The 144,179-nt window shown below is 32.2% G+C and overlaps 4 protein-coding genes across 4 annotated transcripts in view; 2 read left to right on the top strand and 2 right to left on the bottom strand.

The window, feature by feature from the left end:
* LOC143054554 (E3 ubiquitin-protein ligase UBR5-like) overlaps window positions 1–11,515 on the top strand; it is a 19,176-nt gene extending 7,661 nt beyond the window's left edge. The window contains exon 3 of the mRNA XM_076227575.1: window positions 11,209–11,515. Coding sequence (XP_076083690.1) covers window positions 11,209–11,325 — 117 coding nt within the window. The 3' untranslated portion in view covers window positions 11,326–11,515. The remainder of the gene's footprint in view (window positions 1–11,208) is intronic.
* Window positions 11,516–26,134: 14,619 nt separating this feature from the next.
* On the bottom strand, window positions 26,135–49,685 carry LOC143055656 (sialin-like). The gene is made up of 12 exons (XM_076228822.1): window positions 49,493–49,685; window positions 47,710–47,873; window positions 47,028–47,116; window positions 46,303–46,396; window positions 44,309–44,454; window positions 43,718–43,805; window positions 41,900–41,989; window positions 35,486–35,769; window positions 34,886–35,018; window positions 33,934–34,079; window positions 31,118–31,210; window positions 26,135–29,516 (listed from the first exon to the last, which is right to left on the bottom strand). Exons 2-12 carry the CDS (start codon window positions 47,867–47,869, stop codon window positions 29,352–29,354), a joined length of 1,488 nt encoding a protein of 495 aa, XP_076084937.1. The 5' UTR covers window positions 47,870–47,873; window positions 49,493–49,685; the 3' UTR covers window positions 26,135–29,351.
* A 200-nt stretch (window positions 49,686–49,885) lies between these two features.
* LOC143053525 (E3 ubiquitin-protein ligase UBR5-like) lies at window positions 49,886–129,347 on the top strand. The gene is made up of 49 exons (XM_076226317.1): window positions 49,886–50,044; window positions 52,831–52,957; window positions 54,187–54,260; window positions 56,475–56,597; window positions 58,940–59,132; window positions 60,630–60,689; window positions 61,228–61,465; window positions 61,723–61,940; window positions 62,329–62,451; window positions 62,743–63,011; window positions 64,238–64,507; window positions 65,739–65,872; window positions 71,210–71,331; window positions 73,206–73,319; window positions 73,515–73,626; window positions 73,951–74,105; window positions 75,585–75,776; window positions 76,640–76,721; window positions 77,226–77,348; window positions 77,892–78,027; window positions 78,428–78,618; window positions 79,375–79,558; window positions 80,419–80,745; window positions 81,203–81,349; window positions 81,859–81,983; window positions 82,527–82,650; window positions 89,810–89,915; window positions 90,382–90,548; window positions 90,825–91,005; window positions 92,136–92,306; window positions 92,938–93,052; window positions 100,490–100,630; window positions 101,064–101,222; window positions 102,568–102,681; window positions 102,988–103,238; window positions 103,762–103,999; window positions 104,444–105,674; window positions 106,443–106,601; window positions 107,156–107,372; window positions 111,669–111,848; window positions 114,589–114,658; window positions 116,067–116,350; window positions 116,706–116,836; window positions 120,293–120,511; window positions 122,650–122,878; window positions 123,559–123,684; window positions 123,874–124,018; window positions 124,462–124,547; window positions 125,214–129,347. Exons 1-49 carry the CDS (start codon window positions 49,983–49,985, stop codon window positions 125,424–125,426), a joined length of 8,958 nt encoding a protein of 2,985 aa, XP_076082432.1. The 5' UTR covers window positions 49,886–49,982; the 3' UTR covers window positions 125,427–129,347.
* LOC143053527 (uncharacterized) lies at window positions 95,957–98,929 on the bottom strand. Its single transcript, XM_076226320.1, has 2 exons — window positions 98,825–98,929; window positions 95,957–97,736 (listed from the first exon to the last, which is right to left on the bottom strand). The coding sequence occupies exon 2, from the start codon at window positions 97,731–97,733 to the stop codon at window positions 96,069–96,071; it is 1,665 nt and encodes a 554-aa protein (XP_076082435.1). The 5' UTR covers window positions 97,734–97,736; window positions 98,825–98,929; the 3' UTR covers window positions 95,957–96,068.
* Window positions 129,348–144,179: the final 14,832 nt, after the last annotated feature.

Here is a 144,179-nt window from a genome sequence, read left to right as displayed (position 1 = left end):
CACTTTCGTTTACCTGTTAAATTACATACCTTTTTACATCACTCAAAGATTTGTTTTCACACGGTAAACACTTAGTTCTTATTATATATTATTTTTGAAATTTGAGTTGAAGCGTCGATCAACACATTTTGGTAGTTTTGAGAACATTATTTATTCATTGCTACTTATGTTTTGATTCAATAGAATCCAATAAATGCAGTGTCGGAAATTTGATACATTTGCATAATGATTTATTGACTTATAGGGGTTATAATTATGAAAGTTTGAGAATCCCTATATACACTAGGTTAAATGTTTCTTTTTGGAGACAACAATTAGTTTGTTGTTTTGACAAAGATGTCTGTGAATTTTTAGAGTTTGGTTGGCCAATAGGTATTAATTTTGCTGATAGAATTAATCCTTCTTGTAAGAAAGTGCGTAATCATGCTGGTGCACGACAATTTTCTAAAGATATTGATAAATATATAAAGAAGGAAGCTTCGTATGGTGCTATTCTTGGTCCTTTCAAAAGTAATCCCTTTAGAGATGGTTTTATTTTATCTCCATTCGGTTCCAAAAGCTGATTCGGAGGAAAGAAGGGTTATAATGGATCTTAGTTTTCCCAAAGGTAATTCTGTTAATGATTGCATTGACAAAAATGAGTATTTGGGAAATAAGGTTGATTTACATTATCCAAATGTGGATAAACTTGTAGAGATTATCAAGAAGAAAGGTCCACAGTGTCACATTTTTAAGCGCGATTTGCGCCGGGCTTACAGACAGTTTCCGCTAGATCCCAAGGATTACAATTTAGTAGGTTTTTCTTGGCGCAATCATATTTTTGTGGACAGAGTATTGCCCATGGGTTTGAAATCGTCGGCTTATATTTGTCAAAGAATCACAAATGCAGTGTCTTATATTGTTAAAAAGTTTGGTGTCGAAGTCATTAATTATTTGGATGATTTTGCTGGCGCTGACTCTCCAGACACAGCTGATAATTCATTTCAGATTTTAAAACAGGTGCTAGACAATTGTGGTTTAGAGGAATCGCTTGAAAAAGCCTGCCCCCCCCCCCCCCCCCCCCCCCAATGTTCCAGGATGTCATTTCTAGGTGTCTGGTTTGATACGGAGAAAATGACGTTAGAAGTTACTCCTGCTAGGCTTACTGAAATTTTGGCTTTGGTTAATGCTTGGTTGTTTAAAAGTAAGGTGTTCAGAAAAGAAGTACAATCGTTGATTGGAAAGTTAAATTTCATAGCCAGTTGTGTCAAACCAGGTAGAATATTCATTTCTAGAATTGTAAATTTTTTGAGAGAATTTGTTTCTGATGATCAGTGTTTAGAATTATCGGAGGAATTCAAAAAGGACATTTTCTGGCGGTCAGAATTCTTACTGATTTTTAATGGTATTTCCATTTTAAGTCTGGAAGAATGGACAGAACCAGATCAGTTTTTCTCATGTGACGCATGTTTGTCCGGATGCGGTGGTATTTCATCTTCACAGTATTTCCACTGTGCTTTTCCAAGTTTTATTATAAAACAAAATTTGCATATTAATTCTTTGGAAGTGTTGACGGTGATCGTTTGTTTTAAAGTGTGGGTTCGAAAGGGAAAGAAAATTTGCATTTATTGTGATAATGCCGTTTCTGTGCAAGTCATAAACCATGGATGTTCGAGAAGTAGGTTTTTACAAGCTTGTTTAAGAGAAATTGCATTTATTTGTGCTATAAATGAGTGTGAAATTAAAGCGATTCACTTGAATGGAAAAGATAACAGAGTTTCCGATTTGTTATCTAGGTGGGATTTGTCTCCCTTTTATCAGTCGGAATTTTTTAATCTTGTCGACAAACAGTTTTTTCAGGAAATTGAAATAAACGATTTTCTTTTTAGGTTTCAACATGAGTGGTGATTGGTGATTTAGTCAGGTTGAAAGGAGAAGCAAGATGTTCAATAAATAGTGCTTATGCAGTTGGTACTAGAAAAAATTTGAAAACACAATGGAAAACATTTTTTCTGTTTTGTAGTTTTTATGAATTAGTGCCTTTACCTTGTTCAATAGAGAATATATGTTTATACTGTCAGTTTTTAAGTCGGTCATTTAATAGCACTGACTCGATTAGAAATTATGTAAATGGTGTTAAATGTCTTCATTTGTATTTGGATTTAGATTTTCCGCATTTAAATTCTTTCTATTTTAAATTATTTTTTAAAGGTTTAAAAAGAGTAAATCCGCATGAAGTTAAATCAGCCTTTCCCATTTCTCCGAATATTTTATTGCAGTTTAAAAGTATTTTAAATTTTGAGGAGAGTAATCATCATACTTTTTGGTGTTTATTTTTGTTTGGGTTTTTTCTTATGTGCCGGAAGTCTAATTTGGTAGGCACCGCAGATGATCCGTTGAAATGTCTAAAAAAAAAAGGATATTTTTGTAAAACACAATATATTGCTTGTAAATTTTAATTGGTCCAAAACTATACAATTTGGTGAAAGGAGTTTGCAAATTCCTCTTATTAGTAATACTTCTTCTCCTCTTTGTCCTTTTACGGCCTATGTTTCCATGTGCGATAAATTTATTGTTCCAGACTCAGCCTCAGCTTTTGTTGTTAAAAAAAATGGTGTTTTAAAACCAGTTACTTACAATATGTTCAATGCCTTTTTGAAAAAATGCATTACAAGTATTGGCTTGGATGCAGGTAAATTTTCAACTCATAGTTTTAGAAGGGGTGGTGCCACGTTGGCTTTCAAATGTGGTGTACCATCTGATTTAATTCAACTTCAAGGTGACTGGAAAAGTTCTGTATATAAACTTTATCTGCGTTATGGTTTGAATGAAAAGCTAATTGTAGCAAATAAAATGATGTCTTATTGTTAATTGTTTTCTAATACTTTATTCTCGTTTTAGGAGGCAAAGCTTGGTGCAGAAGCACTTTGATTTTGAGTGATTCGTTTTTTTAAATACTTTCCTGATTTAAAGAATACAGAGATACAAGCGTTTGGTGGCATAACTAGTGAACGTTTTTTTTTTGTAATATATATTTTTATTATTTTCATATCATTTTCAAATCTCATCTACAAATAAAGATGCACAAACAAATTATTCTGCTATAAATCCTAAACATATAGTTAACCATACTTGTTACAAAATATAAAATACAAAGTCAGTAACAGAATACAGAGTACATCTGCATTGAGCTCTATTTCTTAATAATATTATCAATGCTTGACCATTTTTCTTTTAATCTTATTGCTTTACTGGTAGAGCACAAGTTCATAGAGACCATGTCAACCCTATAATAATAGTTTAGCCATTCAATTGCTTCAGCAACAGATGGGACTGTAAATCTAACTCTACATAAATAAACATATCTCTTCAATATCAGAATACATGTATTAAGAATATCTTTAAATAGATGATGTTTAACACCCAAGATTATACTTGATAAGGTTGGGAGAAAGCTTACATTACATACATCTTCTAACTTTTGAAAAAAATTAAGCCAAAATGTTCGAACATAACTACATTAAAAAAAGAGGTGTATGTATGTTTCTTTAGTTTCGGTACAAAAAGTGCACAGTTCTGTTTCACTATATTTACACTTCATAAGTAAAGTATTTGTTCCTAGAATTCTATGGAGTAATCTGTATTGAAATGCCCTTAATGTGGGATCTTCAGTTATAATTAAAGGAAGACTAAAAAATAATTCCATTCTTCGGCCACAATATCTATTCCCAATTTCATTTTCCATTTCTCTTGTATGAGTGATGGGGTTTCCTTTATTTTATCTAGAAAAAATTTATACAAATGTTTTGATACTTTATCATCTGTTTTAATGGCGGTAACAATTTTGTGACTGACAGTATTTAGTTTGATAAATACTTGAGAATGAATGACATTCTTCCATTCCTTTGGTAGTGCCAAGATTAGTCCATAGAAATCTAAGAAAGTTGTTTTTATATTATAATTTCTAATAAATTCATCATAATTGTAAAATTCTCCATTTTCCTTAATGAGATCATTTATGAAAAATACATTATTCTGTATCCAATTTTTATAAAAAGCTGTTTTTCCATCAATCATAATATTTTCATTTAAAAACAATGGTTGAGAAAAGATATCACTTGGGGCTGTGGTCAGAGGCTCACACAATGAGGCCCATGATGAAATTACATTTTGCCAAAAAGGGTTAAATTCTTTTTTAATTTCATTGAGTGCTGATTTTGATAAATGCCACATATTTTCACCACCATTCATTTCAAGGTGATCTGCCAATAGAACCTTCCATGAGGAATAATTTGTGGGGTCTAAAACTTTTTTAACCCAGGATAACTTAAGTGATTTTATAAATGATTCAATATGTGGCATTTTTACACCACCATCCTCGTAATTTGAGGTAAGTATATATCTTTTAATTTTGTCCCCTTTACCATCCCACACAAATCTGTATAGCATAGATTGTATCTGCTTTAATATATCTGGGGATGGATCTGGTAAAACAGTAAAACATTGAATTAGAATTGGTAGGGCGAGAGTTTTCACAACTACAATTTTCCCATATATAGTAATATTTCTGAATGACCAGTCACTTAAAAGATTTTTTACTTTTTGAATTTTTTCTAAATAATTATCAACACATATATCAGCTTTTGACAAACAATATTGAATGCCTAGGAGTTTGAAATTTCCTGAATGGTTCCATATTATTGTTTTATTTGTGTTTAGCTCCTCACCACAGCCCCTTTTTGCCCCAATCCATATAACTTGGGTTTTTTCAAAATTAGCCTTCAAACCAGAGCATGAGTAAAACAAGTCTATCTTATTTAGAGCACTGTTGAGAGATTCTTCACTATCATCCAGGATCAAAGTCGAATCATCAGCATACTGACTGAGTAAAAATTCAGAATTTTTAATCTTTATACCATTAATGTTGTTGTCATATTTTATTGATGCACTAAGCAGTTCCAAACATAAAATAAAAAGATAGGGAGACAATGGATCCCCTTGTCGTACCCCCCTCTCTATTACAAAAAAATCAGATAGATAGCCATTATTTTGAATGCAGCTTTTTGAATTGTAGTAAAGGGTTGTGAACCATTTCACTATTGTGTCCCAAAAACCTAGAAATTTCAAGGTTTCACATATAAAGTTCCACTCAAGAGAGTCGAAGGCTTTTTCAAAGTCCAACAAGACAAGCAAGCCAGGAATATCTTCGTCATCTACTTTTTTCAAGAGGTCATATATAAGTCTTGTACACTCACCAATATATCTGCCTTTCATAAAGCCAGTTTGAGTTTCACTAATCAGGTGATCAAGGACTTTTTTAATTCTATTTGCAATACATGTTGATACTATTTTATAGTCTACATTAAGTAATGAAATAGGTCGCCAATTTTTTAGAAAATGTTTTGGTTTACCATCTTTGGGTGGACAGGTGATAACACCTTGTGTTTGTGAAATTGATAATTTACCTTCTTGAAATGCTTCTTTGAAAGAACGCAGTAGGAAAGGATTAATGTCGCGCCAAAAAAAAATATAAAACTCAGTTGTAAAACCATCCAGACCAGGAGATTTTCCATTTTTCATATTTTTTATTGCATTATGAATTTCTGAGCTTTTTAGTTCCCCCTCTAAATTAATATTTTGTTCATCAGAGAGAATTTTGATAAATGGGTTTTCAAGAGAAAAGAAATTAGCTCGGTGTGTATTATTTATAAGTGTTTTCTTAGATGAATATAGATTCTCATAATATAACTTTTGTTCCGCACGAATTTTTGCTTGATCAGTGATAAATTCACCATTATCTAAAGTTAATTTTTGTATTACTTTGTCAATATAATTTCTTTTCTCTAGATTACAGAAATATTTTGTACTTCTCTCCCCTTCAATTTGCCATTTAGCTTTTGATCTCATTATTGCCCCTTTTATTCTAGATTCTCTGAGCGACCTTAACTGAAGTTCAATACGTGTAATTTCTTCCCTTTTATCATTGTTTTTCCTCGTATCATCAGTTTTAAAGTTTCCCAAAACAGTTGGTCGGAAATGGAAAATTCTATTTCTTCCCTATTTTCAGAATCAACTATTTTATATTGATCAATACAATCAGCAATACAAGTTTTAGTATTAGTAATAAATTCTTTGTCGTATAATAAAGCATTGTTAAATTTCCACGTCCCTTTGCCTTTTTCATTTGTATTAAATTGAATGGACAGAGATATGGGTGAGTGATCAGACCTATATGCAACACCAATATCACTCGAGGTTATCAGTGGTTGAAAATCAAATGAGACAAGGAAGTAGTCCAGTCTTGCCTGCTTCTTGTTAGGTCCTCTCCAGGAAAACCTCTTTTTTTCTGGGTATAATTCCCTATAAACATCAACCAGATCTATTTCTGACATCATTTCATTAACCTTTTTTTGAGCTTTAGGATTATTTTTATGCAAATAGTTTAGTATCCATATCATAATTTTGTGGTAAATTCCAATCACCCCCCACTATTACTGAAGTATTACCAAAATTTTCAATATCTCTTTGGAGTATTTCATAAAAAACTGGTTTGTCCTCATTGGGTCCATATACAACTAGTGAACGTTTGCTATGGAAAATAAGACATGGCTATTTTAATATTAACGAATTTTGTAATGTTTTAATTCATGTTGGTACTAATGATATTTTTGCAATAACTAGTAATCAATATAGGTTTAATATTGATTTAATTATTCAGGAAATTAGGTGTGTAAACGCCTCCTGTAGAATTATTTTATCTTCAATTTTACCTAGACCAGTAGATTTTAGGATGTCTGACCGCTTAGTTCAGGATTTTAATTCACAACTTTTTGATTTTTCTCAAACAGGATGTGCGAAGGTTAATTATATGCCAGTTTGTAAGTCTTTCTATGACAGATTTCATAGACCTATATTCCCTTTATTTCACAAACTGACCTGTTGCATTTGAATCATGCTGGAATTCAAAAATTTGTTCATTTTATAGCCAATACTTTGGCTCATTTGAATTGAGGGAACACTCTTTACGAGAAAGGCTTCATTTATTTCTGACCTCTTTTGAGGGGGAGAGTTTTTGTAGCAGATTTCTCTCATTTAATTCTTCAGAAGGCTGACTTTAGCTTATCTCTAACTTGGTCCTTTTTTGGGCGCTAGGGAGGCTTATTTGTTAGCAGATTCTGACTATATCAAAATTAAGAGTGTACTCTTGGTTCAATTTTCTTTAAACACTAACTGTTTTTTTTTTTTGGCTGACCTTCGGTATGGCGGGTTAATTCTTATGTATTAACAATTTTTGAATTTCTATATTGGTCATTCTTAAATTTGTTTATTGAATAGTATTGAACTATTGTGTTGTGTGAATTCATTTCATTAGCCTAATAAATGTTTTAATTGTATTTGTTGTTTCATGTTTTTGAAAGTAATTTGGAAATTTTTATTTCGATAAAAATGATTAATTACTGAGAAAGAAATTTATATTTTTGCTAGAGTTATTATTTTTCTGTTCCTAAGGAATTTATTTATTTAAATGCTATATTCTTTTCGCCATACTGAATTTGTTATAACTTTTTTTTATTGGTTTGTTAGTTGAATTATACTCACTTTCGTTTACCTGTTAAATTACATACCTTTTTACATCACTCAAAGATTTGCTTTCACACGGTAAACACTTAGTTCTTATTATATATTATTTTTGAAATTTGAGTTGAAGCGTCGATCAACACATTTTGGTAGTTTTGAGAACATTTTTTAACCCGCCCACCCGTGCCCATTTTTACTTTTGGGTATTTCAAAATTTTCTCTACTGGTTTAGGGTTAATTCTTATGTATTAACAATTTTTGAATTTCTATATTGGTCATTCTTAAATTTGTTTATTGAATAGTATTGAACTATTGTGTTGTGTGAATTCATTTCATTAGCCTAATAAATGTTTTTATTGTATTTGTTGTTTCCTGTTTTTGAAAGTAATTCATTAAGTATATATAAATATAGTGTATTTACTTTCAATTCTAAGTTTACTAATCGATCCATGGTGGTCATTGATATAATATACAGACCCTCTCTATTTAATAAACTCTGTGACCGCCGTGGATAGTAAACTTGAAACGTAGCAGATAGAATTTTGAAAATACACTTTATTCTTTGTATATGTATGTTCAAAGTATACAGAAAAACGCAAACCGGAAGTATAATCTGACTTAAAATTTCGTCCAATGACGGGACAATATCCGGATGCCTTTTTCTCGTTTTTCTCCCAAAATAACTCAATCTGAATAATCATATGAATGGATGACAAATGCGACTATGAACTGTACCTATAGGACACAGAGGTGTGTTGATTATTTTATTGTGGAAAGAAGAGAAGCGACACACAAAATGAGGTCTTCTCGTTTAATAGTATAGATGTCATTGATTTTATACACGAAATGCACCATATTCTTGAAAACAAATGAAATTTACTTTTTATTTCTTATGTTGTATCAAGTTATGTATAGATGACGTTAAGCACGATATTGCGTCTCAAACGGTAACGTCCAATTTTTACGTTTTACGGCGATTAATTATTACTTGGGATAAGTCTTTTAATTTCGCTTGCAATTTTTGTATTGCACAGCAATATGGATACTTCTTAATGTTTAGTTGTACTGAATATGCATGCAGTATTTCCCACTAGAAGTAACGTAAGCAACAAACAACAAAATATATCGTATTTGCGTAATGCATAAGTCTTTATGAAATGAGAAGATATATACATGGTATGATGAGTACCAATGAGACAACTCTCTACTAGAGACCAATTGACATAAAACGAAAAAAAACTGCAATGTTTCCAAATTAGATCCGAAAAGAAAAGAGATATATTTTGCTTTAACTTATACAAAGTTTGTCGGGAATTACAAGTTAAACAGGTCTTGCTTATAAAATTCATTTTACTTTCTTTAATAGCGGTACAATTAGATAAAGAAATGGAAAGATTGTCCGAAAAATAGGTTAATTATAATTCATCTCATATGTTTACAAGCTTTGTATGATATGGAGACTGAGGTATATAGCTACGCTTCAGGACCAATTTTAATTTCCCTTTCAAGTTCTGTACGTATAAAACTTATTGCAGAGAAATAAAAAAAAAATCGCAGTTTTACGCTTCCCAAAATTGAAAAAGATGACTTTTTATCCTCTCGGTATACAAAACCTTTCCACAACTTAAGAACCTCATCTAAACGAACAAACCCAGTCATCGGATTTTTTTTATACTTTGTGGTCTTATTGTTTATTATCTGACTATCAAAAAAATTCTATCTGAGAAAATATAGATACAGATGATCCACCATAAATAGCGTACCCCGAATCGACAACGTTGAAAACGTATGAAAATCGTTCAGTGGACAAACTTGCAAGACATTTCATTTCATTGAAAACGGAGTCGTTTTGACTACGCAAATTATCAAAAAGTATGTAGCTGTTTTGTAAAGTTAAAGCACAATTACAGAAAAGCACAATTTACATGCAACTAATCTAAATTTTCAAAAAATAACGTCACAAATGACAATTTATTTGTAAAAAGCGGCGAAATCCGACATTGGACATCTTGCAAGACAATTGCCAGAAGTCGTTGCATTTTTATATGTAGTGTGAGTGCTGCAAAAATTCGATTTTGATATGGTCTATTTAAGCACTTTTGTTGGTCTAATTTACACAAACGAAATATCATGTAATCTTATATCTTAAAACCTATAAATTTTGATATCTTAACATTTTCCAAAATCTGACCATAATGAACACTTTTTTATTTTTGCCAAAAAATAGCGTTTGTCGTTACAGGAACGCATGTTCAGTAATATTGTAATACTTTATATATAAAGCATATCATTCATTCGAATTTTCGTGGATATAACACAAATTTTGAAGAACACAAACACCCCTGCTAAAGTTCTTATGTGTATAGTCTGTTACGTCTGACACGCATATTTTTGACGTTTTGTCAATATGTTGTCCTTATTTTAGACTATAGTAAAATATGATAAAACAATTTCTACATTTTTCGGAATAGTATTTACCTGTCTAGTCTATGGATACAAGTTTTATATAACTTAACAGTTATGATTTTATAGAAAAGCTGTTTATTAGTATGGCCTGGTGGATTACACGGTATTGACGCAATACCGTGCGTAACGTCATCTGTTTCCTCACTTGTTTTATAAAGTTGTCACATTAGTCACAACTCGGCCGATTTCGTACCTCAGCGGAGTCACCCGAGGATTGCCGATTGCTATTTTAAGTGTATTCCGGAAATGAAACGTTCAAATGATGTTAAGGATCAGAACGCCGTGTGTCACTCCTATATCTTCTCTTTGTAAACTGGTTACTTTATAATTGATAGAATATTCCATTGTTTTATTTCTTTATATAGTTGAATGTTATTGTTTTTGTAGGATTCACCTCTTGTTTCATATTGGAGTGTAACGCAATGTTTTTAAATAAAGCATATTATATATTGCATATATATTTACAAATAAATTTAATAAAGAATAAATAACATCGAGATCACGATACATCTTCATCAACATTTTTTCAATGTGATTAGAGTTTTGACCCCAATTTCTAGGTCCACTGAAAATAGAAAATAATAGTGCGAAAAGGGCACCTGTCTAATATTCTTGTTTTTGTGTGTGATAAGTATTATTGATCAACTTCTAAATTTCAATTTACATCACGACTGCCTCATATAATCTTTTCCAGAATAAATGTTCAAAACTGCCATTTTGATTTGTACAGATTATTTCATCAACTTCTAGGCATGTCACTTTGTTCCAAATTCTCTGTAAGGAAATTGGCATTTGTGAAGGAGAAAGTTTGTTCAACAAGACAACGACCAACATATCTCTGTTGTCTTGAAACATTTTCATTCTCGCCATATCAAGTTCGAACTCGCACCATGAACTTTTTAGGAATTCTTCACTGATAACAAGGACCACTTTTTTGCTTTCGAAAATGGCGTCTATGATATTATCCATAATGAGCCTCCCAGCTGCAAAATCTCTATCGTGTAACCATTTGTCTTTTCCAAATAATTAACGAGAGACCCACAAACCCATTCTTCATCTTCATTACAATAAGCAACGAATGCATTATACTTGTACTCTTTAGAATCTCCTCCCAGTGCTGTGTAATGGCGATACTTTCGGCGGATATGAAGGTACCAAAAATGTAGAGTTATTCTATATTTTTAGGCTAAGGAACTTGCTGTGCAAAGAAGAAGAAAAACCACCACAACAATTATTGAAATTGTAAGCCATATCTTACTGAGGCATTTACTCTCAATGAAGTCAAGATGCGTGTATGCATAAACTGCTGTTTTTTTGCTGTTATCAATATACACACACGAATAATTGCGGTTGTTATCTATATTGTAACTTTTGTTTCCTGGAGCCATCTCACAAAATCGATCGAATCACAATTGCAAACGAAATTATTGTCATTCAAAAGAAGCTCAAAGTTGATATGTTTATCACGTTGGTAGTTCTCCAGTTGATTCATATCAGATTTCTGCAGAAAAGCAATTCGATTTTGAACGAGACTTAATTTCTTTAAAGTTGAAAATTTGCTGATTGGAATTAGAAATTTTGAAAATATGTTTTTTGATAAATCCAGTGAAATGAGGGAACGATATTGTGATACAAACATGTGTTTATTAAACGTAACAAATTCGTTTTCTGAGAAATCAATCAGTTTTAGCCCAAATAATTGTTTTAGAAATTCACCTTTTACATCATTTTGTAATCCGACATTTAAATGTGTTCTTCTGCTAATTAGTGTTTTGAGGTATGGCATAAAACTAATCATCTTTAGATCAAGATCACTACAATTAAAATCCGATATGTCCAGTGTTTGTAAATGTGACAGTCCATGGAAATGTCCAAGACAATCTACGAATTTATTACCAGCTAGATTTAAAAAATCTAATTTACCAGCATTTGTGAAATTTATATTAATAAGACCATCACTCCCGCCAAAATATGATGCATCGATATATTGCAGATTATGTGGGAGTTGGAATACAAACGTTAATCTGTCAGAGAAATAGTTTGTATCTGTCTTATCTAGACGACGCACATCGGTTTTGTTTTTGTTAGTTTTGTTTTTGACGTGTAACGTTGCCTGATTTGATATATCTAACCAACGAAGGTTAACCAGTTTAACCATTTCTATGGCAAGGCTACGGTCACCCCATATACTATTATCTTTGAGAATAAGTTTTTCTAAGCAATTTTTATGTTTCATTAGATTTATTCCCCCTGACTGTATAGATAGTATTTGGTTACGAGTCAAATCGACTTCTTTTACGCAGACTGCACCAATCATTGCAAACTGTGACGCCAATAGTACGTCAGCGGTTGGGATAGTTCTGAAATGGTTGCTAAAGTCTATTGATGTTACATTTCTGTCCATAAGACCGTTAAGTAATTGCAGCAGGTACGATATCCGCACATTATTAAAGTTCCTTGAAATATCGAGTCTTTCTATTGACTGAAATGGGTTGAGAGCGCCTGGTTCCACGTACCTTATCTTACAATTCAAAATTAGTTCCTTCAATTGTATGTTCTTAAAAACATCAAATTGTCTATTCTAGTTATCGAACAAGGATTAAAATTCAGATATGTTAATTTACTTAGAGAACGAAATCCGTTTCCAAAAGTTTGTTCGTTTATTCCATTGATTGATAATCTCTCTAAGTCTGATAAGTTTTCTAAATCTTTCTTAGGGTATTGTTGGAAGTTATTCAGTGATAAATCTAAAATTCTCAAAAAAGGTAATGAATTAAAAACATTTTCCAGTAAAGAATGGATATCAAGAGTGTTATTGCGCAGGTCCAAAGAAGTCAGTTTAACTAATCCAGAAAACGCTTTTGACTCGATAACTGATATCTGAGCCGATTATAACTTCAAACTAGAAACATATTTAAGTCTGGAAAACGCAAAGTTAGATATAACGGATAACTCATTGTCAGACAAGTCTAAACATGTCGTATCGTTTGGAACATTTCTATGCACATACCGGAAACCCCTTCCTTGACAATCAGTAAAAACATCATTTCCGGTTCTAGTTGTTGTACACTTTGAAGATAGACTTTTATTGATGAGGAAAAACAACACTAAGTAGAATATCCTTAGAACGTTCATTGAAGCTGTAATAACGCAGAGAAATGGAGATTATTTTGTAGCCCCTAGTTCTCACCATCTATGTTACCACAAGTAGTCAGTTAATACAGTTAAACTAATTAAATATCCTGCGTTAGTTAACCTCTCACTTATTTTTAACCCGAATAATCCAGTCGTTGTACTCAACTCACTGACATCACTACATTAACTCTGGAGGACACTGACCATAAGAGGGCGCTGAATTATTTGAGTAACATAATAAACTATACATTCGGTACCAGAGTAATATTTTCCTGTGAATGTTTACGGCTTTAAAGTTCCATTTTTTTTTACAGGATTCTAAAAGTTTGCCCTCTAACGCTGATAAATTGTACACTGAAAGTCAAACATGTAACAGGACATTTTAATTATTTCCGCATTTACAGACAAAGAAAAAGTTTTGTTAATTTTAGATACAGACGTACTTTGTCTGATTCAGTGTGTTCTTAAACCTACTTAAAAAACAATAAATGATGCATTTTCTGAAAGTAAGATATACGTTATAATTGTAATTTACGTGAATAAAAACTTGAAAAGAAGTAATTGACATGGTTACTATGTGCATTTGCTATTTTGAGTTATGTTTCCACATAACAGTTAGAAATATAGACATCTTTAGAAGAAAATAGAACTTTTGTTACGTAATTAAAAAAAAAAATAACAGAAAATATTTTGCAATTCAGGTATTGAAATTTTCGAGTGGTTTATTGTAATACTATACTGTCTAAACATGCAGAACAAGTTCAAATTTAAGTTTGTAAAATTTAGACAATACTTGGTCCCGTTTTATGAAGATTTAAAGCCCATGGAAAATGCCTTAGGGGATTGTACTCTTCGTTATTGTTGTTGTTAAGAGTTCCATTTCATAATTTATCTACAATGAAAAGTAATGCATGTAAAGCATTTTATAGTGAATGGAAAGACATGTTCTACGAAAATTAGAAGTGAAAAAACCGACTTTTGGACGAGAGGGGATGAGTATGTTTGACATTTGTTTACTCGCTTTTCACAATTTGTTTGTAAGTGTTTGTTTGAATATTTTAGTAAGTTTTGATATATGATCACACAGTTTGTTGGCTGCAAGATCCCATTTATTGACAATTATTGTCATCGTTTCGATATTTTCAGTTTGGGTTACTCACCAAATTTTGTAAAATACAACGAAACAAATTAACAATGACATAAGTTTTTACTACCTTTTAAACAGGAAAATGTTGTTACCAAGTCAGGACTATGACAGTTGTGTATTAGGCTGGTCCTCTCCCTTGAAACATGTGGGTATTTGTCAGCGCCGACAGATAAAGGACAGAGAACCCGTCTAAGTTGTGTATTCACTCGTCCGTTGGTTGTTGACGAGTTTTCTATGTTTTGTCTTGTGTACAATTATTTGTCTGTTTGTCTTTTTATTTTTAGCCATGACGTTTTCAGTTTATTTTCAGTCTATGAGTTTGACTGTTTCTCTTGTAACTTTCGCCCTCTTTGATTTTGTCTGTTTTTTTATTGCAATATTTTTTTTAAATGTAATCCTGGAATTAAAAATATTGTTATACCTTTTTGCTGATTTTTATATTATCAAATTAATTGATGAGTTTTGATTTAACAGAACATATCAAATATTAAATACGACGGGATTAAACAGGTAATGAAAGGTCTTATTTTGCATAACTTTTTGGAATTTTGGGTCATTAATGCTCTTTAACTTTTTGCTTGTTTGGCTTTCTAACTATTTTGATCTTAGCGTCACTGATGAGTCTTATGTAGACAAAACGCGCGTCTGTAGTATTATATAATAATCCGGGTACTTTTGATAACTAAACTCAACCAATTTGGAATAAACGAACACACAGCAGTGCATTTGTACAAACAGTAAAATACAATGAAAAAGCAGCCGAATATAACCCGATGTTCGAATATGTAAAACAAGAGTGCACACACTGAAATGTCTCGCCTTCTTTACTAATCATTGATATTATGTTGATAGACTTAAATATAAAGTTTTATTACAACTGTCACATAAACTCACCATTAACCAATAAAACAAAACATTGATGAATGAACCATGAAAACGAGGTCAAGGTCAGATGAACCATGCCAGGCAGACATGTACAGCTAACAATTCTTCAACACAGCAAATATAGTTGACTTATTGCTAATAAATTAAGAAAAACAGACCAAAACACAAAAACTTAACACTTATCAATGAACCGTTAAAATGAGGTCAAGGTCATATAAAACCTTCGTAACAGACATATAGATCATAAAATATTTCCATACACCAAATATAGTTGACCTAATGCATAAAGTATTAGAAAAATAGACCAAAACTCAAAAACTTAACTTTGACCACTGAACCATATAAAAGAGGTCAAGGTCAGATGCAACCTGTCAGCTAGACATGTACATCTTAAATTCATTCTATACACCAATATAGTAGACCTATTGCATATAGTATAAGAAAAACAGACCAAAACACAAAAACTTAACTATAACCACCGAACCATGAAAATGAGGTCAAGGTCAGATAACACCTGCCAGTTGGACATGTACACCTTTCAGTCCTTCCATACACCGAATATACTAGCCCTATCGCTTATAGTATCTGAGATATGGACTTGACCACCAAAACTTAACCTTGTTCACTGATCCATGAAATGAGGTCGAGGTCAAGTGAAAACTGTCTGACGGACATGAGGACCTTGCAAGGTACGCACATACTAAATATAGTTATTACTTATAATAAGAGAGAATTTAACATTACAAAAAATATTAACTTTCTTTTCAAGTAGTCACTGAACCATGAAAATGAGGTCAAGGACATTGGTCATGTGACTGAGGGAAAGTTCGTGACATGAGGCATCTATATACAAAGTATGAAGCATCCAAGTCTTCTACCTTCTAAAATATAAAGCTTTTAAAAAGTTAGCTAACGCCGCCGCCGCCGGATCACTATCCCTATGTCGAGCTTTCGGCAACAAAAGTTGCAGGCTCGACAAAAAATCACACTGAACAATATGGCAATGACGAACATAAATTAGCAATGGAATAAATATCATATTCCAAACTTGGAACAGGCATTTTCAAAGTTGGAATTCATGGATTGAATCTGATTTAACAGCGCTAAATCTCAAACATGTATGACAGTCACGTCAAATTCCAAACCTCGTATCGAAGTATAGTGTGACGTCTTTTTTCACTGAACTAGTACATATTTTAGTATAGGGGCCAGCTGAAGCCGCCTACGGGTGTGGTATTTTCTCTGTGTGTTGGAGACCGTTATATAATTAGTGGCCTTGTGTTGTTTTCTGCACTTTGGTAGGGTTGCAGTCTCTCCGATACGTTACCCACTTCCATTCTCAATTTAATACTAATATTGGAAAATTAAATAAGCTGCGCACAGTTTTTAACGTAACAGTCTGCAGAACACAATTATATTAGCCTTTGCTCTAACTCCTAAATGCTTCTGTCTTAGTGAAGATGCAGCACATACCAATTTGGAAGTAGTTGGTTCGAAGACAAGTTTATCAATGACGGTATGCACCAGACCAGGGGTAACTTAATATTTTAAATAAGGAATGACTAATGTATTTTCTGTCTTTTAAAAAAAATCAAGAATGTGGTGCACATTTCCAAATTATTGCGCTACACGGGTTATTCGGTGTACACCAGATAAGCAATTGACACAACAACTTTCTGGTCTTGAGACTAGTAAGCTACCAGGAGACTACTAAGGGGGAGAGGGTACCTTTTTATGTTAACTTGTTTTTGTCCCTTTTTAATGTGATGTTAACTGTGATCTGAGACAAATTTAAGCTGTTTACTGTTTTTAACACACTTTGTTAACTGTTATCAGCATTTTTGTATTTGTTGTTAACTGTTTTTGCCAAAATCGAGGTGTTGTTAACATGTTTACGAACCCTTATTGCTCCCCCTATACTAAGGCAATGTGCTTCTGATTGTAATCTACTGTGAAGTATTACATTATAAAGTTAAAGCTGGTGTACATATAATGCTGGCATATCAGTTGATCTGTTGATATTACTGCACAATAATCTGTGAACGCCAAAATTGCACTTTCAAATCTTGGAGAATTCTCTTTAAATTTGTATGATAGTTTATTGTTATAAATAACTTGGATAAGGTCCACTACAGGTAAAAGTAAAGAATCGTTGTGAGCACGCTCGCATACCAAACGACCTTACTATTACTGCACAAAATAATAAGTTCAAAACTCATGACTACAAAAGTCAACTGATGAAAATTTCTTGTGAGTATGCAGATCTGCATAGTTCGTGCATACTATTTATCTTCAATTTTCCTGAAAATATGCTGTGTTGTTTAAAGGAGTTGCCATGAAAAACGGTTGCAGTGTAGTATATTTAGGCAACATTCCAAGTTCAAGGGTCATAATTCATAGATATATAATTGAAACACAATTACCTTTCGATATGAAAATCTACATTTTGTTGTTTTGGTGGTCTCTTCCTTTATAAAGGTATACAGAGATTTGGAACGTCAAATATATTAAAAAGGGGCAGTTTCACAGAGTAAATATTACAATGGGGAGAAACATATATCCTAATGGGACAATCATGTTTGTATATATATTAAAGGGACATACATTTTTAATTGCTGCTACGATTTCATTAATCAGTGATTGCAAAAACTGAAAGGTACAGATTGCATTTGATTATCAGTGGTCAGTAAAACTAAAAAATTGAAAACAACACGTTTAATAATTCCATGCGATTTTCTGGATTTACCTTCATCAGGAACGCTCTAAGCCGGACATTTGAAACCCGAGGATGTGTAAGTATCGAAACCGTTAAAGAGCTATATGACAAAAATATCTAAAATAAATAGCCAAATTCATCTAAAGTCAACTTTGCCTGAAGGAGTTGAAACCTTTGTTTCTTAAAAATTTCAAAGTTTATAAACGGACAATTTTAGAAAGGTGAACATTGCATTGTAGGATTAAGCATTGGTTGTAACTGATTCTTATAATACATTGACAAATTTCTGGAAATGTTCATCAATATGAACCTCAATGCATTAGATTCTATGCGTATCAAAAGTAGTGATACAACTTAGAAGATATAGATACCAAGTCAGTGCCATAGGGTTTCAATTACATTTTTCTGCTATGGTGCTATCAAAAATTGTGTACTAATCTTTTAATCTTATTATATGAACAATCCCATGTATTTAACACCTAAATAAAAAATCACAGATTGTACGTATAAAGTAAAATCACATAAATACTGAACTCAAAGGAAAATTCAAAACGGCAAGTCACACGAATGGATAACAACTGTCATAATCCTGACTTGGTACAGGCATTTTCTTATGTAGAAAATGATGGATTGAACCTGGTTTAATAGCTAGCTAAACCTCTCACTACGTGGCACGGTACTTGTCTACCCCAAATTCATGTATTTGGTTTTCATGTTATATTTGTTATTCTCGTGTTTTGTCTGATGCTTGGTCCGTTTCTGTGTGTGTTACGTTTCGGTGTTATGTCGTTGTTCTCCTCTTATATTTAATGCGTTTCCCTCGGTTTTAGTTTGTTACCCCGATTTTGTTTTTTGTCCATGGATTTATGAGTTTTGAACAGCGGTATACTACTGTTGCCTTTATTTCGGTATGACAGTCGAATCAAATTCCATTGTATGAGAGACTCCATCAAAGCTATACAATCTGTGACAAGTTTGGTTTATTTGACTTGTTAAACTTTTATTACTAGTAGTTGATATGATCTACTGTTCTCAATATTTTCACTTATATCATGTTCAAGATATACTTTGTTTTACATGCATGCAAGTTTCCAAAAAAATGACTTTAACTATGCTTATAAAATTTATATGTAATCTTTCAGTGTTGTACAGTGGTTGTTATTTGTAAGTGTGGTTCATAAGTGTTTCTCGTTTTTATATAGGCTAGACCGTTGGTTACCCTGTTTGATTTGTTTAACACTATTCATTCAACGGATTTTATAGCTTGCTGTTAGGTGTGAGCCAAGGCTCCATGACTGGGTCCAATTGTTAAAAGGAAAAGGTCCGGTAAGACTCCTTTTTGGCCCCAAAATATAGCAGTTTTAAAAATTGTTAAAATGTAAACTTTTAGTTATCTATTGGAAAGTAGAATGCTTCTACATAAATATGGGCTGTTTTCGACAATAATAAAATTAACGGTACCAATGTTCTTGCACCAAATGCGCATTTCGACAATACATGTCTCTTCAGTTATAATAAATGCACATATATCGGGTACTAGCATCATCAAGTCATGCTAAATTACTGAAATCTTCACAATTTTAGCATTTTAGTTAAATTTTAGATGGTTTCTGTCTAACATGAAAGTGGCCGCATTTGTGTTCATTCTTCATATTGAAAAGTAAGTTGTATTTGATGATAATACATAACATATATAAAGGTTGAGGATGAACACGGATGCGGCCACTTTCGTTTTTGACAAAAACCATCTGAAAAGTGACATGTTTTGGCATATTTGACAGATTTGTTATATTTGAGCTTGAATCGTAGCGTTTTTAATGACTAAATCAGTTCAAATCTTTCACATAAACTAATTGAATCAAATGGAATAGACACTTAAGTGTTTAACCAGATGCTCCGCAGGGCGTAGCTTTATACGACCGCAGAGGTTGAACCCTGAACGGTTAGGGCAAGTATGGACACAACATTCAAGCTGGATTCAGCTCTAAATTTGGATTGTGATTAAATAGTTGACACAGCATAGGTTTCTGACACAGAATGAATGTGTTCTAATGAACTTAAAATTTTTGTTTCTCTTAGAGCAATTCACTATGCTGTTGAATATTAATCCTCTCAAAAAAATGTTTGAAGAAATTTTCTTTTTTATTTATGAAATTTCAAATGAGAAAAATTGAACCCAATTTTTTTAATCACATCCCCCTTTCCCTTATTCCAAAACTAATCTCAATTAAAATTTCTAATGGAGTTTGCAACAATAACTACTCATTTAAATACATCATAAAATATTAAGATGTAAAAAAACTGCTTGTTATCACTGAATGGTAAAGATTATTTTAATTTATCAGTTGGTAGTAAAAAGTGAATATACATTGTATATTGTATATAACAAAGATTTAAGTTGATTCTGGACAAAGAAAGATAACTCCAATTAAAAAAAAATCTTGCTATTGCACAATATTTTGCAATTAGATATTTCTTGCTTACTATTCTGGACAAAGAAAGATAACTCTAATTAAAAAAAAATTTGATATTTCACAATATTGTGCAATTAGATATTTCTTGCCATTGCGCAATACTGTGCAATTGAAAAGACTTGCTATTGCACAATACTTAATATAATAATTTTAGATCCTGATTTGGACCAACTTGAAAACTGGGCCCATAATAAAAAATCTAAGTACATTTTTGGATTCAGCATATCAAAGAACTTCAAGATTTCAATTTTTGTTAAAATCAGACTAAGTTTAATTTTGGACCCTTTGGACTTTAGTGTAGACCAATTTGAAAACAGGACCAAAAATGAAGAATCTACATACACAGTTAGATTTGGTATATCAAAGAACCCCATTTATTCAATTTTTGATGAAATCAAACAAAGTTTAATTTTGGACCCCGATTTGGACCAACTTGAAAACTGGGCCAATAATCAAGAATCTAAGTACATTTTTAGATTCAGCATATCAAAGAACCTAACTGATTCATTTTTTGTCAAAATCAAACTAAGTTTAATTTTGGACCCTTTGGACCTTAATGTAGACCAATTTGAAAACGGGACCAAAAGTTAAGAATCTACATACACAGTCATGACAGTTAGATTCAGCATATCAAAGAACCCCAATTATTCAATTTTGATGAAATCAAACAAAAGTTTAATTTTGGACCCTTTGGGCCCTTATTATGTTGGGACCAAAACTCCCAAAATCAAACCCAACCTTTCTTTTATGGTCATAAACCTTGTGTTTAAATTTCATAGATTTCTATTTACTTATACTAACGTTATGGTGCGAAAACCAAGAAAAATGCTTATTTGGGTCCCTTTTTGGCCCCTAATTCCTAAACTGTTGGGACTTAAACTCCCAAAATCAATCCCAACCGTTCTTTTGTGGTCATAAACCTTGTGTCAAAATTTCATAGATTTCTATTAACTTAAACTAAAGTTATAGTGCGAAAACCAAGAAAATGCTTATTTGGGCCCTTTTTGGCCCCTAATTCCTAAAATGTTGGGACCAAAACTCCCAAAATCAATACCAACCTTCCTTTTGTGGTCATAAACCTTGTGTTAAAATTTCATAGATTTCCATTCACTTTTACTAAAGTTAGAGTGCGAAAACTAAAAGTATTCGGACGACGGACGACGACGACGACGCCGACGCCAACGTGATAGCAATATACGACGAAAATTTTTTCAAAATTTGCGGTCGTATAAAAAGTGTCAGAAAACTTACGTCAGATGAACCTGAAATTTGAGGCCCAAATCGGCTCTTACCGGACCTACTCCTTTTTACACGTTGTGAGTTGGATGGAGAGTTGTCTTATTAGCACTCCTACAACAGCCTCTCATTTTGGGGCCTTTTATGGCAAACTATGCTGTATGGGCTTTGCTCATTGTTGAAGGTGGTACAGTGACCTATAGTTGTTATGGAGAGTTGTCTCATTGGCAATCATACCACATCTTCTTTTTTTTTTTTTTTTATCTTTTTCTATTATCTTACCATGCACTGTATGTTTTAAATAATGTTGTTTTTATGACTTTGGAATATATCTGTGTATATATTTTGTTATTCAGTCAATTTGAAAGATCATTAGAGCTTGAGTTAGCATTGTTTATTAAATATCTACTTTAAACAAAACTGAATTTTATTTAGGTGTTAACCAATGGGATCACTCATTTCGTGACATCAAAAGATTAGAATATATTTATATCTAATATTTTGATCCCCTGTCAGGATTTCTTGCTTTTCACTACTATGGGGGTCTGGAAGGTGATGGGTCCTTCAAATTTGTATACTTTAATTTTTAAGGTGTTTTTTTATTCTATTCTGTGTAAATTTTGCTTTTTTATTATCTATTCTTTATATTTAAGCATCCGGTTATTCTTTCTTTAGGGCATATTTTTCTCTGTTCTTTAAACGGTTTACTCTTTAATCTGCACATTTAATTGAACATTCTGTTTTCTAAAACCCCATCCAGACAGTTTGGGCTGTACAGTTTTATCAATTTGTAATCATAAATGTCAACAAAAACAAATATAACATTTAATAAATTAAAATATACAATACTTATAATATATATTTAACATATCACAACAATAAGTTATAACAAAATAGATTATATAGAACATTGTTGATTGCAAAATAGTGTGAAATTATAATTATCATTTATAACATGCAACAAAAAAATAATGTGGACCTTACAAGTTTGTAAAAACTTGCATATGATATAACTATGATCAGCTAGTAATTTATTTAATATTTGCATAAATAACATAGAATCCATCATTCTCTATAGTGACCATGGAAAGATTTATTTTATCTGGACTAAAAGTCAGCTATGTATAATGCTTGAAATTAAATAAAATCTTGATCTATCATAGAACAAAGAATTCTAACACTGGGCTGAAGAGATGTACTGGTATGTTTGTTTAATGCTTGTAACTAAATTATTTTTTTCTTTATCAGAGAACAAAGAATTCTAACATGTGGCTAAACATATAGCTTCTCATATGTTTGTGTAATGTTTGAAGTTTATCACATCCTAATGTATTGTAGAACAGAACATCCTAAAACTGGACTAGACGTTAGCTATGTATAATGCTGGAAGCTACCTAGTAATCATTTCTATATGAATAATAGAAAAAAATGCTATAAACTAGACTACAAAATTAGTTATATATCTATAATGCTTGAATGTATTATAAAACAAAATGCTCTCAAACTTGACTAGAAGTTAGCTATGTCTTATTCTTGGAAGTTAATCAGATCTAAATGTATTATAAAACAAAATGCTCTCAAACTTGACTAGAAGTTAGCTATGTCTTATTCTTGAAGTTAATCAGATCTATAAGTTATATTAAACAAAATGCTCTAAAATTTGACTAGAACTTAGCTATGTATAATTCTTGAAGTTAATAAGATCTATATGTTATAAAACAAAATACCCTAAAACTTAAATGTTTCAATAACCTACTAGGTATGTAGTTGTCCAAGTAAGCTACAACTATAAATGTGACATTCAAGTAGAATGGTTTAAAAAATGAAAGCTAAATCTTCTTTCTATAAGATATGCAGCAGAAGCAAGGGGTAAAATTTGTTTTCTTAAAAAAGACTTTGTTGGCAAGATGGGACTGAAATGATAAACATGTAATTATAGATTATCGTTAGTCATTGATTTTCTCGCTTGAGCCGTTACAGCAAAAAGTGAGAAAAGCAATCAAGTTGAGATGACCAATGATAATCTGTTTATCGCTATTTTACCTATGACAACATTGTTAATTTTATAACAGACATGTGGGCCCTTAGTTCTAGTAATAATTTTTCATATCACTAGACTGTGTTGTGAAAGGAAATGATCTGTCAGTAAAATCAAAGGAAATTTTCGTAAAATAGTGATTACTGTAAATTCAGAAATTATTGCATGCATTTATTATTGCAATTTTGTCATTTTAGACTAAAATGCTATTTTAATTTTTGCGATAGTGAAACACATTCAGTTTTATTCTTAAAAAAAATCAAACTGTGTTAAAACTATTGCCATTACAATCCAGTCGCATTTTTTTCGCATTAATAACCAGGTGCTCCGCAGGGCGCAGCTTTATACGACCGCAGAGGTTGAACCCTCAACAGTTGGGGCAAGTATGGACAAAACATTCAAGCGTGATACAGCTCAGAATTTGGAGTGTGATCAAATTTTTGACATTACATGGTTTTTTTTACACAAAACAAATGTCAAGATTTTACAAATCAATTAAAGATTTCTTCTTCAAACTTATTTAAATCTAAAATTAAATAAGTTGACACAGCATAGGTTTCTGAAACAGAATGAATGTGGTCTAATGAACTTAAAATTTTTTTTTTTGCCTTTGAGCAATTCACTATGCTGTTGAATATTAATCCTCTCAAAAAAATGTTTGAAGAAATTTTCTTTTTATTTATGAAATCTGAAATGAGAAAAATTTAACCCCCCCCCAATTTTTTTTTCACATCCCCGTTTCCCTTTTTCCAAAACTGATATCAATTCAAATTTCTAATGGAGTTTGCAACAATAACTACTCTTTTAAATACATCATAAAATATTAAAATGTAAAATAAAGTGCTAAATGTTATCACTGAATGGTAAAGATTGGTTGGTAGTAAAAGTGAATATAAATTGTTTATTGTATAAAACAATAAAAAAAACTTCATCAGAAACATTTTATATTGGCAAATTTCCAATGAAGTTATTTACATAAAGTTATTGGCAAATAAAAATAGAAAATGACATCATAGTCATGTCTGGCAAATGTCCAACATACATTATCTAAAAACATTTTAGATAAGATAAGGGAAAAAAGCTTCATCAGCAACATTTTATATTGGCAAATTTCCAATTAAGTTATTTACATAAAGTTATTGGCAAATAAAAATAGAAAATGACATCATAGTCATGTCTGGCAAATTTCCAACATATATTATCAACTACTATTCTATACAAAGAAAGATAACTCCAATTGAAAATTAATTGCTATTGCACAATATTGTGCAATTAGATATTTCTTGCTATTGTGCAATACTGTGCAATTGAAAATTTTTTGCTATTGCACAATACTTGATATGGAATCCTGATTTGGACCAACTTGAAAACTGGGCCCATAATCAAAAATCAAAGTACATGTTTAGATAAAGCATATCAAATAAGCCCAAGAATTTAATTTTTGTTAAAATCAAACTTAGTTTAATTTTGGACCCTTTGGACCTTAATGTAGACCAATTTGAAAACTGGACCAAAAATTAAGAATCTACATACACAGTTAGATTTGGCATATCAAAGAACCCATTTATTCAATTTTTGATGAAATCAAACAAAGTTTAATTTTGGACCCCCATTTGGACCAACTTGAAAACTAGGCCAATAATTAAAAATCTAAGTACATTTTTAAATTCAGCATATCAAAGAACCCCAAGGATTCAATTTTTGTTAAAATCAAACTAAGTTTAATTTTGGACCATTTGGACCTTAATGTAGACCAATTTGAAAACGGGACCAAAAATTAAGAATCTACATACATAGTTAGATTCGGCATATCAAAGAACCCCAATTATTCAATTTTTGATGAAATCACAGAAAGTTCAATTTTGGACCCTTTGGGCCCCTTATTCCTAAACTGTTGGGACCAAAACTCCCAAAATCAAACCCAACCTTCCTTTTATGGTCATAACCTTTTGTTTAAATTTCATTGATTTCTATTTACTTATACTAAAGTTATTGTGCCAAAACCAAGAATAATGCTTATTTGGGTCCTTTTTTGGCCCTTAATTCCTAAACTGTTGGAACCAAACCTCCCCAAATCAATCCCAACTGTCCTTTTGTGGTCATAAACCTTGTGTCAAAATTTCATAGATTTCTATTCACTTAAACTAAAGTTAGAGTGCGAAAACTAAAAGTATTCGGACGACGACGACGACGACGCAGACGACGACGCCAACGTGGTAGCAATATACGACCAAAAAATTAAAATTTTTGCGGTCGTATAAAAACAATGCAATAATATCTGAATTTATACTATTCTTTTTATGTGTTGTTGAAAGCTGAAATACTCTCAAACTGATCTTTCATTTACTGGAAAATTAAAATGATAAACTTGTTGTTAGCTATTTGATTAATAAAAAATGTTACAAAAATTAGATGCTTTTTGATTATATGTGGTATTGGGTTGCTATCACTTAGTTCTATTGAAACTGCTTTCAGACTAAAACATGTTGTAAATCTTTCTTGCTACGGCACTTTATACATTTATATTTGCGTACTATGTCCTATTTATTTAATACATTCATCAGGGATGTTACTTTACTTTCTACACATTTGAAATACAGAGGGGGGGAATAAATAATAGATGTAAACTTGCTACTGACATTTCTAGAAACATTAACCTACTGTAACTGAAAACTGCCTTAATTTTTATTTCCCCTGTCTATAACCTACTGACTAGTTGTTATGCATCAATGTGCATATATTTAAATATCTTACAATTCGCAAGTAAGTACATGTAATTTTCATAAAACTGAATAGATTATCAACATTGTCAGCTTGTGACTATAGAACTGTTACAATGTAAATTTACAATGCAAAAACAACAACATGTATGGCATTTAAGATATGATTTAATGAAAAAATCTGGTGATATTTGTGATTCTTTTAACGATCTTGATTTACAGGACAAATTCAATTTTTTAATGTCAAATGATGCTATTCAACCATTTTTAGCTAAAACTTTGTATCAAATGTTTTATCGAAGAAGTTATTGTGTACAGTAATATTATAGTACATTAGTTTTAATTGTTTTATAATATGTGTTATATTTTTAAAGTGTCTAATAAGTCAGTAATTTGGCTGGGTACCAATATTTTAATTGTAATATTTAATTTTTAATGGCATATTATGTAATTATGTACTCATTGTGTTTATATTGGTATGTGACACTATAATACATTATTCTGATTCTGTTAAAAATCTATTCTGTATTTTCAACTCTATATATGTATATTGGAAGAGGTTTATTTTTTGCAGAGATAGAATTTTGAAAAACCTAATTCTAATATCTTAATAATATTTTGCTGATTTTGCTCTACCTATCAGATCAAATTTTTCTATCGCAAATTTATCTTCATTGCAAATCATTGTAACTTAATCACATTCAAAAATTTCTCCCTATAAAATATCAACAGTTAACATATTTTGTAAATAAATGTGTTAAACCTTTTTTTACCAAAAACACCATTTTATATTTTAAAACACTATGACTATTTCAACCTTAAGCAGTCTAGGGCAGCTGACATGGGTAAATAATAAAATCAACTTATTTGATTGTGAAAGGAGTATGTTCGATAAGGTACTAATATGGCCCCCTTTTTTTAGCGTAAATTTCAAATTCGGATTTATTGACCAATATCACGATAAATTATAGCTAATACATTGACTAGATAGGATATAAGCAATTTTGTTGAAAATTTTACATTTCTGCGTTTCATTATGACGTCACAAGTTGTACTCATATTGATTTTTCACGAAAAAATCAATGAAAATGGGTAAATTTCCAAAGATTATTTGACAGGAAACATAGAGCGCATACGTCGACAACAAAGTCTTTTAAAATAATGTTTGTGAAGACATTTCACATGTCTTATTTGAATATTAAGCTTGTGGACCCCTGCGCTCTATGTTTCCTGGTCCTTTATTTGATTAAAATCCAGATGATTTTGTCAAATTTCACCAAAATCCCTTATCTTGACCTTTTTGGGATGTAAAAATCAACGTGTTAGAATTAAATTTTGACAAAAACAGCTCTTTTTAACTTTCTCACATGTCTTTAAGGCAACTTAAAACAATTATTGTCTTGTAACCATGAACTTTATAATTGGGGCCAAATATGGCACTTACCGAACTTACTCCTTTTGTGGTAAGTTTGATGATAGTAATGGAGTATAGTCTTATCAATGAAATAATTAATATTCCAGCTAATGAGATACAAAATACATATTATGATAAATGAAAAAAAATTGAATGTAATCAATGTTGTTTTTTTTATAATCAATGAAATAGAAACAAAATTATAATAAATAAAAAAAAAAGTAATAATACATGAATTAGAAATAAATATTCTTATCAATTACAAAATAAATCTATCACAACATTATACATCCATCTATAATACTGAACTCATACAAAAAATGAAGAGGGAAGCACTGGTCTAAATCAAGAAAACAGGAATGTAAAATGTTGGTTAGAAATATGGTCATCCAAATTGTGTACAATAAATTCCAAAGCTTTCCATAAATGTGGGATTGAACAAGAAATTCATATTCTTTCATTATAGTTAACATTCACTCTTGAATTTAGAGAACACTTTTTTATTAATTGAAACTTTTATCAAAATAGAAGGATAATTTTAACCTTTATATATTCTATATTTATTTTGTGTATTTAGACCATAGTTTATTTCCTGTATAACAGTCTGACATATAAGTTCTATTTCACTGTTGAAAATTATTAAAAAGAACAAGAGAAAAAAATAATGCTGTCATTATTTGGATTATTACTGCTAAACAGATTTGACCTTGTTGGCATATAATATTGTGGTTCTATAACATTTTAGTTTGTGGTTTACACATATTTTTCCCCAACAGAAAATATATATTTTTGTTTGATACATGAACAAAACTTCATTTTTGTGAGGAACCATAAAATCTGCATAATCTGGTTTCCAAGAAACAATAATACTGTGACATCATTTTTTATCTTTTCCCTCCAACACATTTGTTTTATTCCTTCCTTTACTCATTGGGAAAAAACAAAGAAAAAAACCCATAGAAAAATAAATGCTGATTTTTTTTGGCTGCATTTTAATTACAGAAGCCACCCAGTTTCTCAGAAGGAATATTTCTCCTACTCAGTATCATCTACAGCCAGTATATACTGAGTAGGAGAAATTATTCATTGTGTTTCGTGAAATCAGTAAAGAGATCAACATGCAAGAAATTTTTAATTGTTCGTTCATCATGAAATGCCAGTTTTATTTTTGAGTTCTTCCCTGCAGAGAGCTCCCCTTTATGCCTCTCTTAAAATTTTAGATTATCTTTTTTTCAGTTGTTAAAAATCTAATGCCTTATCCATCGCATTATTTAGATAATAGGGGATTTTATACTGAAAGATTAATATGCCAGATAACCATGATAACTCTACCATTACAATTCTATATTATATTTTTTTCAGTTGTCATAAGATCTAATGCCAACATTTTTGAACACAAATACAACTGACCCACAACATCAAACAAAAATGTCAATATGGACCTAATCTGGCTGTTGTCAGATATCTTTGACATTTCTAAAACATCCTACTACTACTAGTTCCCTGTTGGGATTTCCAAGATCCATATATATATCTACATACTCCTGGTTCCTTCATGAGATATCACAGATCTTTATCAATATCAACATCAATTTGTGACAGGTAGCCTGTAGGAACCTCTGCCCATTTTTGTCTATTTCCTGTGGCAAATATTCCATAAAATACAGCACCAAGTAAATATATTGCAGCAGCAATGTAAAAAACTATCTGCCATTGTCCAACATCTGACTGTAAAATAGATAAATATTATCATAAAATATTTACACTTTACAAGGGTTCAAAAATTAGGTTGGCAAAGGTGCATCATTGTACAATGTGTTGCAAATTTCATTCAAAATGTTTTATGTGCTGAACAACAATCAAATTTTTTAGGGTCCAAAAAAGAGGATGGCATAGATACATTCTTGCATATCATGTTCAAAATTTTGTATGTCCTGAAAGTCTATCAAATTTTTTAGGGTCCAAAAAAGAGGGTGGCAAAGATACATTTGTGCATATTGTATTGAAAAAGTGTTATGTGCTAAAACAAAACTTTATTTGCAGCAGCATGTGAAAATTGGTAGACATTTCATACCAGAATTTATTTTTCATTTTCACAATTATATTCATGTTCTTCAATACACACACAAGTGCAAATTTTTCAAGTCCAGTATATTTTTGAATACACACAATATATCCTTGACTCATGGTTTTTTTCATTATATTTAGATTGCATTAAGCCGTCACAATTTCCATTGAGATAGCATGCATAGAACGAAATTCATATGATGTATGAAAACATAACATCTGACCATAACATTGGTCATACATGTATACATGCATAGCAATATAATATTTCCCATAGAAAGTAACCAAAAGTTAGCGTGCAATAAATTCCAATATTGCACTAGAGCAAAATCTTCAAAATTCATGACGTCATCAACAACAAAATCTTAGTTTAAACCAATTTGTACTTTTAAATATCATATTGCTATACAATAAAAGGGTTATTATATGAATATTGCGGAATAAAGTCCCTCGTAGAACATATATTGCACTCACAAGCTCGTACAATATAAAATTCTACTCGGGACAATATTATACAATTACTGTCTTTTGATGAGGTAAATATGCAGTTTTATTGACTTTTGAAAAATTGATATTCACTGAGGCCGACGGCCGAAGTGAATATCAGTTTTTCAAAAGTCAATTAAACCCCATATTTACCAAAACAAAAGACAGTAATTGTTTTATTCCATATTTTGAGAAAAGAAAATGTATTTAATGATAAAACATATACAAAAACTAATTTTACACGAAACATTTTACCATAACATTGCATGTAAAAACATGTGACGTTTAGCGCGGTGAATAACACTTTCTCAGGTGAATATACTTTTTTATTCAAAATGCAATTCATATAGAGAAACCTACTAAAATAATACCAATATAGAATAATCCCCAATATTCATGCAATAACACTATATTATCTCTATATTTCCAAGCTAGCTACTTATTAAAAGCAATGCACATAAAAATTGTATGACTGAAATATACCAGTCTTTAGCTGTACTTTGACTATATGGAAACAGAAGCAAGTTAATTTATATGTTTTTGAGTTTAGTGTGATGTCCATTTTCACTTAACTAGTAACAAAATTTTATTTAGGGTCCAGCTGAGGACCACCTCCAGATGTGTGGATTTTCTCGCTGTTTTGAATACCCATTGGTGGCCAGCGGCTGTTATCTGCTCTTGGGTCAGGTGGTTTTCTCTTTGACATATTCCCCATTTCAACTTTTACAATATCCATGTAACACAAAAATCTCCCAAATCCTATACAATGTACATACCTTTTGTGTTACTATAGCACCAGTTAGTAAAGGACTAATTATCCCTGGAATTGTCGCAAATGTATTAGATATTCCCATGGTGACACTTGCATACTGAAAAAAAAAATGCATTACTGTCAATACAATATATTTGTCTTTTTCATAAAAATTTAACCCTGCCATTTTCTTCATAACAAGAGTGCACACGCTGAAATGTCTCGCCTTCTATACTAATCATTGATATTATGTTGATAGTCCTAAGTATAAAGCTAAGCTTTATTACAACTGTCACATAAACTTAACATTAACCAAGATAACTAAACAAAGACCAATGAACCTTGAAAAAGAGGTCCAGGTCAGATGAACCATGCCAGGCAGACAGGTACAGCTAACAATGCTTCTATACAACATATATAGTTGACACATTACTTATAGTTTAAGAAAAATAGACCAAAACACAAAAACTTAACACTGTGCAATGAACCGTGAAAATGAGGTCAAGGTTAAATAAAACCTGCTCGACTGACATAAAGATCATAAAATATTTCCATACACCAAATATAGTTGACCTATGGCATATAGCATTAGATAAAAAGACCTAAACTCAAAAACTTAACTTTGACCACTGAACCATGAAAATGAGGTCAAGGTCACATGACATCTGCCCGCTAGACATGTACACTTAACAATCATTCCATACAACAAATATAGTAGACCTATTGCATATGGTATGAGAAAAACAGACCAAAACACAAAAATTTAACTATAACCACTGAACCATGAAAATGAGGTCAAGGTCAGATGACACCTGCCAGTTGGACATGTACACCTTACAGTCCTTCCATACACCGATTATACTAGCCCTATTGCTTATAGTATCTGAGATATGGACTTGACCACCAAAACTTAACCTTATTCACTGATCCATGAAATGAGGTCGAGGTCAAGTGAAAACTGTCTGACAGACACGAGGACCTTGCAAGGTACGCACATATCAAATATAGTTATCCTATTACTTATAATAAGAGAGAATTCAACATTACAAAAAATTTGAACTTTTTTTTCAAGTGATCACTGAACCATGAAAATGAGGTCAAGGACATTGGACATGTGACTGACGGAAACTTCGTAACATGAAGCATCTATATAAAAAGTATGAAGCATCCAGGTCTTCCACCTTCTAAAATATAAAGCTTTTAAGAAGTGAGCTAAAGCCGCCGCCGTAGCCGCCGCCGTAGCCGCCGCCGTAGCTGCCGCCGTAGCTGCCGCCGTAGCTGCCGCCGCCGGATCACTATCCCTATGTCGAGCTTTCTGCAACAAAAGTTGCAGGCTCGACAAAAATCAATGAAAAAAAAAATTGTTAGCAGGTTCAAATTCACTATCATTTTGTATGTTTTCAATACCTGTCTCCAAGAGAATCTTAAAAATATTCCCACACAATTTGAGGTCCTTACATTTTGCTTTCAAGTCAGTTCTATTCCTTAGCCTTAAGAAAACTAGAGGCGCCAAGGGCCTGAAAGGTTCTGTTAGATATATCTTTTTAAATATAAATCAAAACGTAATTTTCAATAGCTATTTGATTTAAACTTTGGCCTCTGCTTGCAGCATTTTGAATTTTTAAAAGAAGTAACCTTTGTTTCGGACCTCCACAGAAACATTCAAAGTTTTCTTTCAATTGGTTAGTGAAAAGAATATCTTTCAAAATATGTTCAAAAGACCCTATTTTCAATCCCTAGGCCATACTGGACTGTTCATCAGGACCTAGGTTATGCACTTGGAAAGTAACTTTTAATTCTAATTGATCACTCCTCCCCTAAATAAAAAAATATTATTTCATTCTTTAATAACACTCTCATTTTTCTAAAAAAAAAAAAAAAAACACATTTCACTTTCTTACTGTAAATTCAGAAATTATTAAGTGCATTTATTATTGTGATTTTATCATTTTAGACTACTATGAGATTTTAATTTTTGCGACATGAAAAAAAAATCCTGTTAAATTCAAATAAATATTTCAAAATGCGAGTTTAAATAATTGCCATATAACCCTGTCGCATTTTTCGCAATAATAAAATCATCGCAATAATTTCTGAATTTACAGTATATTTTTTTTGATGAATTTTCCTTTTGTTATTGTAATCATTGACTGTATTTTGCTACATATTTATTCATTTTTCATTTGCTATTCAGCATGTATTCATAGCTTGTAATTTTATTTTTGAATTTAGGGAGACAGATTTATATAAGAGCACTGCTCTTGTTTCCTAATCCTAATTATTGAATCATTTGTATTTTTCGTATTTGTGTCTTTAAATTTACCCTTGTAACTTATGATTTCTTCAATAAAATATGTTTACAGTTTTTGGTTTTTTTAATTTTCATTTCATTAATCTATTTTTCAAAATAAAAGCATAAGTAATTTCCAGTAGAGTAACTAGAGTTTCAAGATAATTTTGAGCTCAGGTGGTGGCCATTTTGAATTTTCAATCAGTGTGAAAGTAACAACACTTGTGTTGGAACTTTCAATGTTCAGTAGTTGTTGTTTGTTGATGTGGTTCATAAGTGTTTCTTGTTCCTTGTTTTTATATAGATTAGAGCACTGGTTTTCCTGTTTGAATGGTTTTATATTAGTCATTTCTGGGGCCCTTTATAGCTTGCTGTTCGGTCTGAGCCAAGGCTCTGTGTTGAAGACCACATTTTGACCTAGTATAATGGTTTACTATTATAAATTGTGACTTGGATGGAGAGTTGCCTCATCGGAACTCATACCACATCTTCTTATACCTATAAATGACAAGTTTGGCTTAAATTTATGTATTAACCTATAAAATAACTACCTGTGGTGCTATATCCAAGTGATTAACACTGAATCCTCCCCAGGCAAACCCACCCAGTCCTACTGCTAACGTCAGGCAAACACAGGCAGCAACTGGGGTCATAGTGTAGCCTGCTGCAACCATGAATATTAACTGACAAAAAAAGGCTGAAAAATAATGAATAGATAAAACTGTTAATTCTGAACCTTGTATAAATAATAACCCATCTATTCTTAACTCTTGAATTGGTATATTCCTTTTTTTTTTTTAATGAATTGGCAAAACAAATTCTGTTGGTTTTTTTCTCCATTTTTGTGAGTACCACTTTCCATGAATTGATTGACAATTGTTATTTCCTATGAGAAGTACACCACTAATTAATGGCCCCATTGCTTTCTATGTTAAATTCCTCAATTTCGAGTGGTCACAGCTCTTTTATCTTAAGTTCAAATAAAGTGACAATCATTGCATGTCAAAGCAACACCTTCTGGTGTCCTGTGCTGAAAAAATCAACATACCTTACATGGCATATAAGAAAGAACTGGTTTCCGGAACTTCGGATGTACCAAAACAGGTACTTCCGATCTGACAAAAAGGCAAAATGTACCCTCCTTTTTAAATTTCATGCCATTTTTTTATTATTCAAATTTATCAGTCAAAAATTGTTCTGCAATGATCACCAGTCATGCAGCTTTTGTTTGATATCAAAATTAATAAAATATTCTAAATATTTTGAAAGTTATGTCCATGCGTAGTAACTATTTTGCGTTAAATATGTACTACTTTCTGGTATGTGCTTTCTGGCCGGGCCTGAATTAGTGGTGTTACACCTATATACTATCAATTCAGAAATATATGTAGATTGTATTCATTAATCTCATTATTCTGGTAATCAAAGTTCGTAACATAGAAACAAACACTTATCAATACAGTTGGTTAATTTCAACAGAATTGAAAAGAGAACTTCTCTTACCCCCACAAGTAAATAGTTTACGTATAGCTGTTGTCGACACTACAGCTCTTCCTCTCAAATAGTCAGCAAGGAAACCAGATGACATCACTACTAATCCCATCACCAGATATGGAAATGCTGCCACAAACCCTGCCTAAAACATAAATTATAAAGTAGGTAGCTGTGACCTGATTTCACTGGGAAACAACACAAATATAAGCTAGAGCATATAGAATACTGAGAATCCTGTAAATTCAGATTGAAAAGAAACTGTCTATTAGGCAATTTCATTGGCTAGGAAAAGCCAACAAAATTCTATGAATTGAGAAATTATTTTTAAACATGACAATACCACAACCAATTCACATCCTGGTGATTTCCATGGATAGCATTTTACGTGTACCTGTCATTTGATGGATTTTTTTTTACTTTTTTATTATTAATTTGAAATATCTGAATATACAAAATTTCACATACATGTGTAAGTTAACAAATTTCAAGGAAAACATTATTGCCATTATCCATAAAAGGTACAACTGGCTCAACAAATAAATGTAAGTTGTAATCAAGCAGATGAAAAAAGGTATCAGTTTTATGCAGAAAGACGTTTTATATAATTACCTTATCTATTCTGAAGTTCAAACCATGCCTCATAAATGATGGAAGTTCGGTCAACCAAGTGTAGAACCCCCAGTTTTCTGCAAAATGAGCTGCTACAATAGCCCATACAGCTGGTGATTTGAAAATATCTGTCCATGGTGGCAGGATATCCTTGGTCTGTTCCTCTGTGTACCCGATGTTAGCCTGTATATACTCCACTTCTACAGAGGTGATAGTGGGATGACTGGACGGAGACTCAGCTATAAAATATCCCCAGCAGACACACCACAACAATGCAATACCACCTGCAACAAACATTTAAAACAATTAAATTTCTAAATATCAAATGTTTTTAATGTGCTATGTGTCACCTCAGACCTGCCATTTGTTGGTATTGTTCCGATTTTCATGCCTCAACCCGAATCCTGATATCGGGATCATAAAACAAGTTAAAATCCTCATTTTCACAAAAACCTCGAACAGGTATGTGTCCATAGTAAACAAACCCTTGAAAATCTGGTCTAGCACTAAATCCACTAGGGAGATTTACAGAAGTTGGCAGATCTGGTTATCTTAATTTTGCCTAATCTCAGCAAATTCAACCTTTATATTAAGGGAAAGGAAACATTAGCTCAATATACATAATACTGGAATACAAATCCATGCTTTATTATTTTAATAAAAAGTTAACTTTGTTTCTAAAGCGAAAGAAGAACTTCATATCAGAACTGCAAATATCATCCTATTCCTTCTAATTTGAACACAAGAAAAATCCACAGTGTAGCATAAACCTGTAATACATGTAATATAATACTTACCAAGCAGATAAAATATTGTCAGCCATCCAAGTCTCCAGCTTTGCCAATAATATAATACTTACCAAACAGATAAAATATTGTCAGCCATCCAAGACTCCAGCTTTGCCAATAATATAATACTTACCAAACAAATAAAATATTGACAGCCATCCAAGACTCCAGCTTTGCCAATAATATACATGTAATACTTACCAAACAATAAAATATCGACGGCCATCCAAGACTCTAGCTTTGCCAATAATATAACACTTACCAAACAAATAAAATATTGACAGCCATCCAAGACTCCAGCTTTGCCAATAATATACATTTAATACTTACCAAACAAACAAATATTAACAGCCATCCAAGACCCCAGCTTTGCCAATAATATACATGTAATACTTACCAAACAAACAAATATTGACGGCCATCCAAGACTCTAGCTTTGCCAATAATATACATGTAATACTTACCAAACAAAAAAATATTAACAGCCATCCAAGACCCCAGCTTTGCCAATAATATACATGTAATACTTACCAAACAAACAAATATTGACGGCCATCCAAGACTCTAGCTTTGCCAATAATATACATGTAATACTTACCAAACAAACAAATATTAACGGCCATCCAAGACCCCAGCTTTGCCAATAATATACATGTAATACTTACCAAACAAAAAAATATTAACGGCCATCCAAGACCCCAGCTTTGCCAATAATATACCGCTACATGTAATTCTTACCAAACAAACAAATATTAACGGCCATCCAAGACCCCAGCTTTGCAAATAATATACATGTAATACTTACCAAACAAACAAATATTAACGGCCATCTAAGTAAGTAAGTAAGTAAGTAATTTTTATTGGTTTAAAATCCAAAATTACAGGATTGATACCAAGACAATACAAATTTGTTATACACAAACATACAAACATATATATATCATACCAATTTCATAAACATTATATGATGAGGTGGTACCACAAAGTTATTTAGTGCTTAATAAAGCATTTCTAGAAATGTACATGTCGCTTATAAATTTAACAATAATTCTAATTATATCAGTCTCAACACACGTATATAAAAATTTAAATCTTGCTTCATTAGTCATATTTAAAAAAGAGGGAACTATTTCACTAATTTTGGAAAACAGTTGGTCTCTAATTAGGTCTTTCCACTTTTCTGTGGAAAGACCTATTGTTTTTCTTCTGATTATTTTTTTTTTTTTTTTCTTCCGCCTAATTTTGTTCTTGCGATAAACATTTGTTTCGCAATATGTCGCTTAGATATTTGATATATGATATCGAACAGTTTATGCGCTTTTGAAATTTACCCTGCGTATACGAATACTTTTCTTTGTAGGAGTTATCTCCCCAAACACTGTTTTCCTTGTTAGCGCATCTCCTTCGCAACCGTAAAAGATTATGACAAATTTATTTTACAAAATTGCTCGTTATATCCTTCGCATGATTTGTCCTATTTTGACCGAAGCGATATGACCGCTCCATATGAGAGTTATTTCCCCTTATGCATCTGATATAAGTGATATGAATTTCTATCTTATAAATCATAAGTGATAGAGACCTAGGATCTTTTGATTTGAGGTCCTTGGTCCCAAAAAATGAAAATTAGGTCAAGGTCAAAGGTCAAGGTCATATTCTAATATTTGAATTTGTCTTATTTTCACTTATATCCAAAGACTGTATAAGATATCAACAAATTATTTTTACTAAATTGTTAGTTGCGACATGTCGTAAGATGTAAATTTTGATTGCAAGCGTACGTTGAATGTAAAAGGGAGTTTTCTCCCCTCTTGTATTTAAAAATACGCGTTTAATGATATAACTCATTAACTATATATAATAAAGACCTATGGTCTTTTGATTTGAGGTCCTTGGTTTATGACCTTGAAATTGATCTCAAGGTCATAGCTTAATTTGACGTTCTAGATTTTGACCTTTGCTTTTATTCTATATGTATACATGATAAAGATATACAACTTTTAGAAAAAGGTATCAAACCATTTAACCTTGTAAAAAACAACCGGAAGTGACCTTTTGTAAACCGGAAATAGCTATTTTTTTGTACTTTATTAATATAAAAGTATATAGAACCAGATATTTTTGGAATCAGTGTCAAGTAAATATTCAAATATTATCGGAAGTAACATTTTTCAAACCGAAAGTAACAAATTATCTCCCTTATTTAAAAAAAATGTATGGAAACAATATATTTTTGGAATCAGCTTACTTGGAGCTATCATTTGACGATTGAAATGACATTTTAAACTTAGTTTCACAACTTTTCATATCAAAATACATTGTTTTGATGGAAAGACCTTCAATTGTTCTCTGAACAATTGGTTTTTAATTATATTTAGTTTTGTACATTTTAAAGTGAAATGAAATTCATCTTCAGTTCTAAGAGGCACAAAGGACAGATTCTTTCTTTTACAGGGGTTTTAGTGTGATGCCCTTGTTCAATTCTAAGAACACTATTACTAATACGAATTTTAGCAAAATGCCCTATTACTTTTCTGTCTATATTTAACAATAAATAGTTTTCCAATTTATAATTTTCTTTAAGCTGTCTATATGTTCTCAGCTTATTACCATGTACTGATTTATTATCACAAAATATATTTTCTTTCCAATAATTAAGATATCGATCATTAAGTTTGGTATGAATTGCATATAATAAACGCCTTTTTGAAATAGTATCATGATTTTTCCAAACATGTGAAAAATTTAATGTAGCAAGTAACTGTTCAATCTTTTTAGCAAATCCATTGGTTAATTGCAGGTTGGAACAATATACATCTTTTAGTAAACAATTGTTATCAGATTTGATCACATGCAACCAGAAGCCAATTGACAGTTTTAAAGCTTCTATAAAAACTGGATACATACCAAGTTCAGCTAGTACTGCTAAATTGACAGCTGATTTATTTACTCCAATTAAAGTTTTTGCAAATTTAATTTGGACTTTGATGGTAGCCAATGACCAATATTTTGACTCTAGATTTGTAATATCTTTTATCATATACAGAGACCAAACTTCACTACAGTAGAGAAGTATAGGTTTAACACAAGCATCAAAAAGCTTTAAGTGAGGTAATACATTGATATCTTCAGAAAATAACAGTTTTCTAATACAAAATATAGCTTTTGATGTTTTTTTACAAAGAAGTCTCACTGCTTCTGTAAAACCACCAGATGGTTTAAACAGTATACCCAAATATTTATATTCTGTACAGTGTTCCAAAATATTATCACTAAAAACAAACTTGTCTTTTGTAAGTTTTTTACCTGATTTGTTAAAAATCATAACTTTGGTTTTGTCAAGATTTACTGTTAAATCCCAACTAGTGCAATATAAACTAAACTTGTCAAGGTATTTTTGTAAGCCATTAGCCGATTCAGAAATAAGGACTAAATCATCAGCGTATAACAGACATGATATATCATTATCATTTAACTTGGGTGGTTCGCATGTTGAGTCAAAAATAGATGGTAAATCATTAATATATAAAGAAAATAATGTAGGGCTTAAAATACACCCTTGTTTTAACCCAACTGAGGAATTAAAATAATCAGTGATACCTTCCGAGATCTTTACCGAGTACAAAACCTCTTTATACATATCTTTCATTATACTAAAAAAGGGACCATCTATGTTGTAATAAGACCATTTGTAAAAGAGGGCATCTCTGTTAATAGTATCAAATGCCTTCCTGAAATCAATGAAACAGGCATATATCTTTTTTGATGATTTAAATGCTTTATCAATTATAGTTTTTAGAGTTAAAATATGATCACTTGTTCGACTTCCCTTTCTGAATCCAATTTGCTCACGACAAATAAGTTCATTTCCTTCAAGATACTTTTCTAATCTATTATGTAAAACTTTTAGAAAAAATTTTCCTAAACAACTTGAAAGGGCTATACCTCGGTAATTAGATGGATCATTAAAACACCCACCCTTGAAAATGGGCTTAATAAAATTTTTTCTCCATAAAGTTGGGTAGATACCAGACTTAAGTATAAGATTAAACAATTTTACATAAACATCAATATTCATATAACAAGATATTTGTAACATTTCATTTGTAATACAATCTGAACCACTTGCTTTATTATTCTTTAAAGATTTTGCTGCAATAACCACCTCCTCAGTTGTAATAGAACTGTTTAACATCTTAGTACACGTGTTACAATCTTTAAAAGTAGTATACTCTTTCTTATCATTACAAACATTTTTATCATAATTAGTATTCATTAATTTATTAAAATATTTAAACCATTCTTTAGGTTGTATGTTAGAACTAGGATCCTTGAAGTTCTCCTTTTTTAGTTTCTTAATTGTTTTCCAAAAATCATTTGGACAGCTGTTATTTGAATCTATCATCTGTTTTATCATTTTATGTCTAAATTGTCTATATTTTTTCCTTATAAGTTTATTCAGTTCCTTTTTATTATATAATACTTTGTGTCTAAGACTGTCATTCCAGGGCTCAGTACATAATTTTCTAGTCAGACTCTTTAGGGACCTATATTTAGATTCACATTCATTATCATAATATGGCTTTTTTATTTTTCTTCGTTTACTTCTCTTGGTTTTACCAGGGGTCTTATTAGTATTACTTAAAAAAGCAGCATTGTATAATATTGATGATATACTAGAGACTGTATCATTAACACGTTGAGTTACATTGGAATTACAAGTATTATTCGCCTCTATTTTTTGGGTTAAATTATCTACATCAGAATTAATAGTTCCAAAGTTCACTTTCAACATATTGGACTTAAAAATTTCTTCTCGTTTAGTAGTCCATTTAACTCTTCTAAGAGTTGGCTTAACATAATTATCACATGACTTATTTACTAATTGAGAATGTATAGTTATTGAAATTGGACAGTGATCAGATATTGTTGGTTCAAATTGTCGTACACTAAAATTGACAATATTTGGTAAAAATTCAGATGAACATAAACAATAGTCATCTAAGACCCTAGCTTTGCCAATAATATACAAGTAATACTTACCAAACAAACAAATATTAACGGCCATCCAAGACCCCAGCTTTGCCAATAATATACATGAAATACTTACCAAACAAACAAATATTGACGGCCATCCAAGACTCCAGCTTTGACAATAATATACATGTAATACTTACCAAACAAACAAATATTAACGGCCATCCAAGACCCCAGCTTTGCCAATAATATACATGTAATAGTTACCAAACAGATAAAATTATGACGGCCATGCAAGACTCCAGCTTTGCCAATAATATACATGTAATACTTACCAAACAGATAAAATATTGTCAGCCATCCAAGTCTCCAGCTTTGCCAATAATATAATACTTACCAAACAGATAAAATATTGTCAGCCATCCAAGACTCCAGCTTTGCCAATGATATAATACTTACCAAACAGATAAAATATTGACGGCCATCCAAGACTCCAGCTTTAATTGCCAATAATATAATACTTACCAAACAGATAAAATATTGTCAGCCATCAAAGTCTCCAGCTTTGCCAATAATATAATACTTACCAAACAGATAAAATATTGACAGCCATCCAAGACTCCAGCTTTGCCAATCATATAATACTTACCAAACAGATAAAATATTGACGGCCATCCAAGACCTGACTCCAGCATATATCCAGACAATAACATGGAGATCACTGTACCTATGTATGAACCTGGAAAAAAAGAAAAATAATTTGTACAAGGAGATGTATCTTGAATAACCAGTAATATCATTTTTATGAAACAAGAAGCCTGTGAGGTAGGATTGTATTGGCCTTCCATGAAATTTTAAGTTAAAAGAGACAGGAACAATCAAGACTCAGATGTGGATCCAGGATTTTGTTAATTTTTTTCACGCACATATATCGATTAAAACAGAACATGCCTGTTTGTTTTGTTCACACATCGTTGTCAATCTAATGGAATTTCAAGTGACTGTCATACAAATGAGAGGTTTAGCTTGCTTTAAAACCAGGTTTAATCCACCAGGTTTTGCATAAGAAAATGCCTGTACCAAGTCAGAAATATGACAGTTGTAATCCATTAGTTTGATTTTTTGATTTTGCCATTTGCTTAGGGAATTTCTGTATTACAGATTTTTCCTCAGAGTTAAGTATTTTTGTTACAGTGACTTGACTGTTAGTGTTGCTATTCACCAATTGCAACTCATTCAAAATTTTGACCCAATTGCAATTTGTTTTATTAAATCAAATTGTTCAACTGGTCAAAAATTTGAACAAACTGTTCAGCCAAAATGTGAAAGTGCAAAGTGATAAAATAAATCATATTTACAATCCTATAAGTCTGTAACTCCACTGTATTGATGTATTTCCTAAATCAGTCTATCAATCTGTATAGTTATATTATTGCCATTACCATACTAAAGGTGAACTGTTTTATTTTGAATTGCTATAAAAATGTCAAAACTAAGCTTTTATAGAGTTTTTCTTTCGAAAAGTATTCTATATTTATAAGAATCACACACTATGTGAATAAAAACATTTCATATTCAGTAAAATATTTGAAATTGCAATATGTTTGTAGGAAGGGGAGATAATCGCTTTTTGGTTTCAAAAAGTCTTTATTCAAAAGAATAGTATTTTAGGTTATCTCCCCAAGGAAGCATATTGTTATTTCATACATATTTTACTGAATATGAAATGTTTTTATTCACATAATGTGTGATACTTATAAATATAGAATACTTTTCGAAAGAAAAACTCTATAAAAGCTTAGTTTTGACATTTTTATAGCAATTCAAAATAAAACAGTTCACCTTTAGTATGGTAATGGCTGTAATATAACTATACAGATTGATAGACTGATTTAGGAATTACATCAATACAGTGGAGTTACAGACTTATAGGATTGTAAGTATGATTTATTTTATCACTTTGCACTTTCACATTTTGGCTGAACAGTTGTTCAAATTTTTGACCAGTTGAACAATTTGATTTAATAAAACAAATTGCAATTGGGTCAAAATTTTGAATGAGTTGCAATTGGGGAATAGCAACATTTACAGTCAAGTCACTGTAATTCATTTTTTTTGCACAGCTACCATAGGCAAACTTATTGTTTATCTTAACGAAAAAAACCAAAAAAAAATCAATCTCAAATTCTATGAGATTACTACAATTACTTCTAAACAAGAGATGTAAGTCAATAAAGTCAAAATATGTCAGATCTGCATATTTTTGGAAATTAAATATTCAATTCAATTTTGTCTACCTTACAAAATCTAGTAAAGCACTATAATTAAAACGTCTATTGCTATAAAAGAACGCCACAAAGTTGAAAAGGCTGTAAGTTAATGCAGACCTAACTATTAAAATATTTGACAAACATTGCACCATTCTACAAATGAAGAATCATTGTTAATTGACATTAAAGGATCTTACCAGAAAAAGCTATAGTTGCAAGCTTTGTTCTTTCTAATGGTGGAGCCCATTTGGCCCAAACAGCAAGGATAGATGGATATGTAACGCCCTGCAAAGACATTTTTGTTGTAATTCTATGCAAATAATCCATATCTTATTCATTTTATATATTTAAAATAATAAAGGAAATTTGTAGGGGTTTTGGAATCTGAGATTGTAATGGTTCAAATTTTTATAATGTATAAATACATATTCAATTTCATATACATATTTGAGCCATGTAAGAGGGTCATAATGGAGGTACTTTCATGATGAATAACAGTAAAATTTCTTGTCAAATGACTTTATTGTTAATTTTTGGTGCAAGACAATTAAATGTACACTTTCTTTTAAATGATAAAAAAATCGACCTTTCATGTTAAATTTTCCAAAAATAAAAGTAACGATAATTATAAGAGACCTTTGACAAAAAAGTAAGGATGTTTTGACAAATTGATATAAAATTTTAACCAATTTGAGGCTAACAGAAGCCAAAAACTACCTTTTGATGTCTGTCAGTAAAGGGCATTCCTACCCTCATGTAAGATTACAATCCAATTATAAACTACTTACCTCACATAAACCTTCTAATACTCGAATGGCAACAACAAGACCTACTCCTCCTTTAGCAAACAGTGGTGTCAAAACAGTTAAAAGTGCTGTCATAAAGATTCCTCCGCCAAATAAGTATTTTCCACCAATACGATTTGCTAAGTAACCTTTTTAAAATAAAATTTTTAAAAAATCTCATAATTTTTGTCATTTTCTTTCATCTCTTTAATCATGTATTATAAAATTTCTTCAAATCATATCAATGAAAGATAAATACTCCAGGTCCTAAATAAATAGACCAATTTCGAAGTTATGTCATTCACCGGAAGTTCCTAAGTTATGGGCGCCTTGGTGAAATTATTTACCAGATAGAAGGGATCTCCTGTATCCCTGCACTATTAAAGTTAATCAAGCGTCTTCTTAGTCGTCATTATGCAGGATAAAGTAGAAATACATGTACAGGAATGTGTCAACTCTCTGTTCGACTTTACCAGATTTGTCATTATAAAACACCCACCAATTTCTTTGGTTGATGTAATAATTTTTCAGAAGAGAAGGTTACGTATGAAGTGTTGTCAGATCCTTGTAAGTAAAGTTTACCACTAGTACACATATTGTCTCCATTCACATCAGCACTATAAAATATTATGAAGAAATTTGAAATTGTTTCTACTATTGGCGGCAAAAATTAGGAAAATACTCTGTAATTGCAATATTGCTCCCATAATGTGTCATTTCAGAATCTGAGGCGTTCTAATATAATTTCAAAATCATACAATAAACTGTATGGGTTTTTCTCAATGTTGAAGGACATACAATTAGTTAGATCTACTTTTGTTGAACTTATACAGATAGTTGTCTCATTGGAAACCATATCACATATCCTTATTTTTATAAGTCCTTATGAATATAAAAAGACAACTTTGTGATAAAAAATCGTTTCAAATTACATTGCTAATTTCCAATGGAATTTATTAATAACAAAGTTTTTGGCAAATTTCCAATATACATAATTTAAGAGCAGTTTAGGTGAGCTATTAAAATGAGTTTCAATTACCAACCTTACACTGCTTTTAAATTATGTTTTGTACTGAAGTTATTGTCCATTAACCTGGAAACCCTTTTCCCCTCTTTTTTTGCACCTTATTCTTTAATGGTTTGAGCCATTACTCCCAAAGACAATTCTTACCATCCCTTTGTGGTATTCCAATATTCAAAATCTAAATACATGGTTAGATTCATCATATCAAAGAACCCCAAGAATTCAATTTTTGATGAAATCAAATAAAGTTCAATTTTGGACCCTTTAGACATCAATGTGGACCAACTTGATAACCGGTCCTTAATATATTAAAAATCTGAATACATGGTTAGATTCAGCATATTGAAGAACCCCATGTATTGAATTTTTGTTGAAATCAAACAAAGTTTAATTTTGGACCCCGATTTGGACCAACTTGAAAACTGAGCACATAATAAAAAAACTAAGTACATGTTTAGATTCAGCATATCAAAGAACCCCAAGAATTCATTTTTTGTTAAAATCAAACTAAGTCTAATTTTGGACCCTTTGGACCTTAATGTAGACCAATTTGAAAATGGGACCAAAAATTAAATATCTAAGTACACGGTTAGATTCGGTATATCAAAGAACCCCAATAGTTCAATTTTTGATGAAATCAAACAAAGTTTAATTTTGGACCCTTTTGGCTCCTAATTCATTGGGACCAAAACTACCAAAATCAATCCAAACCTTCCTTTTATGGTCAGAAACCTTGTGTTTAAATTTCATAGTTTTCTATTTACTTTTACTAAAGTTAGAGTGCGAAAACCAAATGTCTTCGGACGACGACGACTACAGACGACGACGCCAACGTGATACCAATACACGACCAAAAAATTTTCAATTTTTGCGGTCGTATAAAAATCTGTCAGATTGAAAAAAGGAACAGAACACTTAAGGGAGTTAACTCTTTAAAAATTAACTGAACGCTTTAAATTAAGATGTTACTTACCTCCTGGAAGCTGTGTAAATATATAACCATAGAAGAAAGATGATAAAACCAGGCCTTCCTGTTTAGTACTCCAATCAAATGTTGGAAAATCACCCTGTGTGAAGCAAAGTGTTTAAGTTAGGAATGTACACAATAAAAACAATAAAATGCATGGATGCCCCAATCGCACTATCATTTTCTATGTTCAGTGGACCGTGAAATTGGGACCAAAACACTAATTTGGCATTAAAAGATCATATCATAAGAAACATGTGTACTAAGTTTCAAGTTGATAGGACTTCAACTTCATTATAAACTACCTTGACCAAAAACTTTAACCTGGAGTAGGACAGACAAATGGACGAACGGATGGACAGACGAACAGAGGAACAAATAAACATAATGCCCATAAATGGGTCATAAAAAGAAACACTAGCAATATACATACATGTACTGCATCAAATTTTTTCACTATACTGATAATTCAAATTGTAAGTTGGATACATATTTTCTATGATTCCTTTGGTATAGCTGAACCAAAAACACATTTATATAGCATGTATAGGCTTGTATGTAAAATTTCTAAAAAAAAAAACAATATTTCCTCAATCGATGAAATTGAAACTCATGAAATAAATGAATCCAATTCACAGTATACATTCTAAATCATATGTTATATGGTGATGCATACAGATGTAGTGTTATAACCATTTAGCCAATTATGGAAGACCACATGACGAATTTACCTGATATTCTGCTGTCACATTCTCCCCCTTCTTGGCAACCATGGCAACAATTGCAACACTCAGATTAGCTCTTAGGGAATATATGTTGCCTAGAATGAAACATAAATGTAAAATTATTGTTCTGCATTTTCTTTCCTTATAGTTTTGATTACTTTTATCACCGGTATATATGTATTACATGATCTATGAAAATAAGATGTTCAGATATAAATTAATATACTGATAAAAGCATATTTTTTCAAGACACATTGTTTTTATAGACATGAATGAATATTAAGAAATATCTGTTGCTGAAAGCTAAATGAAGTAGCTATAGTAATTAATAAATAATAAATAAAACAGAAACCATTTGCTTAAACTTTTCAAAATTACATACATGTTTGTACCATCACTATGTATAATATTAAAACAATGTACGGTCACTATTTAAAATTAAAAGGGGCATAACTCTAAAAAGGTTAAAGTTCAAATTTCGAACTTATTCTGTCTGTAATAGTAATAATCATTGTGTATAATTTATATAACATTTGGTTAAGGCAAACAAAAGTTAGAGAACAGAAACCAACTTTGGAACCTACGGACATAAGCTCAAACGGACAAGGGTAAATCTTAATGCCCCCTCCACCATGTCCACTGCAGCAGGGGCATAAAAACATATCTTTAACTACAACATTTAACTCACAAAAGCCCAGGAATGCCATTATTGCCACAATATATCTCTTTGGAAACCTTGACAAAGCCCATTGCCTTGGACAGACATCATGACTTTCTTCTGCAGGAGGTAGAATTGATCTTTTCTCTGATGAACTGTCACTTCTCAGGTTTCCATCATGACTTTCCATACTTCTGTAAAACGACAATACATGTTATTGCTTAATATCTTGATTGGGTATGAGACCTAATGTGTTATTACATATATAGTTATATTTCTATATTTAAATATAAACTTTTTGCTACCTCTCTGTACCTATGTATCTGCAATGTGGGTCTCATTGGGGTCTAAGCGTGACGCGGGATTGCCAATTTTTTGTAAGCGTGACACGTGAAAGTCAAATTGTTGTGTCGTGAAAACGGGAAATGAGGTCTAGCAGGACTCGGGAAATGACAAAAAAATGAGAATTGCTTACGTACATAGTGTAAGCGGGATACGGGAATCTGACAAAACAGTAAGCGGGATCCGGGATCGGAACCCCCAAAGAGACCCCCTGCAATGATTATGAGAATAAAGATATTGGTATAGGCTAGTTTCCCATTGTCATTAAAAATGAATTTACCTCCTAAAGTTAATCTCTAACTACAGGATCAATTATAGTTATTGGCAAATAGACTAGCAAACCATCAGACTATATTAACCTGCGTGTGCCTGTCTCAAGTCAGGAGCCTGAAACTCAATGGTTGAATTTGTTGCTGTGTAGCACATTTGTTTTTCATTCATTATTCCCTACATACATGACATAAATTAGACCTGAGTGAATTATTTTATCATGTTTATTCTGACTGTGTGGTATGGGCTTTGCTAATTTTTGAAGGTTGTACAGAGTCATTTAGTTGTTAATTTCTGTGTCAATTGGACTCATGTTTAGAGTAGAATCATTGGTAATCATACCATATCTTCTTACTTTTTTATATCAATGTTAATTCCAGCCTTCAGACACTTTTTCATTACTTAGAATACAAATTTAAAAAATTTTGTTTTGAGAAAAACACCCATGATTGGACAGGATAACAATGGACTCAAGCTAATAAAGCTGCCAATATATACGACACTTTAATAAAGAATTATCATCAAAAACATTTGAGGTTTGGGTTAATTTTATATATAACTAATTTTGTTATTACGCCCTCTCCTTTAAAAATCCTGAATCTTCCCCAAGCTTCAACACAAACTTAATTTTCTATTTATCATTTACCCATACAAAGGGTATGATGCCTGAAGTATAGTCATTCACAAAAATTGTAATCATTAGTCATCTAAGACTGTATTTAGTCTGTAAGCATGATCATGATGATTAAGCAACTGCTGAACATATCAGAAATTACATTTTAAAGACTGATTGATTAATTGTTTGTTACTTTACATACAGTGGCAAATATTTCATGCATATTCAGGATGATTTAAATGTATACCCCATCATGCCCATGCCAGTCAGAAATGTCAAATATAAGGAAATGCAGCTTTTAAAATACAAGCTCCAATAGAAAATACATGAAGATTATGTACCCAGTATATAATCTCCTCCAGATTGTTACGCTTATTCTATAATATGTGCAGCTCAATACAATTAGACAGATATCCTATTGAAATTTTATTTCTACTATATCATGTACATGTATCTTCTGAAAATCAGATTTCTCTAACTCTCTGCAATGCAGAATTTATTCTTCTGATCTGCATTCGATGGAAATTCAAATTTTTCAGTCAAACAAAAAACGTATGTTAGACTTATCTAGATAGCCAGATTTACCATTTGACAGCTTGACATGTCTATAAATTATGTTAATGACTAACAACAACAGCATATGTCCACTATTTAACAACTTTCTTGTGAAGATTTTTTTCATTTGAAGTTAAGAAGTGGAATTTGAAAATGTTAATCAGGTCCCTGTGTCATGATTTGTTTGTGAATAACAAAAAACATATGTAACATGAGTTATGAAAGAATATGCAGTAAACTGAAACTGAAAGCACCTGTTACTTACTATGTTATCGGAATAACCTCTAACTTGAGGCCTAATATTAAGTACAAATCCGAAAGTTTGAATGCCGAAAAACTATAAAAATACTACCCAATCGGAACCAATGACAGTAAATATGTTTTAACCAATCGTATTTGAGGTAACAATTGACTTATGGAAATTACTTCAAAGATGGCGAAGATCAATTAACTTTTAAAATCGGAATAAATTTCATAAAATTTCCAGTAGAAAGATAATAATTTATATTTTTAATACGTGATGACATCCATTCATTGTATAGTCCATCCTTTACCTGGAACAGATGACCAGTTGAACGATAGGTAATTGATTTATTCGTACTTGGGCTGTGGTACTTCGAGATAAAAGAAACGATCAAATATTTAATAAACGTGCTCTTTATCGCGTTACGGTATTCTGACGTCACTGTAAATTACGCATCGAAATCAATTGTAACTGTTAGATTAATGCCTTATGTGCCCTGAAATTATTTAACACAAGCCAAATGTTTTGTTTCAATAAATGTATTAATCGTTTATGATGTGACAAATGTGACCTACATGTATATGCTCTTTTTGTAGACATGAAGAATTTTAATATATTTTTCAAATAAATGGTTAAAAATTTATACAAAAAGCAACAAAAAAAAAATGGAATCAATATTTGAACCTGACATAAGCTGTTTTTCATCACCATGATCACAAGACTTCTGGAATTCTTTCATCATTGTTCTTTGTCTTTTTTAGTTTTTATGTCAGAGCTCCAATTTTTTTATTTATTTTTTTTTCTTGCAAATTATCCCAATTATCATGATTATTTCATACTTCATACTGCTGAATTGATTTCAAACTAAATATGGTTTAATTTGTGTAAAAAAATTTGGCAATTTACCATTTATGCTTATTCAATCAAGTTCAAGTAACATAAAATCCAAAGTGTTGAAGGTGGTCACTACAAAGTAGAAGAAGTAACAGTGGTCTCGCTAGCCCAAAATAGAAGGGCGCCGCGCCCTGGGTGCCTTCATCCGCGCCCTTCTGCCCTGACGTCTTTTTCCAAAATTCTCTTGTGCCGTTTTGGTAAATTTGCCTTTTGTTTCATCGATTTCTGATCTCCAAGTTCATTACATATATGACACCTGTGTGATTGCCCCCAGGGTAATCATGTCATTACAATCAATTACAATGATAGAGACTTCAAAGGTGTTAATAACTAGGTAATTTAATTAGGACAATGTATCTTTTGTCATACATTTGATGAATAGGTCAGCGAGTGTGTTTTGCTTGGGTCGTGTTTTGCTTGGGTCGGCATTTTCGACCTCCATGTCACAATGGAAGAGTGTATAAATAAAGACTTTCATGACTTTAGAATTGAATTTAAGTCATTAAAATTAAACTATGCCTTCACAGAAATGCTTTCCATCTCAACTTGTTAGCGACAAGCACAGTTTTTTAATTTACGCAAACGTTTTGGAAATTGATTTTGGAGTTACTTCCCCTGTTTTAGCTTATTACAAATTTGTGCTCTTAAAATATTATCTAGTATCAAAAAAAGGAATAAATAACCAATTGAATATAAAATAACATAATAATGTTACCTAAGGATATTATCTGTCTTTGAACATATTAAACAAAAATATATTGCAATTTCTTTTTGATAATTATACTTTTAGCAATCCATGTTCTTAACATTGTTAAATTAGAAATAAACAATGTAAACTGGGTTATGAAATTGGCCATCACCAACCATGCAAGGGCTGTATAGCCAGTCAAGGTCGTTAAAAACTTCCATTTTTTGTAAATTGGCCATAAAATGTATTAAAAGCTGTGATTTAAAAAAAAAATCTTATAAAGATAAAAAAAAGAATTTTTTGACAATGGGTAGAGTGAAGTTAAACTATAAAAACATAATGTTTTCGATGAAGATGTACTATATTATTCATAACTACACAAACAATTAAATAAAGACTTTAGTTGAAATGCATCTTTATTTGAAAAAAAACCATATACAGTAAAAAAAAAAGAGATTCGTTAACTCGTGATACACACAGAAACGTAGACAAAAAATGAGCAGTGCCTTTTCTTATCATAAAAAGTGCCCTGCCCTCCACTGGCACCATGCCCCTTTTGATTTCTAGCTAGAGCACTGGTAATGTTTGTGGGAATTGTTTATTTATGCTTTGCGGTTTGCTTAAATAGTCCCCATATGTTTCCACCAGTAGTATTTACTACATGTACAGCCCTCAATTTAGTCTACTGAAATGGTTGCCTGGGCGGTTTTAAAAGCTGATTGGGGATAAAAAAAATCATAACTGGTTACCATTTAGGCTTAGTATTAGAATATTGAAAATCTGGCGACCTTAAATTTTGCGGAAATTTTGCCCTGATCAGAGCTGGGTTTTAAAAAAATAATCTGAGCACTAGACAGTAACACAAATGAATACTGTATTTCAAGAGCCTTTTAGATTTAAGCTTGATCTTGTCAGCGCTTTATTGCATCAGGTAATTGTAGTTCATTTGGTAGCAATTTGTTGTCGACTGAATATGGCACAGATCTATCTATCTTCATATTTCCGCACTCAGTCTCAACTTTGACTATTGCATGCCGTTTGAAAGAAAACCCTTGGAATTTATAGATTGTGTTAATTGAAGGCATATGGTAGAGGCTTGTTCTCAATTTCGTCAGTAAACGGATGTAAACAATGTTGGCGACAATTTTGTAATTTGTTCTTATAGAGTTAATAAAATACTGGCTACAATTACAAAACGATTTCAGATGTTCACTTGACTGATGGGGCAATCACCAGTGCTTCTGCACAAGTCCAATGAGATTTTTACTAGTCTGGGGCTTCAAATTACTGGTTAATGCCGCAGACTGATTTAAAACATGTACAACGAATATAAAATTAAATAAATCATGTGTTTATTTTACAGTGGATTTATACAAACAATTTTCTACACTCGACAGCAAAAAAACGTAATACTTTTAATTTACCTTATCTTTTCAGTTTTATAATCATGTAATTTTCAAATGTTTCAGAATTACAAATTACAAACCTTGTTAGTAATCATATGAGAATTTGGAAGAAAAGTTTTATTATTTATAATTACAGATTAAGAGAAGTTGCAGAGAAAGTCAGCCATCATGGTTTTGTCAGTTCACCAGCATTTAGAGCCATCAGAAACCTTACTGTCACACAATGTGTTGTTGGACCAACTTATATTGCTTTACTCCTTGAGGTAAAAAGTGTAATAGATATACTGCAGGAACATTAATTTTCATGGGGTTAAAAATTCTAGGTTTTGTCTCCATATAACATGTATAAGATTTCATTGGGATTTAATTTTGTGGTTTCAAGTAAATGGAAGTGATATTATATGTAGGTTAAATTTTCGTAGAGGGTTTAATTTCTTGGATAGATTCTTTTCACGAAATAAACCAAATTAAATCCTCAACGAAAATTTCTGCTTTTACAGTATAGTCCAACTCAGTTGACATAGCGTTGGAAAATTTTAAAGAGGGTATTTCAATGTATTCTGGAGAAGACATGGCATTTCTTTTTTCTATTCAACATTTTCAATCAATCTGAGGTTAAATTTTTATGGGATACAGTAGTAACATTATCTTTTTCATGTTAAGTGGTACTTTTCATATTTTGTAGGAGGTAAATTTCTACATATTCCATGAAAATCTTATATACACATTCCACAATTCATATGATACTGACCGCAGTGTATGTAGAGTTTATAAAAAATATGTCAATATTTGTCAGATTACAGTACTAGACATTTATATTTACAATAAAAATAAAAACATCTAGGTAAAAAGGGCTGAAAGAACTCTTAATAAAATTCCATAGAATATAAATGAAAAATCAGCACAGGTAAAAAAGATGAAATCAAAATAGCTTATATTAGTGTATGTTACCACCTTATAATCTGTCTGTCTGAACTTTGAATCAGGAAACTAAGACCAAGCAGTGTTCTCACTAAGGCGAGTCAATGAGTCCTGGACTCATCAAAATATGTCTGGACTCACCATTTTCAAAACTGGTGAGTCCACAGATGCATCAAGATTGAAATATTTTGTATAAACTGAACACAGTTAAACACAAATATCATCATTTTATAGCAAAAGTTTAAAGTGATCTGAATTTGATTTCATTTCATTGCTCTGTTAGGGAATGGAGACTAAAATATTACTTTATATTGCAATAAAATATTTTCTTCTTGCTGTTGGACTCATCATACCTAAAAATGATGAGTCCCTGGACTTGCCTTCAAAAATCCTTAGCGAAAATCAGTTGGCAGCTAAATAATTTAGAGAAATGAGTTGATTGATTGATTGATGATTATTCATTAACTAGTCTTTAATGGAGCAATGGAAGATAAGCAGAATGTAAGACTGAATTGTTGGGGTAAGGAAAAAACTGCAATCAATGTTATAAATGTTCTTTATTATTTTCCAGGATGGTAGAGTTTGCAGAATTCCATTCAGCATTGTTACAGATAAGCTTGATCTTAACAAATCTGACACCAAAACGTATGTATAATAATAGTTTGTTTTTCTTAAAATGTTGAAGGTGTTTAGTAAATGGATTAGGCAGTGTTAGGTGTCATCATAGAATTTCTATCATAATGTATTCTAGATCTATAGTTCCTTGTCTTAAAAATATAGATGTCACTGACATCTGAAATGCATATGAATTCTGCTATTGTTATTGTATCCATACACATGTATTTGTAGAATAAAACCTGCCAATCTACAGAAAAATACGTTTGCACTTAGAATCAGTAAAGTTCTACAAACAATGTAAAGGCTGAGCTTGTCAGACCAACTAAAGATGCCCAGCACGTTTCAGACTCTATCTTCTCATTCCGTCCTTCATGCAATTTTCTTACACTACATCAGGCTTACTTGTGACTTGTGACTTGTTTCTAGTGTCTATGTCAACCAATGTTAAAGTCAGGGATGGGCACGATTACTGACAAATGTAATCGATTAATAATCGATTACATAAGGATTTTTGTGCAATCGATTAATAATCGATTACTCAAATTTTAGTATGTAATCGATTAATAATCAATTACTCAAATTTTAGTATGTAATTGATTACAATCGATTACTTTATCAAAAGTAATTACATTACTTTTCGATTACTGTCAATTACATACTTCAAAATTTCAACAAAAAATAATAGGAGTAAAACACAATTATATTGCTCAACATTTGTATAGTGGAAATTAAGATCTTTACCAAATGCATCATAATAGTTAATAGCTGTTTTTTTTTAGATCAAATCTCTTGATGAAGATTAGAAATATTTAAAAAAATCTTGAAATTTTGATTTTCAACATAAATGAAAGATGTCATCGCATTGCAATAATCACTTATTCATAACTAATTGTTTTTCAAAAATTTAGCTTTCTTACTGACTTAGGTTAGCTTTTTCGTTTTTACCCTTTAAAATAAAATATTTTAGCATAGTTAATTACATTATAATGTTTAAGGAAATATAAAAAAAGTAGAATAATTAATTAGTTCAGTTAATTTTTAAGATCAAAATTTATTGTTATAATGACATGCATGATTTAAACCTAATTACAGATTATTTAACTGCCACTGGAGTACAATTTATAACCTGGGGCTAAATATTGTAAATTTCCTTATTAATTAGACATAAGATAATTGAAATAAAAACAAAGTATGATTGTTATTGACTAGAAGACTTTGATCATCTCTTTAGTAAAGGCAAGAATGTTGTTAAGATTTGTTAACTTCTTCAATCAAATTATATACAAAATATATTTATAATGTCAAAGGGATACATCTATTTCTAAAAAGAATTGCTATGCATTGCCATTGGTTCATTCTTAAAAGGATTTTGTGTTTTTTTAAATTTAATTTATATATATATATATATCATAACATTTAAGAAATCAACTGTTTATCTATTCTAAGCTTTAATTTCAACTCTGATTAAAAATTATGTTTTCAGGAAATTTAATACAAATAAGCTTATTACTTTTAAAAAATGTAGTACAGAACTTAATGAAAGCCAGACATATTTCTTATTTAAGATCGATTTTATTATTTCAAATCTATTTTCTTGTTTTAATATTAAAGCTCTTGAATTATTGACAAGCACATACATCCATTTGTTTCAAAAGCTAGATATAAAGTAAATTTAGGTAGGGATCTGGTTGCTCATAATGCAGCTTCAGACAATAGATAGAAATAAGGCAGTTGCTTAACTCTCAAGTATTGTTGATGAATAATATTTTATCTGTACTACAAAGTGATAACATACATATTTTCCTCTGAAATAGGTTATTTTTCATCAAACTATTTTACTAAAGTAATTGAAATGTAATCGAAAAGTAATCGATGATTACATCCAAATATTTACTGTAATCGATTTAAATTACGATTACATGTAATCAAAAATGTCTTCGATTACAGATTACTGTTGATTACTTGAAAAAATGTAATCAATTACAATCGATTACGATTACAGATTACGATTACCCCATCCCTGGTTAAAGTTTGTGATGGAAAAACACACATGAGGCATAAATAAAAATAGATTCTATTAAGTTGTGGTGGTTTTAATATCGCCTAATGTGAAAATACAACATATAGTTCTTGTAACGAGTAGCTGTCTGTTATATATATACTAAATCATATGTTATACGATGTGACGTAAGTGTTTTTTTTTCTGTTTTGATCATTGCTTTTTCATGTTTATATACCCAGGACTATTAAGAGAGATAGGAGTGAAAGAACAGCTCCTTCCAGAGGTGGTGGAACCTTAATTGTAGAAAGTCCTATGGTTTTAGTATCAGATATACTTGGATCAGGGGCTGAACAGAGCACTGGGTGAGTTCACTGTGTGTCAGAACAATGTCAATAATTTTTTTTTTTCTCCTGTTGTTAGGGACATAGAAATACTGAGCATGCGTCCATCCATCCATTCACTATTTATTGTATGGAAATTGAATTGTTACAGCTTTCAAACCTTCAATTCTCTAAATTTATATATAAGTTTATAGAGATCAACAACAAAATAATAAAATATGTGCAACATGGAAATCTGTTCTTTTATTTGGTTTTATTACTCATTGGTACTTTCTTTGAAGTTTTTTGCTTAAGTTTCTTCTTTAAGGGCAAATTTGTATGAACACTTAAGCAAACTGTACAATTGTTTATGTTAATGAAAACAAATTGTTTTGTATTTTTTTAGCTCACCTGGCCTAAAAGGCCATGTGAGCTTTTCTCATCACTTGGCGTCCGTCGTCGTCGACGTCGTCGTCGTCGTCGTCGTCGTCGTCGTCTGTCGTCGTTAACAATTTTTCAAACATCTTCTCCTCTGAAACTACTGAATGGATTTGAATGAAACTTAACATGATTGTTCCTTAGTATATCCTGCACAAAATGTGCGCTTCGATTTTTGATCCGTCAAAAAACATGGCCGCCGTTACTTAAAATAGAACATAGGGGTCAAATGCAGTTTTTGGCTTATATCTCAAAAACGAAAGCATTTAGAGCAAATCTGACATGGGGTAAAAATGTTCATTAGGTCAAGATCTATCAGCCCTGAAATTTTCAGATGAATCAAACAAACCATTGTTGGGTTGCTGCCACTTAATTGGTAATTTTAAGGAAATTTTGCAGTTTTTGGTCATTATCTTGAATATTATTATAGATAAAGATAAACTGTAAACAGCAAAAAAGATCAGCAAAGTAAGATCTACAAATAAGTTAATATGACCAAAATTGTCAATTGACCCCTTAAGGGGTTATTGTCCTTTAATGACAATTTTTCACAATTTGTTCATCATATTTGCTAACTTTAAAAAATCTTCTCCTCTGAAACTACTGAATGGATTTGGTTAAAACTTAGCATGATTGTTCCTTAGATTATCCTGCACAAAGTGTGTGCTTTGATTTTTGATCCGTCAAAAAACATGGCCGCCGTTACTTAAAATAGAACATAGGGGTCAAATGCAGTTTTTGGCTTATATCTCACAAACGAAAGCATTTAGAGCAAATCTGACATGGGGGTAAAAATGTTCATTAGGTCAAGATCTATCAGCCCTGAAATTTTCAGATGAATCAAACAACCCATTGTTGGGTTGCTGCCACTTAATTGGTAATTTTAAGGAAATTTTGCAGTTTTTGGTCATTATCTTGAATATTATTATAGATAAAGATAAACTGTAAACAGCAAAAATGATCAGCAAAGTAAGATCTACAAATAAGTTAATTTGACCAAAATTGTCAATTGACCCCTTAAGGGGTTATTGTCCTTTAATGACAATTTTTCACAATTTGTTCATCATATTTGCTAACTTTAAAAAATCTTCTCCTCTGAAACTACTGAATGGATTTGGTTAAAACTTAGCATGGTTGTTCCTTAGATTATCCTGCACAAAGTGTGTGCTTTTATTTTTGATCCGTCAAAAAACATGGCCGCCGTTACTTAAAATAGAACATAGGGGTCAAATGCAGTTTTTGGCTTATATCTCAAAAACAAAAGCATAAAGAGCAAATCTGACATGGAGTAAAAATGTTCATTAGGTCAATATCTATCAGCCCTGAAATTTTCAGATGAATCAAACATCCAATTGTTGGGTTGCTGCCACTTAATTGGTAATTTTAAGGAAATTTTGCAGTTTTTGGTCATTATCTTGAATATTATTATAGATAAAGATAAACTGTAAACAGCAAATATGATCAGCAAAGTAAGATCTACAAATAAGTCAATTTGACCAAAATTGTCAATTGACCTCTTTAGGAGTTATTGCCCTTTAAAGACTTTTTTCACAATTTGTTCACCGTGTTGACTTACTTTAAAAGATCTTCTCTTATGAAACTGCTGTATCAATTTCAGCCAAACTTAGGCTAAATGAGTTTCAGAGTTTCAGAGTATCTAGTATAAATTTTATATTTCATTTCCTTGTATGTCAAGAAACATAGCTCCTATGGCTAAAATAGAACATAGGAGAAAATGATTTTTTTTTGCTTTTGAAGAAAATAGGACGATTCAAAGAACATTTAAATAAATTGAAAAGCCAAAATAATCATTGATGAGAGATTAAACCAAAAAAATTCAGGTGAGTGATTCAGGCTCTTGAGAGCCTCTTGTTTTAACTGGAATTGATATTGTAAATAATTTTCGTTGTTTGTTTGGTCGATATATATTTGTTGTTTGTTTACAGGCGATGGGGAAGTACTGTGACTGGAGCTACTGCTACAACCAGGAGTACCAGTGGAAGTTCAGGAGCTCAACAAGCATTCAGTCGGCAGATGCAGAGATCTGCCCATGTTGGACGGGGTCGAAGATCAGGGGTTATAGTTGGCACAAGGCCAATGGTCCCAGCTTCTGTTGTTCCAGAAGAGTTAATTAGTCAGGTAAAAATTCAATGTCCAAGTATCCTTGTCATTGTGTTGACCGTCCTCGGTAGCAGTTACTTTACTACTTTTATATTTAACAATATTTACTCATACTTAACAGCCAAGCAGATTTTGTTATTCCCTTCTGTCCACGATGGGAATGGGCCAAGAGAGGACAACAGTCCCCTTTGCCTATCCATTAGATTTTACATATCATTTGTATCTTTCATTAAAAGAATTGAAATACAACATGTACAAATGAAATATTAATCAAGATTTTTATTTCAATATTGTTAAATAAATCTATAGGTATTTTGTAATTTTTTTTGGACAAAAAAGAGCAGGTGGATATAGCAAATTTTCATTATAAAAAATGAATTTTCAGTACTAAAGAAATATTAATCAAGATTTTTAAATTGATACAGTTAACTCTCTTTGTCTCGAACTCGGTTGACTCGAAATTTCGGATGAGTCGAAGTTTTCATGTGGTCCCGAACTTTGTTCCATGTAAATGTATGTAATTTGACTCCTGATGAGTCGAAATTGGATGAGTATAAATTTTGGTTGAGTCAAACTAAATTAACGATCCAAAGGTTAACAAAAGCATTCAAAATTCATTATTTATCTCGAACTAATACACATATGTCAAAACATGACCTCCGGCATTTAAATGGATTGAAGAGTTAATCTGACAATACACGTGTAATAATTAAATTTCCAGTCACTGACCACTGTATTGATTTATGACATGCTATTTCCATGAGTGTTTACCCGAGATTATCTTTTATAGAATTTTTATAAATAATTAGTGATACATTGTTAAGTATTTAAAATGTTTACAAAACAATTAATTGTGATTTAAACTAATGAGCTTGGGTGTGTATAAAGTAAGGATTATGACTTCTGTTGATGATCATCTAAAAACTACTCAATCGGCGTCTCTAATCTTGTTGTTTTCTTTTGAAAAGAAAGATTGAGATAAAACAAAATGAAGAGAAATCTAAATTTTCTAAAATCTCTTGTATCCGAGAATAAACCATTTTTTCAACTACAAACAACCTGAATAATGAAACTGGTTGGAAATTAATCTCTCGGATAATAGCCATAGGAAAAAAATGTAACTGAAACAATTGAATAAGTAAAATTAATGTTATTATAATAATGAAAGACCATGACATATTCATACAAATACATCGATCTGGTACCAGAATATCGATCCCCTTCCCATATTCACCTGGATTTATTTTAGCTTTACCAAGCTAAGCCAGAGTTGTGTTCCTTGTTCTGTCAAACTTCCGGTTTTCGTTTGAGTCGAACTATATGTATCTCGAAATATTTCTCTGGTCCGGCTGACTTCGAGATAACGAGAGTCGACTGTATTTTGAATAGGCAGGTGGTAACAGCAAACTCTACATTAGCTGTAGTGTATCAATCAGGAGAATTTCCCATTTGATAAAGCTTCTATTAAAATCAATTATAAACGTGAAAAATGTGTGGTATGTTTTGTATTTTCAGTGTCAAGTTGTGTTACAAGGGAAGTCAAGGAACTTAATCATCAGGGAATTACAGAGGACAGTAAGTTCAATCAAACTCTCAACTTCATCTGGATGGACATTGAATTAAAACCTATGTGTTCCAATTCTATGGTCAGACTTTCTGGACAATGGACATCAAATTAAAACCTATGTGTTCCAGTTCTATGTTCCAACTTTCTGGAGTTGGTAGATGGCATATACAAAACAAAATGAATAGATATAAGAAGATATGGTATGAATGTCAATGAGACAACTCTCCATCCAAGTCATAAATTGTAAAAGTAAACCATTATAGGTCAAAGTACGGCCTTCAACACAGAGCCTTGGCTGAATGTCTGAATTAAAATCTGAGACTTTATTTATTTTCTTGGATACTAAAATGGATTGAGGAAAAATATGTTTTTATGAATATTCATGATTTTATCAATGTCTGCATATTCACAAGCCTGTAGAAAATTTGTACTTCGGATGTTTGAATTTGAGGTTAACTTTTCCCTTGATCCCATGTATGTTTTTATGGTACAACCCTGAACTTCTAATCACACAATACATATGACACATTAATTATCTGCTTTCAGAATCTGGATGTAAATCTTGCTGTAAACAACTTACTGAGCCGTGACGACGAGGGTGAGGATAACGATGACGACAGCCAGGAGTCATACATGCCTGATGATCTCATGTCTTTATTGGATAGTGGTATGCACTCTGACCACCCTGGTGTTATCATTGATGCAGATGCCATGTATAATGAAGATGTGTTCGGTTATTATTCTACTCTAAGGAGCCGTGGGTCTGGAACACGGTCTAGATTAGGTAGGATATCTTACTAACCATACACAGCTTGTATCTAATCTAGTATGAGGTGTTTAACAACCTTTCAGCTTCTTTCGAGGTTCATGCACAGTTTGTATCTAATTTATTTCAGGGAGGTTTAACAACTTTCAGTTACTCATGAGGATCTTGCAAAGTTGGTATTTAATCTAGTGCACTGATTAAGGACCTTGACTTCCTAATTAGGGTCTTGCACAGTTGTTATCTAAAATACTAAAGTCTGATTATTCCTTTTTCAGGTGATAGAGATGTGGATTTAGATAGATCTAGAGAAAGAGAATCCATTTTTAGAATCCGAGAACGACGTAGACTAGATACCACCTTGAGAGAGGAAGCCATGAAAGCATTGGATCGTGGGAAGACTGACAGTTTAGACGCCGATGGTTTGAAGAAACAAAGACCACCAACAGATAGTCCGCTGAACTTTGGTGAAGATCTACAGTTCTTTACTGAAAGGGTAATACACAGAAATAGGATTAAGAGTTAATTTTCAGTTAAACTCTGTTATTGAATTTAGTCCTCATCTGATCTGTAAATAAAGTGGCTTAATGATTTTGAAAAAAAAATGTAATTGGTCACTTTTCAGACCATTTCATGTACTTTTGAGATTGACTGAACTGTCCAAAGAAACTTTTAATTCATGAAATGACTGTTTTAGATATTTCATGAAATCCATCCAATTTCAAAAAAAAAAAATATAAGAAGACTGTTCATCTTTGTCCATTTACATTTCTCCTGAACAAAAAAAATTGACACAGAGAGATAAAGGTTTTGAAATGCCTTCTCTTAGTCCAATATATGAATTATAGAATAGCCCTTTATCGATATTGGTTGTATAATTGTAGGATGGAAGTTCTGGTAGATTTTCTCACATTGCTGCCATGCACTCAGAACTGGTGTGTGTAGGAACTAATGGTAACCTATACAGCTGGAAATGGAATGAACCAGAACCATATAGACATCCGGAGGTAAGTTTGACCTTGACATAACTCTACCAAATATAGTAATCCATGACAAGTTATGAATCCAGAATATTTGAAAAGCAAAGATGTCAATGGTTTCGCCGTTGGCATTCAAATATTGCAAATTCTTTTGGTCATGGGTACAACTGTCTTCGGGAGGGCCAAAAAACCAGTAATAAAACCAATTTTCTACATAAAAGATATATCCTAAAATATCAACACAATGTGAAGCTGTTTTTAAAACTTTGTAAAGCTACATAAACTAGGCTCATTAAAATTTATATACTTATTTTTCAGAATCCAAATATACGCCACCCAAAAGTAGTTCCACTCGGTTTGCAGCATGAGAAAATTATTGGCATGTCAGCCTGCAATGTACGGGCATCAGTGTTCACCGAGACCCACCGTGTGGCAACATGGGTCGATGAAACTCTCAACAAAGTAGCATCCAAGCTAGAACATGCAGTACAGACCTTCCCAGAATTCCTTACAGACAAAATTGTCTCTCTTCATACATGTTCCCTGTATACATGTGCCAGGTTGGAAAGTGGTGGTTTGTATTGGTGGTAAGTGTTATGTAAAATATATTCACTATATTATTGAGTGGTCTAAATACTGTAAATTCAGAAATACTTGTGATGTTTTTATTATTGCAAAAAATGCAACAGGGTCATACAAGTCATAATAGTCATAATTTCTATTTCTATTTTGAAAATTTTTATATGAACTAAACAGGATTTTTTTCAATTTTGCAAAAATTTAATTGCATTTTAATTTTAAAATGACAAAACCGCAATAATAAATGCACACAATAATTTCTGAATTTACAGTAATCATGGTAATTCATCTATTGTAATTACTAGCATTTCAACACTGGGGTTGTGAGTATGAACCCTTCATGACATTTGCATTCAAATTCTATCTTAATTTACTAGTATTGCCAGTTTAATTGGTTCTCTCTGGGTACTCCTGCTTCTACAATTATTAAACAATTGTCTTCAATGAAATAGTTAGTATTAAAGTTATTTTAAGACCAACAATCAATTAGTCATTATATGATTGCCTTGTTAAGGTTAAAAACATGCTTACATCTCACAAACATGTTTAACCCCGCCACATTTTTGCGCCTGTCCCAAGTCAGGAGCCTCTGGCCTTTGTTAGTCTTGTATTATTTTAATTTTTAGTTTCTTGTGTACTATTTGGAAATTAGTATGGCGTTCATTATCACTGGACTAGTATATATTTGTTTAGGGGCCAGCTGAAGGACGCCTCCGGGTGCGGGAATCTCTCGCTACATTGAAGACCTGTTGGTGACCCTCTGCTGTTGTTTTTTATTTGGTCGGGTTGTTGTCTCTTTGACACATTCCCCATTTCCATTCTCAATTTTATTACATATCAGGATCTCTGTCTATTAATAATTCTTTAAAATTATATAAAAAGGACTTTTTTCAGAATTACTTATATATTCATGATATTGGAATAAGATGGAGGTCTAAAAATCAACAACCTGCTTGAACCTAAGCTTTACAAGGACTTCTTATAAAAGGACAACTTGCCAACTTCTTTAAAAAAAAACACTGAGATTTAGATACCAGGCTTATAATTTTGTATTCCAGAGCATGTTTACATTTACAAATACTGTAAAACAAAAAACAAAAGATGTTGTATTGGTTTCAGTAGTTTGTGGTCACATCAACTTAACAACTGGTACTTAGAAATGTAGCATAGGAATTTTTTATACAGTAATTGTCTCTAAACATTTATAAGATAAAGTTAAAATATTAAATTTTAGGGGTGTGATGCCATTTGGTCAGAGAAAGAAAATGGTAGAAAGAACAAGAACAAAGAAGAAAAAGAGCAAGGATACATCTTCCTTCTCAACGTTTAGCTCTAGTGATGTAATAACTGGATCATTAGTTTGTCTGCGCAGTTCTCCAATGTACCATATCGGTGCTCTAGCTTTTACCTCGGTAGATGGAGTACCTAAAGTTGGTCAGCTTCTGGAATCAGCTTGGTCACTCAATGATTCATGTCGATTTAAAATTCTTAAAAACATTGTTAGGTGAGTAATTTAAAATTATCTTTTTATTATAAGTTTTAACATGTTTCATAAGTACAATAAGTAAGAGAAATAAATAAAAAAAAAGATTTTGATTTTATTGTACCTCAGTTCAAATATATAAAGATAGATTTCACAGCTTTCAACAATTTTGTCTTATTCAATGGACTGTTTATCCTTTATCATGTTTTCAGATATAAAGCAAAATAGAATTTATTAAATTTGTTTGTTTTACAAATTGTTTCCACGTTTTCCTGAAATAACAAATCACCAGTCATAATACACCTATATCGCTATTTATCTGCCATTACTGGATATCACACAGGTTCCCGTAAAATTTTGACGTCATAAAACAAAATGTATGACGCAACAATGAAAAAGTGATTGTTGTATGCGTTAAAAGTTCAAGCGGCCAGGTCAGTTGGGATTAGCGATAAGGTGAATTATAAATGCATTAATATTTACAGTAAATGAAAAGATTAAATTGCATGAAAACAGTATTCAAAACATTAAAGCTTAAATTACCTTTAATGCATTTTTTGTAAAGGGAATCTATATTTATACCCCCGCTTTGAAAAAAAGGCGGGTATACTGTTTTACCTCTGTCTGTCCTTCCGTCAGTCCATCAGTCTGTCATTCAGTCCGTCCGTCCCATGAATATTTTTCGTCACATTTTTCTCTGGAACTACACTACCAGGATTTCTGAAATTTGATTTCAGGCTTGATATATGTCAGCTATAATGTGTGATGCGTTTTCAGATTCATCACTCAACAACTTCCTGTTATCCTAACACTTGTATCATTTTTACACCTGATAGCCAAGTTGAAAATTTTTCGTCACATTTTTCTCAGGAACTGCACTACAAGGATTTCTGATATTTGGTTTCAGACTTGATATAAGTCAGCTATACCGTGTGATGCGTTTTCAGATTCATCACTCAACAACTTCCTGTTTACCGAACACTTGTATGATTTTACATACATGTATGATAGCCAAGTTGAAAATTTTCGTCACATTTTTCTCAGGAATTACTATACAAGTATTTCTGAAATTTGGTTTCAGGATTTATACAAGTCAGCTTTACCATGTAATGCGTTTTCAGATTCATCACTCAACAACTTCCTGTTTACCGTACACTTGCATATTTTTACACTATTAAAATTATCCACTTGCGGCGGGGGTACTATCAGTGAGCAGTAGCTCGCAGTTTCACTTGTTTGATTGATATTTCAGTGAATTAAAACCTGAGCCGAAATTTGAGGTCCGACCTCCTGAAAGTAAACCAGACATGCCTCCTCCACCTTCACCAGATTCCTCTACATGTAGTGATCACAGTGGAACATCTCTAGTCAGTCCAGCATCTCTTAGTAAGTATAACAAAAATGGATAGGGTAGGGGAGCATCCCAAATTCCCAGAAAATAATCAATGAATCACGAATTCCCCCTCAAAAAACAAAGCATTTTTTCCCAGATCCCGAAAAAAATTGTCATTTTAATTTATTCATTTGTGCTCACAGTTGAGTTCTACAAAAATATTAAAATGCCCAAACTGGACATCTGAAGAAAAGTACTTCCACACCTCCCACTAAGCCCACCTTTTTATACCCCATCTTTGGGTATAAAAAATAAAGTGGTGGTATATTGTTTTACCTCCTACTTTCCATTCATCCGTCCTTCTGTCCCATGCATATTTTTCGTTGCAATTTTCTCAGAAACTACGTTACAAGGATTTCTGATGATTGGTTTCATGGTTTATAGAAGCCAGCTATATTGTGTGATGCGTTTTCAGATTCATCACTCAACAACTTTTTGTTTACCGTCAAGTATTTGGGCTGGGGTATCATATCACTTTTCTTTTTCATCCTTCATCAGACTCTTTCTTCAACAATAAATTTGTTTTTCCTCTTTACATTCAGTTCACACGCCCAAGTGCCTATTGTCAAATCAGTTATGTGATAAAGTGCCTTTTTCTGGCATCATTTTACATGCTTAAATTCACCACCTTTTGTTACAGATTTAAATGCAAAAGGGGGGAGGGGGATGAGAGTCACTTAAACTAATAAATTTTGGGTGGTTGCATGTTCTTAAGAATATTTAAAAAATTATAAGTTAAATGAAAACTTTATATATGGTCAGTTGAGGTCTGAAAAGGTGCTTCCCCTCCCAATTTTCTTGAAATGAGGAAAATTTTCATTTTTCGTGGATATTTGATTACCTGGTTTTGCCAAAGTCTGCATACATTTATATATAATTTAATTTTGAATGTAACGCGTCTTCTGATTGGCTGACGTTAATTTAGTCATGTGACTGTGACGTCATCAACGTTTTTTCATGATTTTCTACGGTTTGAAATGGAATTTAGAATTAAATTATAAGAAATGACTAATATTTTGTCTGTCTATTCGAAATAACATAAATTTTTTATGTTATTTCTTCATAGACAGAAAAAATATTACAATCATTCCTTAAACATGTTAGGGCTATTCCAGTAAAAATTATCCAGGGGGGGTGGAACGCCACTTATTTTTTGACCCCCCACCTATGGAAAAGATTAAAAAAATACACCCCCACCTAGAACATGTATTTTCTTCCAAGACCCCCTACCTAGAGAAAAAAATTAAAAGTTAGCTAGTTTTTTAAAGTATACAAAAATGTTGCATCCTGTCAAATAAATGTAAAATTTGTTGGTTTATCTATTTCAGTGCATCCAAAAAGGGGGGGCCCCCTAGCCCCCCTAAATCCGCCTCTGGTCTCAATGGCAATCATACCACATCTTCTTTTTTATACTAGCTATGTTGCTATTAAAATATAAAATGAAACATGTAACAATGTTATGGAGCAGCAGACCACAGATGCAACATGACGGCAATAGCTCACAGTGACCGAAAAAGGGGGGTGCGATTTTAATTATGGCCCATTTTATTTTTAAAACTGTCAATAACATTTTCAGGTACCGTACGACATATTCTTCAGGTGGGGAAACTGGTTGGCACCAACCATTTGATGTTTCAGAGTTTTCAATAGGCAAATGTTGAGGAAGATGATATACTCTCCTGTGTAACAAGGCCATATTTTTCCGCAAAAATTAGGCCATTTTTTTCCTTCAATACCACCCACGCAACATGCGCAATAAAAATCTAATTGTCTGTGCCAAATATAAATATTTTTTTATGGACCGCATAGTTTGGATGTCACCCACACATATTTTTTTGTGGGGAGACAGTATACAAGGGAGAGGGTACTTGAAGTTGTTATAAACTGTATGCAATAAAATATTATTTGGGACAAAAATTGCAAAGAATTGGCCAGTCCACCTTATTAAGGACATATTCTTTGCAAGGAAAGAGATTTAAGTACAGCAAATTCTGCCATTTCAATTTCAATGAATATACAATAACTTCTTCCAACCGCAACAATATTTAAGTTAACCTTTATTTACAATATTTAAACTGGTACTGTTGCCTTGTTCATGTTCATGTTGGTTTTTTGTCGAGCCTGCAACTTTTGTTGCAGAAAGCTCGACATAGGGATAGTGATCCGGCGGCGGCGGCAGCGGCGGCAACGGCGGCGGCTACGGCGGCGGCGTTAGCTTACTTCTTAAAAGGTTTATATTTTAGAAGGTGAAAGACCTGGATGCTTCATACTTTGTATATAGATGCCTCATGTTACGAAGTTTCCGTCAGTCACATGTCCAATGTCCTTGACATCATTTTCATGGTTCAGTGACCACTTGTAAAAAAAGTTCAGAATTCTTGTAATGTTGAATTCTCTCTTATTATAAGTAATAGGGTAACTATATTTGGTATGTGCGTACCTTGCAAGGTCCTCATGGCCGTCAGACAGTTTTCACTTGACCTCGACCTCATTTCATGGATCAGTGAACAAGGTTAAGTTTTGGTGGTCAAGTCCATATCTCAGATACTATAAGCAATAAGGCTAGTATATTTGGTGTATGGAAGGACTGGAAGGTGTACATGTCCAACTGGCAGGTGTCATCTGACCTTGACCTCATTTTCATGGTTCAGTGGTTATAGTTAAGTTTTTGTGTTTTGGTCGGTTTTTCTCATACTTTATGCAATAGGTCTACTATATTTGTTGTATGGAATGATTGGAAGGTGTACATGTCTAGCGGGCAGATGTCATCTGAACTTGACCTCATTTTCATGGTTCAGTGGTCAAAGTTAAGTTTTTAAGTTTTGGTGTTTTTATCTAATATTATATGCCAAAGGTCAACTATATTTGGTGTATGGAAATATATTATGATCTATATGTCAGTCCCGCAGGTTTATTTGACCATGACCTCAATTGCACGGTTCATTGCACAGTGTTAAGTTTTTGTCGAGCCTGCAACTTTTGTTGCAGAAAGCTCGACATAGGGATAGTGATCCGGCGGCGGCGGCGGTGTTAGCTAACTTCTTAAAAGCTTTATATTTTAGAAGGTGGAAGACCTGGATGCTTCATACTTTGTATATAGATGCCTCATGTTACGAAGTTTCCGTCAGTCACATGTCCAATGTCCTTGACCTCATTTTCATGGTTCAGTGACCACTTGAAAAAAAAGTTCAAATTTTTTGTAATGTTGAATTCTCTCTTATTATAAGTAATAGGATAACTATATTTGATATGTGCGTACCTTGCAAGGTCCTCATGTCTGTCAGACAGTTTTCACTTGACCTCGACCTCATTTCATGGATCAGTGAACAAGGTTAAGTTTTGGTGGTCAAGTCCATATCTCAGATACTATAAGCAATAAGGCTAGTATATTCGGTGTATGGAAGGACTGTAAGGTGTACATGTCCAACTGGCAGGTGTCATCTGACCTTGACCTCATTTTCATGGTTCAGTGGTTATAGTTAAATTTTTGTGTTTTGGTCTGTTTTTTTCATACTATATGCAATAGGTCTACTATATTTGTTGTATGGATTGATTGTAAGGTGTACATGTCTAGCGGGCAGATGTCATGTGACCTTGACCTCATTTTCATGGTTCAGTGGTCAAAGTTAAGTTTTTGAGTTTTGGTCTTTTTATCTAATACTATATGCTATAGGTCAACTATATTTGGTGTATGGAAATATTTTATGATCTTTATGTCAGTAGCGCAGGTTTCTTTTGACCCTGACCTCATTTTCACGGTTCATTGCACAGTGTTAAGTTTTTGTGTTTTGGTCTATTTTTCTTAAACTATAAGTAATAGGTCAACTATATATGTTGTATAGAATCATTGTTAGCTGTACATGTCTGCCTGGCATGGTTCATCTGACCTTGACCTCATTTTCATGGTTCATTGGTCTTTGTTTAGTTATCTTGGTTAATGTTAAGTTTATGAGACAGTTGTATTAAAGCTTTATACTTAGGACTATCTACATAATATCAATGATAAGTATAGAAGGCGAGACATTTTAGCGTGTGCACTCTTGTTTTACATTAAATTTGGGTCTTCGTCGATACCATACTTATTCCAGACGTTCCGTATCAGAGGACATTTCAGGCAATTCCTCTGCACTTCTTGTATCATTATATCTTCATCACGGTGACAAGAATAACAGTATAGAGTACCATTAATTCATAGAACAAAACAACAAATCGCTAAAGAAGTCATGTTTACAAAATGTCAAAATGAGCCAAAGACCAAAAAATGACAAGGACAGTTAAGCGTCTTTTATGGAGACAAAAACTATATTCCTAAAAAGTCTTTGGGGTTCTTCAATCGAAATAATAGCAAGCTAAACTAAATGAGATTATTATAAGGGCTAAATCTCGTCTGTACTAGCCAAATTTAACAAATTTAAAGTTGTTTATAAAAAAAATATATATCATGAATGGTGGTTAATTACGTTTTTCGGGTTATCAGTTAGACCGCATGGTTTTATTATTACAATAGGAAAACACCCGAGACGTGAAATCGCATGGTTCTATTATCATAGGTAAACATCCGAGACGTCCCAAAAATATATAGGTGCTCCTATTATTGGAGGAACATTACACAGTTGTGTACACACACATGGCGGCATGGAACACGATCGGAAATTCATTTGACGATATCTAAACGTTTCGAAACGAAGTGAAAAGTATCGTGCGCCACGTGGGCGCTTACATTTGTCACTGTATGCGCCATTTGTCACTGTATGCGCCATTTCTTGTCAATATGCGCTATAGGCGCAGGGGGCACGTCCTTCCCGATCACTGGTTTGACAAGAACACAAACAGACGCTTAAAATTAGTGGTCTGCCAAATTTATTTGCAGTTGGATGACCTTTTCAGGAGAATCTTCCTTCATAACAGGGGGAACAATATGTTTAACCTATCATTCAGAAACCCCCCACCAACAGAAATGAATTTAAATCGGGACCACCACCCTCCAGAATACAATTATGTTGATAACCCCCCACCTATGGAAAAAAATATCGTCGGCGTTCCGCCCCTCCTAGGTAAATTTTACTGGAATAGCCCTTAAATAACATTTGCAATTTGTTGGACATTGAAATTCATAGTTTCCAACCATGAAAACCAGATTGGAATCTAAGGAATAATCATGAATGAAGTAGCATTTCAGGGTTAGAGAAACAATTTGAGTATTGTACAACAATGCTATAAATTACATACTTATAAGAAAAATAGAAAAAGCAAGCATTCCTGTAAAGTAAAACAAGATAATTTTAATCATAGATTTCCATTTAAACATGTTGAACTTGTTTTACTTACAGAACGAAAGAAAGCACCAACACCTATTAAGGAGTTTGAAAAGAAAGATGAAGAAGCATGGCCACTAAAGAATGTCATCTTTGTAGAGGATGTCAAAACTGTACCGGTTGGCAAAGTTGTAAAGGTAATATCACTTGCTTTATTTCACTTGACTGGGCGGAGTTAAATCTGTTCACTCATTATAGACCAGTCCATATAAAGACATGTGTTTTGTGATAAACTCATCAATGAAATAAATCCAGATATAGTCATTGATCTGGTTAAAATATGTAAACACACTGTATTCTGAAAACTAATAATGAAACACAGCTGTTGATTTTCTTGTATAGCGAATTTAAAAACATGAAAAAATTGTCACATTTTGGAATTTGTGGATATAAAAGAAAAACTATAGAGACAGCAGTTGCAAAATTAGAATTATAGTTCTATAATGTTCTGGTGACACCGATAGGTTAATAAAAATCAGTAATGATTAAAACGGCTATCATCCTTATCACACACATCTGCGAATAGACTGTTCGTATTCAAATTAAAAAGTAAGCTCGGCCCTATCAGTTAAAAACACATTGGTAATAAACCTTGCGTAGATTTTGTATTGAGCGTTAGGTACTTATATAAAATTAAACTCACAGGAAGGATTCAACATTGGTTTGAAGGCAAAAAAGTGAAAATTACTGTAAATTCAGAAATAATTGTGTGCATTTATTCAGGGTTTAAGCTAGGATTTTGAGGGCTTTAGTCACTTTTGTGCCCTATAAAAATCAACCTTTTTTTTGTGTAACAGCAAGGGACAAAGGATGTATATTAGTAGCTTCATCTTTGACTTTATCTGATTTTAAAAGACTTAGGCATGATTGGCAGTCAGTATTGTATGATTTGACTGTATTGGACTATTGGCCCTTATTATGAAAGATTCTGACATGGGATCCAGAAACTTTGTTTATAATTTCTTTTCAGTTGTTCCAGGGGACATTCCTGATCAACAAAAGTTGGATTCATTTTTTTTTAACAAGGAATCATAGCAGAAATTAACTTACAACGATTATATCACTGCATAATCATTATCCTTATTAAACGTCTAAATCTAATGGAACTGTATAAAATCCTTTAAGGAATGATTATAATGACTGAAAGGAAGTTGTAAACAAATCAAGAATAGATCACGTTTACTACTTTCGGTTTTAAAATGAAACGAAAATGGGAAGTGACACATAAATTCAAAACAAGTCTGGATTCATGAAATTATCATTTTTATACGACCGCAAAAATGGAAAATTTTTTGGTCGTATATTGGTATCACGTTGGCGTTGTCGTCGTCCGAAGACATTTGGTTTTCGCACTCTAACTTTAGTAAAAGTAAATAAAATCTATGAAATTCAAATGCGAACCGTCTGGAGGTAACAATTTTGATCAAAAGACGAAACTATACTCCTGATTGTTGAAATGTCGACTGACTGGGGAAATAATTATGATGGTCAATTATGAGGTTTATTAATAACTAACGGATAAGTGACCCATCGGATGGCGATTAGGGGATTAGTTTTAATCACAACTTGTAACACCTGTTGAAAATGTTAATTATGTGGGGTCATAAACTTGTCAAAAACATATAAGACGGGTAGATTTATAGTATTTTGATATGAAAATATTTTTACACTTTCAAAATTTAAGTGACGAAATAGATTTGAAATACTTTCATCAATGCGAAAACCCTTTACAAAAGTGACGAGCGCTATCAAAATCACTGCATTTATTATAACTATTTTATTAGAATGGGAGTTTTTAAAATTTTATGATTTTAGGAAATGCTACATACAGTTTATATGTATTTGATATCAGAATCTAATAATAGCAAAACTATTTGCATTATTCGCATTGATTAAAACTTTGCAATAATATTTGAATTTACAGTATATGGAACCATAAACATGACTGTTGAAAGCATCTTATTTGTTAATACATGTGTATTTTAATTTTTTCAAATGCTGTGTTATTTAGGTTGATGGAGATTACGCAGCTGTCAAATTTCAGACAAAAGATGAACCACCAAGCAAAGATGATCTAACTACCCTGCTCCAAGACTGCAGATTACTCAGGAAAGATGACTTACAGGTGAGTTATAACCAATCAAAATGGATTTTACCATCTAAAATGAGATATAACAATAAATATACCGTAAAATTTGGAAAAACAACTCGCTTTTCTTTAACTACAACTTCAAACTTTTTTCAATTGTAATATTTATGCTTGATCACATGAAATTAAATAAACAATATTATTGATAGACAAATATTTGATATTTTTCAGGTAGTAAAAAGTGTAAATGCCCCACGCTTGCCAGATTGCTTCCAGAAAACCCCAAAGAAAGTGACATTATCAGAGAATGGTCAGATATTGGCTGTAGCTGTAGATTCTGAAGGTTTGTTACAGCTTAAACCTTTTTATGTGTTCACAAATCGTGATGCGCATCAAAAAAGTCTTTAGAAGTCTCTCATCAATTTATTATACATGAGATCTAATCAATTTATTATACATGAGATCAGTTTGCTTTGAATTTAATCAGTAGCTTTTGTTAAAATTGTTCAATATTGAAATTTGAATCAATAACGTGACTTCTTGAATTAACTCCAAATCCTAAATAAATCTAGGGTTGCCCAAAAATTGCAGAAAGGAGCTGTACCATCTGTTTTGGGCTAGTTAGGACTTCACTCACATGTAACTTGTTAACTTGTTTTATTTTCAGGAATACATGTAATAGCTCGGTCAGGATCAAAACTTAGTTACATGGTCTACAATCTAACGTCTGGAAAGGTAGACCAAGATGCACCATTCCCAACAGATACACAAGCATTCATGGGAAGTCTCCGTAGTGACATCACACTTCACAACACTGGAGATGTAAGTGGACTATAGCTTTTGTAGTTTTGGTTATATTGAACTTTTTAGCATTAATTGCACATCTCCCTTATTAAAGTAAGAGTTATTGCAAAAAAAAAGATGCATTTTCAACAAAGAAAAAGAAATTAAATTCACTCTGAAAAGCGGCATTCCTTCTCTATCAACCTAGCATGATTATACCCCTGCTTTAAAAAAGTAGGGCATACTGTTTAACATCTGTCTGTCTGTCTGTCCATCAGTCTCATGAATATTTTTTGTCACATCTTTCTCATGAACTTCAATTCATCATAAGCATTTCTGAAATTTGTTTTCATGGTTTATATAAGTCAGTCATACCGTGTAATGCGTTTTCAGATTCATCACTCAACAACTTCAATACTTGGGCAGGGGTATCATCAGCAGGGCTTCCAAAAAATATTTGAGCCAGCCGGACATTTCATATCTGATTCCGATTTTAGTTCCTTAAGACTTAGTCACAAAAGGCAATTATGGTAATCAGAATGATTGACATTGCATAAAAAAACCGATTTTAAACTTTACTTTGATATGATATGAATTTGATGTTCGGATGTAACTGTTAAATTGGCAGTGCATCATTCTAAGTGTGCACATCAGCGTGTTCATATCTGCCTTAGACTTTTTATTTGTGCAAAATGACATTATCAAATCTTTAGTTTCGTTTTCACATTGTTCTAACCGGATGTTGACTTGACAATGGTAAAACATGGACCATAAACGGATACGTAAAATCCGTGAATGTTTACAAAGCACGACTGAGTGAAGAAGCTCTTTCCACGTCATTTCTTCAACAAAATACTTGAAATGAACGTTAGATACAGGTATCAATGATAATTTTAGCATTTTTGAAGAAATGTAGGATGCATAATTAAATTTCCCACCTGTGCACATGCGCACACGTGTTCTAGTTCATACGACGTAGTTCTGACGATTTTTCATTTAAAACCTTTTTAAATTTTTCATCAAATCATGTAGATAAACTAATTTCTAATAATTTTAATCTTTTGGACTGAATCAATAAGAAACAAACCGCTGAAAAGTAAGAAAAAAAATGTGAATAGACCGATCAATTTATACGATGTCCGGTACTGAACATAGTTCACCTGTCACCTGAACAGGTAGATTTCAGCTGCCCAACTACTAATTAGCCTTGATTGAAATTAGAAAGTATTGGATTAGGTGTTGTTTTGATAGTAATTAATCATCATGTCACATTTATGACCGGAAATGTGTTGATGTTAATGGCAAAAGGTTGGGTCAAAAGATCGTGTATAAAATGACCGAAAAAGCCTAGAAAACTAAAAAGTATATGACCGTTTCATGCTTTGCTTAGCCGGTCTTTTACCGGACATTATACAAATGACCGGAATATATGACTGTTTTGGAAGCCTTGATCATCAGTAATGAGCTGCTCGCAGTTTCACTCGTTTATTTTGTAATTTTAATTTTTTATGTTTTTAGGAACTTCTAGTCCAGCTGAGAGATGGTAACGGTGCTATATATCCTCTTGCCAAGGATAGTAATGATGGGATACGTGATCCCATGTGGTTAAACCTTCCACCAATCAGATGTCTTGGAATGAGGGTCCAGGGACTTACCAATACTATACTTAATCAGAAAAACAAAGCAGCTGTCATTGTACTGGCTGTTGAGGTAGGTAGCCATTTTGAAAAGTGAATTGTGGGAAAAGATGGAACTTTATCTTGTACAATGCAGACCATTTGAAGTGTTGTCAATTTTGAGTATATTTATCTTGTACAGTTGTAAAGTGTTTATAGAAAAGAAATTTCTTTTTTTTTCTTTCATAAATCTCATCTAAAAACATTTTATGCTTAATTGAAAATCAGATTTAAAACCATTTCCTTGCATAGTTAAGAAAAAAATGAAGAAAAAATTATGTCTTGTTTATTTTTTCAAATGGCAATAATCCAATAGAAAGCGAAAATGTTTCACTTTTTTCACAAAAGGGTTCTATCATATCCATAATTCTCTTTTAAATCATAGGCTCAGAATCTTATTCTTATTTATGTAGAATTAAAGAAAGCTATGTTTCGGACCTTACCATTGTACAAAATTACGTCTTTATCAATATTTAATATTTAAGAATTGCATTTAACTTAAGGTTCTTAATAACTTACAATAGAAAATAATTGACTTAAGGTGGTACCTAACACTACAGGGAGATAACTCTGTAAAGTCAGCTAAACGTTTTAATTACGTTGTGTTGTAAAGGGAATATTAAACTTCTCAATGATCAAATCTGGTGTTTGTCAAACTGCTATATAACCAGTGTAATTTTTCTGACAAAACGGTTGGTTCAAAATTTTTGAAATTTTTATAGTTTGGTTAAAGGGTCAAAGTATATACTTTGTCAAAATTTTATGAAAATTAAACGAGACAAATAAATTTTAGTGAAAGTGTTGGGTACCACCTTAAAACATCTGGTAATTTTTATACTGATTTTGTTAGTAATTTTAAATAGGAACATTATGACACAACTACTGTTTTTATTTCAGCATCAAACATTGATACAACACGTTTTACGCTGTGATTTGGAGAAAGTCAAATCAATCCTGTCAACATTAGAACAAGAACAGAGTAATTATACTTAATAAATTTATTTTCATTATCAGAATGTTTCTTTGTCCACTTATGAAATTTTAACTCAGTTAGATTATTTTCATCCCCTCCCCCTTTTCAACAGAATTTCTTCTTTTAAATTATATTGCTATGTGATTTATTGATTTTTGTAATTTGAAAAAAATAACTTACAAAAGATATAAAAAGAAGATGTGGTATGATTGCCAATGAGACACTATCCACCAGAGACCAAATAACACAGTAATTAACAGCTATAGGTCACCATAAGACCTTCGACAATGCTCAAAGCCCATACTGCATAGTCCGCTATGAATTGCCCTGAAATCACAAATGTAAAACAATTCAAACAATTCAAACGAGAAAACTAACAGCCTAATTAGTGTACAAAAAAAATGAATGAAAAACAAATATGTAACACAGCAACAAACGGCACTCACTGAATTACCCATTAGTATATTTATAAGAAGTACCAATATTTACATTTACATTTTTTGTGTACAGGTACTCCTGGCGGTCAGAATCAATTGAAAGATATATTACATGAGCACTGTGATGGCAACAGAAATATTATACATACATGTGTAGCTATGTGTGTACCAACGTCAAATAAAGATTACGACGCAGGTAAATATAACTATACACTAGTACTATTCTGATAGTGAATGAAAATTTTAGATATAAAAAACAGAAAATACACGAATGTTTATGAAATGTTTTGGAATATTCCTAATAATCAAATGTTGCAAATATGTTTTAAAAATTGGGTCTTCAAATATATAGGTTAATCAAGAAGGTTTAAAGAAAAGTTAAAATTTTAATGCCCACAAGTTATAAAAGCCTGTAAGGTTAAAAAGCTAAATAAGTTGGTTTACTGTCCAATGAAGGTATACTTTTTGATAGCATTAGCATTAAACTAAACTTGGGCTTAGAAAATTGATAAAAACTGCTGATGGACTACTTTCAAAGAAAGAAATAACCACAATTTACCATAGGTTAATATCAATGGTTCATAAATAAAAATATCAAGTGAATCCTGATGTAGAGATTTTTGTAAAAATTGTCGCTTGGATCAAATAAAGAAGAATTCAATCCCAAGTCTGAAAATTAGAGAATAGGATAGCAAAATAACACTTACATGTATTATTACTGTCGTCTGCTTAATTTCAGATCCACCCAGTCTGCCTACAACAACATCGTCTAGTAGTCCTTTCACATCAGCTCTAGAGGCTATTAATGCTGTCAGTAGTGCAGTGGATGCTTTAGCTGCCATTCAGTCTAGAAGTTCTCATTCTGAGCCTCGCAGGTAAGATTCTAAAAGTGTCAGAAGTTGTCTTTTTGTCTTGAAATTTAATGCTATATGAGATTTGTCAAAAATTGAAAAAAGTGTGAGAAATTGTGGTTTTAGTGAAATCTGCATTCAGATATATATCAGATACTAGAATGTGACTCTATATTATTTCAATAATAACCAAGTCGCATTATTTCCATAAAAAAAAACTTGCAATAATGTCTTTATTTAAAATACATTGAGTAATTGGATACACAATAAAATAAGTAAAAAAATTATTTGATTTTTTTTTTAAAGATTGATAGAAAATTATAGGAAAGATTTTTTTGTGTTTGAAAATGCAAATCTATTGGAGTAAAATAGAAAATAAGAATAATACCATGATTATAAAAAATAAATGGAATTAAATTTGCAGTGTTGCTAATAGAAATGAGATGATAAGAGATATGATGAGGATAACTACAGTGGCCAGACCTCGGAGTAGTACAGGGTCCAGAGCAGGATTGGACATCAGTGATTCAGACCGAGAGAGTGATCCAGGGATATGTGTTCCTACATTGTCATGGCCGCCAGACCCACCAACTTATGCTGAGTCATTGTATATGGGTAAATATTCAAACATTAATCATATAACTTGAGGACTACAATAAATAGAGATATTATTTCTTTTCTGTATTTAGCTATACTGTAGGTCCTTTTTGATTTAATCAGCTTTTCAATGTTCCTATTAGGTTTTTGATTTTCAAATATTTTTACCTTGAGCATCACTGGAGAAGACGGAACTAAGTTGAAAAACTTATGTCTAATCCATTTGTTTTTTACAATAAAAAATGTTTAAAGTAAAATAACTGAAGAGACATTGATTGTCAAAATGTGCATGTAGTGCATTTAGATTCTTATTTGGGGGGGGGGGGGCTTCAATACTTTATTGATAGGGGTGCTGCTGGGTTTCTGCATCATTTGGGTTTCTTTTTGTGTGTAATGTAACAGTGGAATACCAAAGTGCCAAAAGAGAGAAAATTGGTTGATAAAACACAGCCATGAACACCAAGAAAGATGACAGACGAAGTTATGGGAACTTTATTGACCTTATCATATATTTCTGATAGTTTTACAGACCTATTCGCATATTTTCAAGCTGGAAAAGGTGACCTACTCCAGTTGCACATCCTATCACCTTGTATATAGGAAGTGGACTCACGAGGCATTTCAAAAGTCAATACAATTGAAAAGCCAAAACTACAATAAAAAAAGGTTTTCAAATGTTTGTAGGGTAAAATAATGACCTCTTAAAATATGTTATTCATTAGCTGCAGACTAAGCTGCAGACTAATTTTAAAACATATGCATTTATATTTGTAGATACAGGATTACCCCACCCTGTTGGTAACATGGGTCCATTGGGTCCTCCAGAGTTCAGCACTGTGTGTGTTCCTCCAGTGAAAATGGATGAGAAAGAACGCAGGAACAAAGCCAATCAAATTCTTAAAATACTGTGCGATTCTCCAGTATTACAGCAGCATTTACCAGGTCTTTTGTCTGCAAAGTAAGACTACTGTATTTGGGCATATATATTATATACTCGATTTATAACACAAGACACATAATTGGTAGGGTGGATCTGTATTGATATACATTACTTTATGCTATATAGATGTTTTTTATTTGTTTTATCTTGTTTCTTTAAAAACCCTTAAAAGGGATGATTTTATGATTATGTAAATATTGTGTGAAAAGCAAAAGAAACCCTGTTATTACTGACAGCTATGTTTTAGCTGCTTTAATTTATTATTTCTACCTTTATATCTAATGTGGTGCAGTTTATTTATGATATATACACAGCTATTCAAGTTACAAAACAATGTGTCTAACCATTATTAAAATTTACACAAGTAACAAGGTACTACATGGTGTTTGCATCTTTCTATTCTACCTACTATTATGGACAACAGTTAGTCTTACAAAAGTGTATAATAAAATATATTCTACGGTAAACAGTTGATTTCAAGGTTCACTTGTACCCACAAAATCCACAAAAACTGATCATCCAACAAATAATAATGAAATCATAGAAGATCCTTTCAGCATGTTCATACAAATTGTTTGGAAGCTAGGAAGATGTGGTATGAGTGCAAATGAAACAACTCTCCATCCAATAAAAATTTATAAAAATAAACCATTATAGATCAAGGAACGGCCTTCAACACAGAGCTTTGGCTCACACCGAACAGCAAGCAATAAAGGGCCCAAAAAATTACTAGTGTAAAACCATTCAAACAGGAAAACCAACGGTCTAATCTATATAAAAACGTAAAACTAGAAACACTTATGAACCGCATAAACAGACGACAACCACTGAACATCAAATGACATGATTATTGACCATATACAAAATTTCTATTTCAGAAATGCAGAGGGATTAACTCCCTTTATGCAGTCAGTTCGAGGCTGTGCCTACCAGGGGGCACTTGTTATCCTTGACACATGTAGAAAGTTGACCAGTAAGGACGACACAGACAAAACAACATTCATGAAGATGATTTACCCTCCTGGCTCCACCCTCGACAGTTCTCCGCTACAGATGTTATGTTGTAATGACACGTGTAGTTTTACGTGGACGGGGAGAGAACATATAAAACAGGATATATTCGAGTGTAAGACATGTGGGTTGACTGGTTCCCTATGTTGCTGTACAGAGTGTGCAAGGGTGTGTCATAAAGGACATGATTGCAAGTAAGTTCTTAAATATCTACTGACATAAGAAAAGGGCTGATGTTACATCAAAAACATATGTATAGGAACCAGGGACGGAAAGTCACGATCTCTACAAAAGGGGATGAATAAACATTTTCTACACCATCTGACAGAAAAATATGTAGAAATGAAAATGACAGGAAAAAATGTTTTTCTATAAATTTAATTGTTTATATGAATAATATTGGAATATTTAGGAAATTGAAACTGAAACTTCACCTACCTAGTATTAAGAAGAGAAAGTCTACCAGGAGAATATGACTATTATTCTTATTACCATTAGTACTTGAATTTTTATCATCTCCCATACCTACACCTTTATTTTTCAGGAAGAGCTCTGATATTGAACCATTCTACAACTCGCCGCTATACATTATCAGAACCAGAATATTTATTTAAATTCTAGCTAAACAAAAATTAACATATTTTATTTTAGAATGAAGAGGACCTCACCAACTGCTTACTGTGACTGCTGGGAAAAATGTAAATGTAAAAGTCTGGTTGCTGGACAACAGGGACCCAGGTTTGACTTGTTGAGCAAAATACTAACAGACACAGATCTGGTTACTCTCCCTAATAGCAGGTTTGTTAAACAGATATGCACAGAAAATTGATATATTTGTAAAATTCATGAACACTTTCAATGTATTTACCCTTATATACCCCTGCTAGAAAAAAGAAAAAAAGAGGCTCTTTTATGACTGTCCAGGTTTCTTTCAGTCATTCATAATCTGCCTGTTGACATAAGTTTTTGTCACAGTTTTCTTAAGAACTATAAATCATATTTTACTGAAATTTTGTATCAAGCTTCATGTGATCATGTAGTACCATGTAAGACATTTACAGAATTTACACATAATCATTATACTTGTATATTTTTACAATGAAACTTTTGTCACATTTTACATAGAATCTACAACTCATGGACTTCCTTTCCCATAAAAAGCTGTTGGTGTTGAAATAAATTGTTTGAAGTTTTAAATAACATTAAAATTATAACAGTGATATTAATGCATCACTCGAAAAATACAAATTGCATCAACTTTCAGAGTTTTGGAGAAATATAGTTATGATCATTATGATTCTTTTCAGGGGGGAGAATATTTTACTGTTCCTTGTACAGACTGTTGGTCGACAACTAGTAGAACAGAGACAGTATAGACCTGCAAGAACTAGAGCTCCAGGGACCAGAAATAAAACATTAGCCCAAGAATTAGGTAAGTTGGGATTGTGTACATAGTCTATTATTCTTTGTTTGGTGAAATTTGAATTTGTGGTTTTAACAGAATTTGAATAAATATCTATAGCAATGTTATATTTGTTGAACACTTAAGTTTTTGGTTAATTTTTATCCACTGAATCTAAGATAAACTTGTTTCCACAATCAGAGGATCATTATGATTATATGATTATCACTGATAGAAAAGAAATTATGTTGTTCATTGTGAGGAGAATGAAATGAAATGTGGGTAATTATTTTGTGAGACAACAACCCAACAACTTTTAAGTATAGTAAAATGAAACATCAGGATGTAACCTCTGATGTTCACATTTATGATTAAAATAAGGTTTCCATTACTCAGGCATAAACCTATATTAGCTGCTGTTTTTGACTCATCCTGAACATGAATGAAATATTTGCAACTGGAAATTAAGCAACCAAGAATCAATCATGTTATGAAATTTGAAAATTCCTCACACATAGTATTAACGTTGTATTTTGATGACAAAATAATTGTTTCCCATTATTCTATTTACAGATATGGAGATGCCAGAACATGACCTTGAACCCCCAAAGTTTAGTCGTAGAGCATTAGAAAGAATTCTGAATGACTGGACAGCCGTTAAGGCCATGATACACAGTGGGAAGAAACAAAACACAAGGTAAGATTACCATAGTATGATAGAGTTTATTGAAAAAGATCCGTTTTTTATGATAGAACGTGTGTAGACATTGAGATCTGTGTGAGTTACTGTTATGTGCTGCTGGTATGATACTTTGTATTACTTTTTCTGAGCATGGAAAAAACATCTTGTATTACTTTTTCTGAGCATGGAAAAAACATCTTATAGGTGGAGAGTTGTAATTCCAAGTTGGTGTTGTTTGTAGAATGCACTTTGACTCAGAATGGTTGACCCTTACGAATTGTGAATTGGATAAGAGAGTTGTCTATTGGCACTCATATCACATCTTCTTATATCTTTTGATTAGGTTTACCTTAAAGGGAAATTCCGCGATTTTTTACTTATCATCTAATTATGTTCATCTTAACATAAAAAACACATTTGCAAAGTTTTAAATTTATATTCCTTCTAATAACGGAGAAAATCAAGTTTTTGTAACTTTTTTGGTTGAATTCTCGAGTGGGTCGTGACGTATTAGCCCGATTTATTGAATTCTGGGAAAAAATAAAATCTGTTTAACTCTTATAGCTTATCGACAATATACGTAATTAAAAGCGCACAGCTGACGAATGGTCGAAGTTATGAACCACAATATAAGAAAGAACGAAAATGAATATGCAAATACCGTTTTGTATTGATTGAATTAAATTCCTATAAAATTATCTCTAGTAAATGTTTTTGAATAAATTTAATTAATTATTGTTGAGATTTTTTTCATAAAATATTTATTGAACATTTTTACTGATATTGAACTGAAAATATTTCAGTTCTATTTACCGTTATTGTTTTGATAATCATTTCAATGCAACTAATGTGTGAGCAGAGTGTGTATATTATTTTGTAAAGGTCACTGTATATTTCTCGGCTTGAGGTCAATTCGTTTACCTTGTAGCTATTTAGCTGCAGGTGTGAGTTCAAGCGTACACAGGTATAAATGTTGTTATTTGGAAAGGATAAACATGCAGAAAGGATTAGAAATAGTATGCTGTCACGATGTTAATACACTAAGATTTAATACACGATGAAAATAAAGATACAATAATTAAATTGTGTAAATTAATTGAAAATAAAATTCAGATTCGTAATTCCGAAAGTGTATAAAAATAAAAGGAAACAATTTTTGATTACTTTCTTAGCGGCAATTGGCGTAAAGATTCAAATATGAAGCAAAAAATAGTAGTTTTAATCTTTTATAAAAACTAAATGCAATATTACCCAATTTGATATACCATTGTACATCTGTTTGATATCATTGACTTTACCAGAATTTCTTAACTTGTATTCAAATCTGGCTGTGTTTAAATGCTAATAAAACTATTGCAATTTTAAAGTTTTTAATTGACAAAAAAATACAACATACAACATGCATGATTTTTTTTAGTTTCTTTTTAACATTTTATTCTTACATAATTAAATTCATTTGACAATCATTTACACAAACTTTTTGTGAAAAGAATATCAATTATCTAAGCTAAGGCATTATTTCTTTTGAGGATTTTTGAGGATTTTTTTTTAAATTCTATGATAATATTTGTGCAATGTTGAACATGATAGCCGTCATTAATCCAAATAAGTAATACAGTAGTTGTAATAAAAGTTATATTTTAGTCATGCATAACTGATATTGACGAATTTATAATAGTTCGTCCATACATCGTTGTTCTTGAAACAATCATTATTAGTATACATGTAAGTTTCCTGACGTATAAGAGCCATTGAGGATGAGCTCCAGAGAAATCAGACTAGTGGCGTTTCGTTCGTTTGTTTGTTGGGAAAGGAGAGGAAATGCAACCGCTTGTACAGATAAACGACAGAATCACCATACAAGCATTTATAGTCAACACAATCAGAAAGAGTTCCCATCGTTATACGGGGAATATGAAGGCTTCCAAGAATGAACAAGTGACATGTCTAACTCTGAACAGTTAGAAAACAGACTATCGACATCGACCGCTTGTTCTTAATATTTGAAACTGTATGCATATATATACGTATACGTTTATGATATATATAGTGATGAGTTCTTGCGTCTGACAAAAACTAAATTCCTTCATGGTTATATCTTGCCATACGTTTATATTGGTTTGTAAGGTGATTACTCACAATCGTTATTTGAAAATCCTGTTTGTGAGATGTAGATTCATTTCAATACAGAAATTTCGTCTATAACGTGTATAACACGGAGAAGCTCTGAAGGTCCATTACTCCCATTTTGTTTGGGTGTGAACCATCGATGTTTACAGCAATATCACAGAATAAGATGATGATGGTAGAAAGAATTATGGGCGTCAGGTGGCAAATATTACATGCATATCGGACAATGAGTTGTCAATCTGTATGAAAAGATTTCCAATACAATCATATTATTGAGAAGGAATGTTTACATGCTATACTCTCGTACTAGTATTACAGGGTTCTTGTGGCGTTCACCTTAGACACACATCTTTTTAACGATGTTTAAAAAAAAGACAGAACCAATTTAATGTCATATTTCCCTATTTTTTAAATATAACTAAAAGTCTTTTATCTGACAAGAATACCCCTATTTAGCGAACAAGTAATTTATTCTTTTTTCTGTTATTGAATACCAAGAAAGAAAATAAATCCCGAAATTAATTTGAAACTTTGATACTCAAAAGTTTCCCAGCAAAATATTCACATTCCCTGGAGATAATTAGTGTTCGTCCAGTGGCATATATAACAATTGTGATGACGAATTACTTCCTTTGTTCGAGAACAATCTTATTGAAATATAAATCTGTGATTTTACTAGGTCCACAGCTTCAATGAACCAAAGCAAAAGTTATACATCGACCTGTATTTAAATCAAATTGGTTCTCTTCTTCTTATGGTATACAATAGTCTATCGACATTCGATGATTACATACTGTTGGCATACGTGGACTAGTCTATTTACAACACTTTTACCCCTATTTATTCAAAATATATGTTTTTTTCTTATTTTCAATGTATACATGTATATATTTTAAATTGCGCTATAGTTCCGTAACTTTCTACCCAGTCGTATAAACGAATCGTCGGCAAGTGCGTACATTTTTTTAAATCAATATTTCTGGTCTGTTCCAATCTGTCCTTCACTATTGACAATGACTATATATAACATTTTCCCAAATTCACCCTTGGAAAAAATATTTAAATAGATTTTAATTTCATCAAATCTTATTTTTTGGGTATTATTTATATGTTTATGAATTATATTCTTTACACCAGAAATGTTATTTATAAACAAGCGTATGAGTTTAGTAATGACAAGTAAGACAGAGTTGTATATTATTCATCTGATAGTTCAAAATGGAAAGTTATAAGTTATAAGTTATCAGCCGTGTACACTGATCAATACCTGCAGAAGTGAAACGATGCATGAACTTGCAAGCCCGACAGGAAATCGCTTGAATACCTGGACGTGTCACCTCACACCCCTCACAATACCTTTGGAAGTAATACCTTTATCCATGCTGGTGATCAGATGAGGGAAGATCAAAATATATTTGTTTATTACTTTAAAGAATTATGAACAAATTAGATTTTCGAAAACAATTTTCACGGAACACTTATTTATGATTTCAACTTTGACTTTTCACCTAATTCCAATATCAACAGTTTAAAAACAACAGACCATGGTAATTTAAAAAAAGTAAGAATATTTTTCGTATCAAGTTAGTTAGTCGTATAAAACAACCGTACGATTGACAAGATATCGACACGCAATTACGACTACATCGGTTACTGTAGTTTTGTTTCTTTGTGGTTTATAGACATATCGTTTTTATTAATCGGGAAAGAAGACAAAATGGCGGATCGCAGAGAATTGATACTCTAAATTTAAAATCGATGGTGATCGCTTATCTAGCGGAATAAAACTTTAATATCTATGAATTTGAGCATTTTTATACAGAATGAACATATCAATTTTTGATTTTTTTGCGAAGTTTCCCTTTAATATTATCCATCTTTTAATGCACATAGCCACCATGATATAGCGTGCAATGGTTGTGATGGCTAACAGGAATGACACTTTTGTAGTATTTGGGACCGCCTGATAGCCACATTCCTCTTCTGTTTGTCCCATTCTCCAAAGTCATGATATTTTAAGTTCAGAAATTATTGCGAAAAATGTGACAATGTTATAATTGCAATAATTTAAACTTGTATTTTTTTTTTTAAATTAAACAGGATTTTTCTCAATATCTCAAAATTTATAATCACATTTTAGTCTAAAATGACAAAATGACAATAATAAATGAATGCCATTATTTCTGAATTTACAGTAGTCTGTTATTTTCTTGTAAGAATTTGGTAAGGAAAAAATTCCAGCAATGATGAACACATTTGAAGCTTAATGTGGCAACTTTACCTGACCATATAGGAAAATAGGTATTTAGTCGGATCTTAACACGTACTTGTGATTTGGTTAAAACCGGTTTTGTTCAAAATATACGAAGAAATGTCGAAATGTTCAGGACTTAATTAAATCCGTATTTCGGTAGGATGGTGCAAGGATACGATTTTTATTGCGTCTTACACTTTGAGAAGCGAATAATCTTTAACTACTTTATTCAAATATTGTGTAAAAACGTTAATTTTGAGCTATGAAAGTCAAGTGGCTCGAGTATTTTTCTGAGGAAGTTTTAAAAAATTGCAAAGAAATATTTTTACATTGGGTTAGCTTTCATTAGTCTTAACTATCTATAGATTAACAACTTTTGGTTATATTTATAATTTAGAATCATCATTGAAGGTGGGGGACGATTTCGCAGATAATTAATTATATTGATGTGCCATTCGTATGCAAGAGTGACATTTCGTTGTATTATGTGCCAATTCGAAAAAGTTATGCGAGTATTCTCTCCCCTTAACAGTTTCATTATTTTATAATTAAGATTAGGTTTCTGATATAATTTTGAATAATTACAGAATGTATCAATTCAATATATTTCAGTTTTTGTTATTGGTGTATCAAAAACATTGATGTACGAATATAATTTCATAAATTTGAAACGTTTAAAATGATTACATACCAATATAAAGAACCGTTCATCATTTTTGAAAAAGACTATGAACGAAAATCGATTTATTTATATTCCCTTGGTGACAGATTGATTGGGAAATGAACTAGCGTAATATAATGGTAATCACAGAGAGGGACCAGCAAGCAATTTTTAATTGTAGCTTATTCAACGTTAAAACAATTTCCCACTATAAACGAATGTTACTTTATACAAATATAAGGACTTTGTTAGCTAAATCTACAAATTTTATTAGATATTATGATTTTTTATTGCAATAGATTAATATGCTACTTAATGACCTTGCGCTAGAACAGAAGTCTTCACATTGACCTCTCTACACATTCCTTACAAAATTGGTATTTGAGTGTGTGTGTTACTCACACAATGATAAAAAATGATAATATTGAGTTGTAGATTCAATGATTCCTTGGGAGTATGTAGAAATTGAGGTCTGTCTGGATTCAATGTTTTGTAGTGCAGGTATGATATGCTTACGGTTGGTTTCTCTGAGCATGGAAAAAAGAAAAATATTAAAGTGGCAATTAAAAAAAATTTAAAATGGTAAAAAGGATAAAAATGTTTAATACACAGAAAACAAAAAATTGTGGATCAGAAATAGTTAATCAAGATTATTGTAAACAAATTTCTTTTTTTTAAGCGATTCTTTTTTACCAACTTTTGCAATCAAAAAAATAACATTGATAAATAGTTGCTATATGCAGAGTTACCCTAATATAAATATGATAATTCATGCTGTGATGAGTATAGAAGGCCGTATGAACAGCATCATATCAGACTTCTATACATTGAACTCTTGTCTGCTTATCTCTTGTTTAGCACAAAATTGGTTTTGAATGTGTGTGTTACACTTGATGTAGAGAAATTAATTGTGAGTGGTTAAAACTATGATAACAATGGGGGTCTGTAGGTATTGAGATCTGTGTAGAATTCTGTAAAGAGAGGCTGGTATGATACTTAGTATTACTTTTCTGAGCATGAATTAATTGTGACAGTTTTGGAATCTCCTCTAGGATTTAAAAATGAAAAAATATGTTCAAATTACTTTTAAATATTTGGTTGTTTTTTTATGGCCCCGCAAAGAAGTTGTCGGTGCCATATAGTTATACCCTTGTCCGAAATTCCGTAATTCCAAAATTCCAAAATTCCGTAATCCCCTCATTCTGTTATTCCGCAACAAACCATTATACAGATTTTTTTCTAAACACCTTCAAATATTGGGCTGATTTTTGGTATGTGAGTTAACCATGATGAGTTACAGGTCAAGTTCAAGTTTCATCCAGCTCAACTAATTTTTGCCGAAATTACGGGCTTTGGACTGAGAAATTGTTGAAAATCACAGTTGTCTGGATTTTTTTTCTAAACGCCTTCAGATATTGGGCTGATTTTTGGTTTGTGAGTTCACCATCATGTTTGTGTCCATATGTCGCTTTGACACATCTAGTTTTAAATTGAATAGCTTAGCATAATAGTCAAGATTTCAAAGATTAATTTTTGGAGAAATTCAAACAGAATTGATGAAAGTTACATGCAACATAATATCTGATTATAAAATTTCCATTCCCATGCTGGATTTATCCCTCATATTGTGATCTGCATTTGAACTGGGACTTTGGGTAATACTAACATTACATGTATTTGTAGTCCACTTTAATGCAGTGATGGGCATCTTTATGTGAGCGATCTGAATAATTGTTGATAGAGTCAGCAATAAATGACTCGGTCCAATTATTTCAATGATTTAAAATCACATCTGAGCATAAAAGATTACATGTTGACTGGAATTGTATTAAACAACAAGACAAAGCTACCTGCTGTGTACTGTAAATGTAAAATAATTACATACATGTATTATTGTGTTTTTTGTAAAATGGACAAAAATGTGAGGTTAAATATTGTGATTGCTGGAAAACTTGCATACATGTCTTTGTATCAGAGATAAAAATTAAGTTTCTATTATTGTGATACTCAACCAGTAGCATTATTTCATGTATTTGTAGTCATAAAAACCTCACGATAATTCTGAAATAACGGTGTTTTTCCACCTCCACCATCAATCATTATAAACTTTAACATTGCTTTTTTTTCAGTTGCCCAGATGTTGTGTATGAAGATCAGTTATATTTAGACAGTCAAAGTGGTACAGCTCATCTAGACAAGTTTACACACAATCTGTTGGTCAAGTGTAGCGTAGAGGTAGGTATAAAACCAAATCACAGTTACCAAAAAACATTAAAATGAGATGGAAATACAATTTGGACATGTTATTGTGATTATTTTGTATCTGCTAACTATTATCGTTATCTTGAAAATAACTAAGAATAGGGGAGACTCCATTTCAGTCTGTCACAAAACAAAATGATTTCATGATTGTTTTTGTCCAGTGAATAGAACTTATAGATATCTGTCAATTATTGATGGCTGTATGTTGATTTGTAGATGTCTTTTGTTTTTGCTGAGTTTGATGTTTGATCTTACATTTTGTCTTATGATAATCCCATGGTGCTTAAAACAAATCCTCTTATTCATACTCAAAAATTCAAACTCACATCATGTTATGTAATAAAAAAAATTCTAGTTCCTGGAAAACATTGATCACTAAAGCATGGTGGAGTTTTGGGATGTTTTTTTTTTAAGTCTAGAAATGCTTGTAATTTTTCAGATGTTAGAAACACTTTTGACAACATTGATCCGAGAGATGCAAAATGATAATACTGAGGGTCGTAAAGCCGAGGCAAAAACTGTGGCTCGTAGATTTGTACGATCAGTAGCAAGAATCTTTGTCGTCATCAGTATTGAGATGTCACCTGATGCTAACAAAAAGAAAAGGTATGACACATAAAAATTCTGGCAATGCTGAAGAATACAGTCTTTTCTATATCTATCAAAATGAGGGGGGGTGGAGAAAAACTTCTTGTTGCATGTTAATGAACTAGCATAAAAAAAAATTACATCTGAAAGAAAAATTAAAGTTTTAGAAACAAATTACATGTATGTCAGTATTTATGGAATTATTTTTTTTTTAGTAAAAAAGTATAGCATTTGTTTGTAAGAGTGGAGCTGTTGTCTTAGTATTTGCTGTACTATGTTACTTTTTTCTTGCAGTTCAACATCTAAGTCATGTGAGGCATTAGTGAGATGTAAAAAGGCTTTCCAAGCTTTGATAAATATAGCTATTGAAGAACTTTGTGAGATTGGTAACTCATTAATTGCTCCTGTAAGAATGGGAGTCACAAGACCTACTGCTCCATTCTCATTGGTCAGTGGAAATATTGAAGCAGTACAGGTTAGTATCAAATTATTTTGGAGGTCACAAGACCTACTGCTCTTTTCTCATTGGTCACTGGAAATATTGAAGCTATACAGGTTTAAAGTATTTTGTAATATACAATGAGAATTGTATAAAGTTATTAAGGAGGCTCGTGGGTATAAGATTTTCAGAAAAAAATAAACTTTAATTTTTTGATACAAATTTTATTTAGTACCTTAAGTAGTTGTTACTTTATCATATGGTACAAAAATCCTTCCAAAAAATCAATTCGTGTTGGCCCCAGGTGACTTTTAAAATGTTGATATCATTGAAAAAGCTCTTAATTATCTCCCTTTGGTGCAAAAATGCCATTTTTTGGCATTAAAATTGAAATATCTTTTTTAACACATCGTTGACCTATAATTTTTATTGTTGTTTTCAAATAAACTGTACATAAACTAAATAATTGTAAAATTTTAGCGATTTCTATAATTTAGTTTTTTTTTATTTCGATATTACCGCTAATTCTCCTATTTGTTCAACAGAAAAAAAGGACATTAACAAAAATGTATGCGTCTTTCGAAGGCAGATTGTGAGCATAAATGAACGGTGACCCCATTTTTTAATTTTATTTTTATGCCCCACCTACGATAGTAGAGGGGCATTATGTTTTCTGGTCTGTGCGTCCGTCCGTCCGTCTGTCTGTCTGTCCGTTCGTCCCTCTGTCCCGCTCCAGGTTAAAGTTTTTGGTCAAGGTAGTTTTTGATGAAGTTGAAGTCCAATCGACTTCAAACTTAGTACACATGTTCCCTATGATTTTAATGCCAAATTAGAGTTTTTACCCCAATTTCATGGTCCACTGAACATGGAAAATGATAGTGCGAGTGGGGCATTCGTGTACTGAGGACACATTCTTGTTCTATTAAGTACAAGATAAAGTTCATTTATAGAAAAATATAGAGAAATCCTATATTAAATAAAAAAATTGACAGAATTTATTGAGAATTTTTTTTCTGTCAGACAAGCAACATTTCAATTGATAAATACTTTTGGAATTGGGTACAAACTTTAACAGAAGAAAGGGCAGGCCAGGGAACTTGACAATGAATTTGAATACTGAAAGAAACAAACAAAATTTCACTTGGATTCTGTATCTATTATTACAGGGAAGTGAGGAGATATTTAATGTTGACCCACTTCCAGCCAGAACAAGTTCTTCAGACACTGGAACTGGTTCCTCTTACATTTCTCACTCAAGTGTGCTACCATCACACCAGAGCAGCAGGGATCCTGTTGAAAGAGATGATGATGAGATAATGCAAGCAGACGTTGAAGAGGTAGAATCAATTCATTTGATACTTAATTATTTCCTTCTTTCATCTAAATTATTTACCAGAATTAAAATGTAGTGAATTTGAGCAATTATAGACAATTAAAGGGCCTTCAACAATGAGAAAAATCCATACTGTATAGTGGGCTTTAAAAGGCCCACGTATCTTAATGAATAATAAAATACTGTATTGCACAGAGTGAAACCCTGACATGTTAAAATACAATTATAATATACTGTAAATTCAGTAATTATTGCATGCATTTATTGTTTCGATTTTTCAAGAATGGACAAAAATGCTAGTTTAATTAGCACGATTTCTAAAAAACCTGCGATCAGATCGATGTTTCAGTTATTCGAATGCATGTTTGTATTATTGCGATACCCATCCAGTCGCATTATTTGCAATAATATTAAACTTCGCAATAATTTCTGAATTTTAATTACACATGTGACTATTATATATACCCCCATCATTTTTCTACCATTTTAGATTTTTTTAATCTTGTACAGACCTAGTAATTTTGTCTGACCCAACAGTTAGTCTGGTCCACTAGTCCACACTACTAAATCTGATCTTCATAAAATTGACGGATACATATGATGAATAAAACATAGCTGTAAAATTGTTTTTGTAGGTTGAGGTTGTTGATGGCTTGGAAAGAGATGATGACGGATCAGATATTGATCATAATGAGGACCACCAATCAGAACACTCAGATCAGGATCAAGGTCATGGTGACCATGAAGAAGGTCAGTAATGTCTTTTTATACGACCGCAAAAATTGAAAAAAATTTGGTTGTATATTGGTATCATGTTCGTGTCGTCGTCGTCTGAATACTTTTGGTTTTAGCACTATTACTTCAGTTTAAGTAAATAGAAATGTATGACATTTAAAAACAAGGTTTATGACCACAAAAGGAAGGTTGGGATTGATTTTGGAAGTTTTGGTCCCAACAGTTTAGGAATTAGGGGCCAAAAAGGGCCCAAATAAGCATTTTCTAGGTTTTCACACTATAACTTTAATTTAAGTGAATAGAAATCAATGATATTTTGACACAAAGTGTATGACCACAAAAGGAAGGTTGGGATTGATTTTGGGAGTTTTGGTTCCAACTGTTAAGGAATTAGGGGCAAAAAAAGGGCCCAAATAAGCATTATTTTTGGTTTTCGCTCAATAACTTTAGTATAAGTAAATAGAAATCATTGAAATTTAAACACAAGGTTTATCAACACAAAAGGAAGGTTGGGATTGATATTGGGAATTGAGGTCCCAACAGTTTAGGAATTAGGGACCAAAAAGGGGCCCAAATAAGTTTTTTTCTTGGTTTTCGCATCATAACTTTAGTATAAGTAAATAGAAATCTGTGAAATTTAAACACAAGGTTTTTGACCATAAAAGGAAGGTTGGGATTGATTTTGAAAGTTTTGGTCCCAACAGTTTAGGAATCAGGGGTCCAAAGGATCCAAAATTAAACTTTGTTTAATTTCATCAAAAATTGAATAATTAGGGTGCTTTGATATGCCAAATCTAACTGTGTATGTAAATTCTTATTTTTTGGTCCCTTTTTTAAATTGGTCTACATTAAGGTCCAAAGGGTCCAAATTAAACTTAGTTTGATTTTAACAAAAATTGAATATTGGGGTTCTTGATATGCTGAATCTAAAAATGTACTAAGATTTTTGATTATTGGCCCAGTTTTTAAATTGGTCCAAATCGGGGTCCAAAATTAAACTTTGTTTGATTTCATTAAAAATAGAATAATTTGGGTTCTTTGATATGCCAAATCTAACTGTATGTAGATTCTTAATTTTTGGTCCCGTTTTCAAATTGGTCTACATTAAGGTCCAAAGGGTCCAAATAAAACTAAGTTTGATTTTAACAAAAAATGAATTATTGGGCTTCTTTAATATGCTGAATCTAAACATGTACTTAGATTTTTGATTATGGGCCCAGTTTTCAAGTTGGTCCAAATCAGGATCCAAAAATTATTATATTAAGTATTGTGCAATAGCAAGAAATTTTCAATTGCACAGTATTCAGCAATAGCAAGAAATCTTCAATTGCACAGTATTGTGCAATAGCAAGAAATTTTCAATTGCACAGTATTGCGCAATAGCAAGAAATCTTCAATTGCACAGTATTGTGCAATAGAATGAAATTTTCAATTGCACAGTATTGTGCAATAGCAAGAAATCTTCAATTGGAGTTATCTTTTTTTGTTCAGAATAGTAGTTGAATCAACTTAAATCATTGTTTTATACAATATACAATGTATATTCACTTCTGCTACCAACTGATAAATTAAAACAATCTTTACCATTCAGTGATAACAAGCACTTTTTTACATTTTAATATTTTATGATGTTTTTAAATGAGTAGTTATTGTTGCAAACTCCATTAGAAATTTGAATTGAGACTAGTTTTGGAATAAGAGAAAGGGCATGTGAAAAAAAAATTGGGTGGGGGGTGTTCAATTTTTCTCATTTCAGATTTCATAAATATAATGAAAATTTCTTCAAACATTTTTTTAGAGGATTAATATTCAACAGCATAGTGAATTGCTCAAAGGCAAAAAAAAAAAATTAAGTTCATTAGACCACATTCATTCTGTGTCAGAAACCTATGCTGTGTCAACTATTTTATCACAATCCAAATTTAGAGCTGAATCCAGCTTGAATGTTGTGTCCATACTTGCCCCAACCGTTCTGGGTTCAACCTCTGCGGTTGTATAAAGCTGCACCCTGCGGAGCATCTGGTTTGGTTTTGTTATGTTTCCAGGTACATTAATCAATAGGTTAACTACATTTGATGAATGAAATGTTTGTAAGGTATGTCTGTATGGCAGGGTTCACTTGATTATGGTTCAAGAAAAAGCATGCAACTTTGATTGATAATTGTCTCATTAGAAATCATACCACATCTCCTAACTTTAGTAAGACATTTCAGGGTGTGCAAACTTGTTTAAACCTTGAGGACCAGAAAAGTACTAGGGTGTTTTAGCCCAGATTTTTTGTCAATGTATATGTATTGTCATCTGATTCAGTCATGAATGCAATTGTAAGGTGCACAGTTTTCTATGCTTTCAAACTATTAATATTTGAATCCATCCTGGTTTTCTAACTACAACTGAAAACGTCATGTGACATATACCATGTATACTATTGGTGACATATAGAAAATTGAACTCCGTAAAATTTGAACCTGGGTCAATTTTCCAACCAGGGGTCAAATGTGGAAAACAATAGGACCGAAGTAGTGTTGTTTTTAATCTGTCCTACATTATTCTTATTTAACATCGTATCCTTTGAATCTCTGTTTTAACATCATGACAGCTGTCAAATTGGATATCAATATTTTAGAAGTATAGATGTTTAAAATTATGAACATGATGGAGAGATCTAACACAGGGTATGTTCCAAAATAACTGATACCAGACTCAACTTATATAAAAAATTAGATGATTGCCAATGAGACAAATCTCCACAAGAGACCAAAATAACACAGAAATTAACAACTATAGGTTACCGTATGGCCTTCAACAATGAGCAAAGCCCATACCTCATAGTCAGCTATAAAAGGCCCCAAATGACAATGTAAAACAATTCAAACGAGAAAACAAGGGCCTTATTTATGTAAAAATTGAACAGACAAATAAGTTTACTGATTCTGTATATAATGATATTAAATAAAAAGAAATAACAAGTTGTTAGTTGTAGTACATTTATCAAAGTCAGGTAAAATCATTGGACTTCCCAGTGTATATTTCAATTAGATGAGAAATTGAACTTTGTCAAGTTTTTGTTGGAGCGATCACATATAAAACCTGAAGATTCACCATGTTTCAAACAAATAAAATTAGGATACTTTAGTCCATCACTTAGCAGTACTTTACTCTCCTTTCCATCTTTTGATATAACTATTATTCTATGAGAATCTTTATCTGCTACAATAATGTTACCATAAGTATCTGTACAAAGTCCATATGGCCCTGATAAATCCTGTGTATATTGCCAGATCTGTTTACCTGATTGATCAACACAGTATACTGCTTTACCACTGCAGTCACTATAGATTACTCTGTCATTACAGTAAATAAGGTACTCCAGTCCTAATTTACACTCAACTTGTATTGACTTTAGTGTATTTCCTTCTAAGTCTATAATACGGATTTCATCTTTATTCAAACCTACAACAAGAGAATCATCTGTTGATGATAATCCCCAGCAATATTTGTCTAATGTGATAACTTTGGTAACTGTTTCATTCTCCATATTGAAGATCTTAATGGCGTTCTCAACAGGATAAGTTATGGCTATAGTGTTCTCATTGATCTGTGTAACACTCCAGACTTGACCAGGTATAGGTAAATGTTTCAGTAGTTTGCCATCAGGAGTAAGTAGTTTAACTTTGTTCAACCATTCCACTATTATAAGTCTTCCATCCATCAGACAAATCATGTCACTGATACTTCCAATGTTGATCTTTATCTTTCTCTCAATGTTGATGGTCATGTTGTTTATGTTTGATTGTTCTTGTGATTCTACTTGTGCTTCCCTTCTCACACTTGTTTCTTTATTCAAATCCATATCTGATTTCACAACAGTTAATTCTCCTAAGGATCCTAACTTTTTTATTATCTTTTCTGTTTCATTGTTTTTCTCCATTTTGATGTTAAATTCTTTTGCCCTGTCGTCTTTGTCCAGATCATCTATGTATCGTTGACATTGATGTACTTGTTGTTCAATCTGATGTACACCTAGAAATGATTTGAGTTTTGAGGCATGGGGTATGACTGTATGTAGTTGGTCTTGCATTTTCTTTAAGTTTTTCTGTTTTCCTTCAATTTCAGCGATTAAATCTGTGGCTTTTGATTTTTCCTGATTCAAGATGATATCTGCTTCTTGGTAGATCTTCTTCTCTAGGTGGGTTAAATGTTCATCTATTTCATTGCGTATTTTTACAATGAATTCCTTAATGCTTTTATGTTCTTGTTCTCCTCTTTTAATGTTTTGTGATTTGTTATTTACAATTTTATCTAAGATATGTAAGATGGAATTGACATCTTTCTCTACTGATTCTTTCTTTTTTTCAATCTTGGTTATTTCCACAACGCTAGCTAAACTTTTTATTCCGGTACATTTCGAATGACTATTGGATATACATTCATCACAGCAAGGCATTAAATGACTCGGGCAATATAAGTTGAGCTGTTGACCATGTTTGTCACATTCTGTTATGATAGCTCGGACAGAAGAGTTATAACTTTTAATATCAACAGTCGTATGATCACGTGACAATCTATATCTTTTGTGATGACCAGAACATGTTGAACACAATCCTTCATCACAGTTGTAACACCAGATGTCAGCTTTAGTGGTAACTTTTCCTTTTATACAAGGTCCACATGGAATAGGTTTACTGGATGCCATGACCTGAAAATTTCCAAGATAGAAATTACTTTGCATTCTTGTCGAGGTCCAAATAGTTAATGGTGAACGGATAATGATATTTGGCCAGAAATGACCAATGTAAAAAAATTCAAAGGAGAAAACTAACACCCTGATTTATGGACATAAAAATGAATGAAACAAGTATAATGTACAACAAACTCCAGTCACTTAATTACAGGCTCCTGACTAGGGACAGGGACTTGTTGAATGATTCAATGTTTGTCGTTTGTTGCTGTATATTTTATTTGTTTATCTTGCATTGATTCACCCTGTTGTATTGGCCACTAGCTGTGCTTCTTGTTAATTACATACAACAAAATTAATTTGAATATATAATTCTTAATCACACAGGTAAAAATGATGGATGACATTGTGTTTATAAAGGAGTTAGTACGGTAAGGGCAATATTAGGCCCTGATTATAAAGTTCAATGTTACAAGACAAAAAAATGTTTTAAGTTGACTTGGAGACATGTAAGAAAGTAACTAGAACTATTTTTGTCAAAGTTTAATTCTAACACGTTGATTTTTACATCCAAAAAAGGTTAAGATAAGAGATTTTAGTGAAATTTGACAGAATCACATGGATTTCAACCAATTTAAGGATCAGCATGACCAGGTGACATAGAGCGTAGGCGTCGACAAACTAAATATTAAAAAAAGACATGAAATGTCTTTACACACTTTATTTTAAAAGATCTTTGTTGTCGACTTATGCCCTCTATGTTTCCTGTCCAATAATCTATGGAAATTTAGCCATTTTCATTTATTTTTTTGTGGAAAATCAATATTAGCACAACTTGTTACATCATTATAAAACACATAAACGTAAATTTTCAACAAAATGGCTTATTTGTATTACATTGTAGCTATAATTTATTGTGATATTGCTCAATAAATCCTAACTTGAAATTTACGCTTAAAAAGGGGGACATTTTAGAACCTTACTGAACCTACTCCTTTTAACAATAAGACATATTTTTTACAATGTATGCACATAGGTTACATACACATTACCCTGCATTTTATACTTAGTCATTAAATAAAATAACTATTAATTTAACCACATACCTGTTGATTTTGTTATGACAAAAGTTTACTTCTCTTTCACCGTTTGTTCAAAGTCAACCAACAAGGAAGTTATTTAGGACATGCCTATACTTGATTCAAGTTAACTTATCAGTAAATATTTAAATGACATGCAAAATAACTGATCCAAATAATAAAAGCTAAAAATAGACATCAGTGGGATTTAAATTTTCTATTAAGGAAAATTGTTATTCTTGTTTAAAATTGATTCTACATACAGAAAGAGGGGGGGGGGGGCATTATTTGCTATTTCTATTTACTATATATTTCTGATAAATTTTTTCAATCAACTGATCAATGTGCATTAGAAAATTAGAACAAATGAATACATCAGTATTAGGGAAAATTGGTATACTTGTTTAAAATTGATTCTACATACAGAAAAGTGGGGGGGGGGGGGGGGGGGGGCATTATTTGCTATTTCTATTTACTATTTCTGATAATTTTTATACGACCGTAAAAATAGAATTTTTTTTTGTCGTATATTGGTATCACGTAGGCGTCGTCGTTGTCGTCAGAAGACATTTGGTTTTTGCACTACAACTTGAGTATAAGTAAATAGAAATCTATGAAATTTTAACACAAGGTTTATGACTATAAAAGGAAAGTTGGGATTGATTTTGGGAGTTTTGGTCCCAACAGTTTAGGAAATTAGGGGCTAAAAAGGGCCCAAATAAGCATTATTCTTGGTTTTTCGCACCATAACTTTAGTATAAGTTAATAGAAATCAATGAAATTTAAACACAAGGTTTATGACCATAAAAGGAAGGTTGGGATTGATTTTGGGAGTTTTGGTCCCAACAGTTTAGGAAAAAGGGGCCCAAAGGGTCCAAAATTAAACTTTGTTTGATTTCATCAAAAATCGAATAATTGGGGTTCTTTGATATGCCGAATGTAACTGTATGTGTAGATTCTTAATTTTTGGTCCGGTTTTCAAATTGGTCTACATTAAGGTCCAAAGGGTCCAAAATTAAACTTATTTTGATTTTAACAAAAATTGAATCCTTGGGGTTCTTTGATATGCTGAATCTAAACATGTACTTAGATTTTTTATTATTGGCCCAGTTTTCAATTTGGTCCAAATCGGGGTCCAAAATTAAAGTTTGTTTGATTTCATCAAAAATTGAATAATTGTGTGTGTGGGGGGGGGGGGGGGGTTGTTCAATTTTCTTATTTCAGATTTCATAAATAAAAAGAAATCCAAATTTAGAGCTGAATCTGAATGTGGTGTCCATACTTGCCCCAACCGTTGAGGGTTCAACCTTTGCGGTCGTATAAAGCTGTGCCCTGCGGAGCATCTGGTTTTATATTGGCATGATTTTCAACAGAAGTTAGTTATACAATAACTGAAAAAGTCTTTTAACATAACTTTTTAATTACAATATCAAATGTTTTGAATCAGTATATTATATTTTGCAGGAAATTTGTGATTTTAAGTAATGGCAGACAAATTTGTATTCAAGGGTAAACATGCCAATTTTTTTAGGGTCTAGCTGAAACCCCCCACCTGGGTGCTGAAGATTTGTTTGCTGTGTTGACCTATTGGTTGCCTTCAGCTGTTTTCTGCATTGTCTTTGGTCTGGTCGATTCTCAATTTTGCAATTTAGAAATATATTATTTTATTTTTTTTCCTGACATCCCTTTTAGGTGCTGCTGAAAGTGACATGGATTTGGATTTGCTGGCAGAATCTGAGAGTGACAGTGAAAGTAGTCATAGCAACCAGGATAATGTTAGTGTACAGAGGAGTGCTGTTACCGCAGCAACAGCGGGTTCAGATGCAGGAACAGGTAAGTGTTGTTATAGCAACCATAGCAACTCTTTGAGGGATTACCTTTAATTTGGACATTTGTCTTGGAACATTCAAACATTTACAGAAAATTTAAATGTTGATATTTGAAATATTTCAAAATTTGTTTTGTTGAGCACAATATCATTCCCATTAATGTCTTACCCAAACATTTTAAGAAGAAAAGAATTGTTCAATAAAGATAACAAATTATAAAAAGGCACAACTACCTGTGAATGTTATATGTCAAACATTAGGGCATGCAATATTTATAAGAAAATGGCTTTCTGATTCTAATTTTCAAACTCATATAGTTGAATTGTATGTCTTAAAAAGATCCTAAATCTTTTAAAGCAGTCCACAGTTTAACTTTAAACTTGTAGATATCAGTAACTTTTTCATAGCAGTTAACTTAAAGGATTATTTCTATTTAGGACCATTAAGTCTCGCCCATTTCTCAGAAGACAGTGGTGACTCTCCAGACTCGTCAAATCAAGAGGATGATTATGAGAGCGACGAAAACCAAAGTGAGGCTAATGATGCAGACGATATGAATTTTATTGATGAACAGTTAGAAAGATGTAATACATCAGGTTAAGACAGTACATTTACTTGCTTGTACAAAACATGGACAGTCTTTTCTAAGATCAGGTTTCTGTTTTACCTAGGCTAGTAAACACATTCTGACAGCTTTCGTCCTGAAATTGCATGAAATATTTGCCACTGGACATTGAGCAAACCAAAAACATGGGACAGTCTTTTCTAAGATCAGTTTTCTGTTTTACCAAGGCTAGTTAACACATTCTGACAGCTTTTGTCCTGAACATGCATGAAATATTTGCCACTGGAGATTGAGCAAACTAAAAACATGGACAGTCTTTTCTAAGATCAGGTTTCAGTTTCAAGTAGGCTAGTAAAAACATTTTGAAGTTTCAGGTCTTGTCCTGAACATGATGAAATATTTGCCACTGGACATTAAGCAAACCAAAAACATGGACAGTCTTCAAAGATCAGGTTTCTGTTTTACCGAGGCTAGTAAACACATTCTGACAGCTTTTGTCCTGAATACGCATGAAATATTTGCCACTGGACATTGAGCAAACCAAAAACATGGACAGTCTATTTTTCTATGATCAGGTTTCTGTTTTAAGTAGGCTAGTAAACACATTCTGAAGTTTTAGTTCTTGTCCTAAACATGCCTGAAATATTTGCAACTGGATGTTTAGCAACCAGAAATTAACCAATCAAGTTTTAGCACACACTTCTGACAAATTTAGTCAGGAAAATGTGTAGTGGCTATAAATTTATAAGTTTAGAAACATGTATATTATCCTTATGCCTATGGTAGGTATGGACAAAAGCAAATGTGGGCCTGATTTCAATGAGACAACAACTGCACAAACTGAAAAACAAAGGACTTGGCTATTAGAAAAGTATTAAAAGTGGTAAATTTAACAGAGTCTGTAAGTCATAAATTGGATATCAAACCAATATATATATATATGTTTTAAGTCAAAGAATACATGGTTTGAAAGTCTAGGCCTTCATTTCACAAAAAAAATGTACAACAAAAATAATTAAGTAATGAACTTCTCAGATTGCTTAAAATCAATTTTAATGGTTACTTCTTGGTGAAATGTTGGCCGGACTTTTTAATACTGATATTTCACTATCACAACAAGAACTAATTATCCTAGCATATGTGTTACATTACACAAAAATTGCTAGTCTTGCAGTAATAAAGATAGACTAGACCTGGATGTTGGGTTATTGCAATTTTCAACTTCAGAATGGTACCTGAATGTATTCCACCTATCATAACTGGTCATTGTAAATAACAAATACAATTATTATTGTCTTGACATCCTTAGAACAGTTACTAGTAGTAGACTTTTTTAAAGACCTTATATTTGAGAATTGAAATGCTTTTTTTCATAGGGAGCCATGGACAGAGAACTCTTCAAGCACCACAGACCATGCAGTGGGCCATTAGACAGAGGGACACAACATCCTCCAGACCAACACCTTCTGCTGCGACTAATACTACCTCTGGTGAATATACCAATCTTCCTGCTTCTTTCTTTTTGTACATTGTATTATTTCAGTTTTCATTATCTAAACAAAATAAAATTGAGAAAGGAAATGGGGAATGTGCCAAAGAGACAACAACCCGTCCATAGAAAAAAACAACAGCAGGTCACCAACAGGTCTTACTTTGATCAAAGTTTCAAAACTCCTTTGCCTTGGAAAATAGGTAAACAATCCAGCAGTTGTGACATTAATGTTCAAGTTCTTGACTAACTATATAAAGCCTACTCAAATTAAACAAATAATACATGTTGTTTTTGTTTTTTTTAGGTGGAACAAGTGGTCTGATATACATTGATCCTTCAACATTACGGAGAACCACAACTGTGACGACTACATCTGCCCAAAGTCATGACAATGCTGTAACCATGACTACCACTGCCAGTCAGCTTGCCAGAGGGTTTGGAATAATTGTGCGTCAGATTGCTGACCTTCTTACCATGTTACAGGATTACCATGCATTAGCCCCAGGATTGCCCAGGACGCTAGATATATCAGACCAAGAAGCTATAGATTTACATGTAAGTTTACTATAGACAGGTAATTACAATAAATACACAGGGTGTTTGGCATTTCTAACCAGGAAGTAATAAATTTATATGCAGGTTTACTATAGACAGGTAATTAGAATAAATACACAGGATGTTTGGTATTTCTTACCATGTAGCTATAGATTTCCATAAAGACTTACTATATACAGGTAATGAGAATAAATACGCAGGATGTTTGGTATTTCTTTCCAGGTAGCTAAAGATTTACATTCAGGATTACTATAATCAGCTGTTCATAATATCCGAATCAACCTTAACACTGTTTTTGATAGGAAGCCATAGTTTCACATTGAAGTTTCTAAACTTTTTATTGCTATTTTTCAGACAAAGTCAATGAAATTCTTGGCTTAAGATGTCATCACATTTGTAAGCTTGGTAACTGATCCTGGTATGGAAGAGTTGCAACCTTAACTTAAGCATAATAAAACGATTAATTATAAACTAGAACTAGGAGTTCTATGAGGCATACAATATACTTTTGTTATATTTACAGTTTTTCTCTGAGTGGAATTTACGCCATACCTGGGAGTGGTTATTTGATGTGATGGACTCGACAGAAGCTCAGCTGAGATTTGGCTCAGCATTAAGTAATACCTCGGATCAATCTAACCCTGTACATCCACTGCACTCCAATTACGTCAGGACTCAGAGGGAAAGAAACAATCAGGAAGAATCTCATCCAATATCACAATTCTTAGAAAGACGTAGAGCAAGATTTGGCACTATAGCTTGTAAGTCACAACAATCATTTTGCACCTATTTCTGATTCAAGGAATAAAATTATCAAGATTCAAGGAATAAAATTAGTTTACCACCAAAAAATGCACAACTTTTTTTTAACCAATTTATTAAAGTAAATCCAATAAGTAATAAGGAGATATGGTATGATTCCCCACAAGACAACTATACACCAAAGTTCAAATGAAGTGGATGCAATCAATTATAGGCAAAGGAATAGCCTTCAACAATGACAAAAGGCCATAAACTTATAGTCTGCTTTAAAAGGCCCCAACATGAAAAATATGAAAGACTCAATTGAAGAAAACATATGGCATAATTTGTACGATACAATTTACAAAAATCAAATATGACAGACATGAACTAATCATATTTACAATGAAAAGGTTATTAAAATTAATGTATACAAAGTTAACCATAATGCTTTATTTTTACAGCAGCTGATGGCAGTGTTGCTAGGAGAGACTTTCTAAACTATGCATTGTCTTTAATGAGGTCACATAATGACGAGCATTCAGACTCACTTCCAAGTTTGGACATATCTGCCATGCGTCATGTTGCTTATGTCTTTGATGCCTTGATATATTACATGAGAAGTGGGACGGATTCTGACACTGATGTGATACGTGATGGAATATCGGTAATATCATGTGATCATGATGAAAACGAAAATGAGGAAGACAATGACGAAATAACAGGAAACAGTTTGTCTGGAGTTGAAAATGAAAGTATGGATGGTGAGAGTGAGACCACTGGGAAGTCTGGCAGAAAACATCCATTTTTTCATCGTTCTGAATCTACTATATTTTTAGGATGTCCTCCTCCAGATCCTTTCAAAACACCTTTAGTAGAAGCTCTCCCATTGGCTGACCAGCCACACCTTCTCCATCCAAATTCCAGAAGAGAAGATTTGTTTGGAATGGCCAGACAAACAGTAACTGCTGTTAGTTCATGTGAAACCAAAGTTCAGCCTGCATTCACTGAGCCATGGAACCTGTCTGATAAAGTTCCAGTACGAATGGCCTTGACTGCTAGACTTTCTGACATATCTGTTCCCACAGCTACAACTGCAGTGCCGGGTACCAGTTCAACAACAGCTCCACCTGTGACAACATCTGCTACAGACTTGTCATATAACAATGCTAGTGTCATAGTCAAACCTCTGTCTCATATCCCATCAACTAGTTCCCTGTTTAATCAGAATCTACCGGGACCATCTCAAAGTAGTAGAGTCCCAGAGGCACCATTTCACAACAGATTTCCTACTGAAGAACCAATGAACTTATCCTCATCACATGACGTCAGTCTTTCTAGTGATTTATCTCAAGCAGACACACAGTCACTGGAGCAAAAAATAGAAGGACAACAAGCTAGTGTTATCGTGCATGCCAGTTCTGCACAAGCCTCTTCTTCATCTGTTTCAAAGTTGTCGTCTGCTAGCTCAACTTCCTCACCATTAAAATCTTTGTTGTCGTCTCAAGATGATAAAATTACTTCGGAATTTCCTTCTCAGTCTTCACATGAAAGGTCAGACAGTGAATCTAAAGGTCAAAGTTCACAGAGTGTAAGGTCAGATGAAACACCTTGCAGTATGGACACTGTTGTATCAGGAAGTGCTTTGTCAACAGAAGGCAGCACAGGTCCACAAACTAGTAGTACTCTAAGTGGGTGAGTTAAATATAATATACAGTTTCATTTATACCTTAAATATTTTTTCTGACTTTCCTCTTAGGAATTAAAAACTTTCTACAAAAATAAAATACTATAGTTCATTGGTTGCAATGCTAGTAAAAGAACCTAAAATTAAATATTCAATTATTTACATTTGAATTAAAGTGTTACTTGTTTAAAGGTTGTGCTTTTAAATTCCAAGGATTACAATTTATTCTTTCTTCAAAATAAACGCTAAGATACCAAAGGTATATTCAAACTCATAAGGTGAAAAGAATCCCATGGCTTAAAAGAAAGACGACTGAACGACAACTTTATACAAACCACAACTTAGAAAACTAAAGACTGAGCAATAGAAACCCCATCTATAACCGGGAATAATTTCAGGTGCCACTGAAGAGTATGCAAATTCTGCTCCTCACATGGCATCTGTCGTGTAACATAATGTTGCAAATAGACTACTGTAAATTCAGAAATTATTTTGTGAATTTATTATTGCGATGTTGTCATATTTGACCAAAATGTGATTTTAATTTTTGCAATATCGAAGAAAATCCTATTTTATTCATAAAAAAAAATTGAAAATGTGAGTTCAAATTATTGCGATTATAACCCTGTCACATTTTTGCAATAATAAAAAACCTCACAATAATTTCTGAATTTACAGTACTTAAATCAGAGGTTTAAATTAAAAATAAAAAAAAACATATAAAATTATGACTTTCATCATAATTTTATTCATAATTTGAAATAAATATATTTTAGAAGTCTTGGTGCAAGTGTACCCAGTTCAAGTACAGAAGGACCTGTAGATATAGTAGGAGCCAATGAAAATGTTGCTAATACTGTTGTCATAGAAACATCTCAAGCCTCCACATCTGGCTTGTCACCAGCTACTGCACCGTTTCCATTTACATCAACAAGGTAAAATTTGGTCACTGCAACCCAGTGATTCCATGAAATTCCCCATTGGCTGAATGAAGAAGATTTAAAAATGAATTAATAGAGAAAAGTGAAGAATATGCATGTTACACTATTAATTTTTTACCTTCCTCACTTTTACAAAATTTAAAGACAAATTCAAAAGAGACATCACTTTTACATATACACATTTTGATTTACAGATATTAGAAATTGATCAATATGTGATATGATTTTTTTTTTTCAAATTTATAATGCTGCTATAAGAAAAAGGTCAAATACATTTCATGATTACCTTTATATATCATATATTTATATATTTAAAAAAATTAATCTTAAAATATCTGGCTTTGACCAAATCATATCTGCAGTTTCGTGGATTGCTTGAAAAGATTTTGTTTTTGTTTTATGAGGAAGTAATTTTCAAGGAAAAGCTAAGATAGATTTGCAACTCAATGAAGCTCAAAATTTAATGCTCAAAGAAAAAAATAGTAATTTATGTCATCAAATTTATCTAGTGAAAAGGAATATATAAATAATATCACCTTCAATTGCAGCAGACAGAATCCTATTGGTCAACAATTGTCACATGATGTTCTCTTAGGAAGATGGCGTCTGGCTTTAGACTTATTTGGGCGTGTCTTCTGTGATGATGTTGGAGCAGAACCTGGATCTGTGATCAGTGAGTTAGGCGGATTCCCTGTGAAAGAAAGTAAATTCCGCAGAGAAATGGAGAAGATTCGTAATTCTCAACAGAGAGATCTGACACTTGAGGTAAATAGATAGTAAAAAAAAATACCCTCATATCTGTTTTCTGATCCAAATATTCTGGAAAAAAACTGCTAACTGGTTTCTGATCCATTTATTCTGGAAAGAAATCCCTGTATTTGGTCTCTTTATGGTTCAGATTTTTCATGTTTAGTTTAATGTCATCTTAAAATTGATAAATAAGCAAAGTTTGTAGATTTAAACATTAGATTATATTTGAGCTGTATTGTATAGAAATCTACCTTCTGGAAGTGCATGTATAATACTTTGATTGATACCAAGCATTTGAAAGGGCCCTCATGGGGTTTTTGATTATGTGATTACTTGGCCGTTTTTTTAATGATTATTTGATTATTAAGCCAAATATTTCATGATTATTTGATTACCTAGGACTGTATTTTTATACGACCGCAAAATTTGAAAAATTTTTCGTCGTATATTGCTATCACGTTGGCGTCGTCGTCGTCGTCGTCGTCCGAATACTTTTAGTTTTCGCACTCTAACTTTAGTAAAAGTGAATGGAAATCTATGAAATTTTAACACAAGGTTTATGACCACAAAAGGAAGGTTGGTATTGATTTTGGGAGTTTTGGTCCCAACATTTTAGGAATTAGGGGCCAAAAAGGGCCCAAATAGGCATTTTCTTGGTTTTCGCACTATAACTTTAGTTTAAGTTAATAGAAATCTATGAAATTTTGACACAAGGTTTATGACCACAAAAGAACGGTTGGGATTGATTTTGGGAGTTTTGGTTTCAACAGTTTAGGAATTAGGGGCCAAAAAAGGGCCCAAATAAGCATTATTCTTGGTTTTCGCACAATAACTTTAGTTTAAGTAAGTAGAAATCAATGAAATTTAAACACAATGTTAATGACTACAAAAGGAAGGTTGGTATTGATTTTGGGAGTTTAGGTCCCAACAGTTTAGGAATTGGGGGCCAAAAAGGGACCCAAATAAGCATTTTTCTTGGTTTTCGCACCATAACGTTAGTATAAGTAAATAGAAATCTATGAAATTTAAACACAAGGTTTATGACCATAAAAGGAAGGTTGGGTTCGATTTTGGGAGTTTTGGTCCTAACAGTTTAGGAATAAGGGGCCCAAAGGGTCCAAAATTGAACTTTGTGTGATTTCATTAAAAATTGAATAATTGGGGTTCTTTGATATGCCGAATCTAACTATGTATGTAGATTCTTAATTTTTGGTCCCGTTTTCAAATTGGTCTACATTAAGGTCCAAAGGGTCCAAAATTAAACTTAGTTTGATTTTAACAAAAATTGAATCCTTGGGGTTCTTTGATATGCTGAATTTAAAAATGTACTTAGATTTTTAATTATTGGCCTAGTTTTCAAGTTGGTCCAAATGGGGGTCCAAAATTAAACTTTGTTTGATTTCATCAAAAATTGAATAAATGGGTTCTTTGATATGCCAAATCTAACTGTGTATGTAGATTCTTAATTTTTGGTCCAGTTTTCAAATTGGTCTACATTAAGGTCCAAAGGGTCCAAAATTAAACTAAGTTTGATTTTAACAAAAATTAAATTCTTGGGCTTATTTGATATGCTTTATCTAAATATGTACTTTGATTTTTGTCGAGCCTGCAACTTTTGTTGCAGAAAGCTCGACATAGGGATAGTCATCTGGCGGCGGCGGCGGCGGCGGCGGCGGCGGCGGTGTTAGCTAACTTCTTAAAAGCTTTATATTTTAGAAGGTGGAAGACCTGGATGCTTCATACTTTGTATATAGATACCTCATGTTACGAAGTTTCCGTCAGTCACATGTCCAATGTCCTTGACCTCATTTTCATGGTTCAGTGACCACTTGAAAAAAAAGTTAAGATTTTTTGTAATGTTGAATTCTCTCTTATTATAAGTAATAGGATAACTATATTTGATATGTGCGTACCTTGAAAGGTCCTCATGTCTGTCAGACAGTTTTCACTTGATCTCGACCTCATTTCATGGATCAGTGAACAAGGTTAAGTTTTGGTGGTCAAGTCCATATCTCAGATACTACAAGCAATAGGGCTAGTATATTCGGTGTATGGAAGGACTGTAAGGTGTACATGTCCAACTGGCAGGTGTCATCTGACCTTGACCTCATTTTCATGGTTCAGTGGTTATAGTTAAATTTTTGTGTTTTGGTCTGTTTTTCTCATACTATATGCAATAGGTCTACTATATTTGTTGTATGGAATGATTGTAAGGTGTACCTATCTAGCGTGCAGATGTCATGTGACCTTGACCTCATTTTCATGGTTCAGTGGTCAAAGTTAAGTTTTTGAGTTTTGGTCTTTTTATCTAATACTATATGCCGTAGGTCATCTATATTTGGTGTATGGAAATATTTTATGATCTTTATGTCAGTCGCGCAGGTTTTATTTGACCGTGACCTCATTTTCACGGTTCATTGCACAGTGTTAAGTTTCTGTGTTTTGGTCTATTTTTCTTAAACTATAAGTAATAGGTCAAGTATATATGTTGTATAGAAGCATTGTTAGCTGTACATGTCTGCCTGGCATGGTTCATCTGACCTTGACCTCATTTTCAAGGTTCATTGGTCTTTGTTTAGTTATCTTGGTTAATGTTAAGTTTATGTGACAGTTGTATTAAAGCTTAGCTTTATACTTAGGAATATCAACATAATATCAATGATTAGTATAGAAGGCGAGACATTTCAGCGTGTGCACTCTTGTTGATTATGGGCCCAGTTTTCAAGTTGGTCCAAATCAGGATTCCATATCAAGTATTGTGCAATAGCAAGAAATTTTCAATTGCACAGTATTGCACAATAGCAAGAAATATCTAATTGCACAATATTGTGCAATAGCAATTAAATTTCAATTGGAGTTATCTTTCTTTGTATAGAATAGTAGTTGATAATATATGTTGGAAATTTGCCAGACATGACTATGATGTCATTTTCTATTTTTATTTGCCAATAACTTTATGTAAATAACTTCATTGGAAATTTGCCAATATAAAATGTTGCTGATGAAGCTTTTTTTCCTTATCTTATCTAAAATGTTTTTAGATAATGTATGTTGGACATTTGCCAGACATGACTATGATGTCATTTTCTATTTTTATTTGCCAATAACTTTATGTAAATAACTTCATTGGAAATTTGCCAATATAAAATGTTACTGATGAAGTTTTTTTTATTGTTTTATACAATAAACAATGTATATTCACTTTTACTACCAACCAATCTTTACCATTCAGTGATAACAAGCACTTTATTTTACATTTTAATATTTTATGATGTATTTAAAAGAGTAGTTATTGTTGCAAACTCCATTAGAAATTTGAATTGATATCAGTTTTGGAAAAAGGGAAACGGGGATGTGTAAAAAAAAAAGGGGGGGGGGTTTAAATTTTTCTCATTTCAGATTTCATAAATAAAAAGACAATTTCTTCAAACATTTTTTTGAGAGGATTAATATTCAACAGCATAGTGAATTGCTCAAAGACAAAAAAAACTTTTAAGTTCATTAGACCACATTCATTCTGTGTCAGAAACCTATGCTGTGTCAACTATTTAATTTTAGATTTAAAAAGTTTGAAGAAGAAATCTTTAATTGATTTGTAAAATCTTGACATTTGTTTTGTGTAAAAAAAACCCATGTAATGTCAAAAATTTGATCACAATCCAAATTCAGAGCTGTATCACTCTTGAATGTTTTGTCCATACTTGCCCCAACTGTTCAGGGTTCGACCTCTGCAGTCGTATAAAGCTGCGCCCTGCGGAGCACCTGGTTAGTTTATGATTATTTGATTACTAAAGATAAGCAAATATTTAATGATTATGTGATTATATTGGCAAAAAAATGGTGATTATGTGATTACTAGGACCCCCCATGAGGGGCCTCATTTGAATACGAAGTAAAAGATGAGATTTAGTCTTTTATGTAGGATTCTTATATCAATTCAATTTTCAAATAGTAACAGACTTTGATTAAAGATTTTTTTTTCAACCCGAAATCAGTTAACACATGTGCTGATATTCATTTGCTGACAGTTGATTTCTATCTGATGCAGCTCATGTGTTGATTAAAAGTATTTATTAGATGGACAAAATCTACTATTATGGGAAATTAACAGTCTGCACTGTTAACCACTAGTCTGATGCCCAAGATTTGTAAAAGATATAAGAAAATTGTTGGAATTTTGGTCTTCTTACTAGTAATTGGGAAAGATTTTAGTACAGACAGTTGAATAATATCAGTTCATAAAAGCACTAGCAATGATATATATTTGTATTATTATGTTTATGTAAAGACAATTTTTTTCTAATTTAACAGGTAGAGAGGGACAGAAACCAGTTAATTGTCCAGTCTTTCAAGCAACTAAACAATCAATTCAACCGAAGAACAAATACCAGTGGTCAACCATTGGCTGTTCATAGGGCAAAGGTTACTTTTAAGGATGAGCCTGGAGAAGGCAGTGGGGTCGCTAGGAGTTTTTATACTGCCATTGCTAATGTAAGACTTATTTAGTATATGATCGAATAGTTTTCAGCTAAAGATGCTGGTTTCTACCCAAACCTGGAGCTTTATGTTGGGATCTCTAGATTTATTGTTTTACTTTTAATTGTGAATGCTTCATATTATATAAACAATGTACTTATTTTGGGGATTTGTTTTTAAAGCAATTGCTTTTATGCCGTCGCGTATGGCCATCTTTGTGACCCAGATCAGAGACTCCGCCCAGATCAAGCCATAGTATTTTGTTAAACAGGCTCCTGGTCAGTCATTCTTTAACACCTATGTATGTTTTCTAATGCAATACATAGCTTGAAACTTTAAAAAAAAGTTAGTGGATTTAAGAAGTTTCAGAATATGTTCTTGTAGATGTATTTTTGTATTTAAAGGGTCAACCGTTTGACTATCAAATAACATAGAAGTCCGAGTGAAAAAAAGTACATTTTTATAAATGCGATTCCGTTTTCCGCCGTTCGTACGATGTTTCAACAAAATATGGATTCATTTCAGTTGTTGATTTAGTATTGAAAATTTAACTGAATTATCTCCTAATAAATACGGTTTTTTATGTTTAATTTGTGTTTCTTTAAGAGGTCAGGTGCTCTTGTTCATTCATATAATTATCGTTCATTCATACATTTATCGTAAAATCAAAATCACTACACAGGTTAATGCGTAGTGTCAAATTATTACCTGTAATCTAAAAATAGACAAACTTTATTTGCGCAAATAATTTAGCGGAACGAAACCCTTGTTGAAAACACATAACAATAAGTTCGTTTTCCTTTTCTGTCAAAACTCCGTAATATTTATCGATCACCTTACTAATGAAATGGACCCGTCCAAACGTAGCAGATGCCAAGTCGATCCAGATGAAGAGATATTTACAATTTGGAATTTTCTAGTTAATACATAGATTGAAAAAAAGTACGTCTTTTTAAATATCATGATCAAAACTGGGTTTGCATAACAAATGTCAGATGAAACCATTATCCTCGTCTTTTCAGTGAACAAGTCTACTACGTTTGTTGACACTCGACGGTCCACCGTGTTAGCAATTTTATTTCACATGTTTTCGAAATATTGAAGATCATTTTTCGCAATGTTTCCTGAAAATTGATAAATATCAAAGCAACGTAGAGCTGTTTGTTCTTGTTCGTATAATAAAATTGAGAATGGAAATGGGGAATTTGTCAAAGAGACAACAACCCGACCATAGAAAAACATACAACAGCAGAATTAAGGTCACCAACAGGTCTTCAATGCAGCGAAAAATTCCCGCACACGGAGGCGTCCTTCAGCTGGCCCCTATACAATATATATACTAGTTCAGTGATAACGATTTAATGTCATGTTTGTCTGTGATGACCCCCCTTTTCGGGATTGCATGAGAATTGTAGTTATCTCGTACCCACATGCACTTGTTTCTATCCATAGGAAGGTCGACTATCCATATAAAACTATTTATATGGATAATCGACCTTCCTATGGATAGAAACAAGTGCCTGTGCTCGTACCGCATCAGAAGGACACATATCAACTGAGCAATAATGTTTGGAACTTAGTTTTAAAAATGATGACAAAGTAACATTATGAAAATATTTTTATTAAGCTGAAATATACATTTATTCTTTACATGTTTATGTCTTGTAAGATATTTTATTTCTTTCCCGTTTTTTAACATTTGCGTCTGGAAAGTTGAAATGTTTTAACTTAATCATTTGTGTTAATGGTTAAATATAAATTAATAATGAAAATTGTTAAAATTAAATCAATAAAGGAAATTATTGCCAAGGAAGTTACAAACACTACCAGGGGATAATCCATGATGATTTCTTTTTGAGTTATATGTTTCAGCACATGTATATTTGACCCCAACTTTAGCCTGGTAAACGTGTTGTCTCCTTGTGAAATATAAAACATATTAAAAATGACTTTCTGCTAAAGTCTTTTATTTATATAAAGCTAAAACCTTCTTACTTTTAACTAGACAACACTCATGTCAGGTTTAATTCTTGTATATATGTGGATGAAAAATAAAAGTCCCCAAACATTAACATGGCAGCAATTGCTTTTACAGCCTTTAAGGCTTTGATTAGAAATTACCTGTTAAAGTCTGAAAAATACTGTGTGTCACCAATGAATATCATAGTTATTTCAGAAATTATTGCACACCATTATATTATTGCAATTCAAAAATATAAATTGTATTTTAATGTATAATTTTGTATACAAGCCCATAGCAATAGGAAATTTATACTTTTTCAACTTTTAAATTCTGTGTTTTACAATACCCACAAAATCATGGAAAATTGGTACCCCTCAAATAATAATGAATCCACAGTAATAAGGAAATCCTAATCTGTAAGAATTTACTTTCTTAAATTCATAATTTATTATTATGCCCCATTAATGAGCATTATGTTTTCTGGTCTGCATCCGTCCATCCATCCATCCATCCATCCGTCCGTCCGTCCGTCTGTTTGTCCCACTTTAGGTTTAAGTTTTTGGTGGAGGTAGTTATTGATGAAGTTGAAGTCCAATCAACTTAAAACTTAGTACACATGTTTCCTATGATATTATTCTTTTAATTTTAATGCCCAATTAGAGATTTTCCCCCATTTTCACAGTCCACTGAACATAGAAAATTTATAGTTCAGATGGGGCATCTGTGTACTGAGGACACATTTTTGTTTTATTTAAAATCAACAAACTTGAAATATTTGTTTTTAATTTTCAGGCTGTGTTATCACAAGAGAAGTTACCATCTTTAGACGGTGTCATGATTGGTCAGAAATCATCATCATACAGTAAGTACCTTATCACATCAACAGGATTTAGGGGTCCGTAATTGCTTACTGTATCTCTAGGCTGTCAACACTGAGGTTGTGAGTTCATTTCCTCAGAAAGTAAGTGTGTTTGACCCCAATATTAATTGACTAAGGTTGCCAGTTTTCCTACCAAATGTGTTGATTTTCTTACAGGACCTTGGCTTAATCCATCAATAAAAACTAAACATCATGCATAGCCAATAGTAAAAGAAGTAGTTTTAAGCACCAACAATCAAAAAAAAATTGTTTAAGGTGGTACCTAACACTACAGGGAGATAACTCTGTAATGTCAGCTAAACGTTTTAATTACGTTGTGGTGTTAAAGGAATATTAAGCTTCTCAATGATCAAAATTGGTGTTTGTCAAATTGCTATATAACCAGTGTTGTGACAAATCGGTTGGTTCAAAATTTTTAAAACTTTTATATTTTTAACCGGATTTTTGTGACAAAAATGTCGGTTATTGATTTGGGGATGTATGGTGGGCGGCCGGGCGGCCGGGCAGTCGGGCGGCCGGGCGGTCGGCAATCAAATGTTGTCCGTGCATTAATTCATGAACCGTTCAGCCAAAGCTTTTAAAATTTTAATATGTTGTTACTGACAACTAAATGAAGGTCAAGTTCAATAATGGCGATTTTGACTTTTACGGTTCAGGAGTTATGGTTCTTGAAAGATTGAAAAATGGAGTTTTCAGTCGTGTCCGAGCATTTACGCATGAACTGTTCTACCAAAGCTTACTAAATTTTAATATGTTGTAACTGATGACAAAATAGAGGTCAAGTTTAATAATGAAGATTTTGACTTTCACCGTTCAGGAGTTATGGTTCTTGAAAGATTGAAAAATTGTGTTTCCAGTCGTGTCCGTGCATTTTCTCATGAACCATTCAACCAAAGCTTTTGAAATTTTTATATGTTGTTACTGATGACAAAATAGAGGTCAAGTTCAATAATGACGATTTTGACTTTTACCGTTCAGGCGTTATGGTTCTTGAAAGATTGTAAAATGGCGTTTCCATTCACGTTGTTGCATTTACTCCTGAACCATTCAATCTAAGCTTTTCAAATTTTAATATGTTGATACTGATGACAAAATGGAGGTCAAATTTGATATTGACGATTTTCACTTTCACCATTCATCAGTAATGGTTCTTGTGATATTGCCAGGACACAAATAAATACTAATAAATCCGGTTTGCTGTCGTTGTGACAGCCTCTTGTTGTTAAATACTTTGACAAAATTTTATGAAAATTAAACGAGCCAAATTAATTTTAGTGAAAGTGTTAGGTACCACCTTAATTGTTAAATAATTTCGATTGTATATGTATACACTTACAGTTCATTTTTTTTTTAAACAAAACAAACTTCTAACATGCATCTTTTATTCCAGACCTGATTCAAAGAGCAAGATCTAGGGACAAAGAAAGACAAAGACAGCAAGCCAACATCCAGAGACGTAGAAGTCGTGACAGAGAATTACGATCTACACTATCATTGGATGCTCCACCATTTTATATGCCCTCTGACCCCGCTGGCACCAACAATAACAGCACACCTACCACGGTTCCCTCTAGTGAGAGTTCGTCTGTTACAGATAGCGGGAGTGATACAATATCTCAGTATAGACGACAGCTTGGTGAACGGTTGTACCCAAGAGTTAGTGCATTACAAGCTGTAAGTATTCATGAATATTCATAAGAAATTAATTCAGCTTGCTCAGTACAAGCCATTAGAAGCAGTGATAAGTCATTTTCAAGTATTTTATGGGTCTATAATAACACTGAGTAAAAAAATAAATGTCCAAATCAATCAAGTTTGGTGAATAAAAACATCAATAAGGTAGCTACCATAACAGCACAAAAACTCACAAATGGCAACTAGAGGTCAACAATTTTGATATAAGATTGAAGATTTTTTTTATTTGAACCATATACTCTATACTAAAAATCTGAAGGTAAAAAAAGTTGAGAAACAAATCTCAATATTTAATTGAAAGTTTATAGTTATCAATGATTCTCTTGTTTCATAGTCTTTAGCTCCAAAGATCACCGGTATGTTGTTAGAACTGTCTCCTGCACAACTACTGCTGATGTTGACGTCAGAAGAAACACTGCGACAGAGAGTGGAGGAAGCTGTAGAACTGATACAGTCACCAGGAAGGTCTGTATACAATATTTCTCCCATTCTTTAAATCTGTTTTATACTCTTTCTGAAACGTTGATTGTTTTTTTAATTCGCTTCATCTTAGCTCTTATTTGGTCAAAATTTTTATTATGAATAAATATTTTCTTGCATGTCGTCCTCTTATATGTCATGTAATGAAGACGACATCACACAGAAAAGGTATGGTTCTTTTTTGCTTATCATAGAAAAGGAAAAATGATGTATTATTATTTTATATGCTGGTGACTGATTGGGAATCCAAAACATGGGAATTTTGAAAAAAATATCAAAATCCTAAAAAGAAAAATTAATCTTATTTTATCTAATTTTTATGCCCCATTTATGGGCATTATGTTTTCTGGTCTGTGCGTCCGTTCGTCCGTCTGTTCGTTCGTCCGTTCGTCCGTCTGTCCCGCTTCAGGTTAAAGTTTTTGGTCGAGGTAGTTTTTGATGAAGTTGGAGTCTAATCAACTTGAAACTTAGTACACATGTTCCTTATGATATGATCTTTCTAATTTAAATGCCAAATTAGAGTTTTGATCCCAATTTTACGGTTCACTGATAGAAAATGATAGTGCAAATTTCAGGTTAAAGTTTTTGGCTTCAGGTTAAAGTTTTTGGTCAAGGTAGTTTTTGATGAAGTTGAAGTCCAATCAACTTGAAACTTAGTATACATGTGCCCTATGATATGATCTTTCTAATTTAAATGCCAAATTAGAGTTTTGACCCCAATTTTACGGTTCACTGAACATAGAAAATGATAGTGCAAATTTCAGGTTAAAGTTTTTGGCTTCAGGTTAAAGTTTTTGGTCAAGGTAGTTTTTGATGAAGTTGAAGTCCAATCAACTTGAAACTTAGTATACATGTGCCCTATGATATGATCTTTCTAATTTAAATGCCAAATTAGAGTTTTGACCCCAATTTTACGGTTCACTGAACATAGAAAATGATAGTGCAAATTTCAGGTTAAAGTTTTTGGTCAAGGTAGTTTTTGATGAAGTTGAAGTCCAATCAACTTGAAACTTAGTATACATGTGCCCTATGATATGATCTTTCTAATTTAAATGCCAAATTAGAGTTTTGACCCCAATTTTACGGTTCACTGAACATATAAAATTTCAGGTTAAAGTTTTTGGCTTCAGGTTAAAGTTTTTGGTCAAGGTAGTTTTTGATGAAGTTGAAGTCCAATCAACTTCTGGCTATTCCTACATTTTGTATTTTACTATTCTGGCTATTCCTACATGGGGGATTAGCGGAAGAACAATACATGTTGTTATTGCGAAATATGTTGTTTTAGTCATTAGTGTCTAATTTGGTCAAAGGTAAATTTACCTGTGGAAATTAAATAAAAATTATTATTTCTATGTAAAAAATGAGACTTTTTTGTTTGAAAACATGCATAAAGTAAAAATTTTAAGTATTTTAATACCATGGAATTTCTAAAAAATAAAACTAATTGAAAGAAAAGGAAGTAGAAGCCTTGGTAAAATAAAAATAAAATGAAAGAAAAAGTAGTAAAAGCATTTAAAAATCTGGAAAGTCTGAAAAAAAAACCCGTATTTAAAAAGAAAATTAATAGTAACCCACACTTTCAACTTCAGCCTCAAAGAATTTGTTAATTTCATTATCTTAACAAATTATGATTTTTAAAAATGAATATAATATCAAAAGTACTTAATTATCATAGATAAGTGTATATGTTGGCCTAATAGATTAAGCAAAGCCAAATAACTTTGAACTTTGATTAGCTTTGAACACTATTAACTTGTGAAGCATGGTTTCCAACTTGTTCGTAGAGCTGCAGTACTGCCACTTTTACCACCCAATACAATTGAAGATGTTTGGTTTATTGCACTTGAAGACATCGATGATTCAGATACTACCACACCAACACTTAACTTTACTGACTATGTAACCAGCTACTGAGTAGTGAACAACCAAAGTCTGTGGAATCACTATGCAACAGACGGTCCTAGAACAGCAAATCATTTAGAAGGTTGGCATAGAAAGCTAAAGAAGTTAGTAAAAGCAGCTCACCCAAACATCTTCAGTATGATTAGTGTGTTGTGACAAGATGAAGCCTTCCATGCTCTCACGTTGATCCCGTACAGAGCTGGTGGGAAACGTATCCCAAGAAAGAGGAAGTAAAGGAAAATAGATGACAGACTCCAAACAATGAAAATAAGGTTACAGAATGATGAACTTACTCCAGTCGAGTATGGAGATGCTGCTTCTCATCTCCTGCACATTGATTAATACTTTGTATTCTTTTATATGTTCAATCATGATCAATGTATTACTATGTGAGTGCTATGAATAATGTCAATTTAGTATACTTTTGGTGCTTTGTTTAATGTAACTCAAAATTTAGTGCTTTGATTTATAGAATGATTTAACATTGATATTTCAAATGATATTATTTACTTGTATATATTATTGTAAAAAATTGGAATTACATGTACTTGTGCATGCCATTATAGCTATAAATTCATATTGTGCTTTTGAATATTATTTACATAAACTGTGCTATGAAATTATTAAATGAAATAAAAGACTGATATAAATTATTCTTTTTCTTTATTTTCTACAAGAATTACCTGGATTTACCTTGATTCATTAGATCTCATTAGTTTAGTGTTGTTACAACATAATCCTACATAATCCCATTGTTTACACAAAAATTCTGGTAACTCCTACATAAAATTTTACTATTTTACCTATAAAATTCAAAATGTAGGAATAGCCAGAATGAACCCTTGAAACTTAGTATACATGTGCCCTATGATATGATCTTTCTAATTTAAATGCCAAATTAGAGTTTTGACCCCAATTTTACGGTTCACTGAACATAGAAAATGATAGTGCAAATTTCAGGTTAAAGTTTTTGGTCAAGGTAGTTTTTGATAAAGTAGAAGTCCAATCAACTTGAAACTTAGTATACATGTTCCCTTTGATAAGATCATTCTAATTTTAATGCCAAATTAGAGAATTTATTCCAATTTCACAGTCCTTTAAACATAGAAAATGATAGTGTGAGTGGGGCATCCGTGTACTGTGGACACATTCTTACATATTTTTTTTCGTATTTTTTAAAATTTCCCGCTTATTTTTCTTTTCGGATCACGTGATTGACTGGTTAACGATTTTTGAAAGAATTATTTCCGTTGTATTAAAGTAACTCCGCGGGACCAGTCTAATAAATTTTACAAATTGGCGTCGTTGAGAGATCAAAATAAACAAAGATTTCAACATTGACATCTATTTAATGAATATATAGAGGCATATATGAATGAAATGAGAAGAAATAAATTGACCGCATTTCCCAACGACATTCACAAACTTGTTTTTAAAGAAATCTCTTGAAGTCCAACACATTTGAGTTCACAAGAGTTGCAGAATTGAAAGCATTATTAAGTTTTATACTTTTTCATGAATTTTGACTATAAATTTCAGAGAACTGAGTGCTGAAGCATTGTTAGATTTAGATATATTTAATTTATCTGCGACGGATAAGAAGAAGAAGGTAACAGATAAACGTATGGATATAGATGAGGAGGAGGACTTAGATGACAGTTCACCTTTGTTTTGGCAACCTGGAAAACGTGGTTTTTACTCTCCACGACCAGGAAAAAACTCACCTGAAAGACTCAATGCATTTAGGAATGTCGGAAGGTATGTTTTTCCCTTGTGTGTTTCAATACATAGGAAATTTTCTGTTTTTTAGAAGAAAAAAAGGACTGGACAATTTGTCACCTCTTTTAGTCCTAGCTTAATTTTAAGGGAATGCACACAGCAATTTTCATTTAAGTATCAAGATTTCCTGAGTATTCAATATTCTTCAATATAATGTCAACTATTACATCTGATGTGTTTAATCAGATTTTTCTGTCCCATCCGTAAGCAATTTTAGTTTTTGTACTCTTAACTTAAGTTTGCTTGAGGCAAATTTAAATTTAATGACCCTTGTACACAATTTTAAGAATCACAACACAAAGACAGAGTTAGAATTTGGATCGTGAGTCATTTCCCGTTCCGGAGTTATCTTGGAAAAATTGCAAAGCTTGAGTGGGGACATTTGTGTGTGCATTCATATTCTTCTTTTAGTTGTTGAGATCATTATTCATAGAATAACTAATCGAAGAATTCAAATAGAGATAAATATTCAACGAGTGACCGAACAACACAATAATTCACGAATGCGCATAGCACATGAGTTAATTATCAGTGTTGGTCGGTCACGAGTTGAATATTTTTCGATATTTGAATTCTTTAATTAGTTATTCTTTTTATTACATTGGCAAATGGCTTTTTTTTTAAGAAATTAACGTAAAACATGTAAGGACCTTTATCTTTTTTCTACGCATTCACAATTTGTTTTGATCCGCTGTTATCGACATCTTGACAACGCCTATTGTTGTATAACGTCAGAGAGTGAAATAACCACGCTTATTTCACATGTGAAATTATCGGATTTTATTTAACTGGGAAATCAGTGTTATTCATTGCAACCAACTTAGAGCTCTGTCCATCTGTCTTTCTGTCTCTTACACTGTAACACATTGCTCATACCTGTCAACTGACCCGGATTCTGCGGGTGTGACCCGAGATTTTCAAAATTCTGAGGGATCACCCGGATCACCCGTCGGGTCATTGAAATAACCCGGGAATTCCGAAAATGACCCGATTTCACCCGTATTTCTTAGCCTTGAGATTGATTTTCATAAGTAATATTCCTTTGAAATACCGGCAAATTCGTAATTCTTCCATGAACAGGCAGTTCATCTAGCTATGTAATTTGTCAAATTAAGTGACCCATTAAGTGCATGGCTTCACTTGACAGCTTTGGTGTCAAACACACTGTTAATTAACACCAATTACCTTAGCTTTAGGTCGTAAATAAATTGCCCTGTTGTTTTACAAAGATATTTCAACTAAGAGTTACTTCCCCTTATTTGTCACCATTCAAAATTATTCCTTATATTTACGTTTTATGGGTGAAAAAGATTAAATCATAATAATATAAAATTCAAATACATATTGAAAAATAACTTTTCATTATTTTTATACCTTTATACAATTTTTAAAAAAAAGTTGAAAATTATTTTTTACATTTATACTTTCTTTAACTGTATTACTATATTTTATCATAGTCTAATTTCCTTGTCAATTGAGAGATGATCGATCATACATGTAATCCCTCTACATGGTATGTTGAAAGGCTAGTAGTCTCATTTTAAAATTACATTTGAAAAATAAATTTTAGATGATGACAAAAAGTAAAGGACATAAGACTGTGATACACAAGTATATTAAAATCTTTAAAAGTGTAATGAAATAATAATAAATAAGATTTAAAATGACTTAACCAAGTGAACATGCATTGATGTTTTGGTATCTTTGATATACATTATAAGAAAATGTACCATTAATACTGAAATTCAGCTCGAAAAAGTTCGTACGCGTTATGACCTGAGATTTGATTGTTCAATGCAGGTCATGACCTGCATTTTCATCGTCACAGGTTGACAGGTATGATTGCTGTTCAATTTTTCTCTGAAACTGCAAATCATAGCAAAGACTGTTGATTTACCAGTTTTATATGATGTGATTAAAGAGATGATGATAAAATTGAGACAGGAAATGGGAAATGTGTCAAAGAGACAACAACCCGACCAAATAGCAGACAACAGCTGCAGACCACCAATGGGTCTTCACAGAATATATTTTATAAAACACTTTCCCTAGGAATTGTAATAATACCAATGACATGTGATAGGACATATTTTTAAGGTTGATGAATTTGATTTCAGAATAATTGGTTTATGTTTGTTACAAAACGAAATGTGTCCGCTCTTCTTCAATCGTCACGTTTTGAAGTATATCCTTGGACGTAAGATCGGCTGGCATGACCTTGCATTCTTTGATTCTGTGATGTATGAAAGTTTACGACAATTGGTGCTAGACTCTGAGAAAAAGGATGCTAGTTTGTTATTCACTGCCCTGGATATGAATTTCTGTGTGGAAATGAACCCTGAATTGGTAAGAAATTTATATGTTAATGAAGACTACAAACATTTGATTTTCCACTGCAGGAAATAGGATAATTACAATGTATATATATATATATATATATATATATGAACACACAAAAAAATGATTTTCATGATAAGGCACACATGAAAAGAAGATTTGTTTCAAGTGGAGTTGTAGGTATATGTTAACAAGACAGCTACCCAACAGTACTAAAAAATATTTAGTGGTAGACACATGGTCTTCAACAAAGCAATAAGTATCCATACAATATGTAAAACTTGAAACCCCATAAGCTCTAAATCACAATAAGTTGTGAATGAATTGAGAACAGTCTATGAAAATTTCATAACAGCACCAAATTCTTTACCAATACAAAACATTTAAGTTGTGAAAAGAAACAGTTTGAAAAAAAAAAATCATTTTGACTGGTTGCACAAATTTAGTTAGAGTGCAAAATTTTCATCGTTTGTGACATTATCAAAATTAAAGATTTATCTCTATGGAAACAAAAAGACAAACAAAAAGTGATGTAGTAAATAGTTTTCATGGAGGAGTTTCAGCTTTGTTTTTTCCATATGACTTTCATACCTTTAAGTTATAGTTTTTTACCTATCAATTTTGATTCAAGAGTTTAAATCACATGTATGAGATAGACGAAGAATAATTGTGTACTTTGTTGATAACAGGGTGGCGAGTCAGTAGAACTAATTCCCGGTGGTGCTGATATAGAGGTTAATGCTCAGAATGTACATGATTATGTTAGAAGATATGCTGAACTTAGGATGGTCAAAGTTGCTGAGAAAGCTCTTAAGGTAGGTCCAAACTAAGATATGCTAATTAGAGATATATGAGGGTCTGTAAGGGGGGGGGGGGAATGTTTTTTTTGTATTTTGACAAGATATAAGTTCTTGTAACTTTTATGTCGTTCGATATCTGGTTTAGAATTATCTCATTGGCAAACACACTTCATTTTCTCATTTTGATAACTTATTTGTTTTCAGAGTTTACAACAGGGTGTGTTTGATGTTATACCTGCGGCTAACTTAGAAGGACTGACGTCAGAAGATTTACGATTGTTACTAAATGGTGTGGGAGATATCAATGTACAGACTCTGATTAGTTACACATCATTTAATGATGAGAGTGGTTAGTGTATTTATATTCGTAAAAGAAAAGATGTTATATAAAAAATGTTACAGTACGTTGGATTCATTTATCATTCATTTGCGATACGAAAATGTTGTATTGGTAAAAGAAAAGATGTTATAAAAAAAATGTTACAGTACGTTGGATTCATTTATCATTCATTCGCGATACGAAAATGTTGTATTGGTAAAAGAAAAGACGTTATATAAAAAATGTTACAGTACTGTGGATTCATTTATCATTCATTCCCAATACTTAGATTTTGCATTTTTGCTAGGTGTCAGGGATTCACAATAATTTTACAGTAGATATAACTGGTATTTAGAGGGATAAACTCATATGTATTGTCCAATATTGTACAGAATTAAATTATAAAAATTGTTGTAGAATAAGCTTTCTATAGCTTTTTGATATGTGATTTTTTTTCTTCAATATTATAACAGGTGAAGGTAATGATAAGGTACAGAGATTCAAAAGATGGCTGTGGTCTGTTGTGGAAAAAATGAATAATCAAGAAAGACAAGATTTGGTAAGATTATCTTCAGTCTAAAACTGTTATCAATTATATACACAAGATATAAAATCAGGGAGATGTGCATAAGTTTATCAAAATAAGAAAATGTGGTAAGAATGCAAATAAAAAAACAACTCTCCATCAGAGACTATATGATAGAAGAAAGTAACTACTGGTCACAATACAGTCTTCAACAATGAGAAAAAGCTTCAAAGCGTAGTATGTTTTAAAAGACCCTGAAATGACAAATATATTTATAACAATTCAAATGAGAAAACTAACTGGCTGATTTGTGTACATAACATTAAATAATAAAGAAATACGATAGACAACCATTAAATTACAGGCTCCTGAATTAGGACAGGCAAATGCAAAATTGGCCGTTTCAGAATCTTAAACATTATTTATACAAATAGAGCAAGCAAGCCTTCCAAAGTTTTACTCTACAAGCATTAAAAAATTAGCTGTAAGGAAACACAAATATGATAAACAGTAACAAACAACCACTGAAATGCAGGTTCCTGACTTGGGATAGGCACTTATCAAATGTATACTGGATATAAAAAAGATGGTATTGCTTATCAGAGAAATGTGACTTGGAAAAATTTGGGGATATCTTAATTCTAAGATAACTTAATGATGTGTTTTTAACTGAAATTTAATTAATACTCTCTATTGCAGGTATATTTCTGGACATCCAGCCCAGCATTGCCTGCCAGTGAGGAGGGATTCCAACCGATGCCTAGCATTACACTTCGCCCGGCAGACGACGATCACCTGCCAACAGCTAACACGTGCATTTCAAGACTTTATATTCCGTTATATTCATCAAAAATTATTCTACGAAGTAAACTGTTATTAGCAATTAAAACCAAAGCATTTGGTTTTGTATAATGAGAAAGAACATTGACAATGCAGTGAATAGTGTTGAATGTTAGCCCATAATGAATTAATTTGCCATTTTATATTGATTTGGACTTTTTTGCCTGAATATTAGTTAGGTTTTCTTTACAATGTAAAATCTCAATTATCTTGAGATTAACACCAAAATAGATGAAACAGGATTTTATCTTAAATTTTATACTACAAGCATTCAGAGTCCAAATTTGAACAGGACTGTGGCATACTAAAATATTTTTTTTATTTACAAAAATGTGCTTTATTATGATTTAGATATAAGAATACAAAATTACAGAGGGAGTCTGTATATCAATGATTTGGGTGATTTTGGTAAAATAATAAATCATTTAGAATTTGGGAAAATTAAGGTGGTACCTAACACTTTAACTAAAATTAATTTGGCTCGTTTAATTTTCATAAAATTTTGTCAAAGTATTTACTTTGAGACTTTAATAAAAATATAAAAATTTTGAACCAACAGTTTTGTCAGAAAAAATACACTGGTTATATAGCAATTTGACAAACACCAATTTTGATCATTGAGAAGCTTAATATTCCTTTTACAACACAATGTAATTAAAACGTTTAGCTGACTTTACAGAGTTATCTCCCTGTAGTGTTAGGTAACACCTTAAATTTTGTATTTATAACTGTAAAAATATAAGTAAACCAACACCTGAAGTGGTGATTGTGTGGTAGGGTAAAAACTTGTATTTGTAAGTATAAATATTGAATTCATTGCTTTGTACATATCAGTTAAAGAGACTTCAATAGATATAAGAAAATATCTTTTATTAAAAGATTTAAGGAATATGTTTTGCATTTGTTAAAAACAGAATAATATTGATATAATTTATGAGGATTTTGACTGTACTCAGTTGGGAATTACACAAAATGTAGTAAAAGTCAACATTTATTTATAATTCCTTCCCATTAAAACATTGAATATTGTCTTGAATCTGATGTCCTCATCTATAACAAATTCAGGGACTAAACTTAACGCTCTCCCAGTCGCCCAAGGCGACCAGATTTTCGGCTGGGCGAATATATTTAGTCATCCAGATCGCCCAGCTGACGACTGTAAAAAAAATGAAGTAAATCCCATTTGTACCCGTTCCCCCGCGATATTAATGAAGACTGTTCCCAAAAGGAAACCTGTTTTGTCTTTCAAAGCGATATAGTAATATAGAAAATTTCTGAAAACCAGTAGGTTCTTTCTAATAACCTAAACCCAGTCGAACAGCTATGTTTTCAATCCGAAGTGACGATATGTCATATACCTCCTTCAATCAGCATATTTTCTTAACTCTGCTAAATTTTTTATGATTATTTCATTATTGAATAGTGTTTTCTTCTAAACTGTTCAATAAGCATCGCGAAAGGGATGTTTTCTAATTGTCCTCGGAGTCATTACAAGCCTGTGTTAGACGGTAACTTGTCCCTGAATCGCTAATTACAAAAATACTTAATGTAAAAACGAAACGCAGTCTCGTAAATAAATATCCCAATATTAAGTTTGATATCCAATCTTCAATTTAAACTTATTGCAAAATATATTTTGATCAACACTATTAGAGGATGGCTTGGATTGAGATAGTATTTATTAAAAAAAAAAAACAGCCATATTGTCAGGTCAACAGGAAGTTGAAAAAAATTGAAGGGAGACAATTTTGACAGGAAATAACCTAAAATAAATATTGTCAAATCTTATATAAATACATTTCTGGTGGCAATAATTTAAATATTATAACCTTTATTAAAAAACACATACATTTAAAGAAGAATCAGAGAAATTTGTATGTGAACATAAACAAGACTGTACTTCCTGTTTTACTTCTTGTATTTATGGACCTCCTTACATGGGGGCACTTATAAAATGCTTTTAATTTTAACAATTATGGAGAAAAGAGTAACAGTTCTAAGCTTCTGCAATATATGCAATGTATTGTTGCATCAAAATAATATAATCCTCTCCCATCTCACCTGTTTTATTTATAAAACTCCTTACTTAGGAGCAGTAGCACCCTTCTGCCCTGAGATTCAAGCTGGAACACTGTTAGTAAGTATATAAAAAGTTATTTTCATTTAGTCTTTTTGTATAAAGATTGGTTGGGCTCCTAAAATTTCAACTGGGCCCCTGAAAAAAATATCTTAGGGGCCCAGCTGGCCCCTAGACAAAAACAGTTAAGTTTAGTCCCAGAAATTATAGTTCAGCATTGTATTAAATGGTTCAATTTGATGTAAGAAAGTGATTTGTTCAAAATTGTATGGTTCTTCAAAACATGTGTTCAAACACACCTGATTACAGAAAGTGTTCTTGATTTATAAACTGCTATTATTTAAAAAGTTCTGTGAAAGTGTTTCAGAAGATATTATTCAGACTGAAAATTTTGTTTGTAAATTAAATAGGTTTAACACCAAGTCTAAAATGCACGGACATATTGGACAAATGCAAATGACTTACTTGACTATACCAAGTACATGTATATATTTCATCCCAAAATATTTAAACATAAAAATATGCTGCTTTGAAACATTTTTTTTAATAATTTGGTCTTAAAAAGCAATATTGTATATTTTCAGCAGATTTTATATTATAATTATCAGATTCTTTCTGTTCATGTATTCATTGACATGAGGTTGAAAATATTAAAAGGGAAAAAAAAAAGATGGAAGCTTTTGACAGATCTTACTCATTTGAAATGTTTTAATACTTTTATTTTCAACCTCAAATTTCACCTTTTCACACTAGAATTCATATTTTTTTTATTAGTTGCTAATGACGCATATTTGCTGGTTGACAGTTTATGTAACATAAATGAGACTCTGTCTGTGTCATATTTGAAGAGTGTGAATCATGGTATAATTGTGTATGATTGAGTATATAGCTTCTAATGTGTGTGTATTTAATTTGATCAAAGTGTGAGATATGGAGAATTCCTTATTATATTACATTTTCATCCTGGATTGATATGTGATGAATCTTCTCAAAAGAAGATGTCAATGATGTATCTTTTTTATTGGCCAATGGACTTTTTTTGGTCAACAGTTTAATAATTTGTCTTGTTAAAGATGAAGCATTTAATTATTTGAATAAAAGAAGTTAAGTAAAAATTTCACATTTCAAACTCTGTAATATAAAAGCTAAATACATCTGTAGGAGTTTGTGTATGGGAAAATTAATAAAATCTTCTGAACTAATACCTCCTATGGTTAGTGTAGGTTGAATCCCTTCAAATACAGAATAAGAAGCCCTTTAAAAGAAGTTAAATTTTCAACAAAAGTCGATAGGAAATGCATTGTATCAGCTAACATAAAATATTGTTAATTATATTCATTCATGTAGATGCCATAAAATGTGGTGATTCCAATAAGCATAAGCAATAAAGATAGTGGTCTGGAAGTGCTAGCTAGTATTTATGGGTTACCTGTTTTAAAACTTTTTTTTAAACAAACCATCTTTCTAAACACAGCACAATTTTAAAGTTCTTAAAAAAAGGTGAACATAAAAACCTGTAGGGTTGAATAACTATAACCAACACATCTGTCTTAAGCAATGAAAATTTGACTGACAAATATCTGAATATATTTAAAATCTGCATCGCTCAAAGTTCTTAATTTTAATTAACCAGAATTTTATCTATTCTGAGGGATCAGAGATTGTTGTAATGTTCATTCACTTTTCACTTATATCATTACTGCCATTTGTGTTCTAGGAGTTTTAAGCCAGATGATGTTATTTACGTTTTGCTAAAAATCTCTCAGAACCCAAGAGATCATTATATATCATCTGCATTTTAATTTTGTTGTTATTATTATAGAACTGTTTTGTATACATTTTACTTACATTAAATTTATTGTATGATCATCATCAGCAGCAAAGAAAAGCTATAAAGAATAAATGAGTGAATCCAGTTTTGCTGTTTATCATTTGTGCACCAAATAAAACCATGACAATGTTTATCATTAGTGTAACAAATAAAAACCATGACACTGTTTATCACTAGTGCAACAATTAAAACCTTGACACTGTTCAATAAAGTAACAAAAAGGGAAGACTATAAGAACTGAAAAAAATGATTGAATCCAGTTTTGCTGTTTATCATTAGTGCACCAAATAAAACCATGACACTGTTTATCATTAGTGTAGCAAATAAAAACCATGACACTGTTTATCATTAGTGCAACAAATAAAACCATGACACTTTTCAATAAAGTAACAAAAAGGGAAGACTATAAGAACTGAAAAAAAAATGAGTGAATCCAGGTTTGTTCTTATCATTAGTACAGTGTAACCTGTGTTATCAGACACACTGTAGGACCAGAAAAAAAATGTCGGATTAAGGGTGTCGGAATTCACAGGTTTTTCTACAAAGATAGGCATATTTTGGTACCAAGAGAATGTGTTGGTTAAAACAGAGTGTTGGAACACTCAGGTGTAAGTTAGACAAATTACACTATATCAATTCAAACCATGACTATTAAACCTGTTTACATAAACAACAAAATTTAATTGAATAATTGGCATTTTGTATTACCATTGTCTGATTATCTTATTATTAATTTGTTGGATCAGCAATCCAGTGTTACTGTTTCTTTAATAAAACTATGATACAATTAAAGAAATAACCAAATTTATAATTGTGTATGCCAGAAGCCTGATTGGTGTATAATAGACTCGGTAGTGACTCTCAAATAAAATAGTTGAAGAGGACAGACAATTTACGTTATGAAGATGAATAGCATTGAGGATAAAACATTACTAAAGGTTATTATGGTTTTGGGGTATGAAGACATTAAATGCATATACAGGACAAGAACATGTAATGTAAACGTACTAAGCGAATACACATCTACCTTTAATGTTATTTCCTTCAATTGGATAAATCATTTACCCTGATCAGTATATACTTTCAAGCCTACCAAATCTATATTATAGTCATACTCTAGCCTTTTGTCTTGTGTATTTGATGCTTGTCAGCATAGGCTTATTTAGAGCGTTTAAGTGTGCCCCCCTTTTTTTGTGGGACTAAAATGGTTGATTATATAGGGGATGACTGGAACGGTTCCCCTCTTAGGCAGTCAGTGTGCTCCCCTTATGAAAATTTCGGATTCCGCCACTGGTCAGATAAGGCAGTTCATCCAGCCCTCATTGTAAGGGTTATTTTACATACAGAGATAATCTCGAACATTGGTGTACCAGTCATGGTCCCCATTCTAACCAGATCAGATGTGACTGTATATTTTTACATCCTACAAATCAAATGGATGCCGTTCAAATCAGGTATTACACATAAACGCTGAGCGTCACTGATGAGCCTTCTGTAGACGACACGCGTCTGGTACACATACACAATTTAAATCCGGGTATATATGATGAGTTTATTGTAATACTGATTTTTTTACATGCAGTCAAAAAAATATACGACATTTATTCAAATATATCATTATTATATTCGCTATGGTTTGTTTTGTATACTAGAAGTCTCTTTCGGAAATTAAACTATAGTTTATACTAATTCCATTTCATTGATATAGCCTTCCCAGCAAGAGTAACTTGGGAATTTAATGTGTATCAGTCCACTGGTATTAGATGGTATGTCAACGACCGTGCCGATACTTTTATGAGAGACACCAGGTCCCCATCCTAAGGTCGGTTTCTTAACACTAGATTTCACACGAACTCGATCACCCACTTTTATGTTTGGTTTTACTTCGGCGCCACTAAATTCTACCAATTTAATACTTCCAATAAGTTTTTCTATTGTCCCAGATTTCGCTGCAGCTGGAAAAAACTTAGCTTTTGCTGTTGATTCCTTATCAAAGATATCAAGGAGACTTAATTCTTTCAAAGTTTTTGTAAAGTCACTGAATAAATCCAAAAGAATAATATCATTTTGCCCATCAATCAAGCTTTTTATTTGATTCAGTGACTGTATGTCATTTTCAATAGCAATTGTGTTTTCAATCTTATCAATTTCATCTTTCATTTTACGAGATTCTTTCGATTTGTGCTCGTCAATTGACTTGAAGTAAGAATCTTTTGTGTCGTTAAGGGCTTTTGTGATGACAGCCACCCTTTCCGCAATATCTGTTTTAGTATTGTCTGCTTCATCTTCAAAGTTGTTGAGATTCAATCGAAATGAGACCACTTTCTCTTTAGCTCTTCTGATTCTGTCTTCAGCTACTTTCACTTCTCTATCCAAAACTGACCTCGTTTTGGAAGCAGCAGCATCAATCAGACAGAAATCATGTTTATTGTGTGTGGTTGGCAAACAAATGTTACAAGTCAATGATGAACACGTGTTACAGTAATAAGTATACTTTTCTCCATGTTGTTTACAAATAGGTGTTTTCACTTCCGGTTTGGCTTTATCAGCATCTTGAAATACATGATCCACGCACGATTTAGTTTTCAAATGCGATATTTCACATGACTTGCAGAAAAGCTGTTCACAGTCAATGCAAAACCTTCTTCCAATAGAATTGTCACATATTTCACAGGAGTTAACAGGACACTGTGCCATTTTGATATTATCTGCTACGTAAATTATGTGTTGTTAATTATCATGTACGTTTGCGGATATTATATGATGTAATAACACACCTATCTTTGCAGCTAATGTCACGGTCGTTATTCGTTACATAACAAAGGCAGAGTCTGTTAGTCGAGATGTAAACACTTTAAGAATACATTGATGGTGATATTTGACACATGTATTGATATTGATTTGATGTATTCATGGTATTTGGTGTGGAATTTTACTTATTTTACAAAATATTATTACGAATGCCAACAATATGAATTGAATAGATATCGTTGAATGAAACAAATAATAAATAATTCATTGATCCCGGGATTGAAAATGTGTACGCCAGACGCTCGTTTCGTCACAAAAAAACCCTCATACGTGACGAGCGAAAAAAAGTTAAACAAATGAAGTACTGAATGTTTTAATTAATGGATGTTGTAGTTAATTTGTATAATTATGAAAATAGTATAAATCCTTGAAAATGTTTAAATAACTTTATAATCTACACACATATTAAGGTATACACCGTCTACAAAAGACTCAGCAGTGACGCACGAATCCAAAAAAAGTAAAAAAGGCCAAATAAAGAACGAAGTTGAGGAGCATCGAGGACCAACATTCCTTCAGTTTGTCAAATACAGCTAATTAAGGTAATCTATTCCTGAGGTAGAAAAGCTTAGTTTTTCAAAAAAATCAAAGTTTTGTGAACAGTTAATTTATAAATATGACCATATCAATGATAATTAATGTCAGCACAGAAGTGATGACTACTGGGCTAGTGATAACCTCGACGAATTAAAACTCCATCAGCAGTGGCATCGACCCGGTGGTTGGTAATTAACTCATCATAGATACCGGGATTAAATTTTTTATTAACGCCAGACGCGCGTTTCGTCTACAAAAGACTCACCAGTGACGCTCGAATTTCAAAAACGTTAAAAAGACCAACTAAAGTACGAAGTTGAAGAGCATTGAGGATGAAAATTCCTAAAAGTTTTGCCAAATACAGCTAAGTTAATCTATTCTTGAGCCTTACAAGCCTTAGTATCTAACAAATTCCGAATTATGGTACCGGTAGACACATATTAAATATTTAATCTGACCACACACCATACAAAGAAAGAGGTGGTTCTGAGAAAATATCTTCGGTGTGCTCCTCCGCTGCTACAAAGGATGTTATTAAGGTTACGAAAATATGACTTCTTACTAAAGTGGTACCAGGGAAGGGCTTTATATATTACCAGACATGTTATCACGCGCGCCGATAAAGATCAACACAAATAATGAAGTGGTAAATGATCAAGAGTGTTTCGTGAAAATGATCATACAAATACATCAACGTCTTATAGAAATCTATAACAAATAAGGACAGAAACTTCAAGAGATGGTAAATTACAAACATTGACCAGGCTATCTAATAACAGAGTGCTAGTCAGATCATAAAAAATGAGGTTCCGAAGGAGTTTTATAAATATTGGAGTTGTAGGGAGGAATTGTGCAATATATATGAAACTATCATAAAAGAGGATTATTCCGGCGAGTATGCGAAAAAATATGTGCGAAATATACAAAAATTGGGAAGAAACTCTATTTTTTGTTCAGATATTTATGCACATATTACTTACTTTATTTCGAATTGTTGTGTGTAATTATAAAGAAGATCAATACGAAAGAACCAATGTCAGAAAATGAAATTCGAAACTGCCTTTGGATGACAGTTGGTACATGTATCTTTTATTTGAACAATAACAACTACTTTCTTATTGTCGATTACTACTTCAGATATTTTCCAATTGTGAAATTAGAATACATACTTGTGTCATCTGTTATAACACACATAAAATCCTATTTAGCGAGACACAGCATACCGTCAATTTTCAGTGTCATCTATATCAAACACTTTGTGGTTGTTTTCATTGACTTCTTCTAGAGATGTTGGTTCGATTTTGTCTTCTTTAGTTTACAATAAATGTTTTCTGTGTCGTATGAATATGTGTCCTTCTGGTGTTTCGATGACGTATGAGTGCAGCTAGGGCACACCCAGTTTTTGGTGGGTTTCGTGTTGCTAAGTCTTAAGTTTTGTTGTGTCTTGTGTACTATTTGTATTAAATATTTTTAGCAATGCCGTTGTCAGTTTGTTTTCAATTTATGAGTTTTAATGTCCCTCTGTTATCTTTCGACCCTCTTTTATTATATCTAACGCCATTTTCTCGGTTTTATTTTCCTTTCGGGATGTGCTGGAAACATAAAGTGTCACTAGGTTGTAAATGTGCCAGCTAAGGTTGAACTTTTATCGTAGAATATATTTTGATTTTTTTCATTTTTTACTTCTTATTACCACATTTGTGTTCCAAACGGTTCTTTATTGTGTGAATAGTTGTACTTTTATCGTAGTATATATTTTGATTATTTTCATTTTTTACTTCTTATTACCATGGTCGCCTAACATTGGGCAAAGTCTAGTACACATTGGTTAGTTCTAGCAAAGTGATATGCATATGTGACGCCTATGAGATTGACCTTGTATGTATGTCATTCAATCTTTTGACATGACAAACAGGAATGCATATTGTTTAGGAGTTGGTATCTCAATCTATGTGTACTTGCAATACTGGTCAAAGCAAACACAGAAAACAAATCATATTTATTCAACATGAGTATTTTACACCATTCTTTTAAAAATAGTCAATGTGCAACTTTATATAACAAATATGCATTGGCCGCAGTATGGGCTATAGTAGAAATTTTGCTCTATCTTTACAAATTCAACATTTATTAATATTGTTTTGAAACTGGAACTTGAAAATTGGATACCTTACATGTTTATTACAAAAAAAGTGGGAAAAGAAGTAAAAAAGTCCCTTATACATGAGTATATGTATGCTTACGGGATTAGAATCTCGACTGTTGCCAAGTTCTCAAACAGGAGGGTGTACAGTGACCATAGGGACTCCTTCTGTAATTCATTTGATTTGTTATATTGTCCCATACATGGATATATATATATGGTTTAAGGGTGGGGATCTGGACCGTTTTCAAATTCTCAAACAGGAAGGGGTGGGGTGACCCTAGGGACTTCCCCTATATTTCATTTGATAAGTTATATAGTCCCATACATGAATGTATATGGATGAGGGGTAGGGATCTCATCCCTTTCAAAGTTATCAAACAGGAGGGGGAGAGTGGCCCAAAAGGACTCCATCTATATATCGTAGGCATCATATGATGAATCCGGGTCCGTTCGCGCCCATTCACGTTCGCACCCACTCATTTTCGCTCCCTTTCACTTTCGCACCCTACATGTTCGACCCAATTTTAATTGGTTTTGTTTTTAATAACTCTGTAAACAAAGTTTGGCAATTGTATCCTTACAAGTATATTTGTTGTCATTGTCTCAAAATAAACATGATAAAGTAAGACAGCATTTTTTTTTTGTGTTGAATAAATCTTAATCATGTTTTGGATAGTGTATTGTTAAAAAAATGATAATCCTTTCTAAATTAAGTGGGATTCTGTCAGCGTTTTCTTTTGTGTTGAATAACTCTTAATCATGTTTTGGTTAGTGTATTGCTTTAACTTTGTTTCATTGGCTTGTTTCAAAATAAAGTGAGATTCTGACTACGTTTTTTTTTTGTGGCGAAAGTGTATTGGTTGCGAACGGACCTGATACCTCATAGTATTTGCTTACACTCAGGTATCATATAATCTAGTAAGTTGTACTATTTGTGAAAATAAAGTAAGAAACTTCCAGATGTTTTAACTGACCCATCAAAATTGAGGGGGAAAAAACCATTGAAATTGCAGTTATATGTTTACACTTTAAAAGCACTGTTCCCAGCTGTCACATTGTATTGGATTTTGACATTAAAATTTGTCAAAAAGTAATTTTGACTTTCTGTACAAAATATTTTCTGCTTTTTCTTTCTTTTCCATATATCTTTTGGTTTTCAATTCTAGTGTTTATATCTATTTACCATGCATAGATGTATTTTGTTACCTGTCAGGTTGTTTTTAGTTGATCGCCAAAACCCAGAATTATCCTTATCCGCTTACGGAATCGGATCCGATATTCTAATTGTCATCCATTTTGTTTTCAATGTTGTTTTTGTCAGATAGGTTTTACTTGAATTTACACATTATTTGTCGGCGATTTTCAGTATAAAGCTAGCGGTTGAACAAAATGAACATCGCTGTCATGAATTATAATGATGAAAATAAGTTTTGAGATCGTTTATTAGGAGACTTTGGTAGAAAGGTTTGCAAAGTTATTTTTTTATTTTCTTCCAAGTGCCAGTGGAAGGTCCTTTTGGGCATTTCAGGATTAGCTAGTAATCAAGTCGAAAGTCCGACTGCAAAAGTGGGAGGTCGCAGACTTCGGTTCACCGCTTATTTGAACCACTGCCTCTAAATTGAAAAGATACGAAAATTTCGTCTTCTAATTTTAAATTGCCGCCAACAGCTGACGTAGATGACTACGTATTGACGACAAATAATATTCCTACGACTTTTGTCATTTGGGAAATCTAAACTACTTATCTTTAGAGATTTTCGGGGATTAAATATTTCATACATTTGTTCTTTGACATCTTAGCCAAAAGCTCAGGGGATAATAAACTACAAAAGAATTCCTAATGTGCTCTACTTCCTATGTGCAACTTTAAAACCTTTGGGTGATTCGACGATCATTTAAGGTTTTTCTGGTCATATTTTTTGTAATCCAGAATGAAAAGTATGAACAAACTGCCCAATTAGTTGTACATAACATAGTATCCAGCTAGATAATAACAATGGCACATATTTCAGCATTTATTGGATAGAACACAAATCTAGAGTGCTCGCATAAGGCAGCTTAACTGCCTAAAAATGAACGAAAAACAAATATGTAACACATATGTTTGTATGAAACTATTTAAATAGTTAATCACAATTTCTTCAAACTTCTTAATTTAATTTAGTATACGTTAACCTCTCATTTGAGAGAACATTTTCTCTGTTTGCTTTAAGTGATTTTCTAAAGTTATTTCGTATGATCGTTTAATTGTAGATGTCTGTAAATATTTATCTTTGTAAATTATATCTAATTTGACTTAATGAACTGTGTTAAACTAAATGCTTGTCTCAAGAGGGAGATTGTAATGATATTGCTATATCATCTTATCAATCTGTCTACATTTATAGAGACTCCGCCTATCTTTTTTTGATTGACATTTTTAACAGTTACATGTGCTTAAAGTTCATTGACTTTATCTATATATAACACACTTATGTTTTGTAACAGGTGCAGTTCTATGTCATGTTGTCTTACAATAAGCATGTGTATACCATATAACTCGATTGGCCTCCTATAACGACGGTAACAATACGTAAATTGTCTAAATTTATTTACTGTTTAGTTACGATATATTTCATACTCCTTAACCTAGAAAACGGGCCAATTATGCCAATTCAACTTCTGAAAGACATCCACTCCATGAAGACATTTCGGGAAATTTTACAAGTACATTGTTCCTTTGTATATATAAAACCTTTCCGATACTTTCCTGCGAGATTAAGCGATGTGTTGGATTTTTTAGACGAACTCTATCACCTGCTTTAATAGTAGTATCTGGTTTTATAAAACTAACAATGTCAGCTCCTATATTAACGATATTTGATTTTGTAATGTTCATATTTCCAATCAGTTTTTCTGCTTCGGGCTTCGTTAAAACAGGGTAAAATTGAATTCTTTGTGGGATAGTTGTCTGCAGACTTGCACGTGAAATTGTCTTTAAAGTCTTGGTCATGTCACTAAATGAAACCAATATCATTACATTATTTTCTCCAGCAATGGAGCTTTTCACTTTATTTAAAGCTTTTCTGTCATTTTCAGTTACTTTTTGACGAACCATAATTTCTTGTTTAAACTTCTGTGATTCTTTGAATCTGTGTTCTTCAATTGACTTCAAGTAGTCATCTTTTGTATCATTAATGGCATTAACGATAACACCTACCCTTTCAACAATATCCTTTTTGACCTTTTCTGCTTCATCTTCAAAGTTAGCTAGAGCCAATCGTGAAGAATTAACTTTGTCTTTAGCCCTTCCGATACTGTCTTCCGCAGCTATTACATCTTTATCCAAAACTGACCGGGCTTTTGAGGCTGCAGCATCTATTAGACAGAAATCATGTTTATTATGTGTGGTCGGCAAACAAATGTTACAAGTCAATGATGTACACGTGTTACAGTAATACGTATACTTTTCTCCGTGTTGTTTACAAATGGGAGTTTTTACATCCGGTTTTGCAATGTCTGCATCTTGAAAGAAATGATTCCTGCATGGTTTAGTTTTTAAATGTACTATCTCACATGACTTACAGAAAAATTGTTCACAGTCTATACAGTATCTACTCCGCGGAGAATTCTCACATATTTTACATGATTTAACAGGACACTGTGCCATTATGATACTAAAACACGACTGTAAAGGTTACAATGTACCAAATAAAATTACATGGGCGCAGCCATTTTGAGAAGGGAACATGTCATAGAGATAAAGATAGAAGGCTATCTGTGATTGGTTGTTCTCTCCCCAATTAGAACTTCTATGACGTCATCATAATACCTGTTACCATCATGGTAACCGGTATTATGATTAACCAATCTGTCTGTCTTAAAGACTAGACTACACGAAAGAAGGGTAGTTTATCTAACATAATAATGACTTACGGTTCAACTAACAAGGAAACTAACCAAAGAATCAACCTTTACCTACATACTCAATGCATACTTCTGTAATAACTATTATATTAAATAATTTATAACGTGTAGTTTTCATTTTTTCATACAATCTCCATTGTTAGGGAAAGATAAAGAAAAATTGTTTTATACCCTGATAAATGACACACTCTTAGCTTTCTTTCGGATACCAATATAATATGTTTGATTGATTCGATCGTTAAATGGAATTTGAAGCGACAGTCATACAAGTGAGAGGTTTACCTAGTTATAAAACCAGGTAACATCCATCATTTTCTATATAAGAAAATGCCTGTTCAAAGTCAGGTATATGACAGTTGTTATTCATTCGTTTGATGTGTTTGAGCTTTTGATTTTGCCATTTGATAAAATACTTTACTTTTTAATTTTCCTCAGGACTCAGTATTTTTGTGTTTTTTTTTTAATATTAACGAATAAAACGTTGAGAATAAGTTGACAAATAAAACCAGATGCTCCGCAGGGTGCAGCTTTATACGACCGCAGAGGTCGAACCCTCAACGAACAGTTTGGGCAAGTATGGACACAACATTTAAGCTTGATACAGCTCTGAATTTGGATTGTGATTAAATAGTTGACACAACATAGGTTTCTGACACAGAATGAATGTGGTCTAAGACCTTAAACTTAAAAACTTAAAATATTTAAATTGGACATTTACCTATTATGGTCCAATATCCAAAATCTAAATATAATGTTCGATTCAGCATATCATAGAACCCTAAGAATTCAATTTTTGATGAAATCAAATAATGTTCAATTTTAGACCCTTTAGACCTCAATGAGGACCAATTTGATAACTGGGCCCAAATATTAAAAATATAAATACAAGGTTAGATTCAGCATATTGAAGAACCCCATATATTCAATTTTTGTTGAAATGAAACAAAGTTTAATTTTTGACTCTTTGGACCTTAATGTAGACCAATTTGAAAACGGGACAATATTGTGCAATTGAATATTTCTTGCTATTGCGCAAAACTGTGCAATTGAAAAAATTTCTTGCTATTGAGCAAAATTGTGCAATTAGATATTTCTTGCTATTGCGTAATACTGTGCAATTGAAGGTTTCTTACTATTGCACAATACTGTGCAATTGAAGATTTCTTGCTATTGCGCAATACTGTGCAATTGAACATTTTTTGCTATTGCACAATACTGTGCAATTAGAGATTTCTTGCTATTGCGGAATACTGTGCAATTGAAAATTTCTTGCTATTGCACAATACTTAATATAATAATTTTGAACCCCGATTTGGACCAACTTGAAAACTGGGCCCATAATCAAAAATCTAAGTACATGTTTAGATTCAGCATATCAAAGAACCCCAAGAATTCAATTTTGTTAAAATCAAGCTAAGTTTAATTTTGGACCCTTTGGACCTTAATGTAGACCAATTTGAAAACAGGACCAAAATTAAGAATCTAATTACACGGTTAGATTTGGCATATCAAAGAACCCCAATAATTCATTTTTTGATGAAATCAAGCAAAGTTTAATTTTGGACCCTTTTGGCCCCTAATTCGTTTGGACTAAAACTCCCAAAATCAATCCCAACCTTCCTTTTGTGGTCATAGACCTTATGTTAAAATTTCATAGATTTTTTTTACTTATACTAAAGTTATTGTGCGAAAACTAAGAAAAATGCTTATTTGGGCCCTTTTAGGCCCCTAATTCCTAAAGTGTTAGACTAAAACACCTAAAATCAATCCCAACCTTCCTTTTATGGTCATAAACCTTGTGTTTAAATTACATAGATTTCTATTTACTTTTACTAAAGTTAGAGTGCGAAAACCAAATGTCTTCGGACGACGACGACGACGACGCCAACGTGATACCAATATACGACCAAACAATTTTGAATTGTTGCGGTCGTATAAAAACTGATGTAGATCCATTTATGTAGATCCATTTATTTTTAATTTGAAATCAAGGGAGATAAAATAACATATCATATGTTTGCAGTTTTAATGAGTGTAAATGTAATCCTTATTCATTTAGTTTTGTATGTCAAACGGTTAAACGCTTGCAGCTATTTGAGTGACGTTTTATGGCATGTATAATTGCATTTAGAATTAATATTCTTCCGCATGTCCTTGTAAATATATTTTCCTTACACATGCAAACTTTAATTGCATTAAAAAAGGCTTTAAAAGATCTTTTTTTCGTGTCACACAAGTATTTAGAAAAGAACTTTCTTGAACATAAATTATAAAATTTCTTTTTAAAAATAGAACTGACCAAGACCCTGAGAGACTGTTTAAGTGATAGGAAATAAAGAGGGCAAATTAATATCCCTCTTATTTTGCCTGTAATTTTGTTAAGTTATATATACATTTTAGTTAATAAAAAAACGGCCGTGTAACTTAGTTTGTTTATTCAAAACCTTGAGAAAAGTAATTGACCATTGCCGAAGGAATATGAAGCTCAGCTCTAAGAAAAGATGTCCCCTATCTAAACTTTGGGTTCCTTTAGTTCTTGTGTGCATTTTCTACATATAAGGACGTGGATTCGAAAAAGACATCAAGTCTAAGTACCCCCTTCCCCACAAAAAAGCCTACCCAAAACAAATAGAATCCCCCCAACCTGTAAACCATTTCGACGTACCCGGTACCAAAGTTAAATGAATAAAGTTATTTTATTGGCGAAAACCGCGGTTGTCGAGCCCCATAATAAGGAGTATTAAGTTATTCTTTTGTTTCAATATTATACTAACTGATATAAGAGGTTAAGATAGAAGGCAGAGTAGATTATCAATATTTTTTGGGCAAGATTTGGAAAAAGTCCTTTTTTTATATCACGGCAATTCTTGATTACAAAATCCTAGTACACTAAGATAGGACTCATTATAGGAGCTAGCTATGTGTCGGTGCTCAAATGTTTGCTATTACGGATAGATTGTGCAGGATGAACTGTTGTTTAGAAGTCGTTACTACCATGCATTTTACAGATTTTTTTCCTCGATTTTCGAACAATGCAGGTGTGTCCTGAGAACATAAGATAAAATCTAACGCGTACTTCAGAATACTATATCAAAATTGCATCTAAATGTCTGCACTTACAAAAAGACTAACAATACGTACTCATCAATGATCTATCAATCAAACTTTATGCAATGGATACCTGTCGTTCTGTGAAGTTCAATACAAATAAATTATTACTCTATTGTTTACGCTAATAAAATATAACAGTCTGCTATTAAGTCATAAACTCTCATATAATGATCAACTTGGGAATATTCTCGTTCGATACAAAATTGCATTGTAATACTGAATGGTGTTATATCTTCATTTATAAAATATGTGAACCGCTTAGTATATATAGATGTTCCTGCAGAAACGTCAATGGATGAAAAATGATATATTAAAGGCGAATCTTCACTTTATATACATTATACATTCCCCATTTCCATTCTCAATTTTATTATGTAACATAAGTGTACCAGATGCTCCGCAGGGCGCAGCTGTATACAACCGCAGAGATCGAACCCTGAACGGTTTGGGCTAGTATAGACACAACATTCAAACTGGATACAGCTCTGAATTTGGATTGTGATTAAATAGTTGACACAGCATAGGTTTCTGACACAGAATGAATGTGGTCTAATGAACTTAAAATGTTTTTCTTGCTTTTGAGCAATTCACGATGCTGTTGAATATTAATCCTTTGATATTTGAAAAAAAATTCTTTTTTCATTTCTGAAATCTGAAATAAGAAAAATTGATCCCCACCAATTTTTTTTCACCTCCCTCTTTCCCTTATTCCAAAAATGATCTCAATTCAAATTTCTAATGGAGTTTTCAACAATAAATACTCATTTAAATACATCATAAAATATAAAATGTCACACAGTCATGATATAAGTTGATTTGACTACTATTCTGGACAAAGAAAGATAACTCCAATGCAACATTTTATATTGGCAAATTTCCAATGAAGTTCATTAAACTAAATTTTTTGGCAAATTTCCAATTGAATTTATTAATAACAAAGTTTTTGCAAATTTCCAATATACATAATTTAAGAGCAGTTTAGGTGAGCTATTAAAATGAGTTTCAATTACCAACCTTACACTGCTTTTAAATTATGTTTTGTACTTAAGTAATTGTCCTTTAACCTGGAAACCCTTTCCCCCTTTTTGGCACCTTATTCCTTAACGGTTTGAGCCGTAACTCCCAAAGTCAATTCTTACCATCCCTTTGTGGTATTCCAATATCCAAAAGCTAAATACATGGTTAGATTCAGCATATTGAAGAACCCCATATATTGAATTTTTGTTGAAATCAAACAATGTTTAATTTTGGACCCCGATTTGGACCAACTTGAAAACTTGGCCCATAATAAAAAAAACTAAGCACATGTTTAGATTCAGCATATCAAAGAACCCCAGGAATTCAATTTTTGTTAAAATCAAATAAGTTTAATTTTGGACCCTTTGGACTTAAATGTAGACCAATTTGAAAACGGGACCAACAATTAAGAATCTAAATACACGGTTAGATTCGGTATATCAACAAACCCAAAATAGTTAAATTTTTGATAAAATCAAACAAAGTTTAATTTTGGACCCTTTTGGCCCCTAATTCGTTGGGACCAAAATTCCCAAAATCAATCCAAACCTTCCTTTTGTGGTCATAAACCTTGTGTTAAAATTTCATAGATTTCTCTTAACTTATACTAAAGTTATTGTGCAAAAACCAAGAAAAATGCTTATTTTGGGTCCTGTTTTTGGCCCCCAATTCCTTAACTGTTGGGACTTAAACTCCCAAAATCAATCCCAACCTTTCTTTTGTGGTCATACACCTTATGTTTAAATTTCATAGATTTCTGTTTACTTATTCTAACGTTATTGTGCGAAAACCAAGAAAAATTCTTATTTGGGCCCTTTTTGGCCCCTTATTCTTAAACTGTTGCAATCTGCAAAACTCTCGGTGACAACTCAGAATACTCATCCCGCACTAGAAGAAGGAAACTTTTTGAAGAATATATCAAAATTTTTGTATTTGCATGGATATGAATTCGAATGATGTACATACATGTATCAGTAAATTGTCGAATGTCATTCACTGTCTAGTCATGACATATATAGGACTACTTAACCTAGAAAACGGACTCATTATGCCAATTCAACTTCTGAAAGATAACCGTCCCATGTAGATATTTCGGAAAAGTTTACAGTTATGTTACATTTTTGTATTGATAAAACAATTCCTATACTTTGATGCGAGACACCGCCCCAGCCAAGTTTGGGGTTCTTTATACTGGTCTTCACACGAACTCTGTCACCTTCTTTAATAGCGGTAGTTGATTTTATCAAATTAACCGGGTCAACTTCTTCGATAATAGAATTTTGTTTTGTTAAGTTTAAATTTCCAATCAGTTTTTCTGCTTCGGGCTTCGTAACCGGATGAAATTGAACTCTTGGTGGGATCGTTTTCATCCTGCTTACGCAAACAACA

This window comes from Mytilus galloprovincialis, chromosome 12 (assembly GCF_965363235.1).
Source record: "Mytilus galloprovincialis chromosome 12, xbMytGall1.hap1.1, whole genome shotgun sequence".
In the NCBI taxonomy this organism is placed as follows: domain Eukaryota; kingdom Metazoa; phylum Mollusca; class Bivalvia; order Mytilida; family Mytilidae; genus Mytilus; species Mytilus galloprovincialis.
The sequence above is the reverse complement of the archived record's forward strand: the minus strand, read 5'-3'. Positions and strand labels throughout refer to the sequence as shown.

What these genes read in the sequence shown, in the direction of transcription:
- LOC143055656 (XM_076228822.1), bottom strand. Translation starts at nt 47,869, where the DNA reads ATGGAAAGTCATGATGGAAACCTGAGAAGTGACAGTTCATCAGAGAAA. An exon ending in ATTTACACAGCTTCCAGGAG is followed by an intron (nt 44,455 to 46,302) that starts GTAAGTAACATC and finishes TATTTTAAAAAG; the next exon opens with GTTACTTAGCAAATCGTATT. An exon ending in GTCAATATTTTATCTGTTTG is followed by an intron (nt 35,770 to 41,899) that starts GTAAGTATTATA and finishes TGTTTGTTGCAG; the next exon opens with GTGGTATTGCATTGTTGTGG.
- LOC143053525 (XM_076226317.1), top strand. Translation starts at nt 49,983, where the DNA reads ATGACATCCATTCATTGTATAGTCCATCCTTTACCTGGAACAGATGAC. An exon ending in CGGTTGGCAAAGTTGTAAAG is followed by an intron (nt 71,332 to 73,205) that starts GTAATATCACTT and finishes TGTGTTATTTAG; the next exon opens with GTTGATGGAGATTACGCAGC. An exon ending in AACATTAGCCCAAGAATTAG is followed by an intron (nt 81,984 to 82,526) that starts GTAAGTTGGGAT and finishes TTCTATTTACAG; the next exon opens with ATATGGAGATGCCAGAACAT.
- LOC143053527 (XM_076226320.1), bottom strand. Translation starts at nt 97,733, where the DNA reads ATGGCATCCAGTAAACCTATTCCATGTGGACCTTGTATAAAAGGAAAA.